The 144,179-nt window shown below is 46.9% G+C and overlaps 2 protein-coding genes across 2 annotated transcripts; one reads left to right on the top strand and one right to left on the bottom strand.

The window, feature by feature from the left end:
- Positions 1-47,303: 47,303 nt before the first annotated feature.
- On the top strand, positions 47,304-63,694 carry IGFBP5 (insulin like growth factor binding protein 5; the record flags this gene model as incomplete). The annotated part of the gene is made up of 4 exons (XM_079539449.1): positions 47,304-47,634; positions 62,718-62,944; positions 63,086-63,205; positions 63,563-63,694. The coding sequence occupies 4 exons, from the start codon at positions 47,304-47,306 to the stop codon at positions 63,692-63,694; spliced, it is 810 nt and encodes a 269-aa protein (XP_079395575.1).
- A 7,689-nt stretch (positions 63,695-71,383) lies between these two features.
- IGFBP2 (insulin like growth factor binding protein 2) lies at positions 71,384-122,054 on the bottom strand (the record flags this gene model as incomplete). The annotated part of the gene is made up of 4 exons (XM_079538962.1): positions 71,384-71,551; positions 73,597-73,737; positions 74,811-75,034; positions 121,652-122,054. The coding sequence occupies 4 exons, from the start codon at positions 122,052-122,054 to the stop codon at positions 71,384-71,386; spliced, it is 936 nt and encodes a 311-aa protein (XP_079395088.1).
- Between the last annotated feature and the right edge of the window lie 22,125 nt (positions 122,055-144,179).

Raw genomic sequence — 144,179 nt, 5'->3', positions numbered from 1 at the left:
AGCTGAAGGAAAATACACTGCAATATGCACCCAGCCCAAGGAGAGTGAAATGGCACAGTGCTGGTGTAATTGTAAATGGCTATAGAAAATATAATCTTTTGTGAAGAATTCCCAGGGCATGGTCTCCATTTATCAGGTAACAAGCTTACCTGCAATGCAGATAAGTAAAACATGAAAAGATTGCTTACTAGTAAAGCCTTCCTCCACCCTTCCCCTCCCTCCCATAGCCAGCACGTTCCCATTGAACATGTTCGCATACTTAGCCAACTTGTCTCTATTGTCTGTCTGGTAATTCACCTATGGAAAAGGAGGTATCAGATGGTGTTCAACAGAAACTTGAAACTGAGCCTGCGTGTAAGGTGGGTATTGTATCTCCTTGCTGCTCACAGACACAAAACCCATACCTTCCTTCTTCCCTTGGTCACTCTTTGATTGCTGAGAATTTGTAGTATTAACTGTTCATGCTAAATACTTGCTTAATCCTTTAAATAGGCAAGATTTTGCCTGCCCCTGCCTTATATGGTCTGGCATTACTTGGAAGTTACCAGTCCAAGCCAGAATCACACATGGATGGGCTTCCCCTATGCTCCTAGACTAATGATCTGATTAGTCCTGGGCAATATCTGGTTCCCACCCTCAATTTTTGTGGATCTTAATAGCAACCCAGTCCTAGTTGGGGAGTAGAGGGTAGTTTCTCAAACCTTGGCTGGATAAATCTGGGCTGAAAAATGTTGGCTTTTTTGCATTGTGTTTTTGTTTTCTTTTCCTGTGGAAAATGTTGAGATTTTACCAAACAATGAAAATGTTTGGCCAAGAGCCCTCCATTTCAGTTCAGAAATGCTCCCCTGTGGGAGTTGTAGCTGGTATGCTTTGTGTCCATGTCCTTCCCTGTGAGCTGACATTCCTGCCTTGCCCACATCTCTCATGATGCAGTGTTGTCCCCCCTCTTGCTGAGACAATGCCATGTGCCATGGAAGTTGTATCACCGTGGTGCTTTGTGAGAAACACAGTTCATGTTCGTGGCAAGCCCACCGTAAGAACTGGATGGGGTCACAACAATTTTCAGTGACAGCCTCTAGGAGACACTGTCCAAAGATTTTCCAGTTGAATCCCCAAACTGGTCATAACTTGACACAAAGCAATTCTGCTTTTATTAAAAGGCAAATTTTCCACTGAAGAAGATTCTAGTGGAAAATTTCAAGCAGTCCCCAAGGAACTTCTTTCCAACCCCCTTTGAGCTGTAGTTTAATCTTGCTTCTGTTAGACTTCTCTGTCTCTGTTTAATATCTGATAACAGAGAGAGCTCCCTTCCAAACAAACACGTGACCAGAAGCTGACATACATTACCAACAACATATGGAAAAGTTTGTACCTTTCTGAGTAGGCAGATTTACAAGGTGAGCTCTCATAAGCCCCTAAAGAGAGGAAGATGCTTCCCTGTCTTTTGTATGTTTTAGCAATGAAATAAAACTCCTTTCAGATCTAAAGCCAGCAAATAAAGATCTCCTCTTTCTTTACATTTCTTTACAGAGGGTTTTGAACCTCTGTATTGCTCTCAGCTTTTTTCTTTCTTCTTAACTCATTTTGGGATAATATGCCAAACTGCCTGAGCTGGATCTCTCTCCCTCCCTTTCCTTTCTCTACCTTTCCATCTGTCTCTCCAGGAGCAGTACAAGAGCACTGTGCTGTAGCCATGGACCACCCGCTGACCGGACATCTCAGATGCTCTCCAACAGTTTACTTTTACAGCCTGTACTGCAAAAGCCAACATCAGCATCACTTAATAAGGTAGGAAGTCTGCTCACCCAGGCCTGCAAGACCTTCCCTCTTACCAGCAGCTTCCACTCGCTCTCCAGTGTTTCTGTTCAGGATGGGACTGAAAGAGGTGACCCACAGCCCTGTCTCTCACCAGAGCACTGAGCTGAGCTACACAGCACCCTGCAAACTTTTTCTTCCTTTCTCTTCTTTTTCTTCTGCTTAGGGACTCGTGTATGTTCTTTTGTCTGAAGTGATGCTGCAATAACTGCAAAATGCCCAGTGGTGTTTTTGCTGTGGAGGTGCTCTAGATCAGCTGCATTTCGGCATGGAAAGGGGGACAGGAGGCATGTTTATATTCTTGCAGGTGGAAAAATGCAGTAGACAGCATATTCTGTTCCAGACTAGCTGTACAGTTCATCTCCATATCCCAGGTTCCTCCACTAAGACCTACCCCCTGCCCCAGGGATCAGCCTGGCAAGGTCTTCTGACCCAACAGCATTGGCAGCTGTTTGGCAGCTTCTGAAGTGGATCCAATCTGGTATGAGTTTGCTACACTTTCATTTTGCCTACATCTTCCAAACAAATAACCGAGTCCAGAATCCCAAGCTGTGTTTTGCAATGAAAATGCTTCAGTGTCTGGGAATTGCTTCTGCTGCAGGGAAGATATAGAGTGCTGTTAACTGTTTAAAGGGTCAGTGGAGAAGGGAAGGCCAAACACTTGCCTTAAGGGCTTCTTAATGAAAGCCATATGGTTAAAGAACTCGGTGGAACTGAGGGAGCCTGGAGATGTCTCTCTCGCTCTCTGGGCCAGTGCCCTCAACATTTTGGGGCCAGCATTTTTCTGCTAATAGCTGAGATAGTCCATGAATCTTCTTTTACTATCAGACCTCTAATTGGAAACACTATACCTATGCAGTACACTATATATGAGCTGTACTGAACAATAAGTTTAACTGAATCACTGTGCCTCCTATTCCAAGCCTTGCAGGTGACCAACACTAACTGAGAATTATTTTAGTTTGCAGAGAGATGTAACTTCTCATCTTCAACACAACTAGACTTGATGTGAGGAGCAGCAAAAAGGGAGAGTTCAGCAGTGTTCAGGACCATGTTGCTTAGTGACATTCCCATACAATCCAAGGTAAGAGAATTAGTCAAATATAATCTAACCCAAACCTTCACTTAGAGCTGGAAGATAGCAGGGGAAATATGTCTGTAGGAAGGCCAGCTTTCTGTTCTTGCTTGTTCAGAGCCTGACAGAAGAAAAAAATAGGAGAAAAGAAATTCTTATCTTCTATCCAGAGGTCTCTAGAGATTTTGATTTCCCCTTGCAGTGGCCTCAGAGCATCCACGTGACTGGACTTCATGAATTATCTGGATTATATTACAATATGGATGTGAGTAGACAGTATCAAAACTTTTCCAAGCAAATATGGTTGCCTTATTTTACAGTTAAAGTATGGGAATGGCATCCTGCCCCACTCTGTGTAAGAAAAAGTAATAGCATAGACAAAATCTCTGACCTTGGTTTATTCCCTCTACTGCACTTCCAACCCCACCCCTTCTTAACAGACCATTCTTCTCTAAAACCTAATTAAAAGAAAGGCTGCAAAAACTAATCTAACCTCTCCTTGGTATTTCTCCTATCTCCCCATGAGAATTCCTAACTGGAGAGTCAGAAACAAATCCATCAAGATTTCCACTTCATTAAATTGCATATGTCTTAATCACAGAACTAATGGGAGTCCATTTATTTTCTCATTCCTTATATTACTTCAGAGCAGCAAGAGGGGGCTGATCTTAAGTCACACTATTTCCTGACAAAGGCATGTCAGTTCAGGACATGTGTACCTTTCAACTAAATTTTGCCCGAATACAGAGACAATGGATCAGCTCAGTGCAGCATCTCTTCTTTTCCTGCCATACTAGGTTTTTAACTTTCCAGCTGCTCTGACTCAGGTCGGTGACTTGCCAAAGGTTAAAAGCTGAGTCAGGAGCTTGGAAACCCCACAATCCTGCTGACTCCCAGCTCAGCTTGGACCATACAAGCCCTCAGTGTCAACCCTCTCCCCACTTTCATCAATCTCTCCTGTCCCAGAGCAAACAGCTTTCTTCTTGGAAACCCTTCCAAGCCCCTAAATGAGCAGGATGGGCACAGCTGCACTAGAACACACCTGTGCTTTTTCTAGCCAAGTACCTTGTAAGTATCTTGAGAGTGGCTGATGTCAGGTAAGTTCAGAAGAAAAAATTATCTTGCAAATGAGCTGGTTAAGATTCCCAATCCCTAAGGCATAAGCAGATGGTTCCCCTTCCATTCACAGCTCTCCCTAGAGCACTGCCCTATACCAAGCTACATCCAGCTCCCAGAAATACCTCCTGGCTTAGAAGTACAACTCCTGTTCTCTGATGACAGCACTGGCAGATGAAGGCTTGGGTCACATTTAACTCCTTTTTTAGGCATACCCCTCTCTCTCCATCCTTGCTGCAGCTCTGCCCTGACCACAGTGCAGGGCATCCTGAAGCTACATCACAGTCCTGGCCTAAGCTGCAACCCCAGCTGGTGGTAGGATGGCACTGGCTTGCTGCCCAAGGACTGACAGATTTTGAACAGGACTCATCTGATGGGGTGCTGACAGACCCATCTCAATTAATCATGTTAAGTGTTCTCTACAGCCCACTGAGATGTAATCAGTGGAGGCTTGGGCATGGATCACCACATCTGAAAGTAACTGCCTACATTCATACAGATTATAGGAGCTGGAGGGGCTAGTTTAGATGTATCCTCCATATCACAGACAGCTAAAATAAAGCTGGGTAAGTCCTTTCTTGCATCCAAACGAATCAAGGAGATGGCCAAATTTTTTCTCTATGCAAAATCCTCTACTTCCTCTGTATTCAGTGAGGACTCTTAAGACTTGATCTTATGCTATCTAGGAGAGGTCAGTCAATGCCTATTCTCTACTCACTCTCATCTCTCAGTGGCATATTTGCACACAGAACAACTTCCATTTGATCCTAACTTTCCTCCCTTAAAAGACTGTTATTTCAGAAAGCATGTAAATGATCTGAAGTGCACAGATGAGACCATTCCTTACGGTAGCAATCCTACCATTAGATTGGGGTGTCCCACACATGAACCCCAGTTCATGTGAGTAACCTGGAGTACATTTGTACTTTCTTCTTAAGTTCTTCCTCTTACCAGTGGTTTAAGGAAGACCCAACCAAGCTCAATGTGCTGATGATTCATTATCACCAAGGCAGCAAGAAACCTTGTTCCTAAATAGCTACCAATCAATTTTAAAACAATGCTTTTATAGAGAAGCATGACATATACAAGCAGAGTTAAAGCAAAGAAATTTGCTAGGTCTGCATTGTGCCAAGTCACTGGAGAGGGACTTGCTTTGAACTTGGTTTGGGAGATTTTTTTTATTTTTTTTTTTAATGCATGTAATCAGCTCTCCTTAGCAAGCATCTTGGTACCCATGAATCACTGGTGGCTTTGTGAAGTCTTTGGGATGATCAGAACAGAAGGTAGTGCCTCTTTAGGAAATTCTTCCATCAAAGAAGATCAGAACAGTGGCTGTTAGAACATATTCAAAATGGTATCTTTCCTACTGAAGTTTGCTTTCCTTGCAGAGATTTCAAGAGCATCTGGCAAAGCTGATAATGAGCAGTACTGTAGGAAGAGAAACTTGGAGAAATTGAGGCACAGTCTTACCGGGCTATGCTCTAGCCTCAAGACTGGTGTCAGAGCAGAAGAGACTCCAACTCCTTTCACCCGAGTGGGTAGCAGTAGCCAAAATTTCTTCAGTGTTTCTTCCATGGCATGCCTCCAAGTGGAGTCCTCATAACAAAGCTGGACTAATATCCCAAAGTAAGTGCAGATACCCTCAGTGCAGTCTGTAATTATTCTCTCTGCTGCCTGGCTGCCCTCTCCCCTGCCTTCCCTCTGGGCCTGGACACCTGTGTTGTACTGTGATTGCCTCTTCATTTATGGCAAACAAGTCTGGATTCTCCCCTTGTATATTTTTTGAGGAATTTTGAACAAATCTGGTTTCTTTTTTCTCTCTTTTTGTCTCGGCGTGTGTTTTTAATTGGATCCACTGCTGTACTTTCCCTGCTTGCTAATGCTTTTCTTTGGGGAAGCACAAGTTTTTAACAGCCCTGCAAGTACTCACTCCTCTTTGCCAAGCCAAGTCCATTTCTTTCTTGGGGATAACCTGATTCTGACCTACTTGTCAGCTATACAACAAATGTGGTGCTTTCGGATTAGTCTACTACTGTTCAGAATCACAACACTTAACCATAATTTGCATACCGGCAGGAGAGCAATAGAAAGTCACACAAGGAAGCTGGTTTCTGCAGGAAGGCTGTGTGCTTGCCTGCAGGGATATTGCCTGCTGATTCCCAATATTCAGAAATGCCTCCCCTAGGTGCTTGCTGTCCTTTCATACCCCCTATGCAATGCTTTTTGCGCAGGGCCTCAAGCTTTAAGTCAGGTGTTGGTGTCAAGGACTTCATCCATTCTCTATGGTATCATTTGCTTCAAGGAACATTCCTGTGGTTGCTGCCAGGCTCCTGTCCAGAGGAAAAGATTCAGGTGGCTTTGTTCCCTTTGTCTTTGCCAGATGTTTACATTCCTGCTGATGCTGCATCATGGAAGTGTCACACACTGGTGAGCTCTGGCAGGAGAGCCTGGCCTCTGCTCTCTGGCTCTGCTGCATGGCACAGGCAAAACTGAGAAACGAGTGATTTGCATGGCTTTGGTTAGGAGACCCACCAGATATATTTTATACCAACAACTGGGTGTTAATTAGCACCACTTCCCAGCCTGGATTGGCAGCCTGAATGTAGAGAATACATTAACAATTACAGTGTTGAAGTAATTTCCCTATCTACCCTCTGGTCATAGAATCACATAGAATCGTTTGAGTTGGAAGGGCCACTTAAAGACTATTGGGACCAACTTCACTGCAGTGAACTGGGATGCCTACAGCAGCTCCATCAGGTGCTCAGGGCTCCTCCAGCTTGACCTTGGGTCCCTCCAGGAACAGGGCACCCATCAGCTCTCTGGGCAACTTGTGCCAGTGCCTTACCACCCTGATTGTAAAAAGCCTTTTCCTTATATCCTCTCTGAATCTCCTGTCTTTTAGTTTGAAACATTTTCCCTTGTCCTATCACAGCAGATCCTGCTAAGAGATTCTGTCTTCATATATCGTATAGCTTTGCTTCAGCTATTGAAATATCACTAAATAAATATTCTTGTTGCAAGAACAGAGATGGAAATTGCTGACCCCAAGAGGGTTTTGTCTTTGCATTTTGTGGCTCAGGGGTAGTGGGCCCAGCTTGACATCTCTAAAATTTCAACAGCAGGTTTGATGGTCTCATCTACCTATCTAAACTAGCCCTTGGCGACAAGTACTGTGATTTTAAGGTATGGTAGGGTAGAAGGTAGCAAGCTAGAAGAAAAAAAACACAGGTTGTATGTAAGAACAGGTTGCCCAGAGATGTAGTGGATGCCCCATCCCTGAAGACACTCAGGGTCAGGCTGAACCAGGTTTTATGCACTCTGATTAAGCAGTAGGTTTCCCTGTTCATTGCAGGGGTGTTGGACCAGATGATCGTTAAGGGTCTCTTCCAAATGAAATGATTCTGTGGTTCTATGTATGATCAGCAGCCTCAGGATCTTTCTACCTATTGCAGCCAGATCTGCAAGCAGCTCTTCCAGTGCCTGGCCTGTCAGATCAAGAAAAAAAGGGTTGCCATGACACCATAAACCATATTTCTCAGGCTGAGATGTGCCAGAATTTCAAACAGATGTGGTAGTGCAAACAAGAAGCCCCCCTCGGAGCGTGCCAGGAGGTTAGAAGCCATTCGGTGCCTGTACATGTCCTTTCTGGCCTGCCCTGCAGCCCAGCCCAGAGGGCTCAGCAAACAGCGGTACTGGAAAGGCTCAAAAGAAAAGTGCTGAGTTGGAAACGCTGCTGAAATAGCACCTGCCTAGCTTTTTTTTTTTTTTTTTTTTTTTTTTTTTTTAATCTTCTGTCTTTACTTTCTCTTTTTTTTTTTTTTTTTTTTTTTTTCTTTCAAGGCCACGTTTATGATTTTTGCTGCTTGGAAAAGCTTACCCCAACCCTGTTTGGCATTTGTTCTTGGCCTGAACATTCCCATGAAGCTCTTCTGTAAATAGGCTAATGTTGGTTTCAGTTCCCCTCTGAAAGCAAGAAGGGATCCTTCTGTTTCAGTAATGCTGAAATGGAGAGGGTTGGAAGGAGCAAGAGGGGCTTTTTGGCTGCAAAGAGCCCTGGACAGATTGGGGAGGTCCTGCGGGAACAGGTTGGCTTTGTCAAAGCAAGGTTTCCCAGGGAAGTGTGCCAGCTCATCTTTCACATTGAAAGGTCAGAAACCCACTTACAGGGAATTTGGACATTTTGAGGTTTCACTCAGTGGTAGAATGAATTATTTTTATTAGAAGTGGGGTTTTCAAAGAGAGAGAATATCTCTCCTTAGACTGTGAGAGTTAGAAAAACAGATGCGCTGTCAGGCTCATCAGCACTTTGTCAGAACTGAAACCAAAGTGCACCATGTTCAGCTGCACACAGGTGGGAAACACTTGCTCATGGTTTAATTTCTCCATGTCAGCTGTCTGGTCAGTTTGAGCAAAGAGCAACAGGCCTTTGGGAGGGGCAGAGATGTTAGCAAGGAGAGAGGGGACAGGGTTAATAGTGTGAAACAAAGAGAGGTACAAGAAAGCTGTATCTGTTGAAGCCATACATTTTATCTATAGCTTTTGTACTTTAAAAAAAAAAGAAAGTTTTGTTTGGTTTTTTTAAATTATTCTTTTGCTCTTGTGGCAATTTCTGGGTGCAGGTATCTTGGGGGCTGGCTCCTATCCTTTGCTGGAATTAAAGAGCAGCATGCCTGCTGCTCTAGGAAAAGGCAGGAAAATGCTGGCATAAGAACAGACAGAAAAGAACATTTCTGCCTCCTTTCTCTGAAGGTTAGGGAAGCTTAACCTTATGTAGCCCCCATAACGCGTATTAAAGCAAGTAGAGCTACCCTCATCTTTATTCCAGCTGTAATTTGCTATTGATTGTTGCCTTAAACTGAACTACCTGGTACATGAAAATTTCTTTAACTTGACTCTCTCCCCAGCTCCTGTCTTAACGCCTATGGCAGCGTGGTAGCAGGAGAAGTAGAACTCTAGCTCCATCAAAATGGCAGTTGAGAAACTTTCATGAAAAAGTGAAACGACTGTTCTCTTGGATGACCCTGTTCTGGTAGTAGTGGCGTGCAGAAGAAAAGGTAATTTGTATTTAAATAGAGTGGGAGCTGAATGCCCCCAGGAAACCCAAGTGTCTGGGGAGCAGGGCAGTTCCAGGGCCTGAGCTCACTCTTTAATTCCTAGCAGTGCTATCTCAATCACCCGATCTCTGTTTTATTGGGAGATAATTCACAAGAACACATCATGGCCTACAAACCTATACCCTGCATTTCTGCAGCTGTGTGAGCAGTTGAGGGCATGACAAAGTGTGAAGGAATGGTGCACGGTTGTGGGCGACCTGCTCCCAAACAGGGATGGTCAGTCTGGCTCAAAGGAGCAAGCTTTAAAGTGCAATGGTATTTCTTCACATTACCCACACTTCTCATGAACTTCTCATGAGAATAGCCTTTGTCAATAAATGCTGAGGAGGCCAGAAGTAGGAAAGGGAGGTAGTCATAGAGGACAGCACCTATTAAACACAGTGATCTACAGGGCACACTTCACAGGAAGGAGCAGACTAGTAGGAAGAGAGGGGAATGGGATCCAGAGTGAGAAAGGCTATTGCTATAACCTTCTTATGTATTCTCTTTCTCCAAGCAATTTGACAACAGGAGGGCACGTGCTTCAGGCCAAAGGGGTATCTGCCTGAAGTGAATCTGGGCTTTTTAGAAACTAACTCACCAAAAAAAGAACTAATACAATTGGGACACATTTGCTGAAGCCACCGAATGCTGTCTGAGCCCAGGGGTCTCAAACAACACAGAGTTCAGTAGCAAGAATAGAAGACAGTGAGTGACAAGCCTTACAAAGAGCAGTCCAAAATTCCCTTCCGCGGAATAAATATTACATTTACCAGTGCTGTCAGCACCCAGTGCCCAGTTCTGGGCAGGAGCAGCACACCTGCAGAGGACTTCCCCCGAATTTGATCTTGGTCCCTCCCTTTCTTTAGCTGAGCAAGGTAGGAAGGGCTTTATTTAGCTATTTATTTAGTTGACTTACTGCATGTAAATCAATTCCTCCTTTGCGGTCCTGGCAGGGTGTCAGCAAGCAGGAGAATGCGTGGGAGCGGAGGCTCCTGAGTGGTTGCACAGAACAATTCCCTGCCTCTCTGGCTTGGAAAAACGGTTTCCCAGCAGTGGGTTTCCATATTGTTCCGCTGCAAGAAACAGAGCCAGGCATGTTCTTTCTGGGTCTGATCTTATCTAAAAACGCTCCCATCACTGTATTGTGTAGGTATGGGATGGCTGTGGAGAACCCTATTTTGGCAGTCTTCAGCAAGCCGTATGGGAGCTCTGATTTTCGCATACCCTGCAGCTCATTTTGTCTCCTTTACATCTCAACTTTTCTTTATACTTTGATCTGAGAGAGACAGTGCTTCCTCCTTTATTCTCTTGGTAGGTTTCAGGCCCCGGAGGATGTATGATCACTGAGCCATGATCATACAGAATCAGATTCAAAGTCAAAGACACCTCTTTTTCCATCTGCTCCTTCTGAGCAATAGGTTTCCAACCTGAACCTGAACCTGACCTGAGAGAGAGAGAGAGGAGAAAGGTGACACAAGGAATATCAGAACGGAAACTGAAATTGCCCAGCAGGGAGGAAGATAATTTATGTGAGAATAATCTTTTGTGTCTGAACCAAAAAGGCAGCTAGTCACCAGCCACTCACAGTGAGCCACAGTCTGGACTCACAGCTGGACCAAAACTCTCTTCTCCCTTCACCACGGTGAATTTGCTGATATTCTAAATCTGGGATCCCAGTGGCAATGGGCTTGAATCAGTTCTGCAGTAGCATTCAACCTGGGAGACCTTTCTTTCGAGTCATGCACTCCTGTTGAAACCAAGCAATTAGGACTAGCTAATATGGATTTCCCCTGCTTTCCCTTGCTTCCTCATGAGAAGAACCAGGTGCCAGTAATATCATTCAGGAAAGCCAGTGGCCTGGGAGAGATGAGAGTGGAAAGAACCTGTCTGACATATATGTCCTGATGTGCTCCTCTTTTCCTTTACTTCATCCATATTTCTTCCTTTCTGCTCCTGCATGCCTTCCTCATTCTCAAGCTACATCACTGAACCTACCTTAAGGGTATCCCTGTCTTACATCAGCAGGGCTTTCTGATCAGCTGCAAAGAATATGCCAAGGTTTTCCCCCAGACTCCTCTATATACTGCTTTGGTGCAGCTGAGCTAAAGACTAGGGCTGTAGGTATCCATCAAAGCAGTGCTAGTACAGCCATACAGTCACTGATCTTTTCTGAGAAAGGGTCTTGTGATTTAGCTGAGGCTGTGACAGGTTTCAGATATGGTCCTGCCCCTTCCTAGCAAGCCTACCTTCAGAACAGCAAATTGGCAGACACACCAGGTTGGCTGGACCCCAGGCCTTCCTGGATCCCTTCCCTGACTTCTCATCATGCGTGTTTTAAATTACTGTTTAAATCAAAGATGTCAGTGATTCAGGCCAAAGGGTTTTGCTGAGAGGTAATCTCATACTCTTTCTCTGGCATCCTTCCTTGCGCTGATCCCTGCACCAAAGCCTTAGGGATCATGAAGGGGCTGCCATCCCATGCTGCGTGGTCCATTTCTTTGGATGACCAGAACATTTCACCCAACATTTCCTACTGTGAGAAGGACACAAAATAAAAATTACACACCAGATCCCCACATTGCATGTGTGTTATTCCACAAGGGATTGCATTACTTTCAGGGCCTTGGGAAGAGTTTGAAACAGTTGTATGCAACTATGTGAGTGCTGTAGGGACTATTCTCAGAGAAAATTCAGTTTTATAGGATTTTGGCTTCAGTAACCCAGCTAAACTGGTGTTTGCTTCCCTGAAGCGAGGTCACCTCCTGCTGATGTGTCCCTGCATAGGGAGGATACATGTATCGGCACCCTACCAGTGGTCCCACATTTGAGCTGAAAGAGACTTTCAGAGCTGCTGCAGACCAGGAGTGTCAGAGAACAGCCCAGCTCCTCTGAACAGGAACTGTGGGACCTAAGATTGAGGAAGAAAGAATCCAATAGCAGCTGCCAAACTCTGCAGGAGAGGGGAAATTCCTTGCTAAGCTTAGTGGATATTAATGCATACCCCAGCAAAGACAGCATATCCCACCAGGGGCAGTACCTTTACCATCAGTAATATTGGAACACGGAGCAACCTCTTCTGGTTTGGAAGGTGTTTCACTATCTGCAGCACTGAATTCCCATCACCCTCCCCTCATTTCTGGGTCACAGCAATGCTGACATAGAGATGCCTCTGGTGGGATAGCTGGCATTGTGGATTGGCATTGCACTCTGTTCCAGGTCCAAGCATTATCTGACCAAGTGAGATCTAGGAGGTTAATCACACTGTAGACTTGCCCCGGATGGATAAAATTGTGTAAGCCAGAAACTTGCTTTGACAGAGCTCTGCTTGCACTTCTGTATTTACCCAGCTCTCCCAAGGTCTTCCTATTTTCTCTCCCTTCTTACATGTCCCTCTAGCACAATCTCTACTGGAATTTTGCTAGACTTAAGAGACGTTTCTATAAAAGCCTAATAAAAATATATATATATTGTGGCTTTATAAAATGCATGAACATGAAAAAGTCAAAAGCCATAAACTTGTCTCCAGCTGAAAAGCCTCTGCATGTGGACTAATGCTCTCAGGCAGGAGTGAGGTTCCTGGAGTTAGTCTGAGGGACACAAATCAATTCCATTTCCATCCCTGGCAAAATCTTTAATCTTGGCACCTCGGCAGAGACCTCAGGATCCCTTTTATATGGAATGCTTCCCTCATCCCCTACTCAATCATAGTATAGCTCTGTTAGTTTCCATGGTTATATCCTCTTCATCAGTCCCAGCCAGGGACTTGTATATCTAACAGTCTTACCTTGCAAAGGAGCTCCTAGCAGATGGGAAGGCTATCTCCTCATTGTGATCTAACCTACTTACATCTTTTGACACCTCATTGCTTTTCTTCTGCTCCTTAAATGCTGAATCCAAACTGACTCAGCTTCATACTGTAGTTACATCCTATTCTTGTGGAGTTAACAGATTGGAAAACATAGACTTAACAGTGACCAAAAGTAACTATAGTTATGTCAGTATAGTTCTCAGTTGGATCCTTAATACATTTTTTTCCTTTAAAAAAAAAAAAAAAAAAAAAAAAAAAGTCATAATGCACTTGTCTCATATCTGTTTTCTGTGGTCAGTCAATGCTTTCCCTGGCATCCTAGCAACTTCCACAGAAATATTCCGGTGAACATTAAAACCACTCTGGTTCTATGAGATTCCCATGGATAGATACTGATTTTACATGACATTTACTCAGATGTGTCTGGGTCATCAGCAATACTGAAAAAAATACTAGAATTCTTTCCCTCTTTCAGATAGAAGGCAGAAGAAGAGTACTTCCATATCTCAGTTATCCACCCTTTCTGAATTTCTAAATGAAGTTACTCTCAAAAATGAAATAACAGCCACCCCCATACCTCAGCAAAAGTTTGGTAGCAAAGTACTACTAGAACAATGGATCATGTTTTTAAAAGAGATTTCTTTATATAACAGAATAGGCATTACAAATAATTCCCTGGAAACTAATCCAATTTCACAGTTTTCTTAAAGTTTCAAATTCAGAGCTAACGTACTAGGCAAAATAGAGCACCAACCCAGATATCTCCTTATTTGAGATAAGGTTAGAAAGAGACAAGAATCCACAATCAAAGATTTTTGTTAATTATTATTGTTATTATTATTTTAAATCAATTGACCTTGGTAAGAATACACAGACTCCTTTGTGGAGTATAATCTGGGTGGTTTGGGAAGCCAATTCATCTCCTCTTTTTCTAACTTAGTCTACAGCGACTCTGAACTTTCTTCCTTCTAAAATAAGCGTGTCCATACAAAGTCCTCCTAGCATTTACAGGTTAAAGGGAAGCATTTGTTTTCTGCTTTACGCTCAAAGAGAAGGCAGAATATCAAACCTACCTATGGTAAGAAAACATTGATCTGGTTCTTTGACTGAAGTCCACAAGACAACAAAGGAGTCTTGTTCTTCTCCCATCTATTTTGTCCTATCAGTGTTTCCCAGTTATCTTGAAACAGGCAATTCTTTTACCTGAGATGGGCGTGGACTCCCCACTTCATCTTTTGTCATCTCTACTAAGTTGGCAAATTAGTGCCAATGGCTGAAGGGCAGCATGCTCAATCTTCTGTTCCCCTGGGGCATCTATTCTGCAAGAGAAGAGACATGGCCAAGAGTAAATCACACAGACACTCTGAGCTAGAAGTTTATCTCTAGGGCTCATAGCAATTCAATCAACCTCATATGTGATTAACCCCATTATGAACTCAGTCTGGGAGGAGATTCTAGAGAAACATCTCTGTGCAAGGAGAGTATCAAGGTCTGTGATTTCTGCCTAACATCCTGCTCCCTGATTACATGCCTCCAATTCCCCATGCTTCCAGTCATTCCCCTTCTCCAGAGAAAGAAATGAATTAATGAGATGTGAAGCAATCAAATTGGAGGTAATAATTAATGACAGAGCAGAAATTAAATTTGTGTGAGTAAAGGGAGATCTTCATGTAATGAAAAGCTAAGTAAGGATTAGCTCCACAGCACAGAGGTGACCTTAGAGCTTCTATACAAGTGCTTTGGGAGAAACAGACCTGAAAACTTCAGAAGCAGAGGTTAGTCCCTGCTTTGAGGTTTGTCACTGCAAAAACATTAACACTCCACACCTCCATAGATTGATGAGTTAGATTTGAGGAGGAGAAACTCAGGTTTGGTTTTGTACCACTTCTGTCTGCAGGGTTCAGCTATGGGCTAACCTCCATGCCCTGTAACATTTCAGAGCAATCAGGGAAGACAGACAGATGGAAACACAGGGGGATGGAGGGAAGCTGATTTATATGCAGCTGAAACACAGCCGTGGGGCTGCCGCCAAACCGTGTAGATGTGGTGGCAACACAAACAGAGACACACAGAACAGCCTGTGCAAATATAAACACTGCCACACGTGATGAGGGTTCACTGAGTTCATGCAAACACCAGGGAAAGAAAAGAAAAGAAAAAGAGAGAGGGAAAAAAAAAAAAAAAAAAAAAAAAAAAAAAGAGAGAGACACTTAGCTAGAGAAACAAGTGTAAAGATTATGTCAGAAACAAAAGTTCTGTTAAACAAAACAAATAAATGAAATTGCCCCTTCTCTTGTCCTGCAGAAAAGCATGCTTAGATATCAGAAATTTGCAACAGAATTAAAGGACATGCCCATCTTCTGGTGGTCCAGGTGGTATTCTTAACACTCCCATACATAACAGTTGTCATTACTGACCAATTTTCCTCTCTTATCTAGATCTTGTGGCCAGTAGTTTATTAAATCATATGCCTCAGATTGATTATTATGTTTCTTTCTCTGTCAGTTCAGGGTTGTTTCCAAATGCAGATAGCTCATTACAGAAATCTGGCCTGGCAAAGGCTGCTCCAGCAAACTGTCATTGCTTCTCTAGTTTTCCCACGTGAATCTAGATCAAGTCCAGCAGAGACTAGAAGTCATCATCCTGTTAGAAGGGGCTTGCATGGAACGAGTTTCTGGATCTGTGTATAGTCCCTAGAGGCTAAGAATTACAGGGTAGAAACCACTGAAGTAATTATTGCTGACTGTCATCCTAGGACAGAAGGGGCATGGAAACTAAACATTCAGCCATAGCTGAGGATGTCTCCACCACCACCACGAAGTCCTGCTGGCCACAGATGTAATAACAAACCATATTCTTGCTTTGGAGTATCATATCGCAGAGATGCCAGTGCAGCATTTTTATCAGCACCAAACTGCAGAAGAGACTGGATTCCATATAGTTGGCTTTCCAGGATGGAATGCTTTTCCTTCTCAGCAACAGCTATTGCAGCACTTTTCCTGTTGCACATGCCCCTTTATTCACACCTTGATGTCCCTCTAACACATGTCTCTTTGCTGCTATCCTTTGGCAGCCTCCAAGTAGAAAGAGAGATCAGAATCACTGAATGCTATCTGCGAAACCTTCAAATACCCCCATCAAAAGCTAAGCACTCAACAAAGCTATGGTGTCTTACCAAGGGTCTGCAGGGACACTGCAGTTTCCTTTGGGCTAAAGGATTAGATGGTTGGAGCATAGGAGTGTAAGCCAGAAGGCTCCCATCCAAGCCCAGCCACTGAGTCAAAGTCTATAACCACCTACAGGTCTTAGCCAAATACAGCTGTAAGCAGAAAGTTATATCCATGAGACTGGTGAGACAGAGCGTACTCTTCTTTGTTGCTGTCCATAATATTGGCCTGAGCACGCCACGTTTGTTAGTTAAAATTGGTAGAGAGATCCTTGAACAGTATGCCTTGCCATTTCAAAACCCCGAGCCATAGACACTTGTGCTGTCTGCTTGTCCTTCATCTGCCCGCAGAAGTCAGCTCCAGAGACGCAGAAAATACCCCAAACTTTCACTGCTGCAGTCTTACTTCTTTCACAGCGTGGTTCTCCCCTACAGAAGAATGAGGACAAGACTAGGAAAATGAAGTTTCATGTTTTGTATCTGTAACGTAATGGAAAGTATAGCAATAATAGAAGAGTAGCAAAATCGTAGGCTGCAACAAATGAGAGCAAGCCCAAATACAGCAGCTGTGGATACAGAAACAAAGGAAGAAAAATGGCTTACCTTTAGAAGACCACCACTAGGCAGGGATCTCCAGTGAGATACCCTTACCCCCACTGCCAGTCCTTAAATGAGGTCTGGGAAGGGGTGGATCCTGGCTCCACACTTCAGTCACTTAGGGGCATTGTGTGCACCTGAGCTCCCTTGGGTAGACCCTGCCTTCTCACCAGGTGCTCAGTCACTGTTTCAAGCCGTGACTTAGCATTTCTGCTGCAGTACTCTATAGTTTCTTGTTTCTGTGGAATCTTTTAGTCTGTATTGAGTTAGATGTGTTGTGCTGGCTTGTAGATGATCTCCAGAGGTCCCTTCCAGCCCCTACAATTTTGTGATTCTGAGAATCTTCCTCAGGTACTAATCAACCTGCCTGCAATAATAAATAAAAATATGTTATTTCAAGATTTTAGGCTATCATGTTGATTTCCTTCAGATTCATAGTTCCTTGATGATTCTTCCCTTCTTCTTCATCATTTTAAACTCTTCAAGACCTTCCCAACAGTTGTTAGGCTCTGATGTTACCTCATCTACTGGATGACTGTGCCTTTGCTCTCCTGGCAGATTGAGAAATGAAAATGAAGTGACCATTGTTTTTTGCATCATATTTTTGATAAGGGGACTGGAGTGAACTCTAAAATATAGCAGAAAATGTCATTTGTTTTTTCAGAAATGCATCAAAATGTCTCCACATCTGTTTATATTCTCCAGTTCTATACCTCATCTCCACAGGGACTGAGCAACTCTGCTTGGTCTTGTGTTGAAGTCTGGATATTTGTTCTGATTCCTTGGAAAGGCTGTACAACCCAAAGCACAGTTCTTTTGGATACATCTCCATTCCAGAAATGAATAAATGAATTCTGGAATGTTCCTTTTTTTTTTTTCTTTTCTTTTTTTTTTTTTTTTGTATTTATAAAGTTGTGTCTGTAGTGTGAGGGAGGTTCAGTTGACAGTCCTGGAAATGCAGGTCTTCTTAGCCATAGTAGATGCAATGCAGATTTCACCACTCCACCCACTGGCAGCAAGACCTTAACTTGGAACATCGGGGGGTGGGGGGGGGAAGAAAAAAGAAAGAAAAAAAAGAGCAAATAGAGTTCACTCTCCATGACCAAACATTAGCTACTCTGCTGTTACAATCAATAAAAGTGGCAGTTTTGAAGCAAAGGCAGATCAGGGCAAGTCTTGCTTACCCTCTTTGGATTAGATACCATCTGTTCTTCCATTAATAATCAGTTCCAAACACACAAATTTCACCAACTTTCCTTGGTTCCAGCCAGGAACTCTGCTAGTAATGATTCAGAGTTGCTCCCAAACCAATCAGCAGCACCAACCTCAGTTCATGCAGTGCTTTGAAGATCTGGAAGGTTGATAAGAATCCGTATTTCTCTTGGTTACCCTGCACACACCACCCAGCTCTCACCATTTCCCAGCTCCGCTGGAATGCATAACCAAGCCAAGACTGCTATGATGCATTGGGCATGCGGGAGGGCCAGCAGTAAGCCTGACAGCAACCATGGCTTCAAATTAATAAAACAAAACAAAGGGAAAAAAGTTGAAAAACAAATTAAGGAAGACAACCAACTTCTATATAAAACTTTTCCATCTGGAATTTCTTCTGCAAAGAAATATCTTAGCTAAAACCCATACCAGCACACAGACAACACCGAACATGTGTTTGGAAAGCAGGTAGATTGTTCTTATGGTTCCATAGCCCTTTTTTTTTTTTTTTTTTTTTAAATCATTTACAGACAATTCCATTCATATTTTGTCCCCCTATCCTTCATAGGAGCCCCTTGTGAGCATCTACAAAGTAACTGTGTTTTAACTTTCTGGAAATTTGTTCTTAACTCCTTTTTTTAGAATATGGAAGGCAATCTGAACACTCGTTAGGTTTCTGAGATATGTGATCATTATGTTTCATTTTTCCCATTAGTATCTAAGTATACATTCATCTGTTCCCTTTCTTTTTGTTTAGACAGTTTATAGGGCAATCTAGTATTGGTTTATGAATTAATTTCAGAGAACCAATGAGTTTAAGTGAACTCTGTTCGTAACACTTGTTTTAAATGTGATACATTTCTCCTCCTCTTCTCATTGAAAGACAGAAAATCTATTCTGTGGAAAACATGAGCTTTGGAAAATGTCTTTCAGGAATAAGATGGGTAGGACCAGATGAGAGAATGGTTACAAGTGATTCTTTTTTCCCCAGAAATGGCCATTAACAGGTGTTTGTAGGTGTTGGCAATGGACCTACAGGTAAATGAATGGAAACCTTTGGTCACCCACAACACTAATCTTTTCGGTAGACCTTGTGTCACACAAATAAAGTGTGAAAGAATGGGAAATCTGAAAGGGCACTTAGAACTGTCCCCCTACTGTATATAACTTCAAGCTCATTCTGTCCAGGCTAATTAAAACCTTTTGGAACTAAATGTCTTTCAGACATAGAATCATTGTTTCAGTAATCAGAAGAGTGTGAAGACTTGTGTGGTATTTACAGCTGTCAGTGATTTCATGAGCTATTGTAAACATCTCTGCCACTTAAAGATCATGAAGCATTTTGAGAATATGTTGACCATATACTGTCACGGTCAGCGCCTTTTTAGTAGAAATGAAAATGTACTTAAGACCCCATGGCTGGCTGTGATGGATTGGTTTGCATCGTAAAAAGTGAAATGCTTTAATGAAAGCGTGCTTTATGAGTCTAGCTGTTAGAAATGGGGGTGTCATCACAATGTAACCTTCCAGTTCTTGCTCTCTAGGATGAATTGAAGGCGGCTAGACCAGTAATTTATTACAAAAACAGGTGCTGGAGACAGCAGAGAAGAAGCAAACAAGAAAGTAAGATAGCTACATGGAGAGGTGGACATACTTAACTACAAGATACAATTTGCCTGGACTACAATTTATTTGCACACCAGATGTCTGTATGGTTCAGGCTGACAGTACTGAAAAGGGTGAGAAGTTTAACGCCGTCCAGAGCCAAATAGAAGGGAAATAAATAAAACAAAAACAAGACTGACTTTGCAGTGTATTTCCTCTCAACCCACTTCACCAGTAAAACCTGGGTCTTTCCAATTAACAACACACCTTTCACTAACACTTTCCCCTGCAAACGTGTTCAGAGTCTTGTTCCCAGCTTGATCAGACCAACTGAAAAACTGAGGGAGTTGTAAAATGCACCTCTCTAATTAGTTTATTAGTTTGAGAGTGAAGCACTTGAGTGAAGAAATGTAATGATGTCAGTTCTATGATATTTGAATAGGCTTATTTACATTCTTCACCTTATATTTTTCAACCCATCTTTCTTTCTTCAACTCTCTCCCTTCCCCCAACTATTGCTTCTTGCCAAGTCCATCACATACCTGGGGTCAACTAGACAGTTCTGCAGATGGGTTGACAATACTGCAAAACAGTCAATATGAGATGTTCCTGTCTGGCCTACATATGGGAGACTCATAAACACTTGATACACCCAGTCCCCTATTACTGGTTGAACAGCTTTTTATTGGAAAGCCAAAAACTTCCCCAGGCAACGCAAGTAGTTGCCATATGCTCAGAATACTAATAGTGCCTCTAAAAATTCACGTGTTTTTATGCTAGAAGAAAATGTGAGATTCTTTTCTTCCTTGTATATTTTCAGTGGGTTAGAAACAATTCAACTATATGGGTTGTTCTGTGGGTATTGGCAGACTTTGCCAATTGGATGTGTGTGGATGTGAATGATGCTTTTTGTCTTAAGTCGTTCATATTGATTGCATTCAGAACATTCTATGTCAGTATCTTCTGGCCCTGATGATACCTCATTACAGCTCCTCGGAGGCACCACCACTTAAAATGCCTGAGTCAGAGCACAGACTAAGCAGTGCAAAAAGACTACTTCATACCTCCAGAGCTTTGCTCAGCCCTGCACAAAGCAATGGACTTATTTGAAGCTTGACTGTCTTCAAGTGAGGGATAAATAGGAGCCTCATTTTCCCAGTATGATTCCAAGTGTGAGCTTAGGGCATCTATCTCTGCATAAAAGGAAAATCACAGGGCAATTCTTCCATGTGTGGGGCCTAAAAGTGTTCTAATATCCCACTGGAATAATCAATCTTCTTTAATTCCTTTGGCTAACCAGAAATGGAGACCATCAAATAACTACAGGTGCTTTAGGGAGCAGGGAACATGATAAAATAACCTTTAATCTTTATTTTTTCATTAAGTGCTAGGAACCAAACACCTTTACACTGTCTAATGGCACCCTGAAGACGAAGGGCTTCAGCAAAGACCACATCAGCCTACAATGGTGGAGGATTCCAGCTTGTATTTGGAAGGGAAAAGCCCATTACTCTTGGTTTTCTGGCTGAATTACTGCAGAGAAATTGTATTCTTGTTTCTGAACCCCTTTTGTGGTCTGAGATTGACAGAGCATCATTCCTTGCACACCAATAATATCTGAACGGTGTTGTTGCGTGCCACCTTCTGTCCCAGCTATACTCGTATTTTTCTGTGTATTATGTATTTAACTCCCTGAGGGAACTCTAAAAAGTTTTGCAGATCTCAGTGAAAATAAACTGGCTTCTCAGTGAGACAGAAATGAAGTGTGCTGAGAAAAGAACACCTCTAAAGGGAAATTCAGAGTTATTCCCTGAGACTTGTGCCAAATTACTTTGTAGCCTCAAGGACTTGGTGGCCAACAGAGACTACATCATTCTATTAGGAAAAGGCTAGAAAAAAATGACTGAAAGTGCTAAAATGCATTGTGTACACAGTGTCACTGACCTCAAACAGTTTGAATCATCAGCCCTCCAGAAATACATAATAAACAAAAAACGTCCAGAGAAGAAACGTGGAAGGGTGTCCACATAGAAAACACATAGAAAGAGGCACTCTGATGTAGATCATTAACAGCTAAAATACAAGAGGTAAATATCAATGCTTTTTTTTCAAACTGTGTTTGAAATATGCTAGCATCCGATGACCTCATCATACTTCCCAAATGAGGGATTTCAACCCCTTTCTGAAGAACATGCCCAGTTTGTAATAAGTGAGTTCTTCCAGTGATATCTTCAAGGGAACTCCTTAGATTAGTCATTAGATTCAAATCTTGGCACCTGCATCAGTAAGCTGCTGATTCAATACCCCAATCTGAACAATAGCCATTGGACAGAACTGTCCCACTCACTGCAACAGTGCTCCATGGACAGCAAAGCAGCAGTTGTGATTTCCAGCCCCAAAGTGGCAACTGACTCATCCCACCTGCATTCTTGAAGCCCTAGTGTCTTCATACTAAAGCCTATTCTTCCTTCACTGAATGTCTGTGACATTGGAATCAGCATGTGCAACCTGGGAGTGTCTGTCTCTGCCCTTTCCTGAACAGCATTTTAGACCCATGAATAAGTTTCTATCTATCTATGGTACATTAAAAAAACTAATAGGCCTCAGACCCCATGGTGATCCTCATTATTAACGCAAGGAATATTTCTGTAGAGGGAATGTATCCAGAAGTGCCTAATGCATAAGAAGTTATACAAAAGTTAGTTTCAGTGAGAAATTTATGTATGCAAGCCACCTTTAAAATCTTGTTGGCTTTTTTTTTTTTTTTTTTTAAATAAAAGGCTGCATCATCCCCAGAATATTGTTGAAACATGTGCCTTAAAAAAGCATAATTCCTGGAAATCTGTTTCTTCTTCTGTTAGTTGAAAAGGGAAGAAGAAAATGGTCTGTGTTGGTAATTCTTTTGTTCACAATACAGCACAAAGGCCTTGGGGTCCTCTGCAGTCTTGTCAAGTACTTCTTACTGTTACTTGCACTGGGAAAACAACTTTTCTATCTTCCTAAATGTGATGCAGGAGAATGTTTATGTAATAAATCAGATGGTGAAAGCTGAAAGGACTCATTCTTATCTACACTGAGGTTCATCTCAACAGTTTCAGCCAATTATAAGTTAGGTTCCTATATTGAGCAGCTTCAGTTAAGGAAGAGAAGAAAGCATTGCCAATCTGGAATACCCTCCACCTCTGGAACAGGCTAGGATAAATATTCCTTAGAGATATATCTCTTTCTCCAGTGTCTAAACAGATATCTGTACAGCTTGAAAATGCCTAAATACTAGACAGCTTTAAAATTACATGAGTTTAATCCCACGTTCAGAATGGATTCCTGTGAACATTAGCCATAGCACTCCCTAGATGAATTCATTCATTAAAAAAGGCTCTTATTTGTAATCTTTTCCCACATTTCCAAGAAAAAGAACTACATATGTTTGTGTGAGAGTGAAAAAGAAAGGCCCACTGCGGCCTCCCTTCTGCTTTGTTAGAGATTGTTTGCCCTGAGATGCACAGCAACTCCATATCCTTCAGAAAGCATTCTTTTTCAGAACATGCACACCTCACTGCCAAGAGGTGTTACCAACTTTGTATCCTGCATTCACATTCTTGCGCTTCCCACTTTGATGAGACCAAATGATTGTTTCTCTTTCTTTTGATATACACCCTGCAGTGACATTCCTCTGCTTCTGCCTTTGACCCAGGGAACATAAAGACCTAAAAAAGAAAGGGAAAAAAATACTGACTGCAAACTCAATCATTCCTAACCTCAGCAGCCATAGGTGACTAACCTGTGACCAGCTCCTTTCTCAGCATTTTGTTCTGCTCCTTCAGCTTGGTCACTGGTAAACTCTATCTCTTTTCCTCTTGGTGGGAGTTCTGGGGATTTTCCCACCCTGTGTCACTGCATCTGTTCACTAAAGCCACAATCTCACCACAGAGTCATTTGTCAAATGTGTTGTGTAAGATTCATCCTTGCGGGTTTCCTCCAGAGTAAGAAGACAACAAAAATTCTCTGTGGGAGCAGAAGCACCAGCCTGCTCTCTCAGGGTGCACTAGAAAGGGACTTTGGCCTCTCCATGTCTGAGTGATTTCAGAGTTTAATCTTAACTGGATTTACAGAACAGGAGGAAGATGCTCAGAAATGACTGAAAGTACACAGAAGAAGCCATTTTAGCACTAACAGCCCAGCTAAAAACCAGGGTACCACAGACAGACATCCTCTGGCTGTCCTTCACCAACTATCTGAAGATGAGTGGCTCCTGATCCATGCTTGGGGCAGGTCCCACTTTCCAGCCCTGTTCCTAAACCGCTGCTGTGTTCCCTGGCTGTTCTCCCTGTACTTCTAGCAATCCTTGCAGTACCTGTGTGTGGCAGTGCTGGATTCAATAAATGAGCCTTAGTAAACTTCTTAACCTCTGTCCTGTTTCACGCATACCATGCAGAAGGAAGCTCTGGAACAGATGCAGGTGCTGGGAGATCAGACACCTCTAGTCTGGTGGGAGCAAAATGTGGAGAGAGTAGCAAGACTGAGGTTTCATATGGTCACCCATCTCCATACAGCCTTCAGCAGGTAAGAGAGCTTCACTGCACAACATGGGGAAACCAAAGGAGGGCATCCAGTTCATCATAGTTAGCATGGAAGCTTCTCCCACTGTGTTTAAACAACACTGCTTTGTGGACTAGAGCTATGTGTAAATATCTTGGCTTCTCATCAAGTAACATTTCTCACCTCATTTTGTTAATGACTACCAGGAGGAAAGTATTTGGTATTCCTCATGAACTCTCATGGCAGTTCCAGGAAGGGCATATTTAGGGTTTGTCGCCCATCCCAGGCAATATTCAGCTTACAGAAGCTGCCAGGGAGCTGGAAGATTGTATAAGGACACGAGAGCAGCTGAGCTGGGTCTAACCACAAGTCCATCTAGCCCTGCAGCCTGGAGAAAGTAAGAATGAGACAAATATATATGCTATTTCCCCCAGGACTGACTAAACATATTTAGTCTCTGCATATTTGCTAACTCTCAGTGAATTGCTTCCTCATGTACTCATCCGTTCTCCTCCAGATACCTTTCTGCATCTGTGACATCCTCCATCTTCCTTTGGCTGATTCTGACCCTGTATCCCCAGCCCCATTTAGTGCCCAACTCATGGATGCCAACCTCAGTCCCCCTTCCTTACTACCTCTAACATACAGCATCTGTGAGCTGCGTGTGGTGAAAGAGTTAAAGTTCAGCCCTCCAGCCAGCACACTGCAGCACTCCAGCCACAGAGTATGTGCAGATAATGCTCCACATATGTTCTGTACTAGACAGGTATGCAAGACAAGATAGCAATCAGCTGACACATTTTGTAGTTACAAAGGCTGAGAGTGCTGAGAACTCACGCACCAGGAGGAAGGAGAGGGCTCAGCATGTTGGAGCACAACGCCAGGTTCTGCTTCAGCTCTGCACAAGTGAGAAAGCTTTCTTCAGTTCTCCTAGCTGAAAGTGTGTGAATAGCTGAGGCTGGGGAATAAGTTGCCCCCTGCCAACACACACAGACACACACACACAATCGTTTCTTCCATCCATATCTCCCCAGGGCAACTGAGTTTCTGGTTAAACCCAGTGCTGAGTCACTGACAAATAAATTCAAACCAATATGAAAGTCTTCCTACTTGACAGCAATTCAAAAAAGCACAAATGAGCAAAAGAGATGGAAGAAACAGAAGTGAAGAAGCTGGGAGTCCTGAGGACGATCCTACAGGAGCTATCTCAGCACCTTCTCCCTGCAACAGCCTGCCCCAGCAAAATCAGGGCCATCTCTTTCCTGACACCCCTGCCATATAGTGATAAGCCAGAAAAGTCTAATGCTGATTCCTGAGAGATGCCAAGCAACCCTCCACTTCCATGTCTATTAGGAGACGGCAGAGCGTTGCTCCTGGAAGGATGAGATCTTGGTCTTGGAGGGGAGACCCCTATTTATGGCTGGATATGAATTACAGCCATCTGAGCCTTTGTCCCATGCTGTGATGGGTGGCAGAGCTGCTGTCTGAGCTGTTCTGGCCAATTTTTACAATGGTGCCATTATACATCAGCCATCTGGTAGACGTAGCCTGTATTTTTTCTGCATCTAGCCCCGTGTTGGCAGATGTTAGATGGAAAGGAAGGTTGGCGGGCAGAACAGGGATTTGACATCTTGTCCCTTTTCCCCTTTGCTAACATTCCTTTGGCTTGTAAGCCTGATAAACCAGCAGACTGTTATCAGATAAGTTCTCTGCAAGGACATGGCTTCACATGTTTTTCATCCTTTTCTTTTAAGACTTCAACAGCCACTTACAAGCAGATTTCCCAGGATTCAGTGAGGAAAAGCCTGTCCAGTAAAGCAACTAAGTGAAATTCTGAGTTTAGCTTTGTTTGTTGTAGGAAGGTGGAAATGACACATCCTCCAAAATGTCCTTGGGGGTCACTGGTATTCTTGGTTATAAAAACTCTTGTGAGCATCAAGGGCAATGCAGAGTGTGTCTGGCAGAGGAAAACAGAAGGAGGATGGAGGCCTTCAACAGGTTGCAGCTGCACAGGTTTCACATTCAGGCTGCCCCACAGCCCTTTATCCTGTAAGGAAAGGATGCATTCTCCACCAAATATGGCTGTCTTGCCTCAGCTGATGATGCTGATTGCTGTTATTCATTATTATAGGACTCAAACAGGGAATTAAGGTCTCATTGTTCTCAGCAGTGGATTAACAGAATAAGGATGAGAAGATCTCTGGTAACCAAACCCAGCAGGAGAGGGACTCCTGACAGCCAGCCCCTCTGCTGGGTGAGCTATCCTGGGGGCACTGGACTGGAGCTAAAGGCAAAAGGAGAACCAAGCGAGCAGATTTGCTGCCCGCACCACAAAGCTGCAGACGCAGCAGAGCTGTGCTCCTCTCCAAGCAGGCCTGGTGGCTTCTGCCAAGGGCAGACTCATCAAGAAGTTTGTCCAAAGACAGTGTGTCTCACTCTCCGAGTTTAACGTGACGCCTTTTGGTCTCTGCAATTCCCCTAGCACCTCTCAAAGGCGCATGGATTTGATTTTGGCAGCTGTTCAGTGGGCCACATGTTCGGCTGATCTGGATGATGTGATTGTTTTTGGGAGGACTTTCCAGGAACATTAAAATTGCCTGGAGGACATGTGTAGCTGGCCAGAGCGGGCTGCTCTGAAAGCAGAAACCCATCCAACTGTGACGAGTGCTGGTCCCAGGTGCAGTCTGTTGGTTGTATCATTTCTCCAGCAGGGTGTGCCTCTGCATCCCACCAGGACAGGCACTCTTGACACAAACCTACCCCAGGAATGGCAGCTGGAAGGAGACACTCTGGCCCTGCATGAGGCATGCGAGTCCTAGTTTTGCTTCATATTATCTGGCAAAAGAGGAAGAAAGGGAGGGAGACATGAAAGAAGAGCCTGGACCTGAATCCGTGGCCTGGGGGCAGGCTTGCAGCAGCATTTCTTAGCTTTCTCAAGGTGTGTGCATGGCACTGCTGAGATGCTGATCCTGCTGCTTGTCAATATCTCTGCCTTCCTGCAGCACTACTTGGCATTTGGACCTCAGTAATGCATCCCAAGGAGGTGGCACTGAGAAGTTCTGAACTGTACAGCACAGTGCTCCAGAGGGTTTCCTCCAGAGGAAGGAAAAATAAAGACAATTTTGAATAATCCAGGAAGAAAAATAAGGGATGTTCCTTGGAATATGGTGTAGGGCTCCTTGTAGCTGGAGGATCTTGTGCCTGAACATCAGCCCAAGGAGCTGCCACGAGCAGGAGTGGTGGAGCCTGGGGTTAGTATCACGCTGACTACCAGTGAGCAAAAGCATGGGGTGCACTGCTCCAGCAGTAGCACTCTCAGATCAGATGAAATAGATCCCGAAATGCAGAGATTTCCACTGTCATGCTTGACAGATAACATGTCAGAAAAAGGACTCCGCTTTAAGACAGTTTTTCTGTCGTCAGGAGGAAAAAAAAAAAAAAAAAAAGTAGTACTGTGCCAGCTTCTCTAGATACAGTGGAAAATGGCCAGTAACAGGTGGCTTTCTAAGTGAGGCCACTAGAGAACAGTGAGCACAATCCCAGCCCTGACTGCTCACTCTTTTCTTCCAGAGCCCTCCTGGCCGTCTCTCAGCATCATCCTCTATGGACCTGTTTGACCTCTCAGGAGGGGCACAGATGGACCTTTCAGCAGAGAAATCCTGAGTTCAGATGGGGATACCTTTTGTGGAAGCCTTTTGTAAAGCAAACTTCACACAAACACTCATGGCATTCAAAACCTCCTTGGAGGCTCATCACATTTCTTCCCTATTTGTAATGTGCTTCAGCAAAACCCATTGTCCATCAAATCCATGTGTCCAAGATCATGTGGTAGGAATCCTGGAGCGTGTGTGGAACTGATTGCATTTTGCTGTTGAATATGTTAGCTAAAATGCAAATTAGCTGTCACTCTTGGAACTTACGTGGTACCAAGCTTTACTGTGCTTCCCTTTTTCCCCTTGTGTTAAATACACCCATGTGGGAAGGATGGCCTTTCCTACGCACCTAGCAATGCTGATAGCTCAGCCAGGCAGTGAGATTTGGCTGGGCCCATCTGTTTATAATAGCTTACAAATCTCATCACTTACTTAAAAACTATGAAAACCTACGAACCACACACATATGCTGCTAAATCATTTGGCTCCACGTGTCTAGGGGAGCCCACCAAGCCTAAGCAGAGTGCAGAAACCCAACGGAGAAATGAAAGAGTAGAGTATGAAAAAGGGACTGACAGTCAGGAGAGTTAGCCCCTGTAAAGCTAGAAATCTGTTTGAAGTCGTCTCAGGTGGGAGCTGCAGCCCATTTCCTTACAGATCTTTGGTACAGAACTGCCAGCTACACTTTCTCTATGCTATTGTACAATGCAGCTGGCATCCAGACTCTGGGCCCACCAAAACCCAGGAACACTCCAGGTCTCAAGCACAGGTCCTTCTCTAGGGAGCTGTCACAGCTGCCCCAGAGAGAGGTCCTGCTTTTCCTATCAAGACCTGATGGATGGATGGAAGTGTTTTTGTTGTTTTGTTTGTTTGTTTGTTTTAACTACTAGCAATTACAGCAAAGCAAAACGAATTGCTTGACACGAGTTTGGGTTACAATAAAGCAGCTGATGCTGGGTCTCTCAAGAAAATTAATGCAGCTCAGCCTGGAGAATGTGACTGCAAGAGCAGCAGCCAGCTGGAAGGCTGCAAACAACCCAGTAAAATGGCAAAACTGACAGTTACTACCTTTTCCTGGCTGGTTGTGTATCTCATACTAAAGAGAGGTGACAACCTTTGGTCACTTTACGGGCTTTAATCACAAACAGAGCACTCAGCATGAGAGATTAGCCTTTCATGGCTTGGCATACTCTGCTGTGGTCCCATAAAGCACTCTGTGGCACTGGGGTGCTGGACATAGATGGACTGAGCACAGCATTGGGCAGAAGGAGTGAGGTTTGGGTGCTGGAAAATTTTGGAGCCAGCACTAAGATCAGTGCAGCTTAAAGAATAGTATGCATGTGAGTGGCTGCAATGGGCCTAAACTCCAGGCACTACTGGAAAGAAAAGCATGAAAACTTAGGCTTTACTCATGCAATCACCCTGCACTTTGTTGCAGGAAACCATCATTTTCCATGGCTGCTCCCTCTCTCTTTGAAGTGTGCTGCTTGTTGAGGAGCTCAGCTTTGCACCACTGGAGTCAAAGTCTGAGAGATAATGCAAGACAGAAACATAATACACTGTACAACTGTCTATGAGGCACATCTGGATACAGCATAAACCTCACCTCTTTGTCAATATAATTCTGTGCATTTATTTCTCCCTCTGGGAAAAACAAAAACAATTCAGGTCTGAGCAACACCAACAAGAAAATCTAAACCAAAACTGTGATTAGCAATGGGGAAACATTGATATAAGAGGAAACCATGCACAACGTGGACTGTTTTAGATAAAGTAGGTGAAACATGCAGCTCTGTCCAAAACAGAAGCCAAAGCCCTCTTTGGCCAACTTTTTCCCATAGATGATTCCTAGGGAAAAAGAAAGAGAAGCACTGATGTGCAGGAGTAATGCTCACAATGGGGTTTGCCCCAGCTGCTCCCTTCTATATGTGACCCAGATGTAGTTTCAGTGGGTTCAGGGAGCTTCCCTTTCCCACTCTCCTGCCCTGGTCACCTTGAGAAGTGGTCAGTGTGACAGCCTCTCCAGTTCTCAGCTGAGTAAATGTCCCATCCCACAACCATTACCATACCAATATACCTCCTAATTATCACCATTCCTCCTGCTTTGCCCACGTGGGACTGGCCACCCTCATCCAGCACTAAGCATCCCACATACTTTTCCTGCTGCCAGGCCACCACGGCAGGTTTCACAAGAAGCTGACACCAGCTTCTCCTTTCCTCACATGTTCCACATCCAGCGGATTATGTATAAGCACAGATGGCCCTGCATTGTGTGTTAATTGGGGATTGTTCCTTTTTATCTGGTCACTGAAGCTTGTCCTGAACTTTTCTTTGATTTCAGAGGTTTTTGTATGAAGCTACCCAGCAGAACTGAAAGGCTGGTCAACAAGACCTTTGTGAATGCCCTGAATTGCATGAGCTGCTGGGGCAGCCTGTAGCTGTGCAAACATGCTGATAGCTTTTAAAGGCTCTCACACTATTGGTACAGGGCATCAGGATTATGTGGGATGTATAGAAATTTGACCCAACGAGGAAGAAAATGGATGTAGAGTAGGAGAGACTATGTTCCTCCTACTTCACCACCTCTAACAAGTCCCTGAGCATGAGGGGTGAGTAAGCCCTACAGGCCAGTCACAACAAGCAGTTTTCATCACCTATTTCTCAAAGCTATGTAACATCCATACACCATTCTGCTCTGACTGCGTCTAGGTGGATGAATGGGAATGCATCTGCTTAGAGCAGGCTATGCCTTCCCACAAGCACTTCTCAATCTGGCTATAAAGCATAGGCTAAGATGTTGCACTCAGAGATGTGACCCCTCTGGGTTCCTCTGAATGGCCTCTTCAGGCCAGAAGTCCTTGCTCCTTGTTCTGCTTTCCTCCCTCCCTAAACCAGTTCACCCCTACTGGCTAAAGCAGCCTAGAACACAGAGAATGGTGAGTAGAGGGCAGAAGGAATGGCTGCCGTACATTAGCCAAAAGGCAAACATGGATGCTGCAGATTTTGCAGAATAGCTCACTTCGAAGTGTGGGGAGAAGAAAGAGAGTCTTCCCAAAGCCATTAGTGTCACAGTGATGGAGCAGGGCCTCCCACAGCAAGGGAACAGGGAGGAGGAGAAGAAGATTTTGGAGCAATGATGATGAGCTCCCAGCTGAGGAGGTCAGTGACAGCAGCCTTCTAACATGTCTAAAATGTCAAGCTCCTAGCAAGGAACAGGCTTCACAAGCTCCGCAGCACACCTGGCCATGCCCTATAATGTAGCATAGCTCATCCCACCACCTCCATTCCCCTTGTGAATGCAATCTGCCAGGAGTTTGTGGGAGGGCTGAGCTGACAGTGTGACTCTTTCTTCCATCAGCCTTTACGAGAGAAAGTAACCCTTAGCTATGACATCCAACACCTAATAAAAAATTGCCTCACAGACTTCTGACAGTCTTCCTTGTGACCTCACATTGCAGTTACACAAAACCCGGTGGCAGGGGCAATTCTCATGCAGGTGGAGCTGTGGGTGAACACTTCTCACTGCAGGAACATCTTTGACAGAGGAATTGAATTGCGTGGTTATAAAACATCATGCAGGCATTCCTTAGATGGCCGTGACCTAACCTCCACCTTTTTGGAATGAGTGAGGCAAGCAAGCAGGCTTTCGACTGCTGTCAAGAGTATCTCAGCAGGGGAGTTCTCCTTTGCCCTCCCCACAAGCACCCAGGCATCATTAGCATTGCTAGTGTGTGGAAGTCCTCATCAAGAACATGACCTCATAGTTTCAGCGGCTGCATAAATGCAGCTTAAAGATGTTCTCTGCCCCTACAGAGCCCATAATCATGTGTAAAAAGCTGCATGGGGAACACAGCCTGATTGAAAAAGAGTATAAAGGAATAATAAGATAATACAGTAATATGTCCTTGGCCTGTCTCCCGTTCCTCAGTGTGTTACTCTCTTGACCCTGATGATGTGATGTCTCATTTACAGTCCTAGAAATGCAGGCCATATATATATATATCCCTGTAAGTAAGAGATCAAGGACCATGCTCTGCAGTCTGATTGGCAGAAGCCAGCCCAGCTGGGCTCATAACCAAATTCTCTTCCCTCCTCCATGCCACAGTCCTGACAGGGAAAAGTCCCGTGCATGTGATGTTCCCCTGGCCAAACCCAGAAAACACAGGTGGGAGCTAGCCAACTAAAGGGAAATGTCTGTTATCCCCACTGTTTGAGACTAAGATGTTGAGATGAGTTGCCTGTGACCACAGGGAAAGTTGGTATTATAGACCAAGCTGTCCTTTCCAAGTGTCAGACAAGTATTTTTCAGGTTAGAATCAATCCTTACTGCATATTGATTGCTTTTTTAGCACATCAATCAGAACTGGTTATCACTTAAGGTTCAACCTTGTAAGAGGATCTAAGCACATAAATTCTCATTTGCAGAGCTGCGTGCACTTGTGGGTCTTGCCAAGCTGCGAGGAATACCAGCTATGCATGCAAACAATCACTGCCAAACACCATGAAGCCTTTTTTCCAGCCAACAAAAGTGGTTTCTCTACCAGCTCATGGCTGGTGCTGCATGCAGTGCCCTGGCAAACACAGCCTGCAGCATTTGAGTAGAGGCTATTCTGGCACAAGGTTCCTTAGAAAGATTGAGTTAGCTCCAGCTGAGCCCCATATGTTCAGCCACAGCTTCTGATCCTGCACGAACTCCCAAGCTGGAGAGCAGTCATACCAAACCTGCACCAGTAGTGGTTTTGGACACCCCTGAGCTATGGCCTGAAGTTAGCCCACTACAGGCATTTATTCCCAGGGCCATGGCTTAAACTATAGGCAATTTGGACCTGGGAGCCCTGGATAGCACAGGGATCCCACAACCCATTTCTCCTTTGAATTAGGAGGCAGCATTTGTCACACCTCTATTAAGCAATTATAATTAGCATCTTAGAGTCGTAAGATCACATTGCCTATAGGTGAGGCTTTACTATGTGTGGCTGCAATGGCTGAAGCATCAGGCTTCCTGCTCGCACTTCTATCTCTTCTTGCTGCTGTGGAGCTCTGCAGCGACAGAGGGGGGATGGAATTTATTTTTTGGGTGATATAAAGTGAGTGGGGGACAGTGAGAAGAGAAGCGCTTATTTGACCTTGAGCGCTGGGAGAAAGCATAACACACAGTCTGTATAAAGTTTCCTCTTGAAGAAAAATAATAATAATAATAAAAAGTCTTTTTGTTCCTCTACCAGAGAGGACTGTAAAAATCTGCTCCTGCAAAGCTCAAGTGGATTTCACAGCCAAAGCGAGGTCATTCAGAAACTGCTGCCAGGTCAAGTTTTCACTTTGAACATTTTCACAGTTAAAGGAGGATCCAGGACATGTAAGAAAACACAGCCCTACACTTTCCACTTGAAACTGCTTTTAGCTTGAACTATAAGGTGCAAAGAAGAGAGCTGAACTGGTTGCGAGGGGGAGGAGGAGGCTGGAGTGGCAGGGCTTGGGTGATATGTTTTTCTAGAAAATCTCTGCATCTGCTCTTTTCAGTGAAGTTCCCATCGCTTTCTTTTTCTACTCCATTTTCCAGCTGTGCAGCACAAAGCACAAGCAGGTCAGCAGCCTTGCTGAAGATCACAGAGTGAGTCAGTGGCTCTGGAGAGATCAGAGCCAGGAGCCCACTGTGTGCCAGTTCTTTGTGCTTCCCTCTGGTTTGGAAATTCCTTTCAACCCCAGGTGCTAAAACAAGGTGAAGCAGGACAAATTCCAGACTGTGGCTTTGGCGGAGGCTTCTGAAGGACTCGGTGAAAATGCCACAATGCTGTGACATCAGGCATGTTTGCAATCAGGAGCAGGAGGACTTCTGCATCTGCAGTTCCCAACAATTTACAACACATCCCACTGGTCTGTCACAACAAAATCTGATAGCACTGCAGGTTTCTCGAAGACATAATATTTCTACAATGCATCATGAAAACTGGCTGCCAGAAGGAGGAGAACACCTGGAATGAAGAACCCACTATAGGATGAGCCACCCAAGAAAGGGGTGCTACAAACCAGAGGCTGTGGCTGCACTTGCTCAAGCAAATTAAACAGAGCTGGGGCTCAAGCACCATCATAGAATCATAGAACGGGTTGGTTTGTAAGTGGTCTTAAAGATTACTGAGCTCCAACCACCTGCCATGGGCAGCATTGCCACTCCCCAGATGAGGCTGCCCAGGGCCCCATCCAATCAGGCCTTGAGAACATCTATAGATGGGGCATCCACAGCTTCTCTGGGCAGCCTGTGCAAGTGCTTCACCACTGCAGCATGTGCTTGCCCATACTATTGCTGGCACACCCCTCATCACTACTGTCATAGCATCTTCTTGTCCTTAGGATCATATTGCACGGGGAGGGAACATGCCCACACATAAGATGGTTGACGTTTTTCCTGATTGGACACTTGACCTGTTAAAAGTGACCTCTTTTTTTACAGGTCCTCCAGATTACAATGCCTCTAAGCTAACATTAACTAAAGTTCTAGCTAGCTATAAGTTTAAATATCTGAAAGGACTGGGAAAAAAAATGAAAGAAAAAAAGATTTTTTTAGAGAACTGTTTTGATGTGTGTGCGTATATATACATATATATATACACACATATATAGCCTTTGCCAGAGAAGATATTGATTTGTTATCGTAGAGCCCCTTGGAAACCACAGCTGACAAGGGAGAAAGAAATTTATAAGCCTTGAGATACATTGATTAATTGCAGCCGTTTTGCACAATAATACTGGGGTCCTTTAATGGGAGGTCACCCAAGGGTACAGGGCTGAAGTGAATAGATTATTACGGGAGGGCTGCTGGTTAACAGTGACCACAGAGCTGTTTGTGAGCAGGGGGCTCGGCTGGTATGAACAGGATATTCATGAACACTGCACTACAAAATGGTTCGTTGTTGTGGTCATGCACTCTGGGCTGCTAATATTCGTGGGTGCACTTGTGTGGGCATGTTCAGTTTATTTAGAAAATAAGGGCATTGAAGTACTTGCTTTCTGAAGAGGAAAAAAAAAGCACGGAGTAAGAATAACTCCAACTGCGCAAATACTGAAGAGAAAGAAAGGAGAACATCTCATTCCCTTTTTCACAAGTTTTTAAATGACAAAGCAAAAGATGTGAAATGCTGGGCAGAGCTATTGCCTGGGGTCCCCAGCAAAGGCTGCTAAACCAATAATCTTGCTTTTCCAACCTTGCAGCCTTCTAACAACTCCTTTCTACTTTAGCAGGATTTGTTTCAGAGAACTCGGCTATGTAATCTGGTACTGTGGTAGTGCCCTCATCTAACAGATTCAAGGCCAAATCCTGCTCATAGCTGCCCTGGCGCTGTCCCTCTGCTTTTGGTGCGGCTGCTCTGGCTGAGAGCAGAGCATGACATTTTTCCCATTAATCTCATTCTCCCTTTCTATTGTGTTTCATTTTACGGTGCCCTGGAAACCAGGAAACCTGTATGTCTTCAGCCATTTGATGTACAGGAAATGTGTTCACTTAACTAATCTTTTCCCTCAACAGAGATGGGTTTTTGTTGGATTTCTTCTTTTTTTTTTTTCCCCCCCCCCTCTGAGTTGGCCTCACAACACTTATGGAAACTGGTTATAGTAGAGAGGAAAAAGATTAAGGCTGGTAACTCAGCCACCACATGTATTACACTTGGTTAGAACTGTTTCTAGGAAGCTCCAGGAACAGAAGACTTGAGTCCAAACTTTGCCTACGGCCACTCTCCAGCTCCCCTTTTAGTTACAACAGCAGCCCTTCTGGCTCATCTATGGGTTGGAACGGATGCAGGCAGGAACAAGCTGAAGCCATCCCATGCAGGATACATTTGTACCCGGGTGATCACAGCCATCCACTCCTGCCCAGTCCTGGAAGCCAAAGTGCTCCCAAGCCTGCTGGAAAAGCAGTGGAGTCCAAGGCACAGAAGGCAGGCTGTTACTGAGGAAGCCATTAGCCTTGCAGGCACTGCAACAGTCACCAGTCAAGCGACCCTGGAATGGACAGCATTTCTGAACATCTACCAAACCTCTCAAGACTGGAGACATCTCAGGTCCCCCGTATCTATGCCTAGTGGTAGCACACTGGAACAGGTTGCCCAGAGAGGTTGCAGATGCTCCATCCCCTGGAAGGGGCTGGGGCAGCCTGGCCTAATGACAATCCCATGGCAGGGATGTTGAAACTAGATGATCTTTGAGGTCCTTTCCAACCCAGGCTGTTCTATGATTCTATGATCTACCTTCAAACATTAAAAAGCTCAACGGGCACCTTCAATCATGCAGCCAACTTTTAAGTACGTGAGGAGAGGTGGGATGGTATCTCCAAGCATAGCTTGTCAGGGTATATGAGGTTCTACACTGATTTTGGAAGCCAAGGATGAGATGGTGGAAGGATTCATCCTACAGGATGCTCAGTGAGGCCCCTCCAACATCTCACACCACTGCGCTTGAAACATGTTCAGATTTAGGAAGGTTCCAGCAGACTGACAGATGTACAGCAAAAGGCTGGAAAAGTTTGCCTGAACTTGAAGCTTTAAGAGTGGACAGAGGTGGTGTAAAGGAAGAGATAGGAAGTCAGACAACATCTGCTATTCACAGACTTGGGGACCTCAGAAAAACACTGAGGATTTGGCAGTGAGTAGTAGATACAGGCAGAGCAGAGAAAATAGCTGCAGGAATCAGTCACCTGGGAAAGCTGCTGCAGTGAAGTTTACATTGGATCAGGCAGTCCTGAGGGATTTCTGCAGGAAGATTGAGGCGGCTGCTGAAAACTCTAGAAAAAGAGTGCAAATGGGCCATAAAAATGAAGGCAAGTGGGAGGCATGACTTTTTTTTCCCCCCTTGGCTGAAATCTGTGCAGAGGCTTTTGTTCGCAGATGAAGTTCTTGTACTTCTGAGGATGAATACATCACTCTGGTATATGAATGACGGCAGAATCAGTGCCACTGCCAGTATGTTCATTTTCTGTGCAGCTTCCTAACATGACATTTCAGCACCATGAAAGGTCTCTCCCGCTGCAGACAACAAAAATCCCCACTCCTCTTCCTAACTCTTGCAAATTGCATGCTCTTCACAGCGCTATGTTCTCTAAGTCTACCCTGTCAAGATGGTGCACATTTCCCTTGAGCCTACTTCCCAATAACCAGCATGTGCCTGTTTTGCACATGCTAGTTCATCTCCAGGCTCTTGATTGAAATGCAAAAGTTAGCTGTCCTAGAGGAAGCACAATGTCTGAGGGCATCATTTACACCAGACTTTCTCCAGACAGCAGGATGGTGACCAAAAGGCCATGCATCCCAGTGGGTCATGAGACCCACTGCTCTGGAGAAGATCTCCTGGAATTTCCTTTTGTAGGAGGACTTGGTTTCCGTGCCCTGTTTCCGTTACTGTCCTCTCGCCAAGCAGTACACAGTTGGCTGGCATTTTCCCTAAACCGTTGTGAGCACTGCCTTCAAAGACACGACGTCACATGTGCCAAAGCGTGACTCTGGTCTGAGTGAGTTCCCGTCAGCCTGACGCATGAGGGGAATGCTCAATTGATTCCTGATGCAGTTACATGCATCACAACACAAAGATGTCACCCACCAGAATGAGCGTGTTGAGTCACTGCGTTTCCCCAGGCTGCAGAAGTGCAGGAATCATAATCATTTCCCAGCAAAGACCTATAAGGGTGCTGGCTCCAGCATTTGCATGCTCCACTCACCCTCCGGATGACTTTTCCGAGCAGTCAGCATCAACACAGGGTACAGGCATGCCTGCCTTTCCATCTGTCTCTCTCAACCTACCACGCCATAGCTCTAAAAGGAAAATATGTACTTTCTCTCTCTCCATAAGCCTTTTCTTTATTTTTAAATATATCAGTATATGTATGAATATGTGTAAATATACCTATATACATGTTTTAATATAACATTTCTAACATTTCTTAAATACTGATTAAAACAATGATTTATGGGTTTTCAGATAAGGATTTATGGGCCGCCCTCAGCACAATGGGCCAGTGTATCCCAGGGCCATTTGTGAGAGAGCGTGATGAGGTTGGGAAGGTGGCAAGGATTCTTCTTGGGTCATCCATGAGCAACACTCAATGGATGCGTGGGAGAGCCAGGAGGGCAGAAAAAAAAAGGAGTCAGGATGTTTCCTAGGAAAAACAAAGTGAAAGACAAAGGCAATCTTGTTCACAAGGTGAAGATGTCTCCTCTCACCAAACAGGCAAGGGAGTCAGGGTAGCAACCTGCTAGCAGATCCCATGGCTCTTGACCTACATGCTTTTGCTACTATAGTAGAAGAGGGGCAACAGTTCGGGAGCACCGCTGTAAGTCATTTGTCAGGAGCGTGAGAGAAATCTGTCCTTGGCTTACAAACACCACACACAGCTCTCTGCTTTGATGACTGCAGCTGTCTGTGTTAAGGGAGCCGGCAACTGGAGAGTGGAGGAGGATGCTGGAAAAAGGGGGAGTGGGAAGGCTTTTGGTCCTGGGTGGACAGACAGACAACTATTGCCTTTAGGATCCTTGGGGACAGGTAAATTGTAAGGGAAGCTGTAATATGCCATAAAACAAATATGTCTTGTTGAGGCTGTGATTTGTCACAGACAAGAGAGTTATGAATTTTAGCTCAAGAGTCAGTATTATTTTACCTTACCCTTGAGGGTCAGGATTCACTGTATTTTGTATAAAAACGTCTTCCCACTGGCAAGTGGGCGTTCGCACTCTTCACTGAGTGATCTGTATGATACACAGTTTCTAAGAAGGCATTTGGTGTAAGGGATGAAATATATCACATTGCAGGTGAGAATAGGTGGGATCCAAAACTCTTGATGGATCTGAAGTGGTACTGCTCTGAAAATACAGATAATTAGGTCACTGTCAAAGTGTGTTAATTTAATGTTTTTGAGATTTTGCTTCTGAAGAGTGTGTACATCGCCCACACCTCTGTCTTGGGACAAGAAGGCAGGTTTCACATAGGAAATGTCAAGTAGAGGCAATGAGAGGAAATGATAACTTGAGTTGCAGTGCAAGGGATCCCAGCACTGTAGGAGAAGGGGAGGACAGGAGCCTACAAAAGAAGCATCAGGAGAAAGGGGGCTGGTTGAAGAAGAGCCTTGTGCCTCTTGACAGATCTGCTCTTTCCCCTAATTGCCATTCCCTCCTGGATAAACCAGCAATGATGCAACTTGCAGGTGCTGCTTAGAGTCACTGTAGACCCATTAAGGCAAGGGCACATTTCTGGGAGACCTGAATGTGGCAACCTCGTCTCATGACAGTGTCCCTTGATTATTTTTTTTTTTCCCCCCCTAAGTGACATTTTTAGACAGTCTTATATTCTGCATCCAGTCTCTGTCATGCTCTGGACTATCAAGGAAGTGGGCTAACACTGCATGGCACTGAAATTTGGTCTCAAGAGACGGCAAATTGACAAGTTGAGCAAAGACACCTTCACAGGACTGAGTGTTTTGCTATCCACACTCCCTGCACTCACGCTGTGCTCTAGCTCCGTTGGGCCCTAGCATCAGCTGCAAGTTTTACTCTGGAGAAAAGGCAAAAGCAAGATGCACACACATGTTCCCCTGCAAGAACTGATCCTCCTGCTTGTCAGCAGTGTAACCATCCGGAACAGTGCAGTTATTGTAAGTGTAATTAATAGTGATCTGGGAAGATTATAACTTTCTCTCTCTCTCTCTCTCTTCCATTTCTTTTTCTTCTCCTTTTTCCCCCAAAACTTTCTGGCTGTGCTTTTTTTGGCAACCCCAAAATAATAATTTGATGCAAACTCTGGCCACAAATCCAATGGAGCTTGATAGGCTTTAAATGAGGGGAGGGGGACGGGCGGAGGCGATTGCTTTAATAACTGTTCTTGGAAAAAGGCCATTGGTGTATTTTCATTACTCAGAAGAAAGCCAGAAAGAAAACAAGTGGCAGGACAGCCATTAGAAAATAACTATGAATAATTATAGAGTGGGGGCAAGGGGAAGTCCAGGGAATTACTTCAGGGATATAATCACAAGCCCACATCCAGGCCAGTTGCTGGCGGCTAAGAGGATCTATCCAGTGTTTTTTGGGCTCGTCTCTGTTCGATCTTGCACAAGCCTACGTCCCCATCACAGAAGCTGCTCCCACCACAGTCTCAGCAGGTCCCTGAAACACTACGCATGGTTCTGACCTTACAACACACTGCAGGCCTTCATGGATGAGCCTCCATGTGCACATCAGGTACAGAACGGAGGAAGGATATTTCCCATTCACAACAGGAAAGCCAAAGGTCTAAGCCACAATGTGGATTAAGATGGTGAGGATCTTAACTGTCCTTTGAGTAACACAGTTCCAATAAAGGATGCTGTACGCAGACATTCTACCACACAGCAGAAGGCTCTACATGAAATCAAGGTATGATAATCATAGGCAGAAAAAAGGGAAAGAGTTTCCCTTAGTCAAAAAAGATATAAAAAGGCTTGAGGAGTTCTTCCCATTCCCAAATCCCAGAGCATATCAGATGCCCCCAGAAAATCTCCACAGTGCCTCAGCAGAAGAGACAGCCCAGTTTCTGAGCTCCCTGTTAAGTCAGGCTATAGAGGCCACATCTCATCTTTAGAAAGCCTCTAAACTACCTACAGCCACTCCTGACAGCATTGCAGCCAGACATCCATCTATGTACCTTTAATGCAATGGAAAGCACAGCAGCGGCAGCAGAGCTGCGAGGTCTCAGGCTGCAGCAAGTGAGGATAAACTCAAACGCAACAGCCATAGGCACAGAAATAATGAAAAGAAGCCACTTACCTTTGGAAGGCCCCATGTATGCAGGGATCTCCAGCAAGATTCTCTTGCCTCTACTGCCAATCCTTAAATGATGCCTGTGAAGGGGTGCAGCTAGGATCCACCCCTTCCTGTCACTCAGGTGCATTAGATGCACCTGAGCTCCCCTGGGTTGGCCCTGCCTTCTCATCAGGTGCTCAATCACTGTTTCAAGCTGTGACTTAGCATTTCCACTACAGTATCTCTCCATTAATATTACACCTCTACATGAAAGAGAAGTATGGTAATATTTGTTCAGAAAGGAACATTTCCAGAAAAGTGGCAATGCTAAAGGAAGTGAAAACCCTAAATCCAACTTAGCTCATGCACACCTTGCTTCAGGAGAGAATCTGGAATGGTTGAAAGATGAAAAAATTAAAAAAAAAATTCAACAGTATAGGAGGTTATTTTTACAGCAACTCCTTAGGCACTATGCAAAGGTTCTGGACTGACCAAACAGAGCAGGCTCGGAGGCAGCTGATGGTTACAATCAGGAGTCATGTCCTCCAGGAAAACCATTACTTATCAATGCTTTAGGGGTCAAGGCAGCAGGTACATGGTCACATAAGCAAAGCACATCCCCATATCACACACAGAATACATTATAAAGGACCTCTACTTGTTCAGTCAACTCCAAGCATTTTTCTTCCCCAAAGCATTATTCCTAACATGCACAACAAAACCAGCACTGCCTTACAGTGGACAAAAGGAAACTCCTTCTGAAAACACCTGCTTCTTCCAGGGTATGCCCTCCTCCAACTACAGCAATGATTTAATTTATTTATGGCCATCCATCACCATGGCACCCATCTGCAAGGTTTCTAAAGGCCTTACTCTATGCCAAGGAGACAAGGCAACCCCCTGTATTTCATTGCACCACAAGGTAAATAATTAGACAATACCTCCAGAAGACAGCAGGCTGGGACATTTGTTCAAGTTTCCCAGAGACCATCTGAATTTGTACTTTTCCTTTTTATTTATACCATTTTTCTTGTAGTTATTGATGATGTTTCTCGTTTGCTTTTATTAGATGCAGGTGTTTTCTGCCCTTCAGCTGGGAACACTTTTCCTTTTCAGCCAACTCCAGTCCTACTTTGTGCCTCAGTCACCTTTTGACTGTGATACTGGAGAGAAAAGGAGGAAAAAAAAAACAAAACACGAGAGAGAGTGAGAGATACTGATTTTTGCTGCCTCAGCAGATGTGTGTTAAAGTGTTTTAGTGATTCAGCTAGTGCGCCTGCCTGGGGCCAAAGGAGAGGCATTGTCTGAATCTAAAACAATTAATAACAAAAAAAGAATGTGAGCAGCATGGAGCGGGGGAAGGTGGAGGTGGAAAGCGAGCAAATCACAAGGATATTCTGAGCTTGCTGAGCACCTCAGTAAGATCTCCAACCATTTCCAGCAGCGGCGGTGTGGATGCAGACTCTGTGATGCAGGAGCCTCACTAGCCCTGTTGTGCGGGGGGGGGGGGGGTGAACTAAAGCTACTTTTGCAATTCCTCCTGAGCCCTTCAGAGCCTCTGGATGAGGGCCATGCTCCTCCCCAGAGCTGAGCTGTGCTTCCCTGATATCCCAAGCAGGATGGGAGGAGGGGAGATGCTCAGCCATGCTAAGGGACCTGCTCAGGCCCTGCATGCTGCTCAGGACCTGCTTGCTGCAGTGACCATGAAGGCCACAAAGGCACAAAAGGGAATTTCTCCTCATGATTAAACATTTGTCTTTCCTGCTATTAGCAAAAGAAACTAATTTTGTCTGTGCTCAGGCAAGAGGAATTTGCCCCCTTGGCAACATCCAGTACAGACTCTGGGCTCTGGTCCTTATGAAAAGGTCCCAGAGCTGATGTCCCTCACAACTCGCAGGGTGACACAGGTGGGTGATGGAGGCACCCCAGCCACCATCGTCTCTGGAAATGCTGCCAGCAGAGACCTGGTAATGTGAAACGAGGCCAACTCAGCCCTGCAGAACACCCAGGCACTGATCTGGTGAGGGGAGACTCCAATTCCTATATGCGGTTTAAAATTGATACCCCCATGAGGCATGTTAGAAAACAAAACATTGATGCTGTCTTCGCTGGAAGCATAGGTTGCTTTGTTTTTTTAATGACACAGAAAGCTCCCTGCAAAGATAGTTTCCTTCAGCCTAGCCCTTGCTGGATATGGAAGGAAGTCCTTGGAGGTGACTCTCCAATGTATCCAGTATGCCACCTAGCCCTCGCTAGCTCTACTACAGCACTGCTCAGCTCAGGCTGCTGGAAAAGACTCCCAGCGGGAAGCTGCCAGCACCTCTTGTAGAGGTCCTTCCATCCAAGGGAAGGACAAATATCGTGGGGAAGGAATCAGGTTTTACTCCTGACTCTTAACCCAGCCTCCATGCAAAGCGCATTGGTATCTACACCACCTGCTGTTGCCTGCCTTATCTTTCTGCGCTTCTTGCTTAGGCTTGCCCCATCAGTTCCAATTTTGTCACTTGTCATTGTGCCCTCTGGGATTACTCCGAAGATGAAATATTGGCTCTTTTTCATAATGATGCTTGAGGCGCTCGATTTCACAACCTGTTGGTATTTTTTAATACTTGCACACGAGAAAAAAAAAATATATAAAAAAATAAACCAACCCCAAAAAACACCATTCTCCTGTATAAGCACTATTTTCCTAACACGACCTCCACAAACTGGACAGTGGTTCTGGAGGGAGAAGAAAAACATATCTCAGTCATGTATCTGTGATTCAGTTCATAATCTTTCTAGACTACCTCAACTCGTTTGATGTTCTAAGTTCCCCCAGAACACAAAGATTAGCCCAAAGTGATTAAAACATATGTTTCATCCTCTTTATCATGTCCAAGAAAGCCAGTGCTTCTGTACATTACAGAGAATGTCATAATGAATTGTGACGTATCTGTGATATAAAGAATGGTAGCAGCTTTCCAAATAACTACTTCTCTTTTTTTGCAACAAAGAACCATATGTAACACATGGAGCCTATAGCAGTGAAGTGTATCAGAAGATGTGAATAGAAACCTCAACTTTTTCTGCTTGTTCATTCCCCCAAAATAAGAAAACACATCTTATAAAGCGTTATTGTGACCACCCTTGGAAGAGAACAAGCCACAAGAAATGAGACCTTTGTTAGCTGCAGGCTTTCCTATAGCTCATGTACAACTGCTTGCTGCCTCATTGCTGCCTTTTTTTCCTGGGTAGTAGAGTTTTGTTTGTTTGTTTGTTTGTTTGTTTGTTTGGATCACCAGCAAAAATGTCAAAAAGAAGAAAAAAAAAAAAAAAAAAAAAAAAGCCAAAAAGGGAGGAGTGCAGACAGCATGTACCAAGCGTTTATCTGCAGCTTTATCCCAATTGCTGGACTCAGTGCTAGGATCCTCGTGGTTGAGTCCACTTTCATAATCTGGCAGTAAACCTGCCGTCAGGGCACATCTCATGACTAAAACTTTGCCATCTTCTGGTTTGAGAATCAGACAATGCATCCAGGTGTGCTTTCATGGATGAAAGTCCCGGTGCAGCCTTGCAGCTCAGTGTAGGAGGTAAGCCAAGATGCCCTCAAGACAACCTCACACCACCTGGAAAGCCCAGGAGAAAGCTCCCGGACAAACTAAAATTAGGGCAGCTTCCCCAGGGCTGCCTCGCAGGATCCCTGCCCCACAGCCATCCAGCCATGCCCAAGCCTCCTGTGCCAGGGCTTGCAGCTGGGCTGGATAGAAGCAGCTCCATACATGCCTCACCACTCTGCATCCCACAGGTTGCAGTGGGAGTGAAACCTCTCCACCATCACTCCCATGCTTTCTCCATACTAGACATTATTTGGGATGTAATCTTTCTTACAGGGTAGAGAAAAGAAGAAGGAAAGCCAGTTCTCCCCTGTCCTAAGCCCTTTTGCAAAGTGCTTCCAGATTTCCAGATGAGGAGTGTTATGTTATCTCTGCCCAGTGTTATATTCTGCAAGGCACCCAGTCAGACCAGTAGTAGATCCCCACAAAACTCAGCAACAGGATGCAATTAATAAATAATAAAATGCTGCAAAAGTCCTAAGTATCAACCGGAAAAACTATTTAAAAATGCTTCTAGATAAAATCCCAGGGGGTTGTTTTTCTTACCTTAGGGGTGCCTATTTTGCAGTGGTTAGCTACGATCTAAGCAGAGATTTGGGTATTATCTAATAAAACCTCTGGAAAACCTGCTGATTCAAAGAAAAGGGGAAAAGCTCAGAAATGTGCCTTTCCTTTTTGAAAAGAGGGGTTGAAAAATAGGACAGGAGGGAGCCTATCTTTACTACGGAGCCCACATGGGGTAGGAAGGCAGTAAAACAAGGAACACCTGAAATGTGCAGAAAAGACTTCAGCAGGGAAATTTCAGTGAAGAAAGAGTTAATGCTTTTAAGCAGCTCTTCGTCCTCTTACCATAGATAAGGGTGCATTCTAGTGGCAAAATCCATGCAATGCAGCTGCATAGCTGACTGATCTAAAAAGAAACCTGGGGAATATGAAGCTTTGGAGGATTGTGTGCATGTGCAGAAAGGGGGAGAGAGGGAGGGGGGGGGACGTGATTTGAAATGCACAGAAACCTCACCCAGAATTGCCTGTTCGCTTTTGGTTTCCCTCTCTCCCTGGTAGCCAGCCTTGTGCCTGTGCTGGTGAGAGATCTCCCAGCGCTCACCCAACCGTCCTGCTGCAGCTCCAGGTTTAACATCCTTGTGCACAGCTGCCTGGGCTGGCCACGGGGCTGCACAGTGCAATTTTGGAGAATCCCTTCACCGCGCTTCCAGCTTCCCCACTCCTAGCAATGAATGAGCACCGAGGGAGGCAAGTGCGAAGGACCAGGGCCCGGAGAGCTGTAGCACTGAGGAATGCAGCGGTGGAACAAAAGGCAGCAAACTCCAAGCTATCCAAGTACAGGGGATGAGCACTGCAAAGTGCTCTCTTTCTTCTTTTTCCATCTCCCCCTACACTTTGTGCAGGGCAAAAAGCAGAAGAAGAATGAGCTAAAACGTGCAAATTGAAATTTGTATGGCAAAATTCCCCTTGTTTTCTGGCGTGCCCTAAGCAACAGCGAACTTTTCCGAAGAGTAATCTAGCACAGTTCTTACAAGCAGCCTAGCCCTCCCTCCTGCACGCTGTCTGGCCACGTTAACCCTTGTTGTCTGGGGGCGTGGGGGCACAGCCTGTACACCCTCATTGAGTTCTTACCCCTTGCTCAGGACTGGGGAGGCAGGAAGGGAGAGCTGGGGACACTGCACTCATAGAATGGGAGCAGGGTGGGTGAGAGCAGCTCTGTGGCACACATCCAGCCATCTCCCTGCCGTGCTCACCTTAGGAGCCAAGGGGTGCTCAGGGTCCCCCCACTTTCTGCAGGTCCTGGGCAGGGCACAGGAGTCCCCATCTCACCAGCAAGACTGCAATCAGTCTCAATAGCACCCTGCAGATGCAATGTCCCCCTACCTCCCTAAACTCACAGTTCTCCCACCCAGATGCCCTGCAACCCAATTGCAACCATTTTTCTCCTTTTATATATTCACATATATATTTAAATATATATATATTTAAAACCGTACAGATCCCAACTATTTTTTCCCCCTGCCTCTCCCCTCCCAATCCTCGCCTTCCCCTTCCCCCTCCTCCTCCCCTTGTCTCTCCTCATAATATTATCCTTGATCACTGCCCGGGGTTTGAAGCCCAGAAGTCAGAAGCTGCACACCCCACCCCCACCGGCTCGAGTGTGTACTGATAGGGCCCTGGCTGCTGGCACCCAGTCAAGCTGAGGTGTCATTGGGATCTCAAATTGCAGCTAGGGGCTGGCAGGCAGCCAGGGGCAGTCTATTTAAAAGACAGCCTGTTCTGCAGTATTCAGTCTCTTTAGAAACTTCTCCAGGGGAAAAGTGTTGGGAGATCTACAAAGTGGATTTTTTTTTTTTTCCATTTTCCTTTTTTTTTTTCTTCCCTCTTTCTCCCCGTTTTTTACCGCTCCTCTGCAGACTTTCCAACCAAACACTTCAATTTTGCAGAAAACTTCTTTTTTTCCTTTTTTTTTTTTTTTTTTCTTTTTGCCATTTTGGGGGGCTTTTTCTCTTTCTCCACTTTTTTATTTTTTTAATTTTTTTTATTTTTCAAACCTTGGAAGAGGAAAGCGAGAGGGTTGAACAGAACCGATCGAAACACCACTTTGCTTCATACCACGCTTCCCAGCAGCTCGCTGCGTCGGGAGAGACTTCTCCTCCTGCAGAAGAAGGGGGAGGGAAGGGGAGCTTTGCATCCCCTCTTCCTTCTCCTGCGCTTTTCTTTTCTTTTTTTTTTTCCCCCCCTCTTGACTGCTTTGATGCCATAAGAGCAGGACGCTGGGTTTCAAGGAACTTTGCTCCCTTCCCAACCTTCCTCCTCCCATCCCTTTGGGTGCGTGTGCTTGTGTGTGTGTGCGGTCCCATCCCACTCCCCAACCCCTGCAACCTGTAGGCTGCAGCTCCCCGTGCAACCTTCTCTCCCTTTCCCTCCTCCTCCCCTCCCTTTCTCTTTCTGCGCTCCCGCGGATCGCCGTGCAAGTCCCCATTTCCAGGCGAAAAAAGAAAGAAAAAGACTCAAAGCAAACCTAGACCCTCTCCCACAGCCAAAAGAAAAGCGGGAGGCTCTCGCACCCCGAGAATAACCCTCAGCCTGGGGTGCCCGCAAACAGGGGTTGCGCTTTCAGCCGCTTTTCTTTTTTAAATTCTCCAGTTTTCTTTTTTTTCTTTTTCCTCCCCCTCTCCCGGAGGGGCCAAGCGGGAAGCAGACGTCCCCCGCCCCCGCCGGCGGCAGCCCCGCGCCCCGTCCCGCAGCATCCATCCCCCCGCCGCGATGCTGCTGCGGCTCCTGGTGCTGCTGGGCGCCTGCCCGGGGCTCTCGCGGTGCCTGGGTTCCTTCGTTCAGTGCGAACCGTGCGACGGCAAAGCTCTGTCGCTCTGCCCTCCGCCGCCGCTGGGCTGCGAGCTGGTGAAGGAACCGGGCTGCGGCTGCTGCCTCACCTGCGCCCTGCCCGCCGGGCAGCCCTGCGGCGTCTACACCGAGCGCTGCGCCCGAGGGCTCCGCTGCCTGCCCCGCCAGGGCGAGGAGAAGCCGCTGCACGCCCTGCTCCACGGCACCGCCGTCTGCCTCAGCGAGAAGAGCTACCGCGAGCAAGCCAAGGCCGGTGAGTGCCCCGCGGCCGAACAGCCGCTCTCCTCTGCGCCCATCCTCCCGCTGCCCCCCTCCCCTCCATCCCCGCCTGCCTTTCCCTCTTCCGGGAGCGCTTCCGCACCCTCCCGCTTTGCTTTTCCGCCCTCCCGGCTGCTCCCTTTCCAGCTTTCCGCTTGCTTTTCCACTCCCTCCCTCCGGTTGCTCTTCCCTGCCCCCGCCGGCCGCTTTCCCATCCTTCCGGCTGCATTTTCCAGAGTTCCAGGTGCTCTTCTGTGCCCTCGCTCGCTTTTCCACCTTTCCAGCTGTGTGCCGTCCTTCTGTTCTCTTTCCATCCCCAGCTGCTCTTCCTTTCCCCCTCCCCACCATGTTCTTCCATCCCCCTCCACCACCACCACCACCACCACCACCAGCAGCTGCTTTGCCACCCTTTCAGTCGCACTGCCATCCTTCCACCCTTCTTCTCCCTCTCTTTCTCACATCCCCTGGCAGCTCTTTCATCCTTATTTATTTACTTATGCTATTTCCTCATCCCTTCCTCTCCCCACTCCTCTGTCAGCTGCCTCCCAAGCCCCCAGTTGCTTTTCCAGCTTTCCAGCTGCTCTCCACCACTGCCACTTCCCCTGGTTGTTGTGCCATCCTCCTACTGCTTTACTGCTTTCTCAGCTACTTTCTCATCATTCCAACTGCTCTTCCACCCCCCTCCCTACCTCCCCCCCCTCACCTCCCCCCCCCCCCACCTCTTTTTCCATCCTCTCAGCTGCCCTTCCATTCCTTCGGACCACTTTACCCATCTTTCCCATCCATGCCCTGGCTGAATCTCCTGTTGCATCATCTCACATCCCCCTGCCTCTGGGTTGACCCATTCCTAGGAGAGTTTTCTTTCCCCACTTCCCAGCTGCATCTGCATCTGAGTCCTTTCCCAGCTGAATCCTTTCCACCTTTCCTTCATCTCCATCCTTGCCCTCTCCCTGACCTCCTTTCTCTCCACCTTGCTCTTGGGCTCTGCAGCTTGAGCTCCAGGGGATCATTGCATCCCTCAAACCCTCCTGCTTTGGTATTCAGACTTTCTCTTTCACCTTGTTGCAGCCTGCTCCTGGCTGCCTGCTGCTGGGCATCTTTGTTGGGCAAAGAGCTTTAGCACTGGGAGGTGAAAAGAGCAGGTGCATTAGGAACAGGGAATCTGAATGCAAAAAAGAATGACAGTGTAGCTAACAGCCAGAAAGAACACATTAAAAGCAAGTATGAAGGCTGGCATGGTAGCACTAGTGCAAAGCCAAGCTGAAATGCTTGCACCTTGCACGTGACAAAAGCATGAACGCAAGTGCTGCTTCACTTGGATGCTTGCTGCACTCCCACTGCAGGATCTGTGGCTGCTTCAGGGTTGATTCCCCCTGTGCAACACTTCTGTGTTTCTGCCATGGCATACAGGAGGGCAGGGAGGGGTCAAAGGGACCCAGGAAACCACTTGGCAAAAAAAAAAAAAAAAAAAAAAAAAAAAAGCAGAACCAAGGCTCCCCAAGTCTTTTTGGCCCAGGAAAACATCATTTTTGCTTGTTAGCAAGCTGCTGCTTATACCAGCACAATGAGAGTCCACTTCTCCTTTCCAGCACCTAATAAATCTTGATGCATTTAGTATTTTTTCCTTATTGCTACTTGTACTGTTATGCGCCATCCTTCAGAGCAAACGCAATTTCTGTGTGTGTGTGTGTGTATATACATCAACATATCACTTTCCCTGCATCAAATGACAAAAAGTGTCTATCCTCCCCTAAAACTGACCAGAAACAGCAAAGCTGAGCTCAGCCTTCTGCAGGGGACCTGGACGAAGCAAGAGCCATGGGACGTGTGGGGAGCAGAGCAGGAAGCCAGGAGCCCTTTTCCCATCCTGAAGTGCAGGAGGTAGCTCAGAACCCACTCCCAGATGAGCTGTGCAGAGCATCCCGCAGTGTGTCACCCGCTGGGTTTATTTCCCTCAGTTGTATGTCTGGGAGGCAGTGTGGTTGGGACAGCAAGCCCTGTAGTGAGGGCAGAGCTGAGCCTTGTACACATAGCCAGCATGCCCTCTGCAGTCTGAAATACCCAACAGACCTTTGTCTCTTAGCTTCTTACATGAATCTCCTTAAGTTCCACCTGCCCGAGGAGTCTGGTCCTTTAGCGGGTGCTCTGCATGCAGAACGTGCCTGGTCTCCTGGTAACATTGCTGCTTTTGGTTAGCTTGGGGTGGGAGCACCCTCAGAAGAAACACAGAGGGCAGTAGGACAGAGGGTGCAGGTTTGTTGCAAAACCACTGCTGGCACTACTTGAGCTTTGAGTTTGTACCCGAGTGCCACAGGGGCTCATTTCAGTGGGTTTTGGTTGAGCTCCAGTGGGGGATGCTTTGCAAGAGGCAGAGTGGCAGGTTTCTCCCCAGCTTTGCCAAAAATTAAAAAAAATAAAAAATAAATAAAAAATAAATCAGGAATTCCTGAGGATGGGAGAAGGAAAAAACTCTCTTGGCATTCGGCTGGTAGTGTGTGAGAACAAAGTATATTTTCATAGGCGTGTTCCTAAGCAACGGGGCAAGGAAAGAAATGAAGTTTGACTTGAACGCTCCGGCCTCTGCCAGTTTGGCCAGCAGCACGAGGACTGTGTGCTGGGGGAGCTGGCTGGGCCCTCCGATTTATCAGTGACCAAAATTGGCCCTGAGCTGTGAAATGCTGAGAAAGAATCGGCACTCTGCAGAATGAACTACGGGACAGTGGCAAGGACAAGATCTAACTGCATTTCTATCTGTTTCTGCGCTCGTGCTGGCTGAGCTGAAAATCACAGATGCTTTCCTCCTTATAGCCAAGGTGGAGGCACAAGGAGAACAGTGCAGGAGCACAGGGCTGGAGGCCAGGCTTGGCTCTGCAGCTGAGCAGATGTTTTGCGTGGGGACAGGATGCTCCTGGGCACTGTGCCTCAGTTTCCTCTTCTGTGAGCTGGGCACAGTGGTGCTGAGAAACGCTATGCAGGATGTGCTGCTGGCTGGCAAATGGGTCGGAAATGAAAGCAAATGTAGGATTAAAGGGCTTTGGTAATGCTTGTTTTAAGTAGGCTGATGTGTAGGTAGTGACAGGATGGTCCCTGCAGTCCTGGCTGGCACAGCAGCCAGACACTGTCCTTTACCGAAAGCCAAACACCACTGCTGCGCTGTAATTGATGTTCCTGGTTTTAAAAAAAAAAGAAAGAAAGAAAGAAAGAAAGAAAAACCATGAATGAGCTTCATTTATGGCACAAGCTTCAGGATTCTGGGTTTGCTCTGTTTGGTTTAGGTTTTGTTTGAAACTCACCACGTCTTTCCATTCCGCTGCCCTGCGCTCCCGCCAGACTTCCTCCTGCTGACACAGCAAGGTCAGGCCGAGCGCCGGGAGCACGGGGCACCGAGCACAGCCTGCCGCCCCAAACGGGCTGCTGGAAAAACAAAGGTTGTCAAATATTTCCTTCTCCTCTGCCGTTCCTTCGCTTTCTAGAAAGCAAGCGAGACTTGGCAAGTTTCCCCACGAAACCGTGAGCCAATGATAACCAGGAGGGGAAGGGAGGGGGGGGGGGTGTGTGCAGAATTAGCGCTAAGAAAATTGTCTTTGCTGCGTCAGCTGGAAGCAGGAGGAGGAGGAGGGCTGCAGAGCCCAGGTTTTCTGCAGCTTGCATTGGGTGCAGTCCCTCATCCAGCCTGACACGTTCCCCACCCCGCTTCTCTTCCTCCTCCCTTGGCTCGGAGATGCAGGATGTGGATATAGGGTTTTGAGGTGGGCAGCAGCTATGGGATTGGGGTGCAGAGCCAAGCACAGGATCCTTTGTGCAAAGAGCTTCTGACCTGTCAAGGCAAAAGCTACAGAACAGGCCTGCAAAGCCTCCTGTCCAAAACAGGAAAAACCCCATTTTTCTTCTCATCTGAAGTTTCAACAACAATATCAATATATTAAAAAAAAAAAAAAAAAAGGTGAAATCCATCAGGTGCCAGCAAGAAAGCTGGGTTTCTGTGGTGTGCATGTATGGGGGTGGGAGCAAGGGGTGGTTCAAACAGGAAAGGAGGGGCCTTGGCTGGAGAGTCTTTTCGGCAGCCTGGTTTCTAAGGAAGAAGCAAGAATATTAAGTAGCTGATCCAAACGAAATTCCTGCCTGGTGCCAGCAAAGTTCACCGGAGCAGAGACGTGGCTCTGTGCGTGCGTGCGTGCGCGAGTGATGGAGCGACTCCAAGCTCCCGCGCACGGCTGTCAGCCTGGACCGGCTCCCAGGGAGCCCGCCCAGAGCTGTACCACTGCCTGCAGTGCTGGGGCTGGCCTTACATGGGAGCCTCTGCAGCTAGGAGGGATGCTGGAGGCAGGCAGTGTGCCTCCTGCCGTCAGTGCTCGCGTACCAGCATCCCGTGCCTGGCACACGTTTGGCACACGCATGTCGGTACAGCAGGGAGGAGAGGCAGTGAGTCGGCTGTACTTGCACGCAGAGCACGGTGCTCTGCTTCCTCCTAACGTCCACTGCGAGCTTTGCTCCCTGCACTGAACAGCTCTGCGCCAAGTTGTTACGGCCGTGGTGGCTCCCGGTGCTCCTCACCCAGACTGGGAAGGCCGGCAACAGAGGACAAGCCGTAGAAAAATGTTGTGACTTGTTTTTCACTTGCACTAACTCAGGGCAGATATAATAGCCCATAGTATGGCAAATCTTGCCTGTATTTTTTCCCTAGTAGTGTTAATTCAAGGTCAGACGTAAATGAAAGGGGAACTTGGTTTGAGCACACCTGCCCCTCAACGTGGGCTGCTGATCAGCAGAGTTATTATGCACAGGGAAGATACGCATGTGAACATACACATACATGTACCCTTGTTCACACACCCACACATGCCTGCACAAACATTTAATGTCTGCAGCATTTTTGTCTTTGGGGGCAGAATGGTTTCCTGGAAGCACACATAAATCTCTCTTACGTGGTTCTGCTTAACGACTAGAACATGGGTGTTTGGCCATAAAGATCAGATACTGACACACAGAGCAGCCTACCCTTTCCTCCCACTAAGGACTGCAATGAGATGCAGCAGGTGAGCATATCAACAGGAGGTAAGGGGAGATAGAGGCAAGATAGTTCTCCGCCAGCTGCATGGATCTGAGTTCACATGCCATGCTTGGAATTGTGGGCTGTATTTTCTGGAGGGACTAACTCTGTGTAAAGTACTCTGACAGCCTGAGTAACTGGAGATAGCCCAGTGAAGGTGTGGACAGGCTGTGGCTTGCTGAGGGCTGTCCATCCTCTCTGGCTATCCATCCATCTCCTGCTCCATGCCAGGACTGAAGAATATGTGCAGGGAGCTGTGGTGACTGGTGCTGGGAGTCCGCAAGCTTCTCTTTGCCAAGGTAGTAACATGTGGCCTTTGGGAATCTGGGAAATGAGACCTGAATTGGGAAAAGATGGCAATTTTGGTGAGACGTGGCAAACTGAGGACAGGAGAAATAACTTCCAGTGTTGAGGAGGGGCATGCAGCAGGAAGATAGGGTGCATGCAAAGATCAAAAATGACACAGAGTTTGGCTTCCCTAGCAGCCTGCATAATAACTGCGTAGTAAAGAGGCTTTTTACAGGTAAAAAAAAAAAGATTGGTATAATCTGCTTATCCTCAGGACAGGTGTAGCAAAAGTCACAAGGATGCTCTGCTGTAAGGAGGAGAGGGCAACCTCCGGGCTGGGTGCCCTCAGGGCTATGTGCTGGAGGCCAGGAGGCCACAGAACAGCTGTGCTCATGGTCCCAGGCCCCAGGGATGCCACTGCAGTTTGCCAGGCACAGGTTACACTGTGTGTCAGCCTGTCTGGGAAGGGTCACATCACATCTGATGAAAAAGTGGTGAAATCCCCTGTCGTCTCCCCACTGCTCCCCCCACCAAACACTCTCTTTCTACTCCTTCAGCTGTGTAGCCAAGGCAACTCTCAGCAAGATGTTGTTTTTGAAGTGGTTCTTTGATGCTGGTGATCTAAGGGGACCCCTTAGTGTTTATGTCAATCCACCTGCTCGCAGTTAATCCTAGCAGGAGCCAGCATAATGTGTTTGCAGAAATTTGGGACTCTCAGTGGTTTGATGTAGGCAAGTTTGCTCTCAAGGAAGCTATTTCTCAGCATGTTCTGAAGGATCTGCTGTCTGCTTATGATGTTTCCAGGACAAGTGTGCAAACTGCTCATCAGTCCAAGCTCCACTGGCTGCGCATCATTCCCAAGCAAGGCTTGATCCTGAAAGATGCTATGTACCTTTTTCCCATGACTGAGATCCAGAGCAACATAGGCACCTAATCCCCTCCATGGGAGCCAGCTACCTCAGTCTTCGAAAGACTGAAGAGGAAAACCTAGAGATGCTGTTGTAGGACTGGAAAGCATTTCCAATTGCATTTTGAAAGCAATTCCAAGCTGCCCGCCTTGAGGGCTGTTATTGCAGAGTTTGGTTTGTTTGCTTGCTGGATGGACACTGGTTCACTGATGGAGATAATTGTTATGTTGATGGAGATAGCTTGTCTGGTTGCTATTTAAGGGGGAGAAGGAAATCCTGACAGATACTTAGGAAATGATCCTCCAGCTAAACAAGAGAAGGAATGTATCTTAAAGGTAATACTGGGGGCAAAGTTGTCCTATAGTTTTTTTTTGTTTGTTTGTTTTTTGTTTTTAAAAAAAAAAAACAGTATAAATATTTTCTTTTTCCAATCTGGATGGAAGTTGCCCTCTGAAGATAATTGAATTTACAGACCCTTTCATTATTCTTGCTTAAGAAATTAGATGTTATGCATTGGACTAATGATGAAACCCTAGTAATTAAGCCAGTGAATGGTGATGGAACCTGGCTTTCACTTTTTAATTTAAAAGAGATGCAGGAAAAGTGAAGAAAAAAAAAAGTTTTATTAGGAAATCTCATAACCGTGTAGCAATCACAATAGACATCCATGTGGCTGTAACATTCCCTTTCATTTGTGGCTGAAGAAATAGCAAAAGTGGGGGAAATTTTACTGCATCATTTCATAGCCATTTCAGTATTCAGTTATTTTTTTTTATAACAGCCAGGGAGGCTTGAAGTTGTGGGGAAAAACAACAGCAAAGTGCAGCAGGGAATTGGTTCTGGAAAGACTCAAGACCTGTTAGTGTGATCTGAGTTTCAGACCCCCAAATGGAGACCTGTATACTGTATCCTGTATACTTTGTTGCATTGAGGAAATCTTGATGTTTTTTAACATTGAAAAGCATCTTTGCATACTGATGGACCAAGAGAAGTTGGTTGGGTTACGCCACAGTACAGTGCAGGGAGGGAGATGGCAAGGAGGGGCAAAAGCAACAGTTCAGTTCAGGCTTGAGCGAGTTTCTTCTTAGCAATATTGCCGGAGTGCGAACATCAAACTTCTGGTACTGTTTTGTGGTACTTCTTAAGTGAATGGAGAGATGAAATAATGGCGAGACCTACCCAGCCCAGCTTTCTGACAGAGGGACCACTAAGGAAGCAGAAGGGAGGCCTGAGGGCAGAGGTGGAAATCTCATCAGTGGAGCTCATAAAAGTCAGGTCGGACAGTACATGTGACAATGTGTCATCTGGTGCTGACACAGAGATGAGCAATGAGTGATCTCACAGATCTTTTCCATCTGGTTTAAGGCAGAGCTGTGAAAGTTGGGCTGAAGTCCTAGAAACTCTTCCAGGCTCAGCGGGAGGTTGCAGTCATAGCTGCACGTGTGAAATATTTGTGGGGTTTGACCAGTTCTCATTCAGCATCTCAAACAGGTGCATCTCCAGATTCCATCAAACACACCTTCACCTCCTTCTACAGGGAGGCAAAAGGCTTCCTTATGAAGGAAGGAGGTATGAAGGGTTGGAAGAAAACCCCAGCAGCAGTTGCTTTTCAGGTCGTCTCAGCTGGTAGCCAGATGAGCAGTTCAGTCCCTTTTGTTTTCATTCAGAAGATGAGAAAGCACTTTTGTTTTTCATGAAGGGATTTCCTTTCTTTTTGCCACAGCTAAGCCTCTTGGAGAAACTGTCAGTAAACAGTTGAATGATGTTTGTTGGGAGCTTCTCCAGATTTTTACCATCAGTTACAGAGACAGTCATGCAATCTTCTGTCCTGAGTTTTCCTTCTCCACTTTTTCTGCTCTTAGTTTCTTGGCAGCATGATATCTTCTTCAGTGCCTTTATTGCAACCAGTGGAATCTGCCACTAGGGTGGATTTGTTGGAAAGCATACAAGACTAAGAAAGACTCAATGATTTCATCCTTTCCAGGAAGAAAAAGTATATCTTGGTCACTATGCTGTTGCAAGATGATTTATTTAGATTTCTCTGGATCATTCTTCAACTCATTTCTCAGATTCTTCTGCAGCTTCAGCATATGGAATGGGAAACATCTGCAGACTCCAGATGATGTGAAAGAAATATGTTTTATCTTCCTATCATCAGTGCATCAGCTACAGGAGCTTTTTGATGTAAATCTGATCCTGAAATACTTCCTTCCTCTCCACCTGCCAGTTCAGTTCCCTGGCAGATAACTTTGTTCACGAAGTGTCAGGCTGATACAAGCAGCTATCTAGAAGCAGAGTGCCTGCAATTTTCAAGATGGTGCACATCAACATTACTTAATTGAGATAGATGGATGTTTATTCATTTTTTAGGAGGAAGAGACTGAAAAGTTTCCTAACCCAGTTACTTGTTGGGTATTTTAGGTTGCATCTTATCAGAAACAATTGGATTGCCACAGTGAACCACAAATTTGGTCACACTGACGTTAACCACAAACCCTCACCCCAACTCTGTGTGCCTTACATACACAGTGCAAACTCTAAAACCTGTGTTGAGAACTGATCTCAGTCAGATTTGAGAGCTCTCTGGAGAGAATGAGCCAAAGCAAAGACACCACCTCTTGGTGAGCCCCAGTCATTGCTTCTGCATGTTAGGTCAGAAACTGCCCAGCTCACCAGCTGATACCCAAGCCCAGCTCTTCCAGCACAGCGTGGATGCTTGGAGCCTGCTGAACTAACAGCTAGCACATGTAGGGAAGGAAATGTTGTCATGGAGCTACCCATATCTAAACCTGCTTTTCTACTTGCTCTGGAGAGTTGCTCCCAGGGAGTTTTACTTTGTGGCTGCAGCAAGGAAAGTCAGCTCAGGGAAGTATCATTTGTTACACAACTGCACTGATCCTTCTGTATGCTTCTAGCTGCCAGAGCTTTACCTCTCCCACCTTCTTGGCATTTGCTGGCAGGGCATAGAACTAGTGCTGACCTGGAGATCCGTTCCTACAGATAGGCCCTCTGCTTCCATAGCAGAACTAAACACAAGCTGGTTCCCTTGAGAGCTTCTTCCCACATGCTGAGCTGCATTTCTTCTCCATCCGGCTTTGTGTGAGGACACCAAGGTCATCAGGACAATGATCTCCCTTTCCCATGAATCCTGTGTGAACCTGGGGGCAGCCCAAGCACCTGATATTCACGCTCTGCAGGTGAGCCCTGGCTGATGCAGCAGAATCTGCATCCACAGGTTTCTGCTGAGACATTAATCTCCTGAGAAAAGAGCTGGTCTTCCAGGCTATTTCAGCAAAGCTCAAGCAATACCTTGAGAGAAAAAAAGCCCCAGCATAGTACATCCCTTTGCCATCTGTCTCCAAGGCTCTTCAGGTGTTCCTGAGCATCCTGCTGGGTCTCAGCTTAATAAAATGAGATAAGTCTTAACCTAGAGTTGAGTACTTCTAGCCGTCTGGCTGCTTTTCCATCCCCTCCCTGAGCTTGGTCCCACCAGGCCATAGACTTCTCTTAAATATTGTCTCTGTAGCACAAGAAAGTAAGGTCCTAGAGACATTCTTCATGCTGTCATAGGGATTTAAGGCAACAAGGTATCCCGAAGCTCTTTTTCAAAAGCATCTGTAGTTTTTGGACTGTGTTTTGACTACTAAAGACTTACTTGCATCAGTCACCAGGTCACAAAGGTAATTTGCTTATTTTTGCAGCTCTTTAGCTAATTCCAAATAGGAAGGAAATAGAGTGTGGGTTTTCTTAACAGTGCACCTGTATATGTAAGACAGTTTGGCACAGCTTCCCATGAGAGGTGCATCATAATCCTCAGATAGACCCATACTGAAGAGGCAATGGGATTTACCTTTCTTAACTTCAGCTTAAGTGAGACCAATGGAGTCACAGGAGGAGAGACTGCGGCCTCCAGAAATGCGATGTTCCACCCTAAAACCAGAACCTTAGCCAAATGATGGGGCTTACTGCAGTTTGGAGGGTGCAATATCCCCACAATGACCAAGACATGGCGTTTAGCCATCCAAAAGCTTCTGTGTCAGGTCTGTTGTAAATGCCTGTTGCACATGTTGTGGTCTCAGAGGGGGTGGGATGGCCATCAGCAGAAGTTGTCCTTTCCAAGCCAGGCTGCTATTTTCCAGCCCTTCTTAGTGTGTGGTGCCTCCTCCCAGTCTCTCATCGCCTTCAAGCCTCACAAGCGTGCTCCCACACCGACCCACCACTGAATCTCCACAAAAGCACAAAAGTTCGTCAAAAGTCCAAGCTGTGTTGCAGCTGGCTCTCCTGCAGCCAACACCCTGGGCTAGTGGAGGGACTGGCTGCAGCCTGCATCCCTGGCCCTGGCTGTTCCTCCTCCTTGGCTGGATGGCCGCTGCGGCCGCCTGACATCACTGGCTGACTTCACCGGGCGGTGGTCCATGGCAGTGACCCCAGCCCTGGGCATCATGCCGGAGCCAGCTCTGTGCTCATCCAAGCAGGGCTGGGGGTCATTCATCACCACGCTGTAAGTTGTGCCTGCTGTGAAAATGTAAATGAGTTTTTCTTTATTAGGATGGTGAATAGGCTGGTCCTTGTGGACTTTGGGGAGCTCAGCAATGCTTTTGCTCAGTTGTGCTCTCTGGCTGCCAAAGGGTGCAAGATGGGCTGACCCTCCTGCTCTGCATCCCATTCCTGCCTGCCCATTGGGAATGCAAACACTGTCCCTATATGCTGAAGGAGGGATTTTTACTTTCATCTCTTGGTCAAAGATGTAAGTGCAGGCTGGAGAAGAACTTGCCTGCCCATCCCAAGTTTTAGTGTGGGTCAGGAGTCAGGACAAACAGGGGAAATACACAAAGTGAATTATTACTGGCCAGAGACCTGAGCCCAGAATTCCTGCATAAAATCCAATCTAAAGAAAAATAGGCACATCTTTTACATTACCTGCAAGTGTTGATGCTGCTTTCAGGGGCAGCACCAATGTTTCTCCTCTCCCAGCCACAAGCAGCCAAGGGAAGCTGCTTTCTGCTGCCCAGCCAGAAGCAACAGCAGAAAGGATAGAGATGGAGAAATGCTGTTTTTCCCATGCTGAAGTTTAACTAAGATCCCCATTGTATCTTTCTTTAGCACCTTCCTATTTAAATGGTGTATTATGTTAGTGCTGTAATTAGTAATAATCATGATAGTAATCAAATAGGCTGTTGAGAAAGATTGGAGGCAATAGTTGTGCCTGTACTTCTTAGGCGCACATGGCTTTTTTTCCAGTTTTTGAACAGGACAGCAAGTTCTCTAGCAGTGGCCTGTGGATGTATTGAGCACGGATCATTAGCAGCAGCAGTCAATAGGTACTTTTCCTACCTTCCTGCCAGAAACCAATGGAAATTACAAAAATTCAGGCCTTCCAGTCATTTGGAAAACACTTCCTGCTCAGCTCTGCAGTGCAAATGGGCAGGGAGGCAGTGTTCTCACACACCCACGTGCACACGCGCACACTGTGTGGGCTTCATGTGTGTCCAAAACCTCTGGAGCGTGAGAGAGGCGGGGCTGGATGGGGCTAGGTGTAAGGAGATGCACAGGCTGTCCCAGGTGGCGACTATCGAGGACAGCAGAAGAAATTTATGGTTTCCCTGTGACCAGTATTTTGCTGTTCTGTGTCCCTATTACACTGGAACGGTGGAAATAGTTCCTGGAGGGAAGGACTGCTAGAGAACTTGTCCTGGCCAGCCCTGACGCTAAGCCTTCAGCCCCTAGGGCAGGGGACAGCCCACACTCAGCTAAAGGTACATTCTGCCTCCCAGGGCTGATGGGAACCTGTACAAATTAGGACATCAGCAACACAGCCCTTCTGCTGACCTGACGCATGCTGGAGCCCTGCAGGTTGGTCTCCAGCTGTTCTCTGCTTTTTCCTTGGTTCCTCCATGGGTACCATAGCACCAGGACCAGAAACGAAGTCATGAGGTGGCTCTGAATTGACTTCAGTCTCCTGCCTTAGCCGTAGGGTCACCATCCCCTTGAGATGGCTGCAGCTGGAGCTCCACCTCCAGGCTAGTCAGTATCCTCAGCAATGTCACTCTTCAGTGTGGCCACCGAGTCTAGGACATCTGCTGAGAAATGATGACCTCCTGAAGTGTGTAGAGGAGTGTGTAGAAGGGATGACAGTGGTGAGACCCACCCACCTCCTGCTGTCCATGGAGCTGAGGCTGGGAGGTGTAGCCCTGCCTCTGCACACAGCCTGCCCACAACCCAGTCACCAGATGTAGCTGGGTTGGGGCCAGGTGTGAGGAGATGACAGGCTGTCCCCCTGTTGCCAGGGTGGATTGGAGTTGGCCCTGGCTGTAGGCAAGAAGGGGCTGAGGAACGAGCCAGTAGGTAAAGATGGGCTGGTGGACGATTCTTTGGAGATGCTGACACGGTTCTAGTGGCATGGGGTGGCTGCAGGTTGATGCAGGTTCAGATGGCTGAGGGGCAAGGGAGGGACTGGTGATAGACAGTGCTGCCCCAACTCTGACAATCCCCTCATGTTGACATCATGAAGGTCTCTCACCATCTGCCCAGAGCTTGTCAGGAGTTTGTATGTCAGGGACCTCTGCCCTTCAATTTGTCAAAATTGGCTTGTTAGTATCCAATTAGGGAACAGATGGACAGGTGCATGAGCTTCAGCCTTGTTGCTGGAGGAAATTAGGTTAAAAATCACCAGAGGGCAGAGAAAAGGCATCTATGGAGTTCTCACTGGGAGATACAGACCTAAACCAGGCACTGTTCTTTCCTCCATGACTGTCTGCATTCCAAGGGAGTCAAAAGGTGTTGGTTCCTTTGCTGCTTCTGCTCTGCAGGAAGAGCTGATCTCAGGTGGGAGCTGGGCAGCTTTCAGTGCTCACCAGCCCTTGTGCTCTTTGCAGAGTGCAGAGCTCCTTTGCTTCCCATCTGTTCTTGCCAAAAGGGCTCCTCCACATTAGCCCCTGGCTCCCAGCCCACTCTGGCTTTCTGGCAGCTTGCAGGAAGCAGAGGAACAAGGTGTTTGCAGAAGCTCAAGTTGCTGAGCATATGAGTGGACACAAGCTGCTGCAAACACCCACTGCATCACGATTCCAGGGGACTGGACACTCTGTGCTGTTTCTCTGAATCCTCACTACTGTGTCCTGTTTGTTATTTCAGGGCTGTCCAGGTAACCATGCCTCTCTTGTTTGTTACTGCACAGGTAATGAGCTGCAACCTGTCTTGTTCTTGTAGGGTTGCCTGCTACGAAAGGGCAGCTCAGGGATATGCCCTAGCAGTCAGTGCCAGGGGGCTCCAGGGACAGAAGAGGCAGTGTATCACTGCTATGGGTGGGCTTGTTCACTGAGGGTGTCTCATGGCTCCTTTCAGACCTTGGACTGCAGCAGCATCTTGTGGCAAAGTGTGCTTTTCGATTGCACTCTGTGCATTCCCAATATAATCAATCTCTTCCCTATCCCCTGTCCATTATCTCTTTATAATAGAGGAGTGACTTTGAAATCCTGCAACAAGGCAAAAATATGGGCACATGAATGTCATGGGGCAAATTGGCAAGAGGATCCTGTTCTGGATATACATGCAAGTCCCAAAGATGATGGATGGGATCATTTGTGTTGCTTTGGGTAGTTTGGAGGGTGCTGAGTCTGGTATGCCGATCAACCTGTGTTCTTGTGAAGAAAGAAAGAAATAGGAAGAAAAGAAAAGAAAATAAGAAAGAAAAAGGAGGCTGCTTTAGTAAATATGTGTCTATGGAAATCTTGCCAGCTTTGAAAAGTCGGAGTCCAGTGACTGGCCTGTCCCCTCAGCCATCTCCAGGGCCACCCACAGGTTGCATGCACCCATGTGCAGCCTGGTGGGCCAGCCACCTGCAGGGTCACTCCTGTCTTCCTTGTTGTTTCAGCCTCTCTGGTGCCTGTCATCCTGCTGCAGTGGCTTCTCCCATGCCTGCCTGTTGGTCCCAGCACAAACCTGGCAGCATCAGTACTGGACTTCTGGGAACCACGGGCTGGGAGACAGCAGCCTCAGGAGCTTTAAACCGTATTCAGATTTAGTCCAGATATAGCCCTTTTTCACTCTGGTGGCTGTACTAAAGGTCACAAGTCAGCTAAGTTTAGACTGTCATCAGCTCTCTCCTATATATATCCGAGTAGGGCTCCTGACTGCATCCATCCAGCGCAGGTCATGCTGAGGCGATGTGAGGGGGTGCAGAGGGCCATGGGCAGAGCCTAAATGTGTTCCTCCCTTGCCCCTGGTATCATCAGTGATAGCTGTGTTCAGGCAACATTACTCTGCAGCATTGCCTCTGGCTTTACCTGCATCACTGCAGGCTGACGACTTTGGTCAGTGTCTTCAGCATCACTGCCAATGTGTCTGTCCAGCAGTGTGGCAGTTTTGCTAATCGATAATCCTTGACTTTGGAGTCATCTTGTCTTTGAGTATCCCTGGCTTTTGTTCTTGCATCTGCAAGGTTGAGATGTGAGCTTATCACTTAATCCTCCTGCTATTGCTAAAGAGGGACTTCTCCCCCACATTTTGTGTCCTCTCTGGTCCTCTCTGGGTGAGGGATAACCATCCAGATAACCAGTCATTCTCTACTGAAACACTGAGAATCATGGTGGCTTTGTATGTAAGATCCCATTCAAGACCCCCCAGCTCCTCCATGCCCAGAAAGACACTTTCCTGTCCTGAGCTTGGGATCACATGAAATACACACCAAGTCCCAAAAACTTGGGATAAAACCAGGGCTATAGGAAGGAGATGGAAAAAGGCTTTCAAGGAGAGCATCTTTAGGCACAGGATTGGGCAAGCAAAACCCTTGTCATCTGCTGGAGGCCTGACAGTTCTGTATCCCTTTCCTTCCAGAACGGGAATCCCGTGAGCATGAGGAGCCGACCACATCGGAGATGACGGAGGAGACCTACCCACCCAAGGCCTACCGGCCCAAGCACGGCCGCCTCTCTGACCTCAAAGCTGAGGCTCTGAAGAAGGACCGCCGGAAGAAGCTGACCTTAGCCAAGTTTGTGGGCATGGCAGAGAACACAGCACATCCCCGCGTGGTCATCCCCGAGCTCCGGCAAGAATTTGAGCTGGTGGGTGCTGCCCACTTTGCCCCATGGAAGGGGGGCTGCGGAAGGGCTTTGTGCCTCTGGCAGGGGATGCCGGTAGGAGGGACCAGGGGACGTTCGCAGCTCAAGGCTCTCTGCCTAACATACTCTATTCCTCCCCCACAGGGCCCTTGCCGCAGGCACATGGAGGCCTCCCTGCAGGAGCTGAAAAGCAGCCAGCGGATGGTCCCTCGTGCTGTGCATCTCCCCAACTGCGACCGAAAGGGATTCTACAAGAGGAAGCAGGTAAGAGCCCTAAAGAGGCAGGGATGCTCCCCACACAGAGAGGCTTTATTCTGTCACAACCAGATGAAGAGAATTGAGGTTTTTCTTCTACTGGGCTAATGGGAAGATTGCAGTAAGCCTCTCCAGGCATGGTTGGTGGGGGTTGGCCTTGTTGGTGGCTCAGAGCATCCTCCAGCCTGAGTCTAGCATCCTGTAGGAGCAGGTGGAGTAAAAGGAAATGGAGAGCTCCAAGCTGGGAGATGGAGATGATGAAGTAAAAGAAGCAAAGCACGAGGCTGAGCCTCAGTCCTAGCACAAAGGAGGCATTGGAGGGTGGTGGCAAGCTCCTCATCTCTGCATTTGTGTGTCTCTCCCCAGTGCAAGCCCTCCCGGGGACGGAAGCGTGGGCTGTGTTGGTGTGTGGACAAATATGGCATGAAGCTGCCGGGGACTGACTACTTGAGTGGAGACCTGCAGTGTCACGCATTCGACAGCAGCAACGTGGAGTGAAGTCGCATCCCCTCCCTCTGCCCCATCACCACCCACCCAGGCTCCCTTCCACCCTCCCCTCCGCACCTCCCTGCGCCCCAGGACTCCGATTCCTTTCATCTCATGTAAGAAGAATAAAAGAGAGGAAAAGAAAAAAGAGAAAGAGAGGAACAGAACAAAAAAGATAAATAAGGGACAAAGAAAAGGAGAAAGGAAAAGAAAAAAAGAGAAGAAAGGAAAAGTTTAAAAAAAAAAACCACAAAGAAAAGAAAAGAAAAGAAAAGAAAAGAAAAGAAAAGAAAAGAAAAGAAAAGAAAAGAAAAGAAAAGAAAAGAAAAGAAAAGAAAAGAAAAGAAAAGAAAAGAAAAGAAAAGAAAAGAAAAGAAAAGAAAAGAAAAGAAAAGAAAAGAAAGGAAAAGAAAAGAAAAGGAAAAAGGAAAAAGGAAAGGAAAGAAGAAAAGAGAAATACAAACCCTGAAGAGACTGAGGACTCGGAATCTACAGCAGTGTCTTGACAACAAGGACTCAGCAAGGAAAGGACAGAGCCAGAGACAAGCCAGCTTTGGGTGCTCCGCCGTCCCGCACCTCTCCCTGTACTGCCTGCGCACCCCTGACGCCAAGCAGAGCCCACGCTGATGTAAAAAGCTCTCTGAGTTGGTGATTTTCTAGTACGGGGTGCAGGCGGGGTTAATTTTTCATTTATTTTTGATTTTTTGTTAGCTAGTCATTTTCCAAAGGGTCTGGAGAGAAAACCTTGCAGCCATCAGCGTCTCCCCTCCTTGCTCCGTTCCTCTCGAGTTTCTTCCCTGTATCGCTGGGATGCATTCAAGTCATTCTTATCTCCATCCCAAATGACCACCCTGATCCAAGCAGATTTGGACCATGCTGGGAGGAACATGAGGAGGAGGAAGAGGAGGAGCAGGATTCACTGCGCACCTGGAGATGAGCTGGGGAGGGACACAAAGCTTCTGCAACGGCATGAATACTCCCCATAGTATTCGTGAATATCAAAAAGAAACAATCCAAAAGGGATACATACCCTTCTCAATGCGACTCCTCTGGACTTGGGAGGCCAGAAATCTGAGTTTTGGACAAGTGAGACTCTGAACGTCACCCATGCGGGTATGGAAGTGTTTGTGGCGTGCATGCATGTGCACAGATGTGACTTCTCCTCCTTGCCTGGAAACATGCAATTTGAGGGCTTCACTGTAAGCAGGGGAAGAGCTGCCAGACTGAGCAGGGAAGAGAGTTATAGAGGTGTTCCATCTATGTCAGCTCCATGGATGCTCCATCACTCCCCAGAGTGAAGCAGGCATATATTGGGACAGGGAAACTGGGGACAAAACCCTTCACCACCCTTACTGACATGGCAAAGGCCAACTATAGAGGTTTTTTTTGTTTTTCTTTTTTTTTCACAGCCAAAAAAAGAATAGTTTGCTCCAGGGGGAAAAAAAGACCTTGTTTTGTCTTGGTTTTTTGTTAAGGCTGGATTATAGCCTTTCCCAGGGGTAGGAAAACACCAGCGTCCATCTTTTGCATTGTGGACACTGCTGACATCTGCCATTGCTGACTCCCTCTGCCAACTCCCCAACCTGCATTGAGCTCTGTGACAGGTCTTCAGGACTTGTAACCCAGGACCCAAATCCTCATTCAGCAACAGCAGCCACCGCAGTGTGGAGACCCACTGCCTCAAGTGTGCTTGGACAGCTGATAGCCGCCTTCCTGACTATTTCATTGGGTTTTTTATTTTCCATGTTGGATTTTGGGACTCAATTCCCCATGACAAGGGTCTCTGTGGTGGCTGTGCTGGGAGGATATCCTGCAGTAAAGATGAGTCATGGGGTCTGGGCATAATGGCCCTGGCACGTGAATGTGTACCTGGAGACATCTGAAGTATACATCTGATCCTGGGGGGGGATGCATCCAATGTGTCCCCCAGTGCTGGTCTGAACCTCCTGGGGCTGGATAAGGAAGAAGAGGGGATTCCAGCACCAGTGGGGCCAAGATGAGGGGGAAATGGGTGCTGAGGAGCTCTGTTGGAAGCTTCTCCCCCTGACTGGTTCAGTGTCGTCACTGTAGTGTCCCATGGGATGGGATCAACCCCGTGGGCAACCCACAAGGATGCTTGCCTCAAAGGAGGACAGGACTGGATGGCCTCCCGATTTTGCCAGCAGACTTCCATGAAAACCAGTGGGGTACATTTGGAGCTGGGAGTGAGGTGCCTTCCTGTGCTGAAAAGAAGAGGGAACTGCCACCATATGTGGATCTTGTTCCCCCTAGTGAAAAAAGGAATGCAGGAATGGGGTGATGGGGTAGTCCCTGTGCCATGTTGCTGGAGGGGAGCTGGGGCCGGGGCAAATGAAGTAAGGTCAGATCGAGCTGGGTGGAGGATGAAGGTGGGGTGAAGATAGCGGGAGGTGGAGGAGCCGTGTCAACCCCCAAGGTCACAGATCACCATCAGTGCTGTCTCCTCTCTCCTCAGACTGCCTGTCCCAGTACAAAACCCAGTGTTATAGGCCAGTACCACCTTCCCCAGTGCCCTACCTCCTTTCTTCTTCCCTCTCCTTCTTGCTTTTGTTTATTTTTGTTTGTTTTATTGTTTGATTTCCCAAAACTTGAAAGCCTTTGGCTGCAGAGAAAGGAGTCGTGCTGCCTAGGGGTGGGCAGAATGGGAGCGGGCAGAGAGTCACCAGGTCCACAAGGAACGTGTATTTTGAGGTAAACTCACCTCCTGGCGGGGTGCAGAGCAGTCAGGTGGTGGCCTCATGGCATGGCCACCATGGTGACACTGGGAGGAGGATGCAGGAGGACTCTCCAGCCTCCCAGTACAAAGTGGGTCCCAGCTGTGGACTCACAGGCACCAGAATCCATTGGCTGGTGACAAAGCATCACCACTTGCAGCAGAGAGGCAGAGGGACCTGCTTTGGATTTTGTGGTGGGATAAGCAGAACAGACACATCTGGGAGCTGGGAGAGCTGCGGTGAGAGATGCGCACAAGGAGTTGCTGGCCATTTTGCACGCCAGTGGCCGCATAGTGAGAAAACAGCTGGAGCAAGGGTGAGGACAGTCCTTGGACCACATCTCCCATGAGAGATGTTCAGCAGCTGGGTTACCCCTTGTCTGTACTGCAGTGGCCTTCGAAAACCACTAGTACAAGAGCATTTTGCACTATTTCTCCGCTCTCTTTCTCTTCCCCCTTTTTCTCTGCCTTCTCCATGAAAAAAAAAAAAAAAAAAAAAAAATTGTTTTTTTTTTCTTGTTGGTGTTTTTTGTTTTCTTTTTTTTATTTTATTTTTTTATTTTTGTTTTGCTTTGTTTTTCCCAAAACGGAGCATTGTATATTTAACAACCGACAGTTCACCTCGCTTCCAGACAGCTGTCCTGGCCCTGGCGAGGAGCCCTGCTCACCGTGCCCCATCCCCAGCCCCACCATCCGCCCGCCACTGCCACCGGGACAGACGTCACCGCACACATCACCCACCGTTGTACCACAGTCGTTCACACACCAGATTCCGAGTTTCCTGCCTGTTTTGTTGTTGTTTTTTTTTTAACCTTTAAGCAATACTCACTACACATTTTACGGTAGCTTTTTATAGCTTTACATACATACGGTAGCTCTGTTTTTTTGGTTTTTTCTTTTTTTTTTGTTTTGTTTTGTTTTGTTTTTGTTGTGTTTGTTTTTTTTTTTTTTTTCCAGTAAACAAGAAATACTCATAATCTTACTGGTGGGAAAAAAAAAAGCAGTTTGTGAAAAACTGACAATGGAAGAAGAGCTTAATGCTCTGTTTAGCATTTTGTACTTAAAAAAAAAAATCTCACATTTTATTAAAAAGTGAAGATTGCTGTATACTATTTATTCAACTTATAATTTATGTTACTCTTTGATCTTTGTCTTTTCTCATGACAAAGCATTTATTTAATAAAGTTATGCATTCAGTTAGCTTGTGCCTGACCCTCGTAGAGTGTCTGCGTGCCAGCCCTGCCATCAGCACACTGTGCCTGGGGGCTCAGCTAGCTCTATGGGTCTGACAGGGCAAGGTGACCTGGTGGCAATGGCTTAGGCAGGCTTTAGACCCCAGAGAACTCTGCTAAGACAGAGGTAAATTTGAAAGGTTGAGCTTAGAGCATCCTGACTGCTAAGCTGCAATTTTTTAGATGCTTATTTGCAGGGGTGGGGTTGAAGCACCCATGTTCTGCTGGGTCATGAAGGGAAAGAGAATTGTAGAGCCACAGAATCATTAAGGTTGGAAAGACCACCAAGATCATCTAGTCCAACCATCAACCCATGCCTGTGACCACTCTAAACCATGCCTCTTGGTGCTACATCTACCATTTTCTTGTATGCCTCCAAGGATCTGGAGTCCATAATGCTGAGCACCCAGCTGCTATCCCAAATCTCAACACTTTAGTACGTGGTATCTGAGCCTCAAAGCTCTCCAGGCAGTGGGAAGTCCTACCCAAACATCTCAGTGAGCAGGAATGTCCCCATCCCATCCCTGCAGGGCATACGAGCCCAGCCAGGCTGTAGTCTTCAGCAACCTCATGACAGTCCTCAGCGCCCCTTCCCACCACCCACGTCCTCCCCTTCTGCTCACACAACTTTTCATATTCCCACACACTCCTTTGTCCCATGCCCCCATCCCCACCACCTGCGTCAGTTGCCAACATCATTCCATGTACCCAGAGCAGCACAGGAGACAAAAAATATCCCCTTTATCCCCAAACAGGTGGCTGGGCTGTGCTAATATACATCCTCTACCCTATATGCACTACCAGACCCAGCTGCCTGATCTGCAATGGGCTCCTCACCCTGGGGCCAGAGCAGACTGTGGGGCCTGTATCCCACTGCCCCTCAGTGATACAGAGCCCAAGGAAATCAGCCAACACCAGGGCATTTGTGCTGGCAAGCAGGAAAGCACTGCTGCTGAACTGTCAGCCGTGCCAGCACTGAAAGGTGGCTTTCCACACTGCCAGTTCAGGGCTACGCTTCCTTGTTACCATCACCCCATGCCCATCAGGCCCACCCACAGCACATTCCATGCCACGGCCCTGGTTAGCCCCGGCCATGCAGAACCTCTTCCTTCAGCACTGCAATTTCAGCTGTTAAGCATGGCTTGCAATTATTATCATTATTCTTTGCTTTGCCATGGCATCCCAAGCTCCTTTTGGCCACAGAGATTTTCCTTCTGCAGTCCAAGAACTCTTTGCACAGGCAGCAGAGACAAAACCAGCAAGGCCCAGGATGATCCCTGGAGAACAGGTCCATCTGCTGGCTGACAAACAGCATGACCGGCTGCAAGCACCAACTTGAAAAGCACCCAAAATCCTGAGGGCTGAGAATCTGGGAGGAGCTGACCTTCACCCAAATATTGCTGAAGTCCCAGGGGTGCCAGTGCTGGGCAGAGGGACTCTGTGCCCCTGCAAAGCTCTCACACAGCTCCCAGCTTGAACAGGGTGCTCCTGCAGCACGTCTCCCAGCAACAACATTGTGCTAAAAACCACCTTTTTCCACCAAACCTGTCTGCCATCAGGCAGCAAAACTGCCTCTGCACATGTGTCGGGCAGATGCTGACTTGACAAGACTCAAAGGCATGGCTGCATTGTGCAGAACAGCAGAAACACCCGCGGAGCAGGAAGAGAGGGGATGGGGTGACACCAGGGCTTCCCAGCTCACACAACTGGGACTAGTAGGGGTAAAAACCAAACTCCCAATGATGCTCATTGGGCTCAGCATTTACAACACCCCCAGGGCAAAAGCCCAAGTTTGTGTGTGATGCAACAGGCAAGAAAACATGCTCTATTTAATAGAAAAGGTTGGGGAGGGGGAAGATGACAGTTTCCTGGCATCCTATTTAATTTATTCCAACTTTACGCAGCTCAGCGTCTCCCAAAGAGAAAAGAAAAAAAAAAAACACAAAAAGAAAACTTCCTGGTTCCTAAACAAAACAAAAAATACAAACTGCAGCTGACAGCCAGAGTGTGCAGGGTTTACATGGAAAAGTTGAACACTGTGCTGTTAACAGAAGACAGCAGGTAGCATCATTTTTACAGTTACTTAGTTCTGCATTCAGGCACATTCTCACTCCCTCTCTCTCTCTCTCTCTCCCTCTCTCTCTCCCTCTCCCTCATACACACACCTCTCTCTCACTTTCCCACCACAGCCCCAAAGCATTTTCCTTTTCTCCTCCACTGACACTTCCAAACTCCTGCAAGGACATGAAGAGTTCAACCTGCACAGATCTTTGCGCTCGGAAAACTTCAGGCCAGGAAAGGGGGGAGGGAACAGTAACAAACCCCAGCATTCCCACTGCCGCAGAGTTTTGGGCTTTTTGCTTTTCTTTCCCCAGCCTCAAGTGCCCAAGTGAGCAGTGTTTGCCCCACAACCCCAAGGAGAGCATGCTGGCAGCACTCCTCAACCCCTCTGTGGGCCCATCCCAGCCCTGCTCAAGGTCCCACAAAAAACTCCATATTTCTCCCCTTACTGTAGTAAGGATAAGAATGTTTGCAATTGTTTTGCAATGGAGCCCACATTAAAAATGGGGGGGAAGGAAGAACAAGTCTCCTTGCTTCGGCGACAGGGAAGTTATTTATTCTCAGCGTCGGTGTGTTCTGTACAGAAAGAATCAACAGGTGAAGTAATGGCAGAGACATCAGTCCTCAGAGCAGCACGTCCAGTGCAAAACATCTCAGAGCGCCTGCAATTGCTTGGATTTAACCTATACAAACATGCATGTGGGCAGAGGGGTGCGTGTGTGTCTGGGCCTTTACAAAGCATGATACATACTGTACTTACAATAAAAAAAGTGTGTGCTGAAAAGCAGATGCTCACTCCTGTCCCAAGCGAAAATGGAGGGACAAGAGCAGCTGCTGGGAGTGCAGGTTTTAGACGGGTTTTTCCTATCTAGAAAGAAAGAAAGAGAGACACTCCCTGGCTTATTATCCTAAATCTACACAGGCGTCCTTCCACCCAGCCCCGGCAAGTTCACTTTTGCTCCCTCAGCTTAAGCCAATCCTAAGAAATACCGGGCAGCAGCCCTCCAAACCCCTCAGAAAACCAAGCATTCAGCTCCACAGTCACCCAAAGGCCCCATCCTCCCAGAGCAGCAGGGCTGGCTGCAACCAGCGGTGGTTCAGGGGGCTGCCTCATCCTTATTCCCTGGCAATGCCCCCTTGAGGAACGCAGCTCATCATCCTGCCACACTCCAACTGGAATGTAGGGACTTCCCTCCTTCCCACACCACATCCCACTCCAGGGCCAATACACAGGGGACAGGCAGGACACAAGAGGCGGTATTTACAGTCTTTGGTCTCGGGGAAGGGAGAGAGGAAGAGGGAAATGGAACTTTGTTGTTTCTTTTTTTTTTTTCTTTCTTTCTTTCCCCCTCCCACCCATGGTTAGATGTTTTGCCTGCAAGAATACGCCACAAAGCAGCAGGGAGGGCAGGGCCACGGGGCGAGGAGCAAAAAAGACTGGTTCTCTGGCTGACATTGGGCAAAAGACTATAGGAAAGCAGTCCCTTCTCCTTGCAACCTCCCCCCCCTCCCCCCCACCCTTCCCCTCCTGTCATCTCTTCCCTCCCCAAGAACTGGGGCAGCAGGAGGGCAGCACACAGGACCCAACCCCGGTCTCTTCCAGAGCCTAAAAGAGACATGCTGAAACCCATGTAAAAAATCCAGCACCGGGGCCACAGCAAGCAGGATTACATCCATCTACTGGCTCCGCAAGGCGTGCGCTCCCCGGTCCTCCTGCTCATGGGCTGTGTAGAAGAGGTGGCACTCGGGGTCCCCACGGATGGTGGGTGCACCCTGGATCACCTTCCCATGGATGGGGTCCACACACCAGCACTCTCCACGCTGCCCATTCACCGACATCTTGCACTGCAGAGAGAGGGATAGAGTAGACATCAGCTGAGGAGATACAGAGAGAAGACCACCCTCACCCCCATAGTTTCTCTGGAGATTCAGCACAGATGGCTTGGATGAGCCTGTGCTGTAGCATCATCACTGCTTCTTCCCTCAAACCACGGATGGCTGGACTAGATGATCTTAGTGGTCTTCTCCAACATCAGAGATTCTACGGATGGGACCACTGAGCTGATTTCAATAAACCATGAGGACAATCATCCCCAAATTACATTTCTCTTTCAACTGTGGATGAAAGCACCTAGAGACTCAACAATCCCTGGGTGAGTAGGGATGAAATATGCTTACAGAGCAGCTGCATAAGCTTCATTCTGCCTGCAAATTGAGTTAAACAAACTGAACGTGACAACACGGGCCATGGACACACTCTGCTATGTTGGGGAACAGGATCTCAATCCCAGCACAGAAGCAGTGACCACAGCAAGCATGGACATGGCCTCTATACTCCAAAGCCTGCTCTGGTAAGAGAGAAGTTTCTTGCTGTAATGGCTATCATCCACCCCTTGCCTTTACAAGGCTGTAGGCACCTTGTACCTACCTGGTGCTCATCCCCCCATACCCAAAATAAATACACCCCTGAACACGGCACAGCAGGATCCAGCCCCTACAGCAGATTCTGTATGCATTCTGCAAAGCTGAATTCAAGCCATTTTCTGCAGCTGGACTGAGATTAGAATGCAGCCTTGCTCAGGGGGGGAAAAAAGCAGGAGAAAAGATAAAAATAAAAATAGTAATTAAAAAAATGCTCCCCAGCATGAGAGCACATTAAGGCACCCTCCACCTTGTCCTGATTCACAGGAGGTCAGAGCAGCCAGGAATGCTTTTATTGGCATCTCCAATTTTCCAACCAAGGAAAAGGAGCTGACACTCAGCTCTGGAAACCCAGATGGACTGAAAACTGGGAATGGCCTCATGTTTGTCTTCACCCAGGGCAGGCAGAAGAGACAGCATTTTTGTTTCCTTTTTCTGCAGCTACGACCAACATGCAACTTCTGCATGGTGCAGAGAAGAGAAAGGACAAAGCAAGATTATCTCAGAGCAATCTGCTCTCTTCTAACATTTTTGGCTTTTTCTTTTTCTGAAAAAAAAAAAAAAGCTCCCAACCAAGGGGTGGAAGTAGCTCTTCAAAAAAAAAAAAAAAAACTTAGCCATGAAAACAGCAGGATGTCTAGCTCTTCTCCAAGAGATCATTCTGCACAGCTATGAGAGGTGCTCACATCCAGGTACTATCAATGCAAGCCAGCCTCCAGATGGTGCTTTGTTGCTTAAGAGAGCTTCTGTCTGGCTGTAGATTCTACTGCAACATCTGCTGATGCCCCCAGAGCCTGTGACCATTCCTCTCACTGCAGATATCATGCATCCAGCCCTGATCCAGGCCCTGCATTTGGTAAGGTTGATTTTGTCTGGCTACAAAGCTTTGCTGAGCAAAACTGTTCAGGAAAGTGTGGGAATGAAACAGAGAGGAAAGGAAGCAGTCAGCACAGGTAAAAGCCTCTCCTGGGAGAGGCCCATGCCAGAAAAGCTTCAACTCCTGTTTCCAACCTGAGCAGAAGAATCATCTCTCTCATCACTCTCTGTGCACAACCCACACCCATACTGCCCCCCAGCTTATCCTCCTGCATATCTCCTGCAAAGCTGCAGACGTTCAATCTAGGAAGAAGCAAGAGAAAGGAGGAGACAGTGGTGCAGCAATGCTTGTAACCCTTGTTAGGAAACCACTATGATACAATCATTTAATTTGTGGTGGAACAAAGGCTTACTACACTACAGAGGTACTGAGGATAAGCGGAAACTCAGCTCTCATCCTATTAGTGATGACAACTTGATGAGAAATGCAACTGCCCCATGTTTTGGGTCTGGACAGCAGACAGGCAGTCCCCACACCCTGGGACCTGCTTCCTGCCACCCTAGGAGTTGGGCATAATCTCTGTGCAGTGTTGAGCATAGCGATGCTGCCAAGAATGCAAGCTGGCTCCAGGGCTCCTGCTCTTCCTACTTGCCTGCTTGAGATTGTACAAGCCATGCTTGTCGCAGTTGGGGATGTGGAGGGAGTAGAGGTGCTCCAGGGGACCTCGCTCATCCGGCAGTCGCATGGTGGAGATGCGCTCCAGGACCTGATCCAGCTCCTGCTGACAAGGGGTCTGAAAAAAGCCAAGAAAACAAATGAACAACAAATGTACATCCTGGTAAAGGGACCATTTGCCATGTCATAACTTCAAATCTTCACATGGTAAAGAGCAAACTAATACCTAACTCCAAAGGCTAGTACCGAGCCAAGGCAGTCCAGTTAAAGTCCACCTGGTGTTAGCCAGAGCAACTCTGCAGCTCATTGCCTTCTGCATCTGCTGTTTTTCTCCTAGACAAGCAGCAGCACTGTGGGGACTCTCTAAGCCAATGGTGCCAGCACCATGCCACAAAGCCACATCTGTCCCACAGACATCAGCCTGTTAGGCTAAATTTGACCTAAAGGACTGCAGTTGCAAGGTTTATCTGGGACAGCACATGAAGTGTATGTTAGGGAGATGAGACCACAAACAGCCGCTCTGCCTGTTCCTTGGAGGTGAGGTTCTCAAAGTTCCTCTCCGTCCTTGTGCTCCTCAGATATAAATACCCCGTGTTGATATAGAAATATTACAAAAATTTTGGAGGTGGCTTTCCATCCCCATGCCATCTAGTTGCCTTGACCAAGCTGCCCACTAGAGGGAAACCATGGCCAAGGACAGGAGGGCAGCAGGCCAGATAGGACATTGGGCACCATCCTGCTTCTTGACAACCCCATATAGCCTATTCTCAGGCTCACCCTCAGTTTGCACTGAGGCTATCCTCCAGCAGGCAGAGTTCCACACCATAAATCCCGCACACCATCCCTGGGGAGTTGCTTAGGGAAAAAAGGGTGTGCAAAAGCTGGGTTGCAGGCAAGGGGCGTGCTCACAGCCTGCGGGGGCTGGTGCTGAGCCAGCAAGACCGCCCTTCTCCAGCTCTGCTGTCAGAATGTGAAGCTGCAATGAAAATAACGCCTCCTCGCCAGCACATCAAAGTTCATCAGATGGTGCATTCAACCTCAGCTTCAGGCCAAAATAAACGTTTGCTTTTCTTTTTCTTTTTCTTTTTTTTTCCCCTCCCCTCTTTTCTCTTTTAAAGGCAGTTTGTTGTAAATGTCACTTTTGCATTCTGCATATCCTTGAGCTCTGCCTCCCCCCCCTCCTCCTCTCACCCTGCCTGTCGGCATCCGCGACTTCTTTGAATCCTCATGGTTGTGATGGACCTTGCCCACTTTGCCCATCTGCCGCTGCTGCTCGTTCACCTTCTCCCTCATCACCGCCAGCTCCTTCATGCCTGTTTTAATGGGTTTCCTGCTGCTGGCTCCACTCAACATCCCCCCAGTGCTGTCCACATGGTTCTCAGCAAGGATGCTCTCAGACCGGTCATCACCATTGTCTGTAGAAGAGAGAAGAGACAAGGAAAGGGTCAAGCTCAGCCAGGCCTCTCATGTATTCATCCCATCCTGGATTGCTTTCAAGCGTGGCCAGTTACCAAGCCATAAAATCTTTGCATGCAAAAATTTTAAATTGCATTAGCTCTTTCATCTGGAAGGTGAGAATAGATTCTTTCATTCTGGAGTTATTATTACTGCACTAAAAGACAGTTTAGAGAGCAGGGGAAATCGCTGCTGGAGAAGTTCGTTTTGATTTTTCTTTGACCTTCTAAATTACTTCCCGAAGAATGTAATTTTCCCATCAGAAGTCCAGTTGGGTTAGTGATGCCAAGTGTGTTTCTGCTCCAAAACTGAAAACCACAGTGATTAGTAACAATACCTTGAGTCCATCTATCATCCCCTAGAGTATCTCCAGGAATACTTACTCAATATTAATGTGCTAAAATAAATTCTCAGGACCGCTTTCAAAAATACCTCGCCTCTCTTTTATGGCCACCCTAATTTCCCGCAGAGATCCTGCCATTTCAGTAATCATCCCTGCCATATCATCTTTCACATCATTTGTCATGTGGTACATTACTCATTCAGCTGCTAGCACACAGCCTATCTACTGCTGGATTTGAGCACTTCTTCTAACTGCAGAACCACCCTATGTGGCATACCAGCTCTGCCACAAGACCCCTACCTAATCCAGCCACTTCAAAATCAGCTGGCAAAAACGCTGGGATAACACTGGGCTCTTCTCACTTCCTCCACCCTCTGTTCTATCCTTCTGGTCCTATAGAGGTGACAAACACAAAGCATCTTTGCATACCAAGGAAAATCAGAGCACTCAGGCTCACATTCACAAACAAACACAGTCCAGAATGGCACTGGCATTTCTGATCTCAGCTTTATCATAGAATCATAACGGTTGGATAGTCCAACCTGCACCCTAGATACTCATAATAAGAAATCACATTAAACCATGAACGAAAACGGGCTTGCAATGCTTTAGTTCACATAATAGCACTTCATTTATGAGTCCATCCTGCTTTCTTTAAGTCTAAGCATGCAGAGCATCTTGATTTTCACATCTAGAAGCACTGAAGACTCATTAAAATTGGAAAAGACCTGTAAGATCACCCACTCCAACTGTCCACCTACCACTAACACTGCCCACTAATCCACATCCCTCAGTGCCACATCTCCACTTTTTTTGAACACCTCCAGGGACACTGGGGGACAGTATCACCTCCTGGCAGCCCATTCCATTGCCCAATCACTCTTTCAGAGAAGTTTTTCCTAATATCCAACCTTCCTTTTAGAAGCTGCACTGTTATGTCCTGATAAAACATCACTGTACTGTCTTGATACAGAGTAAAAACATGATAATAACAAATGTTTTATTTATGTCACAGCTTCCTGAGCTCTTGTCCACAGTGCACCATAGTGTATTACTACCCTAGGTTCCCAGAGGGGAAAATGCAAGAAGAGTTTTGTCCACAATTACTCAGAAAACATGTGGCTGTCTGTAGACTGACAGCAGAGCAGTCCAAGAGGGCTGGATCAGACACATCCCAGCATCCCATTCCCATCAGCATCTGTTTGGGGATGTACCTCAGAAGGACCATTCCCCACCTGTGCTAGAGATAAGTGCAACATCACATCTGTGCTGGAAATTGCATCTGCTTGACAAGATTTAAAAGCCACCAAAGGACCCCATCCTTTGTGGATCTGTCCAATATCCTCTTGAACTTGCTCTTGATTTTGGCCCCAAATCTCTCTGTACTGGGATCAGCACACTTCCCAGAAATACTAAATGAGTTTTGTTTGCAAGTTTTTAAGCTGCTTAGGTAGCAACTGAAAAGCAAACACGGGGCAAAACCAATCTGGCAAAGCGCGTAACTTTCCTCAATACTGGTTCCAGACAAGAATTTGGATGAGGCTTGATAGCCAGATGGGCGAGCTCAATGTCTGGGCTGCTGCCTGGCAGTTGCTGCCTTGGCTATCATCCGAGGAGCTGGGCAAGGAATACTTTGGAGCAGGAATCTTCTATTTATCCACAAGACTCCCCGTTAATTAGAAACACACAATGAGAAGAGAGAAGGCCACAAGGCTGCCCTTCAGACAGGATCAAATGAAAAAGTCGCATGCAGAAGATGAGCAAGGCTAGCCAGAAGCTGAATCCCAATGAGCCACTTTAGGAGGGCTTTAGCCTTTTGACTTTTTTGTTGTCTTCTCAGTGACATCATGAAACCATCAACAACATGAGGAGAGTGAGTGTAGCAAGGCTGTATTTTGGATGCCATGTGATGCCCAGCTCCATTCAGAAGACCAGCAGTCTTCTGTCACAGAGTGACAGAGAAGCAGTGTGATGAATGCAACGACCTTCCCAATCAATTCTTGCTTCTTCTGCCTCCAACTAAAATATATAGACATCTGCCCAAATAAGCACCACTCTAGTAAATCAAGGCAAGCTGGTAAGCCTCTTGTCGGCTGATTCATTCACAAAACCCGCTTCTGATAATATTTTCACTCATTTTTCGCACTTTCCAATGCTAACAAATATCAGCCCAAAGAAAACCCCTGGTGGGAGCAGAGCGTGCAAGCCCATGTGCACAAACACACCCAGGGACAGGAGAGGTCAGTCTTGGCTCCTTGGGCACCCGCCACAGGAACAAACCCAAAGTGAAGGCCAAAGAGGTCCAGCTGCTATCAACTGCAAGATTTCCTCCCTGCTGCTGAGCTGATCCACTTAGGGGTGAGTCCAGATCCCCAACACAGCTTTTCCATCTCCCAAAGCCCATGCTGCTCCTTAGCAGTTCTGACTGACTTGGGACTACCAGAGATGGCTTAAGGTCAAGAAGGACCTGTTTTTCCTGTCCTCTTGCTCACATTCATTCAAGTCATCAATCATGGCTTCCCCCTACTCCAGCAACTAGGAAAGGGGTCAAAATGGAGAAGATCAGTCCCAGCTTCCCTTCATGGAAGAGTTTCAGGTTTGGTGGGTCTCATTTTGAAGAGCTAAAAGGGACCAGGCAGCAATGGCAGGAGCAGAAACACTGAGTATTGATGTTGGAAGAACAGAGAGCCAAATATTACCATTTACAGCCAAATAATACTTTGTAATGCTGCTCAAGAGAAAAGAGATGTCCATACATGCTTATTACTATAGATCAATTCAGCCACCTACCAACCCCACCAGCATGGGATGGGCAGGTACGCAATCGAGTCAGATACACAATCTTAATCCATTTGTCATCCCAGCAAACGCCTTTTTGCTGACCAATTTCAATTCACACTAAATATATCTGTGAACAGAGCAGTGCCAAGCTCCAAAACAATTATGTTTTATAGTTCTTCCATTTTCCTATGGCATGTGGAAAACATCTTCTGTGCTATTTTGGATCAAAAGGTAGAGCGCTTTGTGCAGGGTGTGACAAGTGTAGCAAGAATCAAACCAGATAGCTGGAGTTCTCCTGAACACATGAAACACCTCCCCCATGGCAAGAAAATGCAATTTTATTACGGCTTTTTTCAAGGAAAACTCCCATCAGCTTCAATGGGGCGAGGACTTGGCTGAGGTGAAAGCATATCCAAATGGCCATCAGCTAACATCTGTATCGAGCCACTCAGTCTCGCCAACATTTTCAGAACTGCTACCAATTTCCAGTACTGTAAGCTTTCAGAATCTGATTTGAGACCTTTAGGCACCTCCACCAACACAGTAAAGAAACAGACAAGCTTACAAAGGATCTGCTGCTCCCTGAGCTGCAAGGAGAAAAGCGCCATGCAAAGAAAGGCAGCTGTCTGACATTGAAAACACACCTCCATCCTTCTGGAGAGCCCCAAAGCATATGCGGGCTACAGGACAGGATTCAGCAGGCTGCAAGCACCGTGGCATCACAGGGAGCTTGCACAGTGCCAAGGAGTGCATTACCCTCGCCAGAGCTGCTCTCCCTCTACATTAACTTCCCTCCAACAACACCTCGCTGAGAGGTTTTGCATGCACGTGTTTATCTAACCAGAGTGTTTATATAGAATTCAAGTACTGACTGAGGTCTCAAACTCACAGAAAGTTTCACCCAAGTAACCTTCAACACATTGCCCACAGCCCCTCAGCTCTGTGCCCAGGATGTGCCCCAAGCTCATATCTCACCGGAGCTACCATTCTTCATCTCCAAAGCACATTATGGTCCACTAATGATTCTGGAGAGGGAGGCATTCTTTCTGGGATACACACAGTTATTTTAACAAGTTCTTCTCCCCTTTCCCAGATGTCCAGGCCCTTGTCTTTTGCAACCTGAGAGCAGACAGAGCCTTTAAACCTGACTTTCAACATGCACCACAGCTGTGGCCAGTGAACAACTTGCAAAGGGAGGAGGGAAAAGGAGCAGACCCCAACTGCAGCCCTAATGATCTCTACCTCATCCTTCTGCAAAGTATTTCAAGAAGAGCTCTGGGCAAAGGTTCCTTTTTAATAGCTACAGTGTGGGTGTTGTTGACCCGGAGCTCAGATACCTCAGGAAACATTTCCCAGCAGGGATTATATCTGCATTGCAATTTCCTTGTGGCAAGGTTTGCCAAGAACAAAGTCCCCCCCAGCCCACCATACCCCAGGAAGGACCCAGGTTTACTGCCTACCATTGCCAGACTGGACAACACTGGTCCACTGCAGTATCCATCAGGTCTCAGTTACCACTGCGGGGAGGGGGACATGGAGGCATTGGTGTGTGGCCCAACCCCACACAACTGAGCCAGTTGGGGTGCAGCTCTTCAGAGGCAGAATAAATCAAAGCATCCAATCAAGATTCATGCCCAGCTTCACACACACATACACAATCATACAATATACAGTGGGAAAATGCCACAGAGGGAGTGCAAGCAATAGGCAATGTAGAAGAGAAAGGGTGCAGAAGGGATGCATGGAAAAACCATCTTGCCTCAGGGCACTTCTCATAGAGACCAACTGAGGACAACTACAGGAATAGTAACTCACCCCCAGATGTCCCATGAAGTCCCAACAAATAGGAAGCTCCTGAACTACAGGTTACATCTAGACCAGGTCTAACAGCTATCATGAAATCATAGACTGGTCTAGGTTGGAAGGGACCTTGAAGATCATCTAGTTCCAACACCCAAGCCATGAGCAGGTTTGCCAACCACTAGATCAAGCTGCCCAGGTATGAATTATGTGGGAATCCCAGCTAGATACTCCCCCCTGGTCTCTGCCTGATCTATTCCACTCAGCCTCATCCATCTCTGCAGAGCCAATGTGCCCTTCAGATGCTTGCTGACATTTAAGCATGTCAACTGGCTGCAGAGGACACAGCTGCGAGGGGTACCCATGCCAGCCAGCAAGGTGGCTGCATATCACAACCAGGAAATTCCCACTCTGGTCTCCAAGAGATGGCCTGACTTCCACAGTACACTGTCCACAAAGAACCCACAGCTCCCTTATGGCTCTTAAACACCCTTTATTTGTTGCCATCCAATCTTTTCAGCCCATCTCCAGCAGCAGGAGGCAGGAGGGAACGCTATGTCCTGGCCAGGGCTTGCTTCACAATCTCCTCTCCCTGCCCTGAGCCGCTGGGGTGATCCAAGGGGCACCTAGTGCCTTCCTTTGGCTCAGCTGTCTAGCAGGAAATGCTTTATGCTCCTGCAAAATGCTGAGACATTGACTCAGGGCAGTGCAGCCTCCAGCAGCCACTTAACTCTTCTCTCTGCCCCTTCCTGGTGGCTGCACAGAGCAGCTTTCCCTCCTCCATCCACCTGGGCACAGAGCCAGAAACATACCCACACAGTGCCCTACAGTGTGCCTGTGCCCCATCACACCCAAACTCCTCCAGCACTCTAGGGCAAGTACTGAAGTGATAACAAAACAGAGATGATGGCAGATAAGGGTGAAAGAGGAATTGAAATGTCCCTTCCCCCAAGCTTCACTTGAAACTTTTTTTTTAAATCATGTTTGCAGACTGGTTTCCCAAGGGTATAGGACTTGTGCAATAAGACAGCCTACCTCTTATGCGTATCTGCATGTGTTTGCATGACTGCCTGTCTCCCTATTAGGTCCTCCTCCACCTCCCAATATATCTATGAACATCACCAAATGCCAACTAAATTTCAAACAAGAACAGAAATCTCAAAAACATTAAGTTTCCACCATTTCATGAAAATGTGCAGCCATGCTGAAGAGAGATAAAATAGCAAGGTTTGTTTTGTTAACTTTCTTTCCAACAGATTCAGCTGATGGGCCACGTAGCACATCACCAGCCCACTCCCTGTGGGCCCAGAAGAGCACAAAACACCTCTGGGGAAGGTCTGCTCCAGCCCTCCTACTGCCAACAGCCAGCCCAAAAATGCTGTTTGACATCCTGCTCCTTCCTGCACCAGCCATTTGCTTTGTGTCAAAACAATAAGGATAGGAGTGCTTGGGTCCCTCAAAAATGCAGAAAAATGCTTCTGCAATCTACTTATTCAACATCCACTCATCATCCCATTTGCCTTTCCTCCACTTCTTCCTCTAAACATGGAACTGCAGAGTTACAATCATTATCCCTAAGTGTGCATACAGCAGAGATGCCCCAGACACCTAAAAGCCACAGCAGAACCAGGTCTTGGCTCATGGCCGGACACAGTGGTTTGGCCCCACCTTGGCTACAGTGCCCAAGCTGACATGACCACCCTCCACTTGCTTATTTCCCAGGGCACTGATAAGAATCTGGTCCTAAAAGTGGCATGTAAAAGCCACGTGATCCTTCCCAAGCCTCCCTTTCACCCCCCCTCCCCCCCCCCCCAGCACCACACACACAACTTCAACACATGTGAAGGCAGCCTGCTAGGGAAATATGTTAACGTGTCTGAAAGGTTCTGCTGAGCGAGGCTCTCCAAGCTCCCTGCCACCATAAGAGCATTCTCCCTTGCTAGTGAGCCGTATCTCAGCCCTTTCAACACAGTTCTCTGATTAGCCCTCCACATAGCTGCAATTTTCCAGCAGAGCCAAATGAATTAACTCAAAAAACACTTCGAAGTTTAAATTAATTGCACTGCAGCTTCCCTGTTTGACCTTGACCCTGCTAGTAAAATCCCTAGGGTAGCTACTTCATAGTCATTAGAGGCTTCTGCGTGAATGAACCGAGCTGTTAACATCACCAGGCCACCTCTCTGCCTTCCTTTCCCTGTCATTTGCATGCATTCCTGTGGCCTTCAGTGCCCCAGCCACCCCAAAAAGCCTGCACCACATTTCAGTCTAAGCTCAGCCCCTAAATCCTCATTTCCTATGAGTTTCCAGAACAAAATCAGACCACAAAACCACTTCATTCATCTTCTTCAGGCTTCACCGCAGTGTTCAAATCTCCTTTATTACCCTAGTTTGTTAGGAAACACAGGGTCATCTCTGAGACCAAGACCATTCAGGCCACTGCATCTCATAGCCTGGACTGCACAGAAGACCTTCCCTTGCTGCAGCCTCAATGATAATGCCCCAAGTTAATTACTATGTAAGTGACACCATTTTGGCACTGGGATGCTGCACCTCTACATTGCAGGAATCAGGAGTCTTAACGAGGGTGATTCCCAGGTACAAAGCTCTGCAGACCAACCAAAGCAAGAACAGCCCCTTCCAAGGTTCAAGAGCTTCATGAACACCCCAAACCTACTCATCTTTCTCACAATGTCAGAGAAAATGCAATACACAGGACCACAGTCAGACTCATTTTCCCATTTAAAAATGACTGCCTTTCTAGGTCCAGGCAGTGACAAGCCAGCACCAACAATTAGCTGATGACGGACCATGAATCCCTCTGAATCTTCATCAAGGAATGAGCTAATTCTCCAGCAGACTGTTATATCTTCCCAGGAGGGTTTTCAAGCCTATGTAACGAGTTTCTTGGACTTTAAACAAATACAAGATTTCTTGTTCCAAACGAAGGTGGCTGAGCAAAATGTTTTTTGTCTCTCATAAAAGTTTGCAGAGATAGTCCAGTGGTCATTTCTGGCCACAAAAGCTTTTCCTCCATGGGCAAAGCAATGCCCTCCTGTTCCAGCTCCTCAACGATGGCTTGGCTCAACAGCAAGGTGTACTCTGACTCTGAAAATCCAACCATGCCCCTCAGATGCCCAATCACAACTCCCACTGAGATCAACAGCTGAGGCAGGCAGAAGCTCCAGACAGGAACCTACAGCAGCATTCCCATTTGCTTTCTGGGAAGGCTGCAAGCCGAGTTGCCAAAAGTCTGACCTTCTGCTCTACAGAAAGATAGAAAAGCTTGAAAATTAAGAAGAAAAAAAAAAAAAGTAAAAAAAATACAAAGCCTCAAGGCCAGAGCAGTGCCCCACCCTGCCTGCCTGTCTCTCATCTATCTCCGGTGTTGCTCCACTCCCCTCTCAGCCACACTGGCTTCTCCACTTATTACAACTATTGCATGCAAATGGAATGAACTTCAGCCATTTGTATTACTAGTTTTTAAATAACATCTCACTTTTCCACAGTCAATTTTCCAGACAGAGGCTCAGTCCAGGGCTCCCCTCACCACCCACCCAAATCTCATTGCGCATTTCCTCCAAGTCTGCCTTTTCAAAACACGCTATTATTATGGCAATTCCTTTCTACCTTCTCCTCAGAAACCATGCCAGACCCCCAACTGCAATTATCACCACCATCACACCTCCAGGTCTACCAGATCTACTGCCCCCATGCAGCCCCCTGGCTGAGCACCAGCTCTCAAAGCCAACCCTGTATCGGATTTTTCCCCAGGAACCTGCATTCCCCACAGACAAAGCACAACTGCCTCCGAATAGAATCAGAGCACTGAACTGTAGGTGGAAAGACAGTATCTGCTCTATTTAGCTGAGCCTCTTCTGCCCACCAGCAGCTCCCAGCTGTCTACAACTCTCACAAACATTATCCTTCCCTCCTTTTGGCAGCCATCATAGATTTGCCATATCCCACATGTGAATTCCAGGTTGAGGTGTTCACAGATTGTGCTTTTGATCACCAAACTAAACAGCTTTGCATGTTTCAGGTTACGTCAAAACATTTTATTCATCTCCCATGGAGTTCTTGGAGCAATATTTCACCATTAGCAGTCTCTTTGCTGGATTTCCTTAACCCTTGTTCTCCCATGTAGGGACAGAGCTGAATTTAACTCTCATTATAAATAACACCGCAAGAAAGGACTGACCCCAATCTTGATTGTGCATTTATCATTTACTGAAATCAGACAACTGCCAATCTTTAGGTAAGAAGGCCTCACTGGTAGGAAACCACTGTTCAAACAAACACATCTGCCAAAATAAAGCCTCGCAGATTTGTCCTATGGCTGACTGACACATGCAGTAACTTCATGAAGAGCTCAGGCACACAGATATCCTAGCAGAAGGCAGCAACGGACCGCAGACTGGCTGATCTGTAATGACAGCATATGGCATACAACAGCCATGCACATGCTAGTAACGTTTGTTAGCTTTACAGTCCTTTATTGACTTCCACCCTTCCAAGCCATGGGTAGATCAATGGCGTTTGGCATTCAGAAGGGGAAATTTCCTCCCACACAGGTGGGAGGAGTAAGCTCAAGGCAGCTCGCTGTGCTCCTGCGCTGTGTCATTGCTTCAGGCTCCTGCCTTTGTAGGGAAAGGGGATGGATCTTGTTTTATTTCCAAACGATATTGTATTTTGGGCCACCCATGAAGTTGCCCAAGCTCCAACCTCAAGAGGACGCAGCCTCCTGCTGAGCAAGAGGCAGGAAGTGAGAGTCATAAAACTGCGGTCGAGGAAGGAAGAAAGGAAAGGGGAAGATCAGTCAGCTGCGTTCCCAAGGAGGAGGGAGGCATCGCAATGCCTAGAATACAGACCACCACAAACCAGTGATATGATAAAGCAGCTGAACAGCCAGAAAGGCAGCTCTGATATTCTCTCAGAGCTGCAGGCGTACATCCAGCCAAAACGCACAGCACCAAGTGCCCAAGCGTGACTGCTGTGCACCTGATCCACACAGTACTCCTTGCCCTGTGCTGCTCAGCTCCACGTGGGCCTTCCCATCAGCTCCAGAGTTAATGCCTGGAAGATCTGGCTACCATATAGAGAATTAGGCTTGGAAGATACCTAGGCTTGTGACAAAGAGACCTTTACAACAGAGGGAGATACCCAATTGACAGCAAACCATTCATGTCTGTGCTATCATCCCAAACACATATAATACTGAGCTTCTACAAGGAAATGCTTGGGAATATCCTAGCTTCCAAATGAATAGATATTCTCATATAGTTTGCCCCACAACACTGCACAGCTTTGGCTAGCCTGTGCCGTAAAATGTTTCAGCTTCTCTCCAAACCAACCTTGCAAATGGTCTGAGCACCAAACAGCTGAGCCCCCCCCAAGCCAAAATCCAGCTGCTCAGCTAGCCACCCACTGCCTTGCACTGAAGGCATACAATGTGTGAACAAGCCTCACCCATCCTTCATCCATCTCCTTTCAGCCTAAAGAACCCTGCTTCCTTCTACTGCATTTCTGCATCTCCACATTTGGGAATCATTCAAAGGCACTCAACTCCGCAGGCACAGGGCTTTGCGCAAGATCTCATCAAGGGAGCCAGAGCATGAAGGTGAGAGGTTGTCATTAGCTGAACGGCCTCAGAATGCTGTCATCAACCCCTACCAAAGGCTTTTGGCAACTCCAAAAACAAAATCACGGCACTGCTCCATCACAAAGCACAGGCGCATGCGCCCACCCCCACGGCACTCAGTCTATAAAGCTGCACTTCATCGGAGCCACATCTGTTAGTGCTTTAGAGCATGTGCATCTGGCTTAATTGAGCACTTGACTTTATCGCTGCTTTATCTCCATTTTCTGAACAGGCCTTGAAGAGAGTGTTCTGTGTGTTTGTGGGCTTTTTCGTTTATTCTAAGGTTTTTTCTCCCCATAGAAATCCCACCTGAAACAGAAAAGCCTTTGCTGCAGTCGCTTGTTTGCTGGGACTGCTTTTTGCTGCATCTCCCTTCTACACAATGAACCCTGACTTGAACACTCTGCTCTATGTCCTTTGACACCACAGAGCTGTGATGCACCATCTCCCCACACTCTGACCCTCCCAGGGAAAAAAAGAAAAAAATTTTAAATTTTTTTTTAAAAAATCAACATCACTGGTGGAAGGTTGCAGTGCATGCCATGGAGAAAAGAAAGAAGAGAAAAAGGTCTCACTGCCCCTACCGCCTTCAAAACATTGCCTCTGCCAAGTTACAACAAACAGGAAAGACAGAATCAAAACACAGCCCCTATGTCCCCCTCCATCCACCCAGCTCAGGCTGCATGGGTGCCAGCTACCACTCACAAACAATTACACCGCAAGCCTTCTCAGACACATCTTCCCAGGTGGCCTAAGCAGCAGAAAAGCCCAGCTCAGGAAGCCTGGATGTGATGCATGGGGTGCTTGAAATGAGTTCCAGGAAGCACTAAGGCCCTTCGTGCCCCTTTGCCAGCTCCTGTGCTGGAAGATGCTGGTTCTTGCCTGTGAGGAAAGGAGGACTGACTGCAGAACTGGCAGTCTTCCCCACTAAGACACCCCAAATGTTTCCCAGCAGTATAGCATGGCTGCTCCCTCCTGCAGGAAGTAGCGGGGGCAGCACTGCCGAGCTAAGGCATCCTCCCAGGAATCTGTGCCCAACATCCTTCCACAGTTCTCAGACTACAATGCGTCTGGCATGGGCTGGTACCAGCAGCATCTCAATCCTGGCTCCAGAGCTGCCCCAGCCATCTCCTCTCCAGCAGCCTGCCTTCCACCCATACATAGAGCCCTGCTCTGCCAACACTGTTTGAATCCCTCCTTGTAAACTCTGCCTTTCAAATCTCCCAATGGAAGCAGGCATCCATGTCCTGTGCCTGCTCCCATTCCTTCCAGAGTAAGATATTAAAAGCACTGTCAGTCCTCCCAATGCTGCGTTCCAGTTTGATTTCATGCTGCAGTGCTGAGTTCAGCCATCTTTTATCCCTGCTGCCTGGTATCTTTTCTCAGATGTCTGAGCACAAAAGCCACCCCTGAAGCAGGCAAAAAGCAGTGCGCATTAGCAGTAGCTGAACGAGCTCCCCAGTCCTTCCTGCTTAAGTCCAACAAGACTTCAGGCCCAGAAGAAGAAAAAATTGAATAGGAGAGCTAAAAGAGAGGGGTCAAAATGCAATTAAGCTCTGCACTTCCTATCCCAAACTGGCGGGTGCTGCTGAGAGCTTGAGAGTTACCAAAGAAAGCAGACCCACCTTCAACAAGACAAGCTCTTCTGGTCTCCTCGGGAGGATGTAAGCAAATTATACCATCTAAACCCCTCCTGTCCTCTCCCCTTATGGGTCGGGGAGGGCTTGTCCTTGTGCCTGTACATCTTTCACATCAAAAATTCCCTCCTTAGCTTTCAAAGTGATTCCTGCTGTCTTCTACCCACGGAAAAAAAACTAACCAAATCATCTGCACACAGACACTGTCTTCCGAAGGTGAAGAGTTTAGACACTACAGTACACAAAAAGCAAAACCTGCAGTGAGACCCTCTGACTGCTTGTCTTCAGGGTCGCATGTCCCACAAGCTATGGTTTTCACCATGAACACAGTGTAAAGTGGACAGAAGAGGGAGGCTGCAGCAATGTTCGCTGTGCAGACTAAGCAGCTCCAAGCACAACTGACCATTACAGATGTTTGCCCATGCAGAGGCATAAGCAGCTTTGTCCAGCTGCACACAGCTTGTTGGAAGCCCCAGCACATGACTCTTCTTTATGTCTCCCTGCCAAGGAATGTGTTCTTCCAGCGCAGGACCACCATCAGCAGCTACAGCCAGGGTCAGCAGCAGATGTTAGAGGAAACACAAGGATTGATCCCTTCCACTTCTGAAAAACCAATGATTTGGGAACTTTCCAAGCCAGAGGCTGCACACAGATCTCCATACTTCATTGTCACCTATTCTCTATAAATTACTACTTCTTTTGGACTAGATGATGATGATCCTTATGAGCCCCTTCCAACTCAAATGATTCTATGACTCTTAGAAACCATTTATACCAAGGATGTTTGCCCCTCTGGACACATTGTCTGATCTTTTTTGGGATGCTGACTGAAACAAAAAATGCCAACCTTCTCCTTCTTCACACTTTACAGCCCATGAGAACAAATCAGCAGTAAGACCAACCTTCACATACAAGGATAGGTCTTCACACTGTTGAGAAAGATTCTGAAGACCCTTTAATCTAGCTGTGACCTTCAGAAAGCAGCACACACCTGCTGCCTGTCACACAGGTCTCCATCACACCTCTGAAATCAACTGCAGCCCTCACCAGGGGCTGGGAGCCAGGAAACCTCTGCTTTATAGAGAAAGAAAAATGCCCAGCCTTTCCACAAATACAGAAGGCCTTGGCACAAGCCAAGGGCACAGGAACAAAGCCAAAGCACATCGAAAACAGCAGCAGTTCTTACCGCTGCCCAATTTGAGAGCTGGGACATCACCCCAGAGTGAGCTCATGAGGGATTCGTCACCAGGTTGTGACAGGTTGTGTGGGACTCCAACACGACTGGAGACCTTTGCCATGCCACCCCATCACCACCATGCAGCTCCAGCCCATCAGCACACTCTTGCCATAGGCTGCTATTTCTCAAAAGCCTGTAGAGCACCTTGGCTGGATCCCAATGGAAGTACCTTTTAGTGGAATTTTTCGGGTTTTAAGGATATCTGTGTCTGGCAGAGACTGAAGTAATTAATAAGTCAAACAGATGATCTGGTATTGATTAACTATTTACCATTGCAAACCCACTCTCCAACTCTGCACCAAAACACTCAATTCCCTAATTGTTTTCTCCCTGCCTTTCACAAAACACAGCCACAGCCTTGCTGCTACTTCTCTGCTGGGGCCATGCTTTGCCTCATCAAGTAAACAGTGATGATATCAGCCAGGCTAAAGCTGGAAGACTTGCTGAGGGTTTAAGAGAAAACGTGTGTTGCTCTTGGTAAACAGACAAACCCAGCTTTGACTGAGCAGACCTCAAGATGGACAGTCTCAGCCATATGCATTCACATGTCTGTTTGCATTGTGAATTCTTACTACTGAATATAGGGTAAGAAAATTATCAGGCTGATCTTACTCCTGTCAGCTTTACTGAGTCAGCCCCTGTGCAAGTAAGGATCTGTTCAGCATCAATTTCAACCAGGGGAATCCCTAAAGCTACAGCAACCAAGGTGGAGGCTACTTCCTCTACATCTCCTCCTGCATCACCTAAAACCATGCCTGGAGGAGCAGCAGGCAGGCAGCCCTGCAGGGAAGGGTTTAAAGTCAGCAGCAATAGGTGGCATTAAAAACCTGCAATAACATTAAGACAAATTCAGAGATTGGGATTTATTGCAGCAAACAGGAGCAGAGCCGGCAGGTCCAGTTTTATTGAGAACAAACTCAGCCTTCCACCCTGGGTCTATCACCAATCATTCAAAGAACTGGAGTTGGGTGGGTTGACAGTTGTGCTTGCTGCTTCTGTGTACATGTGATGTACTGATCAAGCTGCATGATGCATCTCCACAGGAAAAAAAGTGGAAAAATAAGATGATAAAAAGAAAAAAAAGCCATAAGGGAAAATATTTTTTCACCTATAGATAAGTATACGAAGACTAAAAAGGAATTTGTGACCCTTCCAAATGCAAAATTGTTACTGAGATGAAAACTATTTACTGGATGAGACTTACATGGATAATCCAATTAATTAGCCACTGTCACAGTTTACAGGAGGGCTGTGATAGCTTCTCCTGGTGTGATTTTCAAGTCAAAATAGGAATTCATGTGGTAAAAATCTGGGATCTGAGCTGGACCAGGAGTCAAGCTTCAGGACGACATACCTTCCTTCTGGCCATAAAGCTAAAAAAAGGAAAAAAATAAATAAAATAAAAAAAGCCAAGATCACCAGATCTGGATGCATCTAGAAGACGTGACGCTGCGTGAGCTGGCTCCCAAACCAAGTACCTCCACCAAAGAGTGGGCAGTGATCAGATGAGACATGCTACTGTGAAGTTGAGTGTAGAATGGAGGTCTGCAGATACTGATTGCTCACAAAAGCTGCCTTGATCCAGTGCCATAACTGATGAGGTTAGCATAAATCCTTGAATCAGACAGGAAACAACACCGCACTGACACAGCAAACAGCCCCAGAGAGACAAAGGAACAAACTCTTAATAAAGCATCAGGTGATGGAAAGTGTTAGGAATCGTTTGAGAAACCATCCAGGCAAATTAATTGGAAAATGGCAGGATGCTGATGAATATTTGGCACCAAAAGAACCATCAGCTTCCCTGGGATGTTCCCAGAATGAAGCTGTCAAGTGAGCCATAAATAGCTTGAAGTGCACACCTTGGTCCTTCACCCCAAATGAAGCACAGCCGCACCAGGGAACTCAGAGGTAGGGGAGAAGCAAATGCCTAGAATCTAACCATCATTAAGTCAAAGGAATATGTTACCCCAGAACAATCTATAAAGGACTGTTATAAGCTGGGGAAGAGCCTCCTGAAGGTCTTCAAGGCATGAGACATCTTGATTTCTTTCCTGCCAGCTTCTGTTTCATTTGCAATTAAAGTACCAGATACCAGTTATCCTTTCCCTGTTTCTACTGAGGAACGGAGGCCTCCCAAGATGTACTTGATGTTTCCTCTTAAGGAATTATTTCACTATCAAGGGCTTCCTAATTTGGTCACATTACCTGTTACAGGCACTGTACAAGAGCATTGCTTAAGAGAAAATTCCCAGTTTCCCCATGGCAAATACTCATTTTCTGTGCATTTGCCATTTCTCTGTCCCTCTGCAAATCCCCTTTTGTTGGAAGTTTAAGGTCACAAAGCAAAGATTCCCTTTTTTCACTAAAGCTGGAATAATTCGGCTTTGCTGCAGGATAAACTCTAGAGCCTACAGAAAATAAACACAGGATACTTCTACTATCCTGAAATGCTGAGCAAAAAAAATCTCAGTAAATAAATAAATACATGAAATTTTGCTTTAAGACAGAGTACATCATGCTGCTTACAATTTAAAAAAAAAAAAAAAAAAAAAAGAAAACAGACAGCAGACTGAGGTCCTGCACCTAGACAACAGATTGACAAAAGCAGCAAAAACCTCTACAGCCCCACTTCCTTTGATAATTCAGCTCATCTTGCAAAACTGGAACATTACTTTAGCATAGATCCAACTGCACTTTGAACCAGACCCCACATTCTGGGAGCAAGATTTTATTTTGCATTTCGTGGATAAATATTGATCTTTAACAGCTACTCTCCCATGACTTAGCCAAGCTAGAAGAACACTGGCATGGCAAGGTCAGCATTACACTGCCCTGGGCAATGACAAGAGTAAGGAGAACATGCAAGAGAACTAAAAGATCATTATAGTTTTTGCATAAGGGATAAAAACCCATCCCTGGTGGTGATGCAAGGGTGTCCCAAGGCACTGAGTCAGCCATGCCATCAGCGACATGGTATCACCCAACAGGAACAGGAAAGCTGCTGCGCTGCCCTGCCCTCCAGGTGCTACATGGACGTGTTCTGGAAGGAGAGCACTGCAGCCAGCAGGAAATGCCATGTTTTCAGATGTGATATTATTAGGGCTGAGTTATGGCATGCTGTCCTCATGCCAGCACTGCTCTCTAGCTCACAGTGCTCTTTCCTCTCCCCATCTTTGTTTCCCTCCCGAATCATGAGGGAGCAGCCAAGTCCTCCCCTGCCAAGCTCTCCTCACCACACAGGCTCCCGCTCCCCTGGAGCTCTTCCCTGCACCTGTGCCGGCCCACAGCCATGTATTTTTTTTTTCCCCAAGCTCCTGACTACAGCCCAGAGTTTGCCAGCTGCTTTCAGAGGGGGGTTAACACTTCCCTCCCCCCACTGGAGGCTTCTCCATGGATTTGAATGAGACTGGGTTTTGCAAAGAGTCCTTTTCAAAGATTCTCTTCAGTTGCAAGCTCCAGTACTGTACTACTGCATTTTATCCCATTTCTGACAGTCATCCCTTTAGATCAACTCCCCAGAAGTTTTTATGAACTTGCTCTCCACAGCAATGATCCCAACTCAGTGCAACCAAGCACTGAAGCCCTTCACATCTACCAGGGCCATCACTGCAGTTTGCTGGTTTGGGTTGATTCATTTTTAAATGAAAAATCATCCATCAGACAAAGTAGTGCCTTGGCCTGGCATGCTCCACCTCTACTCAGTTTCCAGTGTATTCCACCTGTTCAGTATTTACCCACAAATCTTTAATTACTCTTTCCCTCAGATCTATTACAAGATCCACTACTGAGGCCATGTAGAGGGGGTCTGTGCTTCAATCTCCTTTGGAGAACCCAAATATTGGGTCTCTATTTGCTATTTACCATCATGATCTACATTCATGCCACAGCAAATTTCTGTGCTGTTCACTTCAGGAAGTTCCTGGCCTCTGCTCTCCAACCAATTTCAGTTTAGTTGTTTGTCTCCTGTTTTTCCCATTAATTTTTAAAGTTTCCATGTCCTCATCCCCTCCGACTGCACTGAGAACTGAAAGGAAGGTTGGTTCATGCTGGAGCCATACCTAGATCATCATCTTCAACCTCCACTTAGTCCTTACAGCACAGCAGCTTCAATATTTATATAGCTGAGAAACCTGTTGCTATTTGTTTTAATTTCCTTTGCCAGGCCTAACACAGCTTGACTTTTGGCAATTCTCATTCTATCCCTACCCCTCCTGACCTCTAAGACAATGCTTTTTTTTTTTTTTTTTTTTTTGCTGATTAGTCCACTTTCCCATTCCTTACAGATGCTCTGTTTAAATCCAACTATCTCTTTTAAGGTGGCTATCCACCAACTTCAGCCTGGAGCCCTTTCCTTTTGAGTGCTCTTCTTTTGCTTGGGATCCCCAGCTCAGTGAATTCCCACAACTCTGACCCGGAGGAAGGTTCCACGTCCTCCACATTCATATTCCCATGCTTCTCTGCCCAGATGACTTCACCAGCCAGGTTTGGTTTTTGTTTTTGTTTTCAGTTTTCAAAGTCTGCCCTTTCAAAGACAAGTATCTTAATTCCAGAATGACATTTGTTTAGGCTTCCATTTAATTTAAAAGGAATCCATTTTCTGAGCACTAAGTCCAAGATTCCTCTGTACAACCAGGCCCTTCCGTAACATCAACACTAGTTACCAAAACAAAGCCTAAAATAGCACCTCCATTTGCTGGTGTTGTTACTATTTAATGAAAAAAATCCATGCTATTACATCCAGGAATATGTTTTACCTTATTAATACAATGTGTTTGCCAATGTGTATTCCTAGATATAGAGATACATTCCTAAACTCCCACAGCAATATTATTTTGGAAACATTTATCTTTCTAATAACATTAGAGAGCCATCCACACCACTTCTGCCATCTCTCATTTCACAAGCCTGCAGCTTTAATCTGTCCTCCCATGGGTATTTCTACAGGCACTTAGATGAACTGCCATCTCCTTAGATATTCTGCAAATACCTTCAAATGGCCCTACCACCAGCATTTCTCTCTGAAAACAATCAGTCCATCACAGGAACAGATCACAGGCCCACTTAGCCAAAAATGGATGGCAAAGGACTAAGAACAGGACAGCACGTGACACTTCCATGCAGCACAATCACTGTTGGCCTATGGGCTTCCTAAGCTAGAGCTGTTTTCTGTGTATTCAGTAATCCCTCACCCCCTTCCCAAGTAACTTCCCCACTTTCCCCCTGAGCACAGAAATTTTGACTGTTCACAGCATCCTCTGTAAAAGAGTCCCACAGCTCAGCTACCACACAGTGAAAAATCTCTTGATTTTGGCAGCCTCTGACCTCAGTCCCAGTCCTCAATATAGAAATAAGAATTTGTAATTCTGCTTGATATTGGAAACCCTGGTTTCACCAGGGGCATTGGCTTTATTGCCTAATCATTCTCTCTCCCGCTTCCTCATAGCTAAGCCTCATGCTCAACAGATGGTACAGTTACTTATTTCCCATAAGAGGTGAATACTTTAATTTCACTTTTTTTTGATACAAGCCCAGTTAGGTAATCAGTTAGGTAATTCATACCTGTGTATCTCACTGAGGTAAAAGTATTTGCTCTCGAACTGAAGACAGCTTTGGACATTGCTGTCTGTTTCAGGCTTCAACCTGCACACATGTAAGCTCTTCCAGAAGCCGAATAATGAGATTTCTCTTTCCCACAGACCTTGCCTTGCACGTCTTTAGACTGCTGAGGACCAGGATTACAATACTACAAGCTCATGTGGTCTACATGCAAGAGGTCCCGGTGTCACCAACTCCGGGGTCACTGACTCCTAATCACAGGCACTCCAGATTCCACCCCTTTGATTTAGTATTAAATTAAAAAAAAAAACAACAAACCACCACCATACAAAATACCACCACAATGGCCCTTCACTGAAGATCTTTAAATCATCTATGTCTTAACATTCATATCCCCATCCTTGGTCTGTCTGAGAAAGCTGTCCCAATGAATGCATTTGTTATGGAAGTCATAGGCTCTGGAATGTTTCTTCATCAAAACCAACACTGTCCAAAAAACGGGAAACACAAACAAAAGAAGATGAATTAGTCTAAGAAGAACGAGTGCTGGTAGACAGAAGAATCCCAGTGCCCTTCTTGATACTGACTGTAAGGCCAAAGAGCTTTGCTTTCAGTAGTGCCTTTGTTTCTGCTCCCATTCCAATTTGTGTGTGCTGTATTTCACAGTAAAGTCCTGGAAAACAGCCCCTGTGGCCCTGGTTGTAATCTGCTTAAGGTAATTTAGTTTACACTGAAGCAATAGTGCTGACTCCAGGGGAGTTACTTCTGACATCATGAAGGTCCCATTAAGAGTCTCAGGGCCAAGTTCATGAGCTGGGATTCCAAAGAACTGGATTCAAGCTCTTCTACTCTGCCCCCTTCCCCCCCCCCCCCCCCCTCGTTGATGGAGACCTTGAGGAAGTCACTTTACCCCAAAGTACAAAAAAGGATCATAAAATTCCCATCCTTGAGACAATGACTTCTAGATCAATCCAGCAGATAAAAGGAAGTCCTCGTAACCATAGCAAGGACAGCCACACCAGATATTCAGGTTCAAATCTCTTGCTCTGACACTGTGCATTTAGAACCATACAAATAACCCCACTTTTTTTTTTTTTTTTTTTTTTTTTTGGCATGCTGTTCTCCCTGCACATGAAAGCTAAATGAAAAAAAAAAAAAAAAAAAAAAAAAAAAAAAAAAAAAAAACCACCGAAGCAGCAAAAGGTTTCCTTCTCTCATCAGCCTTGAAAAGGCAGGAGCTGCTTTGTGAAATCTGAGAGGAAGAGGATTGTGGCAATTACCTCACCTGCCTTACTCCAAGGATTGCCTCTTCACAAGAACTCCCTGCACTGCAGCTGCCCAAACCAAGACAACCCCAGGCATTAACCCTGAGCTGTGTGGCTGACTTGTTTTTTTATCTCAGGCAATGCAGATTAACCAAAGCTGACCCCATTCAAAACCCCAGGAGAGACAGCTGCCCCTGCCCGCCTGCAGCAAAAACACCTCACCGTATCACTTTGTTGCCTGCTGGAAAACTCCTGCTCTTGCTTGGCACTGGGCATGGTGATTACAGAGTGTGGCTGAGGTTAGGCACTCCTCAAACTCAGGACTTTCAGGAAAAAACTGGGTGCGTCTCTTCTTCCTCCCATAAAATAAGAATCAGCAATTTTGCAGAAGCCATTTGCATTTTCTCAACCCAATCGTTTCTCATATCAAAGAGGTGTACGTGCCAAAATGTACGTGAGCCTAGGCACATAAGAGACTGCAGTAGTCTCCAGCTTGCCCTTAAGAAAAGTCATGCTGTAATGAGCTCTCTACTCATGGGGAGAGCGTTGCTCTCAGTTGGTGAGGAGATTAAGACGCCAAGGTTCAGGCCTGCAAGAACCTCAAGACCCCAGAAGGAAAGGTCATATGGCCTCCTAAAAGTCATAAATCTGATTCTACATCTAAGACAGTCGGACGCTGCTGTTATCACTGATGATGACCACTTTGACCTGAGGTCCTCTGAGGACAACGGAGTTCCAGCATACAACTTGATGAACAAACCCATTTAGAGATAATCTTGTCTCCCAAATCCTTCTTCAAAGAAAAAACAGCCAGGCCTCTGGGGATACACAGCTCTTCTCTTATCTCATTGCCTCATGGCTGGATTAGCTAATAAGGATCTTCAGGTTCAGGTCCTGAAGCGGAGCTCCTCAAGTCCACCTGCTACTGCTGGTTCTCCTGGCCTGCCTGACCCAGACACTGCACTGCAGACAAGGCTCTGTTTGAAGGCCTTCGTCATCCTCCTCAAATGGATTAAGATTTCAGAGCTCTCTGCAACCAACACTGTACCATCCCCATGCTTACAACAGAGCAGAGAGGCAAGCTGGAGTAACTGAGGGTCATCTGTTCAAGATCATGCAGGCGTCAGTGGCAAAGCCAGGAATAGAGTGCTGGACTCCTGACTCCAGCTCTTGTTTTTCCACACTGGATAGTGTAATTCCAGGATGAGGCAACTAGACTTGCACAAGTCCAGACTGGCTGCTCCACTCACCATAAGGAATGTTCTTGCCTATTCTCCATTGTACGGTTGTAATGGCCATGGGTTTGGAAGGAGAACAAGGCAAAGACAAAGCAACAATACAGTGGTATAGGAAGGCAGCCTGCTCTCTTGTGCTGCCCTATCTCCTCAGCTGGTTATAATCTCTTTCACAAAATGAAATAACAAGAGGATGACTAATGACTGGAAGATGAGAGTGCTTTGCTGAAGCAATGCAGCAGGGCAAAGGACTCTTGCCAAGGGTAATGGAGAATCTTATTTCACTGCTTCCATGAAGATAGCAGCCATCTGCCTACCTCACTAGATTCATCACGCCTTCATTGCATTGGCCTATTGAAAGCAACCCTCATCTCCCACTGAAGGCAGGGATTAATGCTCCCAAATCACCTTAGTTACTCTGAACTCATTTTCCCTTAACAAGCCAGGCTAGGTCTATGCTCTTCCACCACAGCTGTTCACAGGCATCTATCAGAGATCTGAAGTGCCCAGGGAAGGAGCATGAACAGGATCAGCTAGGAAATCCCCAGATGGCCTACAGGGAGGGAGAGAAAAAAAAAAAAAAAAAAAAAGGTTGCAACCACATGATGAAATCTCTTACATTTCAGTAAACCTGCCCTAACCAGTTCCCAACCAGGGTAATTTCTTCCTAGGACAGCTGTTTGTTCATGTACAGATGTCCAGAGGCAGCTATCCCCACGTTCTTTTGCCTTCTCTCCACCACTTATTTCACTATTTCAATTATATCTAATACTATCTTACTCCTGGCTTCAAGCAACAGCATTCTCATTTCAGCTAAAGACACTCTTCCCTTTGTTCTCTCTCCTCCCTCCCCCTATGCCTTCACTGATTCTTGCACTGAAACAACATTAGCTTGTGACCCTGCCCTTCTTTCTGCTCTCATGCCAAACAGGCACCAATCCAAACCCATTTCATAAAGGATTCCCACCTGGAAGACCCGCTGGGAACAGCAGCAGTTTCTGTAGAAGCTTACCCTGAACTGGAAAGGAACTGGATTCTAGCAGCAGAAGAGGCATTTGGAGAAGGGGATGGAAAAGGTTTGAGAAGACAGAAAGAAACAACAGGTTGCCCAGAGAAGTGGTAGATTCCCCATCCTTGGACACAGTCAAGGTTGGGTTGGAGGGGCTCTGAGCATCTGTTCAAGCTGCAGGTGTCCCTGCTCACTGCAGGGAGTCAGACCAGATGACCTTCCAGGGTCCCTTCCAACACAGCCTATTCAGTGAGTTGCATTAATACGTCCAGATCTCTCACAGAATATTCTCAAGCATTTTAAAAATATAAATTGGTGAGGCCAGTTTCAGCAGCTCCTTTGCCCACAGTGACAGTGCACTAGCATGGCCTCCATTGAGCAGAACCGAGGCCAACAGTCCAGGGGGTTGGCATGGAGGAATGCTTCCCATGCAGTTCTTTGACGTCAAATTTAAAGTATTAAAATGGTCTCTACTCTCTGCCAATTTTCACAAAACGAATAATAGTTCAAATGGCTTCAAAGATTATTCCATTGGCCATGCAATGGAATAAATGAAACATGAGAAATACTGCCACTTGCTTGTTTAAAAAATAGGCAGAAAAATCTTGATTATTTTTGTTTGCAGAAGACTGGACTCCCACAGTCTGGAAAGACTGACAAGAGACTACATATTCACTTAGCACCACATCTGATCCATTCTCAAGGTTCAACCTAGTGCAGAGGAATCCAGTGGGGCAAGAACTCCTGGTGCCAGACAGCAGTTGTGCACTACTGTGACTCGACAAGGAAAAAAAGGAAGCCCAGCCAATGGTGTCAGACAAGCCAGTGAGTGTCCTAAGAACATGTCTTAGATGGGAGACCTAACACCTATAGAAAATGAGATAACACAAGGTAGTCCATAAGACACCTGCCCAGCTAATTCCCCTCTTTAGCTCCTCACCCTCCTTGTAGAATGCATGGCCTCCAGGAGGGGAGCAGAGATGATGCTTGTTAGGGAGTAAGATCCAGAGAGGCCATCAAGACAGACATTTCTGGAACAGGAGTCTCAGCAAGTGATCTCCCACAGCCAGAAACACTGACTAATTAGACACATCTTTATGCCCCCAGCTGGGGAGGTGCCTGAAAAAGCCAGAACTTATAATAAGGATATTTGTAACTGCTGTTATTTGTTATCTCCTCAAGATGTTGACAGGAGCACTTAGCAAGTACACAACCATGAATTGCTGAAATGCAATAATCCTCTTCTTAAATAAATAAAAAAAAAAAAAAAAAAAAAAGAACCCACACATTTTAACTCTCAAAGAATACTTTTCCATCCCCCAGGACCTGAGGGATCACCAAAACGATTAAAAACCTAAGCAATTAACAGCCCTTGGAGGTGATAATCAAACCCCTCTTGCCCACATGCGACTCATAAGGTCCAGTTTCCTACGCTCTACAGTTTCCAGCTGGGACCCATCAGCAAACCATCAACTGCTCCTATGTACAGATGAACAGGTAATTAGTAAAGTGACCTAATTAATATCAATACACTGGAGTGACAGGTCTAGCAAAGCTTGAGGGTGTTTTATTATTATTTTTATTTTTTTAATGTAGCTTTTTCCTGACACTGTATTTAAGAGACTGTTGGCACTCTTATGTCTGATAGGGCTGCAATAGAAACTCAGCTGCAACATAGCAAACAAGGTGAAGTCCCACCACCCAGCAACTGTTTCACAAAAGCTGCAGAAAAAACAGTATCTGAGCTCAATCCTTCCAGTGAATGTTCTGGTTCAAAAGTTTTCAGGGTAGCCATAGAGACAAAGATAATCCACACGTGCCCACACACACGGCTCATCTGGAAGGAAGCCAGGCTAAAATGGGACAGCCAGTACGCTGCTTTAAAACAAGAAATAGAAGTCATTACTGAGTGCAAGAGCTAAACAATGACCACGTTCACACTTTATTGCTCAGCTGTCCTCCTTATAGAGTTAACATAGCATGACAGATTTTATTAGGGAAGGATCTGCTCTTGCGAGTTTGCAGTTCCCTTCTGGTACAGACAGTAACAAACATTGTCAAAGCTGATGTACCTAACAACCACCACCATACCACATCCCATCTCAAGCCCTCAAAAAATGATCAAGAAAAGAAGAAGCTGCATCAGGCTGGAGGATGCAGCAGAAGGATGCAGGCAGTGGCATGTCCAGGGCCCCAGGGAGGGGCAGGGGTGAAGCACAGCCCAGGGCTGCTCTCAGCAGCTGGGGCTGCGGCACTTGTTGCAGCAGGAGGAATTAGTAACAGGCATAGGGAAAGGTGGGGGTGTAAGATTCAAGGTCTGTACTCCGACAGGAAAACACCAAAAGGGTCTTTGGGAAGGGTCTTTGGCTCCAATCAGTTATTTTCTACTTGAATTTATGTATAAAAACATTCTTCAGACCCCTGAGTGCAACCTGTTATATACCCATGAACACCCTGGAAACAAGAAAGGCAAACCAATTATTTCCCTTCCTTAAGCTTTTAGGGAATCAAAAGAAAATGCAAGTGGCAACAGCTATCTTTGCAACCTTCAGTTCCCTCCACTGATCCTTGCAAAGCACTGCCTGGGAGGAGCAGAACAAAGAGCCCACATTACCCCATCCCCTGGCAGTTCAGCTGTTTGCATCATTGCCGTGAATCAGTCAGCATGTGTGTGGGTGCTGCCCACACTGGGGGGTATGGGCATCACCCACAGCTCAGACCCCATTCTCCTCTTGGAGGATGGTGAAAGCCATCAGGAGCTCCTGCAAAAGCACAGCATGGCCAGGAGAAATCTTTTTCCCCACAATCATGATACAATATCAGCAACAGCTCCATCCCACATGTGGATTTTTTTGAGCAAAATGAAACACTGAGCTCAGCCATCACCTTCCAGAGCCACTACTACTGCAGCAAAGGCGCTGAGCTTTTCCCAGTATCTTTACTCCGGGACCACACTCAGGTTACAACTCCAAAGGACCACAAACCTCTGCTTCTGAGGTTTCCTCCTGCAAGGAATGCGAATGGCTGAGAAATGCAAGTGGCTTTCCCACACGGATCCACAGAGGGAAGTCGAGACACCAGGCAACCGCAGCCTTTCAGGAAAGAATTCGGGCTGAAAAATGATGGCTCTCTCTCCTGGCGGGGTAACCCTACACTGGGAGGGACTCTCGACCTGCATCTGCACCACAGCCACTCGTGCCAAGCAGAGCTCCCAGCGCACGAGGACTGCCAGATCAGGACTGTACATACGCATTAAGTCTCTTTCTAAAGCACATTAGTCAATGAAGGGACCCAGCAGGAGCCTGGTTGGGCTGATGGACAAAAAGAGGGGAAGGGGAAAACTGTGACAAATTGAAAATTCAACATGGATTGCGTAACGGCATGAATAATTCCTTTCAAGACAAAAGGGATTCCTGCAAAAGAGGTGGTTTGCTGCAGTCCCTTCATTCTGTTTAATGAAAGGATCCCCAGACAGGTTTTCTCCTCCTCCCCCCCCAAAAAAGTACTCCTTACAGCCCTGTTGCAATCTGTAAGATGCAACTGAACTTCCACGGTTTGGTTCCCACAGCTCTTCTCTGCCAAACGGGTGACACTGGAGACAAATTTCCTCACTTTGTCTGGGCAAGGAATTTGTTCGAAATGGCAAAAATGCTCATTCCTCCTTACCGGAGACAAATTAATAAAAACAATGCAAGAGATATTTGTAGGAGAGAGGAGAAAATCTGCTGACAAATATTTTCTCTAAAACGGGAAGTGAGATTTATTAGACTGTGGGATCATCTCCCAGCAGGAAAGAGGAATTGGCAAAACCAAGGAAACACTGGAAAAGCAGAGGAAAGAAACCCAGCAGTAAGGCCTATTGAACTCACTTTTGGAAATGCCACTCAGTATCAGCCCTAAGGCTGATGGTTTTCTCTCAGCAACAGCCAAAATCATCAATGGTGCAGCAAGAGCATTGGTTCCCAGAGGGACAGCCAGCCACCACAGGAAGAGAGCACAGCGCACCTTGGGCCCCAGCACCCTTGTGGATGCTCTGATGTCTAATATGGAAGCAGAACTCACACTGCAGCCTGTCTCCCCAAGCAGATACTAAGACAGCCTTGCTCCTCTACTTGACCAGAGAACTCTATCAGACTTCTAGGGAGGAAACCAGTCAAACTTCTGTTCCACCTCACCAGCAGGGAGCTGCTCAATGGATCCAAAAGCTTGGCAGAAATCAAGTTAAGAATGCATCCTGTTCAGTGGGATCCTTCAGAGCCAAGCTCACAGGCTTTGGAGCTCTTCCTTGAATTCTACATCACACCATTTGCCTAAAACCAGACACCCAACTCCCCGCCAAGCCTGTCTAAATCACTGGCCTGGAGGCCAGGTACATATCTCACTCCACAAGTTCCTCCCTGCTCCTGGGCAGCCCCAACTTCTCCTCTCCTCAGAACTCCATCCCCACAACCGTTTATTCACCATTTTCCACCCCTGCCCCAGTTTCCCTTCCTCCCTCTCTTTGCTTTCCACATGAATACTGTGAGGACTAACTCTCCTTCCGGCCAACTGCTGACCCCATTTCAGTAAGGAGAGCCCAGCTGTCTACCATGAGCTCCACGACTGGACACGAAGATCAGAAAATAGGAAAGCAGGTTGGGCGTTTTGGAAACTGCTGTCACTGATCTCATTTTCCTTGCTTGTGTGTCCCTGTTTAGGGGTAGGGACACCTGAAAGCAGATCAGAACCCCTCCTTCTCTGACTCCAGCTGCACTGCACAAGTGCTGACTCAGGCATGAGCAACACCCATGCGACGGCATTGACTGCCCTGGGCACCCAGACAGCCCACACCATCAGCCAAGAACGTGTTCTGTCCCAGTGAATCACACATCAACCCCAGCAAGTCCTTTCATGACCCATCAGTCACCAGAGGGGAAAAAAAATTACATGCACACAAAGTAATTAGAGGTGTAACCCTCTCCCCTCCCTCTGTGCAGGCTTAATGCTCCCTTTGTCTGAGCATGTTTGCCTCGCTAAGTCATGCCTCGGGACAGCTTTCTTGACAGAAAACAAAGGTTAATTAAAAAAAAAAGCACATAGAAATCCCTCATTAAAATGGCCACCCCTCTCAACATGGCTCTGTACCCAGCCTGCTCCCTCCTGGAAACAAAGTACTGACCCACAGTCATCAACCCTACAAGGAAGGTGAATTGCACACAGCCAGTCTGAGGCTGTCACTGGCAATGACAGGTTGGAAATCAGGTGGGGGGGGATGACCTAAGAGGCAGCCAGATACAAATCCAATGGTTCTTATCTGCCTCGTGCACTGAGATCCCAACCTCACTGGATGTTCACCTTCAATTCAATTAAAACCTTCCTCCAGCATGGTGGCATATGCCCTGTGACCTGATACAACTCTGCAACCAGCAGCTCTCACACCAAAGACACTCTGTTCCCTTCCCTCCTTACCTAGGGAGCTGAAGACACAAACCTTGCTTTCAACCTGACCACCTGCACTACCAAATACTTCACCTCCATGATGGAGCTCTCCCACTACAGGACAAGTAAAGTCTGCTTAAGACCTGCAATCTGCAACTGCACAAACATCTCCCCCACATACTCATCCAATTTACCTGCATGAGCAATTCTGATCCTATTAGCTGGAGAGAAGTGGTGAAAGCATGCACACGTGCATGCACACCAGCCAGCTCATTAAAACTAATTAAATAGTCTTCCACAGGGAGTTTTGAAATGCATATACAGCAATTTTTTTTTTCCACATTGCTCTTCCACACATCCAGAGGGTTGAGTAGCATGATTACTCACCACATGAAAAATAAAACTAATATGAAATTTAAGGGAGCTGCCATACTTGTACATTAATGGAGGTGTGCTGTGATTTAATCCTCCCTCCTGCTTAGAGACAAATACAATGGCAGCAATAGAGGGTAAAGAAGAACACCAATGCTCAGTCAATCCAAGCTTCTGCAAGAAAGTGATCATATACATCATTTTTTCCTGAGCAACTTTTGGTAAAAATCTACTCAAATGCCATCATTTTGGTGTGTGAGATTTGGAGGCAAACACATTGGCATGAGCATTCAGTACAGGGAAACTGCAGCCTCAGGCTTGAAATGTGACACAAAGGATACATGAGGGCTGAGCATTGAGAAGGGGGATCTGCAGTATTCCCCAAAGTGATCTCAGTCAGAGCAATTGGTTACTTACAAGTGCTCTACCGGAAGAAGAGAAATGGCACCCGCTGAAACCCCTGGCACTCATGTAAAATATTCAAAAAAAAGCTTTCAATTTTGCATTGCAGGGGTCAGTCTGGTCTCACCATGGCCAGTTGTCATCAGCCAAACTCAACAGCAGCAGCAGCCAGTTCCATCTTCACACTTGCCTCCACTCAGAGAAGCTTCACAAATGCTTTCAACACAGAGTCACAGAATTTAAGCAGACATGAACCTCTTAAAGTTTAAGAGTATTTTGCATAAAAACCCCAGCACAAAACAAGGAGGCCTCCATTTGGCCATACCACACACTGTTCCTGCTAAGGGGGACCCTCAGCTCCTCAGGACAATTTTGCACCAGTACAAAGTCCCAAAGCCCCAGAGGCTGCAGACTTGTCCTGCAGGGACAGGTTGAAAGTCTTCTCCCTTGCTGTACCATAGGGGCTGCCTTCAGCTTCCTACGGCCCCCTGACATTGGATATAGGCCACACATATAGACCAGCTCAGAGCCAGCATTAAGGCACCTGCTAGCCAAAGGGATCACCCCAAACCTAGCCACATCCATACAGCAGTACACACGTTCACATGGCTGTGTGTCTGCCTGTGCACACGATCCTGGTAATTTCATGACAGACAATCCAAAAACAGGAAAGTAGACACAGAAGCCACATACCATTACTGCTACAATGAGCAAATTTCCCTAACCCACTGGAAATGCACTTTGGGTCAAACTCTGCCACAGACAAGGATGAAGTGAAGGTTCCCACTGCCCTCCTGAGAGTTGGTCCTAGTGCAGATGCATTCAGGGCACACAGCTAGTTAAGCACAGTGCTGGTATGCTCAGTGAATTTGCAAGCTTGGCTAGCAAAACCAAAGAGCTTGCAATTTCAGTAAATCAAGCTGCTCCCAATTTCTTCACCCTTGCTCCTTCAGGTCTTAAGGACAAAAAGAACCCATAAACACAAAAAGCTCCTACGCTGCAGTAGGAAATATCATGAAATATGAAGGATGATTGAAACAGTTGCTCATTTGTACGGGTAACATAACTGCAGTATTCAGGTTATTTTGTTTGTTAAATGTCTAACTTATGTCTATTGCTGTGAACAGTAGGAATATAAGTCATAAAATACACAAGATGACAAGTCTCCAGGCAGGGTTAGTGCACAGGACTGCACTGACCAAGCTGTTCGAGTTACACGATTATTCCAGCAATACAGTCACTTTGACAGTCACTACAATTTCAATTTAAAAAGCACCAGAAATTAACTGTGAACAGCAGCATACAAAGCCAGAAAGCAGCCGCAGCCTAGATGTCAAAACAAGACAGAAGAAACCATTTATATCAGTACAATCTTTACAATCTTTCAAGAGAAGATTTCATCAAAGCAATACACAGCACGTGTATTTAAAGGAAATTGCACTTTAAAGAAAAAACAACTGAGCTAAAACTGACAATTTCCCACAGTTTTTTTTTTTTTTTTGGGGGGGGGGGGAGGGGGGGGGGTGCGACCCTATGGTAGCTGACTTTGCTGCATGGCTCATTACCAGAGCCACCAGTGACATATTTTCATTTCTTTTCCCCCTATTTTGTTCTGAAAGCTTCAAACTGCTAGCAAAAACATTAAGAAATGAATCTGTAAGAAAAAAAAAAAAAAAGAGAGACAGCACAGCCAACTCTGAGCTCAGTGCTACGGAGCTGGCTTTGCAGAAGTGTTTCATCCAGAAAATTTTAAAAAGAAAAAAAAAAAAAAAAAAGACTTGAAGTGGTATTTATTCTAACTACTGAAAAATACAGGTGTTAGTCCTAGATTATATCCGGTTGGGAACAAAAGCTATGGGAGGGGAAAACTTTAGAAGTATTGGAGTCACAACAGCTTTTTCACAGAGACAGGGAGAAGCAACTTGCATATAAATAAGTGTCCAAAATAGGTCAGCACTCTTTTCTTGGCCACTGAAGTTCGATACTTTTCAGGGAGTTAGTCTGCATGGTGGTGGCACACATGACACCAGTGAGATCTGTACGCATGGAAGGAGTCCACCAGCAGCTGCAGTCCCCCACCCAACCCCACAGCAGATCAGGGCTGCCCATACATCAGGCTAGGAGGCACAGATAGAAAAGAGAACTAGAAATTCCTATAACACTATGGAGCAAGGCTGCTGGTCAAGCCCCAGCAGCATCCTTGAACTTGCTCAGCTTGTTACCATCAATAAAAAGCCCATTAATTGCACAATGTGCCTGTTAAAAATAACTCTAGAAGTCGTAACTAGTAAATTAGTAAGACATCAGGAGTCGCTGGCACCTTAGTATGGCATTGTGGAAACCACAGAAGAGTCAGGATTCCCTCAGAAGCTTTCCCCAAGGAAAACATACAGGGAGATCCTCTCCCTTTGATTGGGCCCAGTTAACAAAGTCCACTCTCCATGCAACCAGCCAGCCCCTTCCATTAGGGAACTTTCCCTCTCCTCTGCCCTCCTAAGTGAAGTGCCTGTGAGACCATGCCAAGCAGCACTCTACACTAAGGACATTACATATGTATCCAAAATAATCCTCAGACCAAAGTACAACAGGCAATACAATAAACTCTATAGACTTACACATAAAGAGAAGGAAATAAGAACTTCCCTGCAGCCTCCCCACGACAGGGGGAGGGTGGGGGGGGGGGGGGGGGGGGGGGGGGGGAATCAATTCAGGTGGACTTGATGAGGGGTAAGAGCTACAACCAAATTAGCAGCTGATGCTTGAGCCTGTATGATGATGCTCAGCTGTGTCAACTGAGACTGCCTCCAGGTGGAATCAGGGAGAACAGCTCCCCTGTGAGGGTCTCTGTTTCAGAAACTGCCATTTCTGTTTCAGAGCCATCCTTGAGGACAGCTGTCCCTCTGCAGACAAGCCCCTTCTACAGCAAGTCATCTGCAATGCCACTGAGGTTACACTGAGGAAGAGGTTGATCTGTTGTGTCCCTACCAGATTCGTGCTTTAAGAAACAGTGATGAGGCTTCCTAAAAGAAAGTCAGTAGTGAGGGGCGGCAAGCTTCATACCTGTGGCTTCAGCACAGCAAGCTGTAGCAGGGCTGCACGGACACTCAAGGTGTCAGGAATGGCTCATGTTGGAGAACCATCACTTCCAGCCCCAGTGGAGTTACATAACTCCATCTGATCTGATGGTTGGCAACCCTGCCCATGGCAGAGGGATGGAACTAGATGATCACACAGTGGTTTGGGTTGGAAGGGACGTTAAAACCATTCTGATCAACCCTTGCTGTGGGCTGGTTGCCACCTACCGGTTGCCATCTTACCAGATCAGGTGGTTCTGGGCTGCCCAGAACGCCTCCAGGGATGAAGCATGTACAACTTCTTTTATTTTAAAGCCATTCCTCCCCGTTCTATCTCTATCAGACCACATAAAAGGTTTAAGGTCCCTTGCAACCCAACCCATTCTATGATCAATGTAATGAAATAGCATACACTGGGTTTCTCAAATAGGCTAACTCCAGTTTGAAGATGCTTAAAACCTGACCTAAAGACAAAGGGATGATGACCCGCTCTGCTCTCACCCCTGTTACATCTACCGTGTCCAAAATGCTTTGGGGGCAGGAGGGACGCCTCCGCTCCAGTGGGTTCCAGGCTGGATCAAGTATCGCTCTGCCCGCACCACTGTAATGCGATGCCGGCGCAGGGCAGCACGCCAGCACAAACACCGTATCGGGTGCTCCGGCTGCACCGACAGCAATGCTGCAGTGTCCCGGGGCCAGATCCAGCCCCTCCACACACGTGCACCTCCGGTGCCGATGGATGGCCGTGCAGACACAGCCCGGGTCTGCGCACAGCAGCGGGCGGCAGCAAGCCCCACAGAGGAGATCTGCGTGCCTGGCGAGTGCGAGGGCTCCTGGGAACGGCCCTTTTACTGGGCTCCAGATGCTGTGGAGTGATTGCTTATATGAAGGCGGGGGAGGCCCCTTTACTGTTTCTCATTTCCTCCTTTTTTTTTTTCTCTCCTTTTTTTCTCTTTTTTTTTTTTTCCCCCCGCCCCCCAATTTCCTGGTTTTGTTCAGAAGCACAAGAGAGTCATTCATCATTTTTCTTCCAGCACAAGGAGAGCTCTCACCTCCCCCTCACCCCGAAATCCCTGCCCACCAGAACAGGCCAAAAAGGCTCGCAGCAGGGAAGACAGAGATCCCCAGCTCCTCCAAGCAGCCTGGGCACAAAGGGCCACTTTCTCAGCCGGGATCAGTGGGTGCCAGACCCAAAGGGTGAAGGCCAAAACTCAATGCTAGGTCAGAAAACGGATATCGGTGGCAGAGAAAAGCAATTTGCACCGGTTTGAATTACAGGAGATGCAAAGCAGAGGGTAATTTGCATGCTGAGGAGACAGACAGTGCCTCAGGTAACAGGAATAAAGAACTGGGAGATGCAGGGCCACTTCCTTCGCAGCCCTCCCGCTAACCCAAACCCAGGGTGGTTCCATCACTGCGCTGATCAGAAGGAGATGGCAGTGGTCCAGGAGCAGCCTCGGTGCAGGATTTGCACATAGTGACAAGCCACCAGCACCAGCTTTGGGGATGGGCTTCCAGGAAAGCCCCATTTGGAACATAAGAGGGAGTGAAAAGGGCCAATACAAATGCACCCACCCAGAGGGCCAAAGAAAAACCTTTGTATGGCTTTGATTCATTATCTCCAACTCCCAGTTGGGTTCACTACCATCTCCATATCTTTCTGATGACCTTCTCCTTCTCTTAGAAGGAGAGAGCCAGGACTAGGATACCTCAGTACAGCTGTGACAAAAGGAAATACTCCAAATGTCCTGAAGAAAGAGAGTAGGAAAAACCCAAGGTAGTTAGAACACTTGCATACATTTTTATAAGCAACTATGCCTCTGCACAAAAAACAGGACAGCGCAAATACATGGCATCTGCATGGGCCTTCTGGCTTGGCTGACAACCTGGTAGAAAGGAAAGAGCAAATAAAACTGGACATAGAAAATATGTTCTGGGTTTTCATTTTGTTTGTTATGTCAAACAGGTCTGCTCGTGGTCAAACACAAGGCTTCGTTACAGCGTTTTTAAAAGGAAAAGGGATATTAGACTGTGGTCGGTAAAGGGCTGGTGGGATGGAGGGAGCCTGAGTACTAGCAGTTCCACTGAGGAAAGACACGATGGCACGATTCCAGCAAGAACTGAACAACAACAACAGAAGCCACCAAGAAGTCACATTCAGGTGAGTGGATTTGTTGAGTTTCCATGACCTGAAGTGCCATCACTTGGAAAGACCCCAGTGTTTCTGTGTGGGAGCTTAGACAGATGGTGTTCATATCCTGTGCAAAGGAAGAGTTCAGGTCGAATATCATGAAAAATTTCTTCTCAAAAAGGGTGGAAATGCACTGGAGCAGGATACCTGGGGAGGTGGTGGAGTCACTGTCCCTGATGGTGTTCAAGAAAAATGGCAGATGTGGCACTGAGGAACATGGTAGATGTGCACATAGTAAGGGGGTGATGGCTGGACTAGGTGATCTTAGTGGTTTTTCCAACCCTAATGACTCTATGATTTTTCTCACTTTCCTTTGTGGGTTAATTTTTGCTTTCTACTGTGAGCAAACAGAATGATCAGTCCCAAACACTGGTCCCAGGCAGGACCCAACATGTGGACTCCACTGCACCACAGACCCGGAGCCTGTCACCTCCTTGGCTCCAACCCTCCCACCCCGTCGGGATGGACCCTGCCAGCTGCTCTCTCCGCAGTGATGCAGGTCTGAGCAGGTCTCCACTGAACCAGACAGGTCAAAATGAGCCTGCCAGAACCTCTGCAAAAATAATGCCAGGTGAATTCAAGAGTGGGCATAGGGAGAGAAGGGGAGGCTGAAGTGCAGCAAGAGGAAACGAGGAAGAGAACGCAGCACTTTGCAACAGACAGAAAAAAAGCCCAATGGCCCAAAAAATAGGCGATGGGACAAAACAGCAGCTAAGGAAAAAGGCAAGAGGGGCTAGGATGAACATGTTAGTCAGCATGGATCTAATAGTGTGTTTCCCTCTTGGCATCACTGAGTGCCCCACCAGGGGCCCATCAGGCTCTCACACCACAAAAGACCAGTTTTCTGCTGTTGTTGGAAAGAGTATCAAAATAACCCCCAAAAATCCCGGGGAATTTTACACTGGAGGTTTTCAGCAATTTCTTCACCACGGCATGTTCAAACTAGGCTGCACATGCCATGTGGCACCACAGTGCTTTCTGCAGCACTATCTCCGCAGTACCTCCCAGCCTGTTCTGTCTAAGAAACGGGAATATGGAAGGGATGATAGCAGCCCAAAACCGAGACCAGCTCCAAAATGAGGCCAGCTGGACACTGTTCCAGCTACAGCCCTGCACTTTGGCCAGGAAAAGCCCTGCACGTTTTCTTCAGAAAGGAGCTGGGAGTGAAAAGCTCGCAGCAGGAGCGCTTCCTCCCAGCCTGACCCGAGCCATCCCACGTACCCGCAGCAAGGGCATGGCCACAGGCAGCCAGCTCGCCCACCCTGCGAGGAGAAAGGGGAAGTTAATTTTCTCAGCCAAAAGAACACAGTTCCAATGGCAGGAACGTCGCCATGATGTTTAGTCACTCGATACTTCTGCTTCTCCTGTATGACAGGAGTCAGACAGCACTGCAAAATGCATTTGCCCAAATTTTGTTGTCCAAACTCTGATGCCCAAGCTTTGGTGTTCCAGTGTCCCTGTGTGAGGAAAGGATTTTGGGAAGAGCTGGACTCCCCTGAGCCCCAGCAAAGCAGGCTGCCTGCAAACAGATACATGGAAAAAGGGCAAACCTGCAGCCCTGGGCTAGGGCTGCCCAGGGTCTGACTCACCAGCCAAAAACAGCAAAGCCAGCCATGCTGCAAGCCAGGGCATGACGGCTTCAGTGCCCAGAGGACCAACTGTATCTCCTGCTCTGCAGCACAGCTGCTGTGGGAAAATCCACATTTGCTCCATCTTCAGCTGTGAGTCCATAGAATCATAGAATGGCTTAGGTTGGAAAGGATCTTAAAGCCCATCCTGTTCCAACTCCCTACTATGGGCAGGGCTGCCACCCACCAAATCAGGTTGTCCAGGGCCCCATTCAACCTGGCCTCTAATGCCTCCAGAGATGGGACATTCACATCTTCTCTGTGGACCTGTTCCAGTGTTCCATGCCTATGTCTATGACCATGTTCCAAGTCCAAGACTCTACTTCACATGTGGTATTGTTTTGACAATGAAGCTAGCACCCTCAGCCCAAATTCCATCTGCAGGACAATACCTGATCCCTAGTGTCACAGTCCCTCTTGTTCTGCCTGGAGGCATGGGCTGGGGCTGTTTGCCCTTCAGGCACAATGCATGCCTGCAAGGTTGGTGAGAAAAAGGTGCAGCCAGCTCTGGGTAACTCCCGGGCAGAGCAAACAGCAGGCTCCAAGTGTTGCACAACGAGCCTGCGTCCCACAGCCAGGCGGGCAGCCCTGCCCCACTCCTGCTGCTGACACCACTCAGCCCATAGCTGCAGGGATTTCAAAGGCACAGTGCCTTCCTCACCAAGCCACCATGCTAACTGCAGCACTGCATGGCAGACACTTTACTTTCAGTTATATAGACCTGAAGTTTCAGCCATTAACTGCTCTCTCAAGGAGAAGATTATGTGAATTGTCTCGTCCCCAAATTCTGACCGAGTCCATGGTGGGCTGCTTCAAGAGAAGAGCTGCAAGAATGCTTGAAGCCCCTCTGGTGGAAATCAGCAAGGCAGCTCAAGGCAAAGCTCACCCCATACTCACTCTTTTCTTTAATTCCCAATTTATGCACTGCTGGTCACCACCTAAGGCAGGATTATGGGCTTGATGGACCTTTGGCCTGATTGGGCTGCTGCCAGGTAATATCTGTGCTGCACTTTCAGCAGGGTCTGAATTTTCAAAGGGCTGTTTCAGGACATGTGGGACCAGCCCAATGGCCAGGGGTTAAGGTAACAAATCCTTGAAATCAGACTGATAAAAAGACAGAATAAACAGAAACAGAGAGGTAAGCAATGACTGAAATCAATAACAATCATCACTAGAAAGTCGGAAACGGTCCAACCAGCTGAGATTAGAAGAAAGCCATCTGCATGATCATTTTTCACTCTTTTCTAGTAGGCAAATTTTGTTAATGCTGAAAAATCTGCAATTTGTCTGTCAGTTCAGCTGGCCTTAGTCCTTGCTGGATGAGGGTCATGGTTCATTCCCCAGAGGACTGAGCACAAAACAAGTCATGTTCTCTAAAGTCAGACCTGCAATAACCTGATCACCTCCCTGGTCACTCTGCCATGTTCAACTCCAGAATAGGAGGAGAAATAGCAAAAAAAGTCAAGCCCTGGTCCACGAAGTTGGGGCTGAGCAAAAAGAAGAGCTTAGTCCCATGATGGAGATGGCTGGACTAGATGATCTTAGCGGTCTTTCTAATCTTAATGATTCTATGATTCTGTGGCTCAAATGGAGAACCTCTGCCCAATCAGAAGTATCTGAAACAATATTCATAAAGCAAACACTGCAATGACCAGCAAGAAGTGTCCCTTTTGCACGTCTGCCCCTTACCAGCACACACTTCTCAGGACAGCAATGATTGTACTAGAAAGGGGTTCAAATCAGATTGAGCTCACAGAGTCCACACAGTACCTTTGTTTAAAAAGCTATGTGAGAAATGATAAGCTTTTACAGACAGATTCTGCGCAAACGTAAGCAAGGGAAAGTTATCAGCTCTGGGCTACCAAAATATTTACCCAACCTGCAGTTGCTCTGGCAGCTCTGTGAAAGTCACATGCTGTCATTTTTATGGCATTTTTTTGACCAAAACTCAAATGCAGAGGATCCCTTGCCACAGACATTCCCAACCACTTCCCTACCCCAAATACAAATGGGGTCCTTGCAAAGTAGGAACAGCACTATGGAAACACCACCACCGCCCTATCCCTGGAGGCATTCAACGCCAGGTGGGATGGGGCCCTGGGCAGCCTGATCTGGTGGGAGACAACCCTGCCCATGGCAAGGGGTTCTGAACAGACAGTCTTTAAGATGTCCTCCAACTCAAGTCATTTTATGATTCTATGTAGCAATATCCAAGCGTAAAACAAACCGGAGGAATCATTAGCAAGCCTACATGAATGGCTCATGTTGAGCAGAGACTAAGAGCTGAGACAAGACACTCTCATGAAGCAGGCTGCGACATTTTAGTGGCTGTGCTTGATCTAATACTTGGGTTTAGATCTCATCTGGCCAAAAGCCACAGCTTCAGAACCACATCTGGAGGAGGATGTCAGTATACGCTGCACGTTTCCTGACAAAGGCTTGGGATACCAGTTTTTATTTTTAGTACTATTTTCATTTCTTCATGTAATGAGTTCAGTGTTTCAGGCAGCCCTGGAGGAGCAGGAAGGACATGTCCTGTAATAAAACTAATTAATTCATGTGGAATTTCTAGCCATTATTGTGAAAGTGGCCAAATTCCTCACTCCTGAAAAGCTGCCAAAATAGCCATTAATCTGGCTGTGGTCATAAGCAGGATTCCTGTGGCCTCCTGCAACACTCGACCAGCCCCCAGGACAGGGAATGTAGAAACCGAAGCGGATGTTGTGATTTCCTCACCCCAACTCCTACAGCCCCAGCTTTGCTAAATGGGACCATTGCCTTAAAGGGCTCAATGCCAAATTCCTCCCAGTGCCCCCCAACCAGACGTGCCTCAGTCATGTACACAAAGGTCAAGCCCTCAGACCTCAAAATCAAGCAGTTCAGCATCATTCAAAGCTCTGCAGACCAAGCTTTTCCACCTGCCCAGCCTTGATCACACTCTCAGTGACAGGTGTCCTGAAGGGAACAGGAATCTGTTCTGAACACATTGGAAATTGTATTCCCACCACCCCACTGGGTCTGTTAGGAGGGTGAACTTTTCAAGTCCCATCTGCTATCAGTGGGAAGCCAGGCTCCTCCACAGAGAAATTTCAGGCAAGAATCCCATCAACCAAAATCCCCCAGTAATGCTCAAGAATTAATGGAATCTGTCTTGCTCCCTGTGAGCTGGAGGTGACAGGGTCTGTGGGGTCTGGCATGGAAAATAAACATGGAATAAACTTATTTCAGTCACTACTGTCAACTACAACAACAAAATGACTCAGAATATCTACAAGGTGCCAATCTATTGTGTAAGAAGGCTGTAGTTGCCACAGTCTCCTTTTGCTCCAAAAAATTCTGGACTGCTCTTTAAATTCAGTGACGGGTTAGAGGGTCAGAATCAAAATAGCACCTCTGGTGCTATCCCACCATCCAGTCCAAGGAGTGGCCACTCTCTTCAGCACCACAAGGAAATCCAAATGTTCTGCAACAAATGTCCTGTTTAACAGACTAGCTGGATTTCTAACACTTTAAATAAAATTCTCCTCAAACCACCTCTGCATAAGACATGGAGGGATCACTGTTCACTATGGGTAATAGAAAAGGTCCCCTACCATGGCTACCCATTGCTTTAGGCCTCCTCATCCCAGTTACCATCATAGCAGATGATTTACCTGTCCAATCACACCACTGTTAGGTCAAGGTGGGCAGCTGTGATTTCCCTGCCGTTGCATCACTCTGGCTTGTATGAAGTTCAGATGAAGGTAACTGCCCTCTGCACATCAGAGATTGTATCAAACTCACAGTCCTTGGCTAGTGGTAAATACTGTGCAAGAAAGAGAAGGCTCTTGGAGCTCAATAGTGTAGATAGACAAGAAGGTTCTACCACATGACTGTTCTTGTCCAGTCTGACTGAGAGCTACCTGGTCAGAGCCTGGATTAGACCCTGGAACAGTGCTGAAACTCCTATAGCTTTATCACGCAGCATTTTTTCTCACTAATTCAGCTGCAAACCTAGAAGAGTAGAGCTGATACCATGTGGAGGGTGAATTGCAGCACCCCTGACAAGTGCCCCCAAAACAAGACATGAACCAGCTGGGTAACTGGAATTTGCCTTTAGCAAAGGGACTGCAGGGTGAGTGAGGAGGACCAAGAGGAAGAGAAAACCACCACCGAAAGTCCCAGAGTTGTTGGGTTACCCTCACTGCAAACAGAAATGTCACTGTGGCCAGCTACCCTGACCCTGTAACCCACACAGCCAACTGCTCTGGTGGCCAAGATCCAGAGGACAGAAACCAGGTACCTTGGGGAGCACCCAAGCAACCTTGGTTCATCTCCCAGCTGGCAATCTGGACTGTCCACTACCTCATGAGCTCTACATAGATGGGGCCAATGGGGCACAGCCCCACCACCAGCCTTGGGCTCCAACAGCACAGGAGGTCAAGAGCCCCAAGCCAGTCACCCTCCCTGCTCCTCCTCCTTGCTAAATGTAAGTTTCCTTCCCTGTTTCTGCTTGCTTTTGAAGTGACAGATGAAATGGCAGCAGAATGGAGCAGAATGCAAGGAGAGACGAATGTTTCCACATGGACCATGTGGGAGGGCCATCACTGCTCAGGGTGTAAACTGCGTACCTCACTCTCACTCAGCTCACTTCTGAGCCACAGTCTCCATGCTGTGGGAAAACCCTTCCAAATTCAAACAGAAAATCACCCCCAGATGAAAAAAAGTTCAAATTCTGGCCAGGATTTTCCCTACTCCCTTCAGAGTAAAATCTGGGTCTTCTGAAGTGCAGGACACTAGAAAACAGGCCACATTGGAAGACACACACTTGTTCTTTGAAGATGCTTGGAGGACACTTAACACAACCAAAATGCCTTCAGCAACTCACTTGATCCACCAGTCCCCCCAAAGCCTGAACAAGAAACATTCGTGGGACATGGACATCAGGTGCCCACTCTTTCCTAGTTTTAAGACAGCAAGGGGAAACCCATCAGCATGGACTGGGTCTTTAAGTATTAAACAGAAGAGCTGAGATCATGCTGCCTCCACTGAAGTCTAAAAAACAAGTGGAGAAATCTTTCTGTGGTCTTGAGTAGAAATACTGGGTATTGCTTAAGGAATTTTCCCTGCACTGTAGGACTATGGATCTTTCCAACAGAAGATGTCATGCAAGTAATTGCAACAGCATTTCCCTGGTGTCTTTATGCTGCATCAGCTGGCTACAAAGACGAGGTGCAAGGAGGCACAGAAACTCTCCCCAGAAATTGCCTTCAGCCAGCAAGGCAGTGAAGACGATATTAATTTCAATGGCAGAGCATTAAAAATCCCTTCATCCCACCTGAGCTGTTCTATCTGCAGAAAATTGTAAGGAAAAGCACAGATTTCAACACGGTCCAATTCCCACCAGCGCTTTGTGTCACTCTCAATTACAGCCCAGAATGAAATACCAAGAAATCGTTCCTCGTGGCTGGCAGAATTAATGGGATCTTTGACTACAGAGAGCACCAGGCAGTGAACTTGCTCCCTTACCAGCCAAGAGGCACAGTGCAGCTTTCTTCAGAATAAAAGCTGCAATGTCAAAAGATAGATTAAGGCTTATAAAAGTGACCTGATGTTTTTCCGTACTCCAGTCCACAAGAAAGGCATGTGATTACTGACCCTTTCCTTTCTAAAACAATTTATATCATAAGACGAGACAGCAGGAGATTTTCATCTTCCTACTCATACCTAGCCAAATTACATATGGGCAAAACACTAAATACACCACCATTCTGCAGCTGCAACAGTGGAACCCAAGCTGTCATACGCTGAGCTGCCTTAAAGCTCTAGGAGCTGTACTCTAACCCCCGTTCCTCCAGCCTTCAGCCAGGACAACCACAGCACAGAATCATGGAATAACCTGTGTTGGAAGGGACCTCAAAGATCACCCACTTCCAACACCTAGCCATGGACAGGGTTGCCAACCACTGGATCAGGTTGCCCAGAGCCCCATCCAACCTGGCCTCGAGCACCTCCTGAGATGGCACATCTGTCACGTCTGCTTGTAATGAGATGCCCACTTGCATGTTTAATGAGCTCTTACTTGGCCAACTAGTGAAAGTATCCTGGCCATCAAAGGTGGGCAGAGATGTGCTTCAGCCACAGATTTGGTCTGCTGAAGGTAGTTTGTGATAGAATAATCGTCACAGAATCATTTAAGTTGGAAGGGACTCTTAAAGGTTATCTGGTCCAACTCCCCTGCAACAGACAGGGACACCTACAGCTCCATCAGGTGCTCAGAGCCCCTCCAGCCTGACCTTGAGTCTCTCCAGGGACGGGGCATCCACCACATATCTGGGCAACCTGTTCCAATGCCTCAGAATCCTTATTGCAAAAAAACTTTCTCCTTATATCCCGACAGCATCTCCCTTAACTGGTAACACTGGGAACACTTACAGAGCCAGAGGTGCAATCTCCTTTTTTGGCTGGTGTAAAACAAGTGGCGCTACATTCACAAAACAGCACCTGAAGTTGTCGTTCTGTTCTCCAGCACTGTAACTCCTCAGTTCAGCACGGCTGTGGGGCAGCACTGGGAGAGGGGACACAGACTTCAAACACACTGCATCCAGCTCCAGGTGTGTGCTGAGGACAAACACACCTCGCTGGCAGGAGCAAACAGCTAGCCATGACATGATGGAAAGCAGAGCCTGATGATTTCAATATGTGCCGCTACACACATGCTGATCTGGGCAGCACCTTCCCATGGAGGAGAGGGGAATACCTGGAAACTCAGCACACCGCTGAGCTCAGCCCTTGTAGAACAGAAATGCTTTACAAGCATCTTCACATTTTACCTTGCCCTTCGTCTTACTCTGCCAGCCTCAAGCAAAAGAACTACCCCAAAGGAATCCACCATTCTCCCACACCCAACCATGTCTGTGGGAACAATGGCAGCAGCCCATCGGTGGGATGCATCAGCTCCTGTGAATACTGCAGCCAGGTCTTGCCCAGGGCCAAACACAAACACACCTCTTGCATTCCAGTTTTCTCTGCTTTGCCTCTTGAATTGTTTATCTCGGCTCAATTCCTGGATGTGGATAAAACAAACGACACGGACTTTCTCACAGACAGGGCTCCTCGTTGTTCCCCTGACAAATACCACACTCAGCGAGCATGAGCCTGAAACCCAGAGGAAAGGAAACAACTGCAAAGGGCAAGAAGGAAACAGATCATTTGCCAAGGGACAGCATGAAAACACATTTCTCCTTTGGGCCAGAGCCTTGAAATCTTCCCAGACTCCCCATTTCTTCCAGCCCATGTTCACAACACTGTAAGCCCTATCACAGCACACTGAAGGAAGCATCATTTTCAAGAAGCTGTTGTTATTTATTACCTTCATATCTAAAGATGGCAACCAGCCCAGGACCCAGTCGGTTTCATCCTTGACCAGACACAGCTGATGCGGGAGACCTTGGAAACCTGGTCCATCTACTGGCAGAACCCCAGAGGCAACAAGGATGGAGGAGCTGTATGCTTTCTCATTCACGTACCATCCTTGGAGCTGTTTTTAATTGCATTTCACTTGTAATAACTTCTCCCACAACCCAGAGCTCTGCATCCGTTCAGTTCAGCCAGAGCAGCAATATCAACACAGTGCCATGGACTGGCTCTTTGCAGCTGGCTTCTCTGATGTCTCACAATATGCAAGCCTGCATAAGCCAAGCTGGATGCCCAGCTACAGCTCTGGTAATGAGTTTCTCCCATGCCTGTGCACTTCTGACTCGAAAGCTAACTGGTGCAGAGCATGTGAGATGCTCATATCTAGGCTCTCCCCTGCCCGCTGCCTACACCTTTCTGACCTTTAAGGCTATGTCAGAGCATCTGGCGGGGTCAGGAGCTTTGGAGGCGGAAGGGCAGATACACATGTGAACATGCAGAGCATGACAAATGCTTTGTTTCCGTAGAAAAGCTGGGGGAAAGAAGAGGTCTTCCTGGCAATTCAGTGGATGTGAAAAATGCAGTCATAGCATTACTGGCATGATTTTCGAGTTGCTGTTAAAATTCCACTTACATTATGCTACCTCCAACATCAGAGTCTTCTGTGTTTTGGAGCAATACATTAAACTGTCTTTTAGCAGCTGCCTGCCAAGGGGGAAATGGAGGTTTTGACATCTGACCCATGAGGAAGGATGTGTGGCATTTGGGGCCAAATCCCAAATAGGGATTTTAACTGGATGTTAGAGCAAACTGCTTTGCTAATGGTTAACTATTTTGGTGCTGTTTTTGTTCCATGGGAGTCCCTAGCCTGGTCAATGGGGCAGCCCCAGCCCTGCAAGCTCAAGTTTGCCTGCACCTTAATCCTTTAATCCTAGGATATCAGCAAATAGCAATGATCAGCAAAGAGCAATGATGCACTGGCACAAGCTGCCCAGGGAGGCGGTGAAGTCATCATTCCTGAAAGTCTTCAAGAACTGTGGAGATGTGGCACTGAGCAACATGGTTAGCAGGCACAGTAGGGATGGGATGGAGTTGGACCAGATGACCATAGAGGTCTTTTCCAACCTTAATGATCCTGCTCAGTTCTAAAATGGCCACTGGGGACCGGGACACAGCATGCCAGCAAGCAGGGTGCTAGGACACTGTAAAGGCAGTCCTTGCTCTGCTCCAAGTGCCCGACCTGTTAATCCACCTTAATTTAACATGGTGTGCAGAGCTCTGTGCCGTGCTGAAGGAATGAATTCACTCAGGGCTGGCATGAGAGCTCCGCACACAGTAAGAGCCCTCTGTCCCGCATGCGGGCAGCTTCACTCAGCACTATGTCAAGTTGGTGATGCGATGACCTGAAATAAACCATAAAACCATGCAGCCCAGTGGCATCGGAACTATTTTGGAGGCCCCGGTCCCCGGAGGTGCTGAGCCTCCGTCTCGCTGCCTCCATCCGCAGGAGTTCATGCCCTTGGCTCCCCGAGGGGGTGGAGGTTCTCAGCCCGATTTCCACAGACTGCCGCTGTTTTGTTCCAACATTCCCAACATCTTCAAAATACCCAAAGCTTCTTGTGCAATGAGCAACATCCCCTGCTTCCTAGCTACGTGGTGGTTTATGTTACTTTCCGCCTACAACCATTTCAGGATTGGCTTTACAGACCTAAGTGGAAGACTAAACAATGCCGGAGCCACAGTGGGAGGATTTGCAGAGTTTTAGTCCTTGTTTCGTTTGGGCAATCCTTCTGCATCTCATCAGGGACAAAAAAACTTGCCAACCTCTTAATTTAGGAATAGCACGAGCTCTGCATTCCAGCCCTGAATCAGCCAAAGGAGCCTTTTCAAGCTGGAAAGGGGAAAAAGGGCAAATACCTTTAAGCACATTTTAAAAAAAAAAAAAAAAAAAAAAAAGGCAGACACCTGCCTTTTGCAGGCAAAAACCTGCTCTGGGGCACTGAGACAAGCTTGACATCAGCATTTGAAAGGGAATTCCAATCCCTGTGCTCTGGGTGCCAGACTGCTCTCCTTGTCACCGCTTTGAAGCAAAGGCAAACTCTCCCCGTGTACATTTTGCAGATGGGAGCAGCACTGTGAGCCTGAGCAGAACAGCACCGAGCAGAGCTGGCAGATGGGAGCTTTGTTTTTGTTGTGGGTTTTATTTAATAGCTACAACAACCTGTTAAAAGTTTTGTAATCCGAAGAGAGCAAACCCTTTTCTGGATGTCCAGTCTCGGCTGCCAAGACGTGCTCAGTGGAGAATATTCCAGCTGCGTGCTTCACATCACGCTGCTTCAAGATGTGCCAGTGTTTTTATTATTCATCCCCTATGGACATTGCAGAACGCCACATACATTAAAGCACTCTTAAGCTGCGCTATTTATATGTGAGTGAGTGAGCGTTGCATATATGCAGAGATATGGGCAAATCAGTCACACGCGTTGTAAAGGCACAGGGAGAGTAAAATGAAGCAAAAATGCAATTCTAGCAGGAAAAAAAAAAAAAAAAGGCCATAAAAGCAAAAAACTGGCATTAATTCCGAAAATCATCTCTTAATACACCACTGCTGTATTCTCCATTCCACCCCAGCTTCTTCTAAAAGCATAAAGCTGGAGTCAGCACCAGATTCCTTCAATCTGAATGCCCTCGGCTTCTCCTAGAAGAGTGCAAAATTCACTCCGCAGATGCTCACATGGTGCAGCTGAGCAGCGGTGCACAGCCCCATTAAGCAAAGGAGGGGCAGGAGTGGGGATGGTTGCAGCGTGGCCGCACAGAAGCAGCACCGAGCAAAGTTTTCTATGCCGCTGTTTTTTCTCTCTCCCTCTCTCTGCCTCTCCCTCTCGCTCAGAGTGAGCCGAGGTGTTCGCTAAGCAAAGCAATGGCATCCCCGTGAGAGCTGCCTCGCGCAGTCAGCTCAGCAACAGGTCGGGAGCCTGTGGAGTCCCTTCGGGCGGCGTGCTCGATGATGCTGCAGTCCTCCCCGGCACCCGCTGCACGGAGGCAGAGGGGCCCCAGTCCCAAAGTGGGCTCTGCTGGGAGTTGGGCATGGCTCCCACATCGTGGCCCCGCAGCCGCCCACTTTCCACCAGGCAGCACATGGTGCTCGTACGCCGCCTCCGCCCGTATCTTCGGGGCATCCGTCACCCTACACGCTGTTTCCAGTTCCACACCAAGCCCAAAGTGCCCCTTAGGCCCCCCAGCCCGGCGCAGTCCCCACCCCCAGCCGCATGTCCCCTCAGTCTGCCCCGGGAGACTTCCGGAGGACCCCAATCTCCACCCGGTCCCCCCGCAGCCCGGCTCCCCTCTCCTTCGGACCGGGAGCAGCCCCCAACAAATCCCATTACACCCCACCTCTGCGGATCCCGTACAAAAGGAAAACTCCCCCAGGGAAAGCTGCAACCCCGAGCAACCTCTTCACCCCACCGCGGACACCCATCCTCCCCTCACTCCCACCCTATCTTACCCCCTTTGTCCGCTCCCCCCTCTGGCATCCCCCGTCCCCTGCCCTCCCGAGGGGTCCCCTCTCTCCCCGGCTCCCGGCCGTCGCTCACCTGCGGGGCGCTCGGCGCTGGCTCCATACTCGGCCGTGTCGCGGCGGCGGGCGCAGGTGCCCTGTCCCTGCACCAAGGCTTGCAGGGGCAGCTCGGCTCCGGGGTCGGGGTAGCAGCGCAAACCGGCGGCGCAGCGCGGGGTGTACACGCCGCAAGCTTCGGCCTCTAGGCGGGCGCACACCGGACAGCAGCCGCAACCCGGTTCCCGCACCAGCTCGGGGCAGGGCGGCCGGGCGGCCGGGGAGCAAGCGGCCAGGCGCTCCGCCGTGCAGGGCGGGCAGCGGAACAGCACCTCGGGCAGCGCCGGCCCCGCCAGCGCCAGCGCCGCCGCCAACGCCGCCAGCAGCAACCGCGGCCAAGCGGCCCGCGCCGCGCCGCCGCGACCGACCCCGCCGAGCGCCATGGCGGGACTGACGGGCGGCGGGGCCGGCAGGTGGACACGCCGCTCGGCCCCCCGGCGGCGCGGCGCGGTGCGGCGCGGCACGGCACGGCACGGCGCGGCACGGCGCGGCACGGCGCGGCTCGGTGCGGAGCGGGGCCGGGCGCGCCGCCGCGGCGCCGCGGGGTCCTAGAGCCGCCCACCCGCGGTGGGGGTCGTGCGAGAGGCTGGGCAAAGAGGGGGTCTGACAGGGGGAGGTGGTGGCTGCGGGGGTACCTCGAGAATGGACCCTGCCCCGGTGGGGAGGAATCCGCAAGGAGAGCAGGGAATGGGGCTGGGGGCGTCCCAGGGGTCGGGTCCCGCTGTGGGGACTTGGGGACAGCCCTCCGCAGTGCTTTCCCTCAGGAAGAGGGGACGCTCTCCAGGCTCGGTGCTTCGGTGTAAAACCCCCATTTTAAGCCCCAGCGCACTCCACTCCCCCTGCTCTGCTGTCACAGTTCACCCAGAGGTTTCAAAGCACGGGGGGCGTTACACTGATTAGTTACTTAAGAAACTGAATAGCAAAGCCAAGGGGTCGCAACCTGACTGATGGAACTGGGAAGTCTGATCGTGTCGTCATGGGATGAGATGGTTCAAGCCATGCTCTGAGTTTGAGCTCGGTCAGCCAGGGCAATGTCAGTGCCGTGGCACTTACATTTGCCATTCTCTGCTGCAGGTTTTCTGCTCTTTGTGCTTTCCTTTTCAAATTAAGGAAAAGCTGAAAACTCTTGCGAGTTGCAACTCAACTCCCAGCATGGAGCAGTGGAGCTTCACAATGTGTTTATGGGACCAATGGGTGCAAAAAGGGATGGGAAACCCCTACTATGCCCCCCAGCACTAAGCACACGTTCCCACCCCACTCCCCAGATTTCCCCCCAAAATAAATCCATTTTTACAAGGGTTTCACCAAACAGAGTCCCTCTCCCTTTAAAGGCTAAAAAGAAGAGGAAGAAGAATCCCAGTGCCCGCTCTGTGTTCCTGCTGCACATCTCACGGTGGGAATGGGGACACGGCAGCCCCTGTGAGCAGATGTTCCGTGTACAACGCGCTGAGTTATTCTTGCTGCATGCTCACGATTTCTCAAGGCTCTCAGTACCTTTTTTATGATCTGCCGTTGACTTCACTAATGACTCACATTTGGTTCCAATGAGATATTTTCATATGACTAATGAATCTATATTTGGAGGCGTAAGAGGGTTTGGCTAATTATCTGTTGCAGGCAGTGAAATATTCCAAGCATCCAACGTTGGTTTTCTCCCAGTGGTGAGATCCGTGCCCTCGCACTCTCAGTACACGGGCTGATATCTGCCTTTCAGCCTTTGTAAGCACAGGGGACAGCCTGAGCCTCATTGTAAAGCATTTTTTAGATGGCTGATGGGGGTCATTCCCCTAGGGGAGGGTTTCAGCCCGGTTCTTTGCCAGGCACTCGGCGCAACGCCATTGTGCCATGCCATTAATAACTCCTGGCAAGGGACAGGTTCCCGATTAGCACCCAGTGTCACCACTTGTTGCCCCAGCAGAGAGCTCTCTGCAGAGCCCCTCAGCCACAGGAGAACAACAAAGAGGGTTTTACAGCTGTTGTGCTGAGGGGGGCGAGGAGAAAGCGGCTCGAGTGCCCATGCCCGGCTATAATTTCTGCAGCGGGTCTCTGCTGACAGTTTTAGGATTAACAAGCGAGCTCTGTTCTCAGACATTTACCCCTCTGAAGAAGCTGGCCTGTTTGTTCTCAAGGGTTTATTTTACCCTACAAAATATGGCATTGCCAAACAGATGTAGGCTTGTTCCTAGAAAGGCGACTTATAACTGCAGCCGCATTTCACAGAGGCTTTCGCCCTCGGGATTGTTTGTAAATGCGGCAGTATTCCTCCGACCCTTTTCAGGGCCGTTTTTTCCCACAGACGTGCTGGTCGGGTCTTTTATGGCTCTGTCCTTTGTCAAGGATGAATTAAGAAAAATAAACTTGCAAACACAAAGTGGAGGCCCAGCCTGGAGATCCTCTTGCTCCCAACCATTAAGGGGTATTTTACAGCGCTGGGTGGGGGAAAAGAAAACAATGCATGCTCCTGCATTTTTCTTGCCCTCATTTGTAGCTCCAGGGGTAAGGAAGAAAAATAAATAAATAAAAGGAGGGAAGTGGAATAAAAGTGCCTTGGTATTTCTGCAGCCTCCTGTTGAAGAGGCTGACACAAATCACTCCCCCTGCAAAGAGCCTCCTGCATCCCTAAGCTGCCCGACAGTGATGAGGAAGGGAAGGCAGCGAGGAAGAAGGCTGTGAGGATAGGATCTTGGGCTCTTGCTTTCTTTCAGAGGTTTAGCCAACTCTGGCCATGAGCAATGGGGAAGAGGTCTGCAGAGCAGCTGTGCCTAGGGATGACCACTGACCCTCATCCGCTATGTGCCCCGGGGCCCACTCCTTCCCCACACTGCACTCCCCAGGTGCAGAGTGCAGATGTCAGCAGAAGGGTCAATTATAGGCCACTCTTTACATGGATCCTATCTGACACGTCTTTAGAGCAGCCCTAAACTCATTATCCGTGATCCTGACCCAGTCATTATGAATGCTTTGGAGTGGTCAGGGCTGGTTTGACCAGATTTCTGCAGCATTGACTACAGATCAGCAAAGCTAAAGCTGCCCATCAGTGTGGGGCATGGAGCCATGGTGGTAGCTCTGAGATGTGGTTGCGTTCCCCAGCAGCTGTGGTTGCTCATCCCTAGATAGCCCTCCAAGATGCCTTCATTAATTTCAAAGGTAAGAAGCAGCCTGAGGCCCAGCAACTGCCAGGAAAAGGTGATGCAGAAAGGATTCTACACTGACGTGGGGCAGTCAGGCACCGTGAGTCAGGCTATAGGGATGACAGTATAAGAACAGAAGGGATTCGTGTGGACAGTGTTCTCTGACTTCAGCATGTACTGGGTCCATTGTTGATGGAAGAGGACTTGGTAAGGACAAGGGAGATGAATCCTTTAGTACATGGTGGTGGTGTATAGGAGCCATAACATGGCCTACACCTACCAGCTGCAGAGCTTCCCGACCTGCCCCTTGACCTTCATGGCCAACTCTGACAAATGGGGGGACTCATAGGTCCCTCTGACATTGGTGCTGACAGGCTTCCCCCAACATCTGGTACCCCTTGGGCAGGGCAGCAGGGTGAAAGCATTTCAAAGCACACGTCGATGCTCAAGAATTTTACACGCAGAATCAGCCAACGTTTCCATTTGCTTGGTGTTTGCTGTTGGAAAAGCAATAACAACTTTGAAGATTCTGCTCAGGAGAGAAAACAGCCCTTTCCAAGGCACCATGCTGAGATGCTGCTTTGTGTAACAACACTGTGGGAAGGAGGAGCTGGGATGTATGACATGAGCCCGTGGAAAGGGCTCTGATGGACAGGGTGAAGGCAAAGGGAAGAGTGGTATAAGTTTGTAGTGAGAAAGAGCTCCAGCTGCTGGTCCCTAGCTGCTAGAGTCAGAGCCTCTTGAGGGAAATAACTACACTTGCCTCATGGGAGACATAAAACAAGCACTGGAAAAACATAGGGAATAGCCTTGTTTTGGCAGGGCACCATTTAGATCTTAACCCAATGCACAGAGCTCTCCTAGGGCAAGGGAAATGCACTAAAAGGTACTCCTAACTCTATCTCTTCTGAATCCTCCCTTTAGAGTCAAACACAACAACCAGCTCTGGCTCTGTCTTTAGGTTGCACAAACCCAGCCCGCAGCCCCTCCTCATCACTTGCTATCACATGTTAGTTATTATCCAGAACTGCTCCTATCCTTTCATTTAAGATTCTGGTGTCTCGCACCACAGTAGAGCACAATTTTAGGTTTATAGCTCTGTGTTTATTTCCAAGGAAAATTTAATGGCCTGATGTACAAAGCTACTTAAGCCTTAAAATTAAGTCACCTCTGCTGCAGAATACAGCTTGCTAATTAACTCCACACAAAAACAGTGCAGCTGAGGTCTTAAAGGACAAGTGCCAACATAGACCAATGGAAGAGTAAAGGGCCTTTGGGGAGGTACCAGGACAGACCCAGAGTATGGGTTTGCATGGACACGGGAGCTGCCTGAGCCAAAATTCATTATGTTGCCTTGAAAGTGAGTGGACATTAATAACGAGGCCGCTCCCACTCAAATAAACTAAATTTGGATTTTAAGCTCAGCCCCACTCTGCAAAGCAGCTCCATAAAAATGTCATTGCAGGACTTCCTGTTTATTGTCTCTAACAGGCTCCAAACAAAACCTGTTCCACTAAAAAAAAGAGCCATCTGTAAGCACAAGTCCACCTCCTTCACCCACAGCTCTAAAATGAAGGATCCAAGTTAGCCTCCCCAAAAGATTTGGACTCAAAGATTCTTAGGGGTCCCTTCCAATCTGGGATATTCTATGAAACCCCATGCAAGACTCTGACTTTTGAGATACACGTCTGGCCAGAAGATGCCAACCTGCTGCTTGCCCTGTGCTTGATCCATCCTTCTCCTTCTCCAGTGCCCATCTTTCCCATGGGTCAGTCTGTCCCTGTGGGCACTCTGCTGTGGCCACACTGTGCTGTGGGAGTAGCCAAGAGCAAATGCAGCCTTTTATAGCCTTCAGAGCCTGGTCCAGCCTGACCTTGAATGTCTCTAGTGATGGGGCAACCACCATCCCTCTGTGTAACCTGTTCCCATTCTTCACTACCCAATCGTAAAATACTTGTTCCTTGTATCCAGTTATCCAGTATAATCTTAGACAATAGACCAGTTACTCACTTTTCACCTACCAGAACAGCTGTGAACTGGAGTAAGACTTTTATTACCTTCATTGCAGGCATTGGGATTTTTTCAGAAAAGCCTCAGAGAGCCAGAGAGCTCAGATGCAACAAGCATTTAATTGCAGATGAGTACATGATTTCCTTCAGCACTGTTGACTCTCCCAGCCTGCAGCACGTACAGCCCAACTCTGACCCTTTAAAGGAAGCAAATGGATAACAACTGCTGCTCTTTTGCTGCAGTCTTTCGAGAGTTAACAACATTTTAAATCACTTTGATGATGTGATTTCACTAATTTGTCCTGATAAAAGACATCCCCAACAACCAAAAAAAAAAAAAAAAAAAAAAAAAAAGAGGGGGGAAAATGACGTTGCATAAATGAATCTCATCTGCTGGGAGATGAGAACGATCAGAACGATCCCTTTCCTGGCAATTCGCTGGAGTTGTCAGCATGGGCCTGATGCGAGCAGAGAAGGAGGGACTGCAAGAATGGGGATGCTCTCTTAGCTCGCTTGCCCTCTGCCGGATGCCAGGAGTTCGGCGAGCCCAGCCCGATAAGCAGCTCTGCATTGCTGCAGTGCTGCATGCATTAGCAGCTGCAAGGTGAGGACGAAGGGAAAAACTGAGCACATAAGATACGGCAGAACTAGAAATTGCAATAGATATAGAAAGTGATGGAGGGTATGCTGGAAAAAGAAGCCTCTGCCTCTTGCCGTTTGTAGTTGTTGGAATTGCTCAGCTTCTTAATGAAACAAGTTTTTCTAGCTGAAATTCTAAAGATTTGGGAGTCCGTCTTCCTGAGTGCTGCTTTCTAGTGTCATGTGAATTCAGCAACACCAGCAGAGAGAAGTTCCATGCAAGCGGCACAAAGGTGCAAAACCCACTATGGATGCCAACCAGCTTCCTCCTGCATGATGCTCAGAAAGAAAGCAGGCTTCCAGCAGGCAGGGCTGTGTTCAAACCAGAATAACCAGTAGGCACCAGACAGTAGGGGAAGGCCAGCACCAGTAAAGGGGCAGGTGGAGCACCAAACCACTGTGGGTTTGACTAGACTGGACCTCTAAGTGCATGAAGCTGTGGGTGGATACAGCATGACAGGGAGAGATGAGAGACAGCTCTCAGCAAGGTCTCCCCATGATAAGTGTGTTTGGCTTTGCCCAGGTGCCTGTGCCATGCTGTACCATGCTCTGAGGACACACTTCTTCTGGGAGAGTCAAATGGAGGAGAAGCAGTGGCACAATGGGAAGATAATGTAGCTTTCAAACACTTCCAGCCATTTAGCTACTGCAGAAACAACTCCATCTCAATAGCTTTTGTGGGCCAGTCTCTTAATTTCATGGGACAGGTCAGGGCACAGAGCTGTGCGGGAGCCAGCAAGGATTCCTGCATGCACATGAGGTTTAAATGATGGCCTGTGGGAAAACATAGCTTCTCCTGACACAGCAGAACCAATGGTGGGGAGAGACACCTGGAAAGGCTTGATAGCAAGCTCAGCATCATCCATGTGGATCCACTCTTGAAGCAGCAATTTGGATGTCACAGCTGACCTGAGGCTGCCACTGTCAGCCCAGAAAGCCTAACTGGGTTGCACTGCACACTGAAACAGTAAAGTCACTGTCCCTGCAATAAGCTGACTTCAGAAGAGTACAGCTCCACTGGTGTAGCTGCACTGGGTACTTCAATGAGCACAGCAAAAGCTGCTCAGAAATCACATCACCCCCCACCCCTGACCCACATAGCTCTGCGGGTAAAAGTCTGTAGCACTGCCTTGGCCAGAGATATTAGACATAACAAATGTATTTTTAAAACAAGGGGGAGGAACATTTTTCAGGCCTAGAGGGTAGGGGATGTTGGCTTGAACTGCAGGAGAAAGTTCAAGGTCAAATCTTCCTGCATGCAAACTAGCCCCTGCAGCAATGCTTTGCGGCAGTGCCAAGTATCAGTTCCTATTCTAACATCTTCCACACCAGTATCGCTCTGCTTTGGGCATACAAATACTTCTAAAGAGCTGTAAGTAAGCTCTGCTTGTAGCTGATAAAGTCTTCAAGGCAACAGCAGTCTCTAAGTAATACCTGAAAACCATGCGACAGAAAGGCAGGAGGTGTTGCCATGTGTGTGAGTTCCCCATGCTTCTCATTCAGGACCCCAACAGGAGCTCCATAATTCCTGATACCACCTCTCTTCCAAGACTAGGACAGATGGATGGACAAGTGGACAAGCAGATCGTGTGTCAGTAAAATGTGTCAGTAAAATGGATCACATTTAGAGTATCTCTGACTTCACCTTAGTCTTCCCACTGGGAAAGCCAACCAAAAAGAACCTAGACCTCTTTCAAAGTCTATCCAAAATCCCTTTCCCCAGCAGCGATTACCCAAAGCCTAATTATTTTTAGCAATTGTCACAACCAACTAACGGGATGCTTTGTTAACTTAAGCTCCAGTCAGTTGACAAAAACAAGAACTAAAAACAGACTCTAGTCCTATCTGGGGCCTCACCACCAACAGCTGTAGTTTTACAAGCTGGTTTTCTTGGGTTTTAAGCATTTTGCTCTCTTCCTTGTTGTGAGAGAGGCACAAAGATGACTGCAGGGAAGGGAGTAATGAAACCTACCAAGTTCGCGCTTGCTTGATCTCACTCATCTCCCCCAGTCTGAGCCACACTGGGTCCTTCTGTACAGCTGATTAATGCCCTTCTGTACAGAAGATTTATCATTGTTCCCCCAAGCAAGTTGTTCCTTCACTTTTATTACAGTAAAGTGTTTTCAGAAGAAATGTTGCATCAGGAAATTAACTATGCTGCAGATGCTAAAAAAATGTATCCCGAATTGTTTATAGCTCTCAGCATGATCATTTTTCTCCTCTATTACCTTCTCAGTCCCTCATCACCCTTAAAAGTGATTTAGGAGGAACAGACCCTCCAGCTTTGTCCTGAGGTCTGTACTTCAGCCAAATTCTCAATATTTGTCACATGCCTGCCTTTAAAGTCACTCAAGAGTTCACCCAGCTACGTGTGACCTTAACCACAGGGCTTAAGGTACTCGTTGCATGAAGATTCCACATGCCATTCCCAAAGGCCTGGACAGCACAACAACCCTGCGTCAGGGCTAAGCCCAGAGCAGGCTCTGCAGTCCCAGCTGGAGGCTGCCCTCAGCACCACAGCCTGCCAGAATCAACACTTGTCCTGACCTTCAAATGCGAGCAAGAAAATCCCATAATGCAGTCCTTGCCACGAACATCTGTGCTCATGTTGTGGCCAGGTGAAACAGCCACTGGAACGGGCTGTTAATTGGCCTCTCGCTGAATCCAGGCCAGAGGCAGCAGTGCCAGGGGAGCACCAGTTGTCCTCATCGGCATGCTCCCCAGTTGAGCAGCCCTGCTTTTGTAGACCACCTGGTAACCAGCTGGGATTGCAATGGGTCACCTCTAGGCTCCACCAGGTCACCCTATTTCCACTGTGTCCTTCACCCCAGGTCTCTGCTTGGAAGAGAAATGACAGCCTGAGCCGCCCATATGACCCACTTCTTTCCACTAGGCTGCCCACAGAGACCCCTCCTGGCTGGCTACAGGGAAAAGATCCATCCCCCCCTGCCTTACCCTGCCCCACAGATACAGATGTCCTTCTGCTGGTGCCCAATGGTTAGAGAACTTCACCCTGTGCCAGGTTCTCCTCTGCTGCCTGGCTGTACTCTGGGATGTGTTGGCTTTGTGTCCAGATTTTTTAAATATTTTGCTTTGTGGTTTTTCATGCTGTGCTCAAAATGTTTTGCAAAAGGCACCTTATAAATTGACTCAACAAGTACATATAAAACACCAAGTTTAATCCTTCCTTTCATATTCTTTCTCTTATGTCCCAGGCATACCAGCCTCTTCTCCACCTTGTGTCTTGGCCAGTCCAGTCCAACTTAAAATACTTTTGGCTTCTACAGGAAGAGTGGAAAAAGATTATTTTATTTCAAGGAAGCTTGTTTTGGACTAAAATCAGGGCTTGTAAATGACTAAAGCAAAGAATGGCTGTAAGAACTATCACATCAGGTGCACTAAATAACAAAAATATGGTGGGGTTTTCATGGCTCTAGTACTGTGCTAAAAGGCCTCCTCTCACCAGGTCTTCCTCACTAGGCCAACCTGAATGGGAAAAAGGACATTAAAAAAAGGAAACAAGAGAAAAAGAACAATAGAAAGGCTAAAAGAGAGCCAGACATGGGCTGAGCAGTGTAGGTGCAGTCCCAGGAACAGCCTCAGGGACTTTCCCACACCAATAGTGGGACGGTCTCCCTTCTACAAGTCAAAAAACTGCAAGGCAGCATTGAATTACTCCTAAAATCTAGGTTCAGCTCCTCAAAAACCAGGCCAAATAGGCACTAGTTTTTAATTAACTTCAGAGGAAGATCCATCAAACTTGCACTGGTTTTCTTACTGCCATGATGTTTGTATCTTATCCAGCAACAGAGATGCTCAGCCCACCAACAGCACTTGGTCTGTGCTCCTCAGCCACCAGCTCCCACCCTCTCCTTGAGTGTAGTCCTTGTGCTCTCTCACCTCAGCTCTGCTCAGCACTGATGGGCCATCTTCAGGTCCTCTGTGCACTAAAGAAATGTTGGGACAAGTCAACAAAGAAAAGTGGTTCAGGTCAAAGCATGATGGTGGAAGTTCGGCCTGTGCTGGCCCATGCTTTGTACCCCATGGTTCTCCTCCAGCAGCTGAGAGATGAGGAGACACAGGAAAGTACTGGAATACATTTTATACATGATTGAGTAATAGCTGAGCAAGATCCTCCCTGTGACCAGATGACAGAGTCTTATCTGAAAAGAGAGACTCATGCTTTGGTACCTCCATCACAGTCATAGGGCACAGTGAGAGATTCCTGCCATCCAGAAGAGGCAAGGGGAAACCTGCATCTTGACAGGGCTCAGAGTAGCTCCTTGGTGATAAGCCCCAGAGGATCATATCCGTGCTCTTTAAACAGCACAAATCTCATATCAGGGTCTCATCAGCCAAGAGGTCTATGACCAAGAGCAGTTGAGTGAGCACACTAGCCCAGATTTTGTTCCTGAAGTGCTAGCCCCGCATTTCAGCTTTTTAAAAAGGATTCCTTTAGGATCACAATGTTCTGGGCAAGAGACCTTTGGGACCTCTTGGGTAAATGTGGGCATTTCTTGTATTCATTACCACTCTCTGGCTGTATTAATACCTTAGCTATTTCATCACCAGCCTCTCATGCCTGTTAATATGTCTTTTGGATTCATTTCAGCCCGCAAGCCTCCCAGTTCCACAGTGTTGCTGAGCAGCTTTGTCCTTTTTCAGAAGGAGCTGAGTGCTGTGGTCTGGAGGTTAAAGCCCTGGAGACCTGTGCATGGGACAGCTGGCCTCCGTCCCTGGCTCACTGCAGCCCAGGCACCCCTTTCACCCTTTCTATCCCTCTAAGCCTGATGGAGAAAACCTGCCTGCATTAGGGTGACCTGGCCCATAGCATTTGTGGAACAAGAAATTACATATGCATGGATATTTTTATGTGCATCTGACATCAGTTCCTCATTGACAGCCCAAAACATCATAGCAGTGAAACCAAGCACGATGCTAGCTCAACTAGTCCTGTTGAAGACTTGTGAAGCTTCAGTGCAAGACCCTAAGGGAAGAGAGATTAGGTTGCTTTGTCTATTAGAAAACAATGCTTTTGACACGTCCCTAGCCATTTAAAGATGACCACGGTTTCAAATTAAGGTTTGTTCTCATGGTCTGGAAGAGGGAAAGATATGACAGTAAGATTAGTTTGCTCAGCAGGTCAGGGAGAGCCTGCAAGAAGAGCCACCAACAGTGAATTCACCCACCTGTGCCCAGGGAGAAACTTCTTTTCTCAAGTTTAGGATGAAGAAACAAAACTTCCACAGTTTTCAAAAGCCCATAAATTTCTCAAAACAAAAACAACAACAACAAAAAAAACAAACAAACAACTTTGGGGGTTTGTTTTGTCATTTTCCCATGAAAAATCTAGGAAAAAATTCAGAGAGACATCCCCTGTTGAAATGCTCAGTTTCACACAAAGGACTGGTTTTCATCTTGCATAAACAATTCCTTTGAGAAATTTAGAAGCACATCAGATGAGATAGTTCATGTGGGTTTGGTTCCACAGGAGCTAGTGAATCTAAAATTCCTGCCCTGTCACAGTCTTTCTGAAACTGTCAAGAAGGGAACCTGCATCCTCTAACCAGGTAACTAAACAGTATTGGCACGTCTTTGCACTGTTCATCATAGTCAGGGATTTGCTGTTGCTCTTGAAGCCTCAGTTTGCAGTCTTCAAATTGTTAAACAACAATTTCCCCATGCCTTCAGCTCACTAATTGCATCAGTGAAAGGAATGCATTTGATTTATATCTACATCAAATGAGTGACACTCTCTAATAGGAACAGTATATTCAACAATAAGAGAAATGTCACAATGCTTTCCAGAATGAAAAATAAACCTTTAGAATTTTTAAAGCAGAAATAGGTAAATTAATTCAGACTGCTCCTCCTGGTACCTAGTCTGAAGCTGATGCTTTCCAAAATCTACATCAGAAATGCAATTTGGTGAGGAAATGAAAGACACAAACTTGTCACTTATTTTCCTGTTGCTCCAGACTGGATCTCAAACCACCTTCTCCAACACAACTGGATCCTTTGCATACCCAAACCACCCAAAGATAAATCCTCAAAGCAAATAATCCTCCCAGGTCCTTCTTTCCTCAGCTCCTTTCAAGTGGCCAAGTACAGGTCTCTCCTCACTGAGCTGCAGATGAGGACTCCAACAAACTTTGGGCAAGAAGGCAAGGACGAAGGAACTGGAAAGGGAAATACCACTTCAGTGGGCTGTGACCTATCTGACCATGCTTTTACCTATCAGTAAGCTCACAAGATGCCCAGATCTTGCTTTTCCTTCTAGATGTCACTGTGCCGGTCTGATCACCACAAATATTTCCACAGTGGTGGCTCTAGAAGCTTAATCCATTTGTGCACAGAGGCAAAGCCAACTAGCTGAGTCAGCACTGTGCTTTGGCCAAGCCAGGAACAGAGAAAGAAGAGAAGCCCTTCAGGAGCATTTCATTTGTTCAGGAGACCAAACAGTCAGTGTTCCCTTCACCATACCTGAGCTACTGCTTAGCTAGTGGCTGTGGGCCACTCGAGGTGACCAAAATCTTGACCTCAGAATGAACCAATCACCTATAATTCGTTGCAGGACTCTGCTTTGGGACCAGGCTCCTGCCCAATGCAGCCTGCTGGCCAGATATTTCTCTCCCTGTGCCTAACCTCTAGGCTCAGAAACCAGCCAGAAGAGACCAAAACGATCACTCAGTTTGAACTCTTGCACTGATCAGACCACAGAGCCTGCCTCTGTAATTCTTGCGTGGATATGCTGCAGTCCTCCAGAGCCACTGGGAATACAGGGCTGGAAACAATAGCTTTGAAAGAGCAAATCACACTTGGGGAAAAAAAAGAAGGAAAAAAAAAAAAAAAGAAGGGAAGAGGGCAATAAAAGTCGCGAGTCAAAGAGATAATTGTGTGTGATAGCAGGGCTTCTTGGGCTGGGGACCAGCAGGAGACGCTGCCCACATCCAACCCCTTGGGACAAGCATGACAGAGCATTTTGTGCTGCAGAGAATTAGAGATCTCCCAGCAGGAGAAAGGTGAGGGGGAAGGCAATAATCTGAGATGGAGTTAGACTTAACTCAGACACACACAAGTCATTAAGCTAATGTTTCTTGGCTAATTATGCACACACAGTCATATCCTGCAAGGAAAACAGCGCAAGAAGCAGCCTCATGGAATGGGCACTGAACAAATGCACTAGGCAGGGGAACATAATCCGTTTTTTATGCCAGCAGGGTGTGAGGCATTTCTCATCTCCAGGACCGCAGCCATTCAGTCATGCTCAGCCCACAGGAATCCCACAGAAGCAAGAAGATGCAAGAAGCTACAGGCCCCTCCATCACTGCTTCACACATAGAGACTCAGGGCAGAGAGGAAGAGATCTGGCTGATGATACTTGCATGCTGTTAAACATACCTCCCTAAGAACTGTGAGCCACAGGTTTAGATGTAGCAATAAAACCCTGAATTGAGAGCAGAGGAAGGAGGCCAATACTTTTGGGTATTGTTCACAGCTCTGCCCATGTTTGCACAGTGATTCAACCCAACATTACTGGGTCTTTTAGAAAAAGGCCATGAGTCACCCACAGAATTGGTTCCTTTCCTCTCTGGACAACCCACAGCCAGGAGGGTGAACACATGGAATGGCATTTTTCTTGATGAAACCCTTCAGCCTCACAGGTTCCCTATGTTATCTGACAACAGGTGTCCATAAGTCTTGGACTGCCCCAATCAAGAATGAAACATGCACAACCTGTTGCCCTCAGAGCTCTGTGCTGTTCTTCAAAGTGAAAGCCAGAAGGACTTAAGGAGGACAGTTTGCTTTCATGTCTCCTACCAATGTCAGCTCTACCAGAGCCATTTCTGACAAGTGCTTGCCTACCTTCCAACTTAAAAACTTTCAGACAATTCCAGCACCTAATTTCTCCACCGTGTGGCCATTCTTGCTGCTAATAAGCTGCTCCTGATACAGAATTGTAGAATAACAGAGGCTGGAAAGTACCTCTGCAAGTCTCTGCTCCAACCCCAACTCAAAGTAAAGCCAACCAGCCCCTAACATGTATCTCTCTTGCTGCAATTTGGAATATCATTGCTTATCACATCTGCCATAGAACAGGTAATTAATGAGACTATCACTTCTTGCGTATTAAAGAAAAAAAAAGTCAAAAAGCATTTACATCTCCAGATCCTTCAGACTTTTTCCTCATAGGACATGTTTTTGAGACTGCTGGCTTTGTGTTATAGACATAGCTAGCCTCCAGACACACAGATCCCAGAGCTGCCAACCTCATGAAGACTTCTGGGAAAAGTTATAAGCATGTGTCTCCACAGGATTCCTCCATGGAGAGAAGACGACAGAGGAAAGGCAAGCAAAGCAGAAACAGCTCATGATCCACTCTTAACACCAGCCTTCCCTTGGGCCCCTTCCCCTCACATCTCCCATAACCTCGAGCACGAAGACACATAAAAAAACAATTCCTCAATTCAGCTGTTGATAGCTGTGGTACTTCTGGCTGTGCCAACAGTGTTGCATGCCTCAGCTCTTCCCCAGGGCCAGCAGTATAAAAGAGTGGAAAACCTAACTCACGAGACATTATTGTTATTGTTTTCCAACAGCATTGTGCCAAAACTCTTCAGCCCAGAGGAAAGCCTTCAGTGCCATGAACCAGGCAAGCACAGCCCTTGCCTCCAGCTGCTGACAGGCAAACGAGGAGAGGAGCCTCATGGACAAATGCTTTCCTCAATTCCCAGAAAAATTAGGACCAGGTTTCTCTTAGCTGTTAGCCCATGTATGGATGCCCTCTGCTCTGCAAATCTGTTAGTTGTGTCACCCCATACTCTTCCTGGCCCTGTCCTAGGAGCAATGCTCTGCCATCCTTCCCTGCTAGTTCCATCCCACAAAGCACATGCAACCTCCCTATGCGTGACAAAAGCCCTCCTAGATTTCTCTTCAAATCCAGTCCCACATTCTCCCCACATCCTCCCCCTTCCCAGATACCTGTGCATTTTAGGGCTGAAAAATTCCAGTCAAACAAGAGGTGTTTTAGGAGAGCAGGGCTTTCAATAGAAAGGGCCTTACCATGTTGATCAGTATCATCTGCCAGCGAACAGCACAGACCCTGAACATGCAAGGAATTTTGACCTCATATAGTGAAATTTCCTAGAACTTTAAACCTTTGTTGTTGTTGTTATCACCACAGTTTTTTTGGCTCTGTCTTGCTTTTCGATTTTCCACTTGGCAACCGTGTTGAAATGATGCAAGGAAGTAGCCACTGCTTAACAGCAAGTTATTAATTAGATGCCAGGGATTGCGTGCGCGACTGCATGCAGTGCAAGGGGGTCTATCCTCTGCTTTACAAAATCGGCTTGGTGTTAATTTTCTGCCCAGAAGTATAACCTAGTGGCAAGTGTCCACTTGCTCCAGAACCAATTCCTGTAAGAGAGCAGCCTACGGGGACAGGGAGAGACAAAAAAAAAAAAAAAGCCTTGGTGACCAAAGGCTGATACTTTAGCTGTTGAAACTCTTTCCTAAGAGTCTCAATCTCTGTTAAAACAAATGCTAATTGTTCTGCACTAGGAACAGTCTGACTGAAGACATTCTGCTGTAAAATACCAGTCTGGTGAAATTGAGAAAGGCTCCAGGCACTCAGGGCTACCCAGCTCTCCAGGTTTTCCCAAGGCTTACTGCCACCCCAGTGGGAGCCGACACCCCTCTAAGACAGCGTGTCTGGCCACAAGCGTCCTCCCAGACTGCTGCCGTGCAATTGAAAGTAGGTTTGCACAAGCCATAGCTGAAGGCACTGCGGTTTTTGGTGTTGTACGTACACTTTGCCCTAGACATGTCTGCTCCCAGGATCTCATAGTTTAAATACTCAAAGACCAACAAACATCCCGGGGGGGATCTGTTCCAGTGGGTAATTACCCTCATTGTTAAAAATTAACAAGAAAACAATAATCATAGACAGCTGGGCCTTTCATGCCTTTTATAGCAACATTCCCACAGCTCCGCGAGAGACATTGTTTGGGATTCACAAATAAATTTTCACCCCAATTCAGGATAAATCCTTAGTTCGCTATTTCAGATGTTTTCCCAAGAGGAAATGGCCACTTCTCATGTGGCTCTAGCTATGGCATATCTTCCTGGCATGCATGTCCAAAGTAGCTGAGTTGCTCCACATCACGCTTGCACACCCAGAGTTGTTGCAGAACTCATTTTCTGTAAGGTTTAACTCACAGAGTTGACCAGACTTGACACCACTGGAGGCTAGGTAGCCTTCCATTGTGTCCTTCCCTCCAAGCTCACTGGTGACAGGTGGCTAAGGGCAAATCATAGAATCATTAAGACTGGAAAGACCACTAAGATCATCTAGTCCAATCATCAACCCATCACCACAGTGCTCACTAAAACCTCTGTGCCACACCTGCATGTTTCTTGAACACCTCTAGGGACTGTGACTCCACCACTTCCCTGAGCAGCCAATTCCAATACCTTTACACACTGAGAAGAAATTTTTCCTAATATCCAAACCAAACATCCTGTGGTGAAACTTAAAGCCACTACCTGCTGGCTTAACCTTGCAAAGAGAGGCTTGAAAGTCTATATGAGGGAAAACTTGAAGCTAGTTCATTTTCAAGGGGGTAGGAAATTGTAGCAATGAAGTGTATTTCAGTTGAGCAGAAAAACTACTCCAGACCCTGCAAGCCAACTTGCAAACCTAGCAGAATAATGACAAAGGTCTGACAAAAAGGGTGGAAGAAGGTTGGCTATCTGTGATAAGTAGCCTACAAAACTGGAAGACCGTGCTTGGTTTGGACTACACCCAAGTGGTCTTGGGACTGTTGTTTGGAGACAGACCTACACATTTCAGCCTGGAGGATGTCACCTCTGCAAATCACACGTTCCACACAATCAGAGCCCTTTCCCTGCTCGAGGAACATGGTTTGGGGCAACAGCAAGGAGCAGTTCACTCTGCTCTCTAAATGCAATGCTCCTCATACAGCTTCCTGGAAACCAGAACTCCAACCTCAGCCCCTTCCACCTCTCTACCACCCATAAAAATCCGTAGTTCTGTGTACCTGTAAGTGCTAGCCAAAAGCAACAGCATGGGCTTGAAAACTGCAAGGAAAGGCTGTGGTGAGTCCTGTAGATGTTGCAACTGATCACTACCACTGTACAGACTTATGAAAAAACAGAGCTGTATAATGCAAACCATCATATAGACCCTGTCTAGATGAACAGGAACAGCCAGTGCTCAGTCTTTGCCCTGAGAATCAGAAATTCTTAGTAGTCCAGACTAAGAAACATCCCTAGGGAATCTGTCCCCCTGGTTAATCACCATTGCTCTTAAAAATTAACAACAAAACAATAATAGTAGACAGCTGTGCTTTTTATGCCTTTTATAGCAAAGTTCCCAGAGCAGGACATTGTTTTGTGCTTGCAAACATTTTTTGGGCAACATTTGTGCCTTCATCTTTTTTTCTATGGCCTACCACTCACCTGCTGGATACCACCCACCAGAAGGCAGCCAGCACGACACTTCCACTGCAATAAAATCAACCAGACAGCAGAAAAGCACACGCACACAAAGCAAGACTGGTCGTAGCCTGGGTGAAGCTTAGCATTCCTTCACATTCTGGGTTGTGGAAAGAGTTGTTCAAACCGGGCTCATAGCAACCTATTAGACGCTGCACTCAGAGTTATGTAAAATATTTTCCCTGCTTTGGTAGTTGGCAAACTCTGTTTTATAAGACAAATGGAATGTATTAATGCAAAATATTTATCAAGTCTTTGTATTTTTTTTTTTTTCTTCCAAGGGAGTGGAGAGGTTGACCAGGAGTCTTTCATCTTTGTTGGCTTCTGAATGTTAAAAATGCAGCTGATTTAGAGCAAGACCACAAGCCAGAGTCTCTTTCACTTCCACATAACCCCCTTCTGTGCAAGTGATGGCAAGTTCTCCCTTTAACAAATGTACCCTCTTCCTGCAGTTATGGCAGGGAACATATTCTCAAAGTCTTAGGTGATCTCCATCTTGCAGGTGAACAACAGAGGTAAATAGAAGCAGGTAGTTCCTCTGTGCTCAGTTCTCCACAGAGCCAAAGAAGATGTTTCCTGCTTCAAGGACCCCACATGCTCCAGGAGAGTGCAAATAAATTGGGAACACAGGAAAAAATAGGAGTATTGGGAAAGGGGAGGAAGGTATGTTGACCAGATGAAGTAGCCTGATCCCCACTTACAAACTCTGACCACTTAGGTCAATCCTTTGGAAATAAAGTGACAAGTAACTCAACTGGCAGTTCTACTACCATGTCTAATGCCTTGGAGTCTCCAAGTGAACAATGTAAAATGACTTACTGTTGCCTAAGTCCACATTGTAAAAGCCTCCATCATCTTAAGCTGCTAAGCATGTCTTCCATAATAATCCAAGCCAGTGTGCTTGACAACAGTCACGTAGCTGATGACTCACGTCACAACTCGCTTTCTTTATGCTTCCATAGCTCCCTGATGGTCTAACACTTTCCTCGATCTCTTTTTCTTCTTCTTCCTTTTTTCTTTTTTCTTTTTCTTCTTCCTTTTGATAGGTACTAGCACAATTTTCACTCGAGATTCATAAGGACTATTAAGACATATGCAACATTTTTGTCAGGGCAGATCCACATTGGAATAAACACCTCTGCCTATGCGAAGTTGCATTTTTTTTCCTTCTTATTCTCCATGCACAAAGAACATTACAGCTTCAGCAGGCTAAGGTTAAAATCATTTTTTTAAAATGTCTGGCTTATTTATTTGTTTCCCTTCCTTCCTTTCATGACTTTGGTCTGCTCTGCATTTAAGATTTTAAATGTTCCTTTTTATCCCAAATTCAATCCATTACAGTTAAAACAGTTAACATCCAACAGCTTGAATGGAAACGGGTATAGTTGTTAGAGACCAGGATGCAATCTTGAGGCAATCAGTTTGGCCTCACAGAATCAGAATGGCTGAAGTTGGAAGGGACCTCTGAATCCAACAAGAGCTCAAGCAGAGATGCACAGAGCAGAATGCCCAGGGCTGTACCCAGACAGATTTTGAAGATATCCAGGGAGGTCTCCAAGCACTTCACAGCCTTTCTGGACAGCCTGTGCCAGTGCTCTGTTACCTGCATGGTAACAAAATGCTTCCTGATGCTTAGACAGAACATCTTGCATTTCATTTTGCACCCATACCTCTGGTGAATATCAGGACATCAGAGACAATCTTGGTCTGTGTCTAATCTTATCCCCTCAAAGATGAGGCCCAATAGTAAGTGGCGACTCAGAGTAACTTTATTCAGCAATAGAGCCAACAGCCTTCTTTGTCCACCCTTAGCATCTCCCGTGAAATAATATTTATTTGGAGGAGTCAGGTCCTCTCTTCATGCTTTCAAAGCACTGGAGCAGTTCCAGAATTGCCTGAAGGGGAGAACAAAGCAGTGACTTGAAGGACATTTGTCTCAGGGAGAAACCCTTTTTCTCTTATAATATTAGACTCAATCAAAGAAAGGGAGGTGGATCACAGAGCAAATTCCTGAAACCAAATTCATGGGTCGTAAGTAAATAGTCACTTAGGTGCAGACAGAGATCTCTTCAGAAAAGCCCAGTAACTCAAGGCTGAAAATATTCCATTTTGGCGAAAAAATAGAAAAAAAAAAAGAGAAGTCATCATTATCAAGAGAGCCACGTGATCTGCAAAGGGCATGATCCATGAGTTCCCTGCTCTCCAGACTGACAGACCCACATTGCAGAAATGGATTGAAGTCACAAAGCTCTGAGCAGCACATAAGTAGAAAAGGGCAGAATCTTCTCCCACCCTGGACCACTCTTCCATCATCTCAAATACGTCTTCTGCACCAGGATTTGCTCCTGGTTTTCCACTCTATTCACAAGCCAGGCCATTGTGGGACAAACACAAACTTGGTGGCCTCACAACTCAGTCTGCTCTGCGGCAGCTTCTGTGCATTGCCTTAGACAGCTTTGCTGTGAACTGCAGGTAGGACTCTGAACATGAGGGTACCTGACATCCCCAATCTGAACAGAAACACACTCCCCAAAGTACATCTGTAAGATGCCTACAGGCCAGAAGAGGATGTTGGAGGCCAAGCAAAGCAAAGGGAATCTTTTACAGAATTCACATTTCAAATGCACAACCCAAAGCCTTAGCTGGTGTAACCTAGCAATAGCATGCATGCAATTGCACAAAAATAAAAAACCCAGGCCAACTCTCTCTCTGCTGCTACAGGGGGAACGAACAGCTGTGATAGCACACACTGCAGCAGACCTGCAGAGGAGTGCAGTTCCAATCATTTCTTCTGGGGAGGTGTTGAGGTTAGGGTGATGCTGTGCTGGTTTTTCCCTTTCTTTGCTTTTGTAGTTTGAGATGAGAGAGTGGCATTGCCCTGCCCTTTGCCTAGGCAGAGGAAGCTACTCAGCCCACGTCTGATGCTCTGTGCATTTGTACAGGCACTGGTTCAAACACTGTTTCTGCAGCAGCACTGTGAGAAATAAAAAGGGAGCATGCAAGCTGATTCATTTGCTAAAACGTTATTGAAAGTAAGACATTAAATCTACTATTACCATGCAAAGATATAGTTCAGATTGCTAAAAACAGAGAATAGAGAAAAAGGGAAAGGGATGAGAGGAAATTTATTCAGTTTTTCAAACGCATCCCAAAATCCAGACCTGCAACTCACAGGAGTCCCAGGAGGCTGAGCAGAGCAGTGACACCAGGCTGTCGAGCACCAAACAAGTGTCTTAGAGAAACCCTTTCCTGCAGAGCTGCAACTGTTCACGTGCTTGGAGCAGCACTGCACAGAAAGGATAAAGGTTGTGTTGTGTTTTTCTCTGGGGGGGGGATGTTTAATAAAAAAGAAGAAAAAGAAAGGGCACAAACTCTGCACTGGGAAAGCCACACCGATGAGCTTGTTAACATTTGAAGAGACTGCCTGGCGTGATTCCGTACACGGTTTCCTGCCAAGAATTTGCAAGAGGAAAGTATATTTAGCAATCCAAGGCATGCCAGAGCCTTGTCAAGAGAAAAAAAAAAAAAAAAAAAAAAAACAAAAACAAAAACAAGCAACAGCAACACTTTGAATATGTGGAATAGCAATTAGACATTTTCTAAGCAGCCATTTTCAAAATGCATCCAGGCATCTAATAAGGGCACCTGAGGCATATCCACAACTCCGCCACACTTCATGCCTCAGAAGACATCCGCTAAGGATCAAATAAGCAGAACAAGAATATGTTACTGATGGCAGCTGCCTACTTGCAAAGCACTAGGGCTGGTTTCAAGCCTGCGGTTCCCTACTACCCTAAGAAACTGGAAGCACACAGTTTCTTGCTGTTTCACTTTGTAGCATCCTTTGAGGAATCATTTTTCCAAAAGTTATGAGACATGCTGTATAGCTGGGAATTGTGGAATCATTAAGATTCACCAAGATCATCTAGTCCAATCTCAATCCATCCCCACCAACTATGTCCTCAGTGCCACATCTGCACAGTTCTTGAACACTTTCAGGTATGGTGACTCCAGCATTCCCTGGGCAGCCTGTGCCAATGCTTCACCACTCTTTCTGAGAAGTTATTCCTAATATCTAACCTGAACCATCCCTGGTGCAACTTAAGGCCATTACCTCTTATCCTGTCGAGAGTCTCTGCCTGTCTACTTGGTGTCCATTTGTGCCATGAGCTCTTAGTGATGCTTTGTGTCCCCAAAGGGAGCTGGGACCATCCAGGTGATATGAGCAGCAGCTGTAAGCTGGAACAGTACGTGAATTCATACGGTTAGAGAGGGTGCATCTGCCCCAGGAGCATCACTCAATGCATCGGTCCCTCTTGTTCCTGAATCACCTGGGAACAGCACGGGGAAAGAGACCTAAAGAGCCCAGGAGTAACAGGCAGCCTCGGTCTTACACACGCACGAAAGCGCACGAGCCGAATTCACACCGCATTTAAGTCAAGAGGGATACAAGAAGATCTCCTCGGATATACGGAGCGTTCTGACGGAGCTGTTAGAGAAACTCGCGACAACCGCCCACAACCCTTCACCCCGGTCCTTGCCTCCTGAAGGGACGCGGGCGCCCCCAGCAGCAACGCGACAGCGCCCCCCGCCGGCCGGCCGCAGCACCGCCGCGAGGTTCCCCCCCCCACGTTTATCTCCGCCCCGCGGCAGGTGGAAGCACCTTGGATAGGATGTCAGTGTAATCGCCCTGGGGATGGAGGTAGCGTAGACGTATCCTCCGTGCTTGTTTAATGGACTACTGCTTCGTGTCGGTTGGACAGAATTTAATCAGAAGCCTGGGCTTTAATTACAGCCTCCGCACAAAAACAAACTACATCCCTCGGTGCTTCCTACCTCAGCACAGAACTGAGAAGAGCAGCAGCTATTCCGTGGACCGAGCAGCACTCCTCACGCTAGTGACTTTCTCTGACAGCTGAACCCCTTCCACCGCTTCCACATCACTGCTATCTCCACGAAGTTTTGCTCCAGTAGAAATACCTCGTGCTGGCAGTGCCGGAGTTTCAGACCTCTTCTGTAGCCTTGCTGAAAAACCACGGAGGGCATTTTTCCCATTGCCAGGAAACTCTGGAGCTGCTCCCAAGCTGCCAGCCCTCTGCCTGCTCCATCTGGCCCCAAGGTGCCTCTGCGGTGGCAACAACCTCCCCCAAGCATACAAGTGTTTTACCAACGAAGTCCTTCCCATGAAGCTGCAAACTACAGCTTGAGAACT

The sequence above is a fragment of the Tetrao urogallus genome (genome assembly GCF_951394365.1).
Source record: "Tetrao urogallus genome assembly, chromosome: 8".
Lineage (NCBI taxonomy): Eukaryota > Metazoa > Chordata > Aves > Galliformes > Phasianidae > Tetrao > Tetrao urogallus.
Note: the sequence above shows the minus strand (reverse complement) of the source record. Positions and strands in the feature narration are given on the sequence as shown.